Source organism: Mauremys reevesii, linkage group 3 (assembly GCF_016161935.1).
Source record: "Mauremys reevesii isolate NIE-2019 linkage group 3, ASM1616193v1, whole genome shotgun sequence".
Lineage (NCBI taxonomy): Eukaryota > Metazoa > Chordata > Testudines > Geoemydidae > Mauremys > Mauremys reevesii.
In genome coordinates this window covers 144,620,868-144,765,046 of record NC_052625.1, presented here as the reverse complement: position 1 = coordinate 144,765,046, position 144,179 = coordinate 144,620,868, and the positions used below count along the sequence as shown (strand labels likewise).

Below are 144,179 nucleotides of genomic sequence, written 5' to 3'. Positions count from 1 at the left end.
TGAAGGAAAGATTGTGGTGTTTTTTGTACTCCTTTTCAATTAATTCATTTTCCCACTTTTTGTAGGATTCCTTTTTGATTTACAAATAATTAAAGAGCTCCTGTGGAACCATATAGGAATAATAGTAACCTGACCTATAAGGAAAGGTTAAAAAAACAAGGCATGTTTAGTCTTGAGAAAAGACTGAGGGGGGAACTGATAACAGACTTCAAATAAGGGCTGTCATAAATCAGACAGTGATCAATTGTTCTCAATGTCCACCAAGCTGGGACAAGAAGTAATGGGCTTAGTCTGCAGCAAAGGAGATATAAGTTAGATATTAGGAAAAAGTTTCTAACAATAAGGGTAGCTGAGCTCTGGAATAGGCTTCCAAGGGAGGTTGTGGCATTCCCATCACTGGATGTTTTTAAGAACAGGTTGGACAGACACCTTTTCAGGGGTGGTCTAAGTTTATTTGGGCCTGCCACGGAACAGTGGGCTGGACCTGACTATTTCTTGAGGTTCCTTCCAGCCATACATTTCTAATATCACCGTTCGGTGTAAGCAATTGCTGTAGACACCACCAGGATGTTATGGAAAGACGAGAGAAGAAAGACGGTCCATGCAATTGTGAATAGACAATCTCTGTATTAATATACGCTTCATACTATGAAAGTGTTTGAGAACCCTTGCCTTATAGCATTTACAGATATCTCCTTGCCTTTTGTTAGGATCTCTACAACCTTAACAATATTTAATAGTGAGTTTTGTTTTAATTTCCTTAAAAAAAGATCTTTCTGGTAAATATTTGTTGAAACTTGTGATGTTTTGGTTCTTTCAGACAGGTAGTCAGGGTATGTATCAAAAACATTCAGTACCTTGATAAACATGATTAATACTGTAAATAATATCACACAAATCTGACAGACTGAAATGGTTCTGTCTATTGGCTAATTATCCAAATTAAAAAAAAAATAGTTAGGCTAATGACTTCCAGATAGTTGTTATGCCATATCATGTTAAAGCAGCTGTTAACCATATGTACTACTGTAGCTCTGCTTATACTAATCATGAAATTTTCCTGTGGGGGGAAAAAAGATCTGCCACTTTTCTAATGAATTAACATGGTTAAATTTAGAGCTGAGTAAATAATTTGTAGCATATAATTTAGTTGTGAGTAGAGGTCAAATTTTCAGAAGCACTCAAGTGATTGAGGAATTTAAGTCCCATTTTTAAAAGATATTTCAGCACTAAGGAGCCTAAGTCCTATTGAATTTCAATGAGACTTCAATTTCAGCTCTTAGGAGCCAAATGCTGAAACCACTTTTGAAAATGGGAATCCTGAGTCACGTAGCAATTTTGAAAAAGAAAATCAAGATTGAGGGTAAAATTTTCAAATGTGCCTGTTTGAAAGGATTTGCCAGATAATGCTTGGTCTGTAGCTTGTTAATAGAGAATTCACTGCAAGTATTCAGAATGAGGGTTGTTTTAACTGGACAGAAAGGTCACACAGGAACCGATCCTGCAAATACTTTTGCACATGAATAATTTCTGAGGTGAATAGTCCCATTGAGATCAATAGGAGTGAGTACTTACATGCATTGATACTTACATGCCAGAGTGAGTACTTACATGCATTGATATTTGCATGATCAAGCTCATAGTAGCGCCCTGCTCCCTGACTGGATAAATGTAAATTTAAGATTAGAGTTTTGAAATTGAAACAAAAACTTATTTTGTGAATACTTGCTAGTATTCACTTAAAAGTCAGTTTCTGTGAATATCCCTTTGGAAACTAATTTTGCTTGAATACTCCCAGAAAGTGAACATGAAGACAGTCATAACAAATTCATTTAAAAATTCAAAGTACTGTTCCCAGAACATTTTTAAGTATTCCCCCACTTCTAGTATTTTTCCATAAATTTACCTAGGAAACTATTCTCTGCTAAGAACTAGTCTTCTGCAGTGTTATTAAATGTAACTCAAATGCCATTGTTTTTAATTTAGTGTAAGGATATCTGTGGTGCTTATCACTATAGTATCCAGGTGCCATAAGCCCATAAGAATTCACAAAGCTCTCCAGTGGTTAGGGCACTAGTTTAGGACTTGTAGACCTGGGCTCAATTGTGTGTTCTGCCACAAACTTCCTGACTTTGGGCAAATCATTTAGCTTCTCTGTGCCTCAGTTCCCCATCGGTAAAATTGGGATAATAGCACTTCCCTACCTAAATGGGATGTTGTGAGCAGAAATACATTAAAGATTGTGAAGTGCTTTGAGATCTAGTGTTGAAAAGTACTATATACGAGCTTAGTATTATTATTTTTCAATGTTGGATGAAATCCTGGCCACATTGAAGGAATACCATAGAGGTCTGTTTATTTAAAAGTACCCCATTGCCCTACTTAAGTCCTATAAAGCCTCCTATTTCTCCTCTGCTCCACTCTCAAGTGTCATAGCTAAAGAGGACTGGAGAAGAAACTCTCCAGAATCCATTAACACCACTCAGCCTGAATGCTCACTGGTGAGTGATGAAAGGGCTTCTTCCTCTTAAAATGTTCAACAGATGCCTGAGGCCTGATTAATGTTACACTAGTTTTACACTGGCATAACTCCACTGATCTCACAATGGTCTCTACTACCCTCATTCTAAAATTATATGATTGGAACTCGGTTATAAGCTGTGACAAAGGTGTATTGTTCGACAGACTCAGTCCATTGCCAGGAATATATGGAAAGGTATGAAATGTATACGTCTACACAGCCCATGGCAGTGAGTCTCCCAGCCCGGGTCGACACACGTGGGCTAGCAGGACTTGTGCTAGTGTTTTAAAAATAGCTGTGTAGACAGAGCTTTGAAGTTGCAGCTCAGGCTGGAGCTTGGGCTTTGACGGCCACCCCCCCGTCCCTAGGCTTCAGAGCCAGAATTCCAGCTGAAACTGCAACTTCAAAGCGCTGTCTACATAGCTATTTTTAGAGCACTAGCATGAGCCCTACAAGCCCCAAGTCTGGCAGCCTGGGTTGGAAGGCTCGCTACCGCAGGCTGTGTAGACGTACTCTATATGACCCAGTAGAAGTCTTCAGATCTGGAAGAAAACTAAGACTATTCATTGTCCCTCGCTGTTTGTGTCAAATCTTACAATTGCATTTTACAAGAGAAATATGTATTCAGTCACGGGGTGGTTTGAAAATAGCTGGTCTGACAACACTTTCAAAACTGTTTACAGGAAAGAAATGAATATTTGTCCAACAAACACACAAGATTAAAGGCTTCCCCCAGAGCACTTGCCCACGCTGAGGCCTGTACACTGCCCTCTGCCCTCAGCTGTTGACCTGAGAGAGGAAAGGGAGGAGCATAAGAACAGTTCCTAATAGGAGTTCTCATTCAATGCTTCCAGTAAAGTCTATTGCACATAGGAAAGATCTAATCATCAAATCAGCTGGTACCTGTGAAAGGCTAGTAAGTGAGTTGTGGACAAAGAGAATATTTCTTTTCAAAATATAAAGATACGTGTATTTCCAGATGTTTCAAAGCCCACGGAAGCTCAGAGAAACAAGCTATTGGGCCAGATTCTCATTTGCACCAAGGCCCCTTCACACCACTCTGGCACTATAAAGAGGCCTCAAAGTGGGTGTAAATGTAAGAGCCAGAGTGGTGTAAAGGGGCCTATGTGCAAATGAGAATCTTGCCCACTGCATCCAAGAGCCACATGTTTGAATTTTAAAGCTATTTAAACTATAAATTTTATATCATTCCAGATGTCATGATATCTGTGGGGATCTCTCATGGATTCTGGGCCCTCCCTGGAGAGCAAGAACTTGGAGCTTAAAGGTGAATCTACATTATAAGTGCTACAGCAGCACAACTGCAGCACTGCAACTATGCCATTGTAGTGTAGACACTTGCTACAGGCACGGAAAGCATTTTTTGTGTCACTATAGTAAATCCACCCCCTCTCAACAGGAGGCAGCTAGATTAATGGAAGAATTCTTCCCTTGACCTGGCAGCATCTACTCCAGGGCTTTTAGATTTTAGAGTCTGCTGAACACTTCTTCCCAGGCTTGCTCTTCTCCTGTGACAGCAGATCTGTCAGGTAGACATGGCTACCACGTGCTCCCTACCGGAGGCTGCTGCAGATCTTCCCCTCAGGATGGGGAGCAATAATATGGCAGAGTATGACTATCGCCACATTATTGTCCCTGAGGAAGTCCCTGCAGAGGTGTGTGGGGAAAGAGGAATGTTGCAGAGAGCATGTCAGAATGCAGTTTCCTTGGAAAACTAGTGTGGTTGAACAGCTAAGTAAAACTTTCAGGCTGAGATTTTCAAAGGCGCCTAAGGGAGTAGGCACCCATGAAGGGGAATGCTCACTGGGAGTGCCACCTGGTACTCAGGCCAGGTGTGGCAGGTTGTCTTCCTCCCATGTGTTCCCCTTTCTCACTATAAATGCACCATGTGAGGGTCTGTCCTGTTAGCGACTCAGCCCTCTGGCTGGGTCACTTATTTGAGTCCACCCCTTGCAGGGTACACAAAGAATCTAATCTTCAGAAGTCAGCAAAGATTTCAGGGGCCTCCATTGGATGATGGTCCTAGGGTCTGGGACCTTGCATTTTCAGTATCTTCCCCAGCAAGGGTCCTAGCCAGGGAAAGACTTCTGTTGTTGTCCCCTCTTTAGAGGTTGGTAGGGGATCCTCTCCACCAGGCTTTACTCAGGACCCAAAGGTAAACAGCTAAGTTCTTCACCTCGGGGTGCTATGCAGCTGCTGCCCTGGATCACTTCCTATCTGTATCCCCTCTTCCTGAAGGGTGAAATAAAGAACTGAACACAAAATTAAGGTTCCTGACATTCAAAAGTCACTAGTCCCTCCTTTGCAGGCTTAGTCAGGTCAGTATCTCCAAGCCTCAGATGGCAAGAGCTCCTGGAGTACTCCTTCCCAAGCACTCAGAGCAGGTCTACTCCCTTCCACTGCCTGTCTCCCTCTGAGCTGTTCTGCTTCCCTTTTTAAGCTCCACCTCCACCTTGTGTAGCAAGGTGGGGCCACATGGGCCCAGAGCAGTTCCTTAACCCCTTCTTCTCCTGAGTGGGGTTTGTATATCCCATGACAGCACTCACATCTTATAGAATTCCAGTGGCAATGGGACCTAACTCCTTTCAACTCATTTGACAATACCAGCCCCTAATGATCACATATTGAATTAGCAACTTTAAAAACCCCAAACAAATTTTGTATAACCATTTTTTTTAAAAATCCATATATGGGACCTACAAATGTTTTCTTTCTGCACAAGATTTTACTATAGCCTTGAATTTACTGCTGAATGTGTGTGAAATCTCAACTATAGGAACAACAGTAACTGATATCTTTGCATTTAAATGTTATTTCTTTAAAAGACAAGAAAAATGTGTTTCAAAGTGAGAGCTGAGACTTGAATTGCTGCATGTAGAAAAACCTCAGTCCACATTCTGCCCTGCCTCACATCCCATGCAGCTTCTCTGAAGTCAACAATTTTAAAAGATGCTTCCATCTTCACACTGGTGTTTACATAATCCTCAGTAAGAAATGTAGCAAATCCATCCATTTATAAAAACAGGTTGAGAAACAAAGGGAGAAAGCAAGTGAGTATAGCTAAGATTACTATTTTGGCATGGAAATTCTTAGTAAGCCACATGGCAGAGCTGTGAGCGGGGCAGAGAGGAGATAAGTCACAGAAAGGACACCAAATAATATAAATCTTGCTACATTAACATACCTCAGAGTATAGTAGGGGTTTTGAAAGATCAGGCCTGTGGGGTAGGGAGTTGGAAAGTGAGCCTGCTCTACACTCACACTGTGGTTGTGACTCCTATCTTATCGGACTGGGTCCAGCTCACCACTATGGGCATTGGGACCTAGCACGCAGAGTCAAAACACCACTCAGGTTTGGATCACCCACCCTTCCACTAGACAGAGCTGGAGAAGTGGAAGAGTCAAACCTAAATGGCGCTGCAACTCTGTGCAGTAGGTTGCAATGCCACTTGTCGCTGGGGTGGACAGCCCTGCGCAGGCACTGAACAAGTCCTTATATCACTTTTGTGGCGGGAAAAGTTCTGAGGAGATGGAATGCTGAGGGCTGGTTTTGGCAGGAAAAACTGGTTTTCACTGGTTTGAGCCTGTCTCTTAATGGTAAACAGGTCCACTCTCAGAGATGGAGTCCAAGGATCAATAACTCATATACTCCATATTGGATCTTATTTTAAAGCCAGTGATTTACTTAACATTACTTCATAAACATCTTATTAAACAACTAATTGAACATATTAAACAGTTTATACTTCTTACACCTAACACTGGATATGAGAGAATTTTTCAAACCAGAGGAACCCATTTCATTGTGTCCACTGTATGGAACAAGTTTGAACTTTTATAACCAGAGCAACTGTCAGTTATCCACATACCAACAAAATACATGAAAATACACCTGTTTTCACATTTGGATAAGCAGAAATCCCCTCCCCGCAAAATATAATTTTTGCCAAACTTTTCAAACAAATTTACCTTTGGGCTTAGAATAGCATTAGAAAATTCAGCCCAAAGTATGTTTTTTTCTGGAAAGTTATAAATGACAGAAAATCTGATTTAAATACAAATGCCTGTTCAATAGTTGTGTACCTAATCCTGCAAAGTTTTCTCAGGCAAAAACTCCCACTGACCTCTACTGAATTATATTTGGATTATTTCTTAACTAAATAATATTGCTCAAATGTCACATAAGGGTCTTTACGTAAATAAATTATACTCAGCCATTCACTTCCTACCCCTCTGACCCACAGTGGGTATCAAAATCCACATGGTGTTCTTAAGAGGTGGATTTTGCATCTGGATCGCCAACTTTTCTTGCTAGTCATGAGGACAGATGTCTGACTATTGACCAAGGAGGCTCATGCATGTATATTTCACCTGGTACATGAAATATTTACATTGATGCAGGATTGTAAGCTCTTTGGGGAAGGACTACCTCATTATGTGTATGTACAGTGCTTAACTCAATAGGACTCTTGGCTTCTAGGCACAACTCTAAAAAATAATATTTTCCAGTATGGTAGCCACATGGGATTTTCTTGTACATACATTAGTCTATCTCTTATTTTTCTTAACAGGTACGTAGACTCTCATTCAGATGTTTTCTATCAGGTAAGCTACAGCATATCCAGATTCTCTGGGGATAATGTGTAAGATACCTTCATCCTGCGAAACTCATTTTCACAATGAAAACCAGCCATTACATTACTGTTCTCATTTTTTATCACAAAGACGGATCATCCCAATCCTTTGAATCCTGACCTCAACAACATACACTATTGAAATTGCCCATTGTGGTATTTATATTATTCTTCCTCAAATTATCAGTCTTCTATTAGGCCAGTTTAGAAGATAGCTTTAGAGAACTCTGGATGCAATGAGAATTTTAATGATCTGTCAGTGACATCATGTCTGTGTCTGTGTTGAACACACAGGTCTAAGTGTTTCTCTGTATTTAATGTACTGTAGAAATTCCATTTCAGGATAGCATTAAGACACTTGAGAGCCAATTTTGCATTTCTCATGCAGTTAAGACCTTGGCTTTTGGCCTTATGACTTCTAGCACTTCCAGAGTTATACTATAGTCATCCAGAAATACACTGCCTGTTGTTTTTTACTGCTTACGTGAAAACTGTCAAATTCCTCATCAGCTGAGAAGGGAGGAGCATAGACTTGAAGGATTGCACAGCAGTGCATTTGGGATTTGCATTATTTCACGGCACCATCAACCTTTCAAAGTTTGCTCTATAGCCTAGTATGGTGTCGGTGCTTTTGCCATACAGCAGAGAACTAACCCTATTGTAGTCACTCTCTCTGCCAGAGAAACTAACTCATGTTGCCAAATATCTCCCCTCAACACATTTATTGAACATTAAAACAGCAGAACAGCATTGAATGAAGTCCAGTAATTTTATAGGATATATTTTAGTCACTAGACTTTGAAGATTATTCCAACATTAATTATAAAGTTTCTGTGTCTGGCTAACATATTGTTAACAGTTATTTTGTAAGTGCTAATGGCAAGATGGAAGATTTCCAATCGTTTTATTGAGGAAGTGGCAATTAAAATGTTGAGCACTGCAACATACGTACAAAATAATAATAATCCTGCATATAAGTGCACTTTATGTAAAAAATGGGGGAAAATAATTTCCTTTGAAATAAATGTAACAGTTTTATTTTTAACAGTCACTTTTGAAAAAACAAACATCGACTTGTTTGCCAACTTCAAATGTCATGAGTCTTGAACAAGTCTGACTCTGTTTAAAAGAACATCGTGAAACTATTAGAAAGTCAAGACAAGTTGCTATCTCTTGTGTTTTTCCACACACAAAGAGCAACAATATGCTCTCCGTCTGAATAACTTATTGTAGATTAATGAGAGTTCAGTGTGGGTATGTCTATACTGGGGAATTTTAAGGGGGAAAAAGTGCTACCACTAGGTCACAGATGGGAGCTGTTGACCTGCACAGATGGGAGCTGTTGCAGTAGTGCTATGTAAAAGAGTACGTATCTTTGTGTACATGAGGGTAGTTAACATAAAGACGACCATTTACCGGTGCATGAGAATACGTTGTTTTGTTCCTAAGTCATTAGGTTCTATAATGTTGTTGCTATGCACTGGAAATGGAGCCCTGGTGGGGGCTGTAGTGTAGACAGGAATCCTGCAGCTCCTGGTTTTATTTTTAACTTCTGTGTCAATCAGACCTGAGGAACTTAATCTGTGTAGCACCAGCAAAATTCTGTGGATGCTACTGTTTTTTCCTGCAGCGTTTCTATTTTGATCTAAGCCTACTGCAGTTGGTAGGTTTTAAATGCCTTTTTTATTTCCTTTCAGTTAAGTACCTGAAGTTTTCGAGGTTAGTTGTTACCATTTTCTTGGCTGGGACTCATGTCGTTGTATCCAGTGCAGTGTCTCTCGCTAGAGAGAAGAAACCGGACTCATTTACAGCAAATACAAAAAGGGATTCTTAGTGTCCTGGGAACACATAGGCCCAGTAGGTCACTGGCTTACTAGCTCAGACAGAGGCACAAACATATGCCGCTCAGGCAAAGGGTCTGTCTAAATTAGAGCTGGTCAAAAAAATTTTCATGGAAACATTATTTCAACATAAAATGTCTTTTTGACCGAATAGAAAATTTTCTGCCAGTTTTCATGGCGTTGAAATGTTTGGATTTTTCATGAAAAAAAAAGGTTTGAGTTTTCCCTCTCCTCCGATTCTTCATCCCTGCCCCATGCATATTTTTCCACTGGAAAAAGCGGGGGAAATGGGACAGAAAACCAAATCCCTCCCCCCATTTTGTTTTGCATCAGATTGAATTTTTTTGTTTCGTCTTGCTTTGTCAAACTGTTCTGCAAATGATTTCATTTGTTCAAAACATTTCTCATTTCTTTAGAAATTTTTCACAGAACAAACTAATTTTTCAACCAACTCTAGTCTACAACCTGGCTCAGGTTAAGCAATCATGGAATGTACTGCGGTCTATGTTATGGAGCTAGTGATACGCAGTAGAAAGCAGAAGAACCAAGCCTGAAGTTCAAAATCTATTCCTTGCTCCCTTTGGCAGCAATAACTGAAGATCTATGGAAGCAGCACTCAGCTTCCTGGGGAATTGAAAGGTTGTGATGCTTAGCAGTGACTGCTGCTGGCCAATGGGGAGTGATGTTAACAGAGATCTGATGGTTCCTTCCTGACTGTAGGATGATGGTTATGTAAGGCCTTTATGCAAAGAGGAAGTTGCACACAGGTGGGGGTGGGATGGGGAGAAGAAATAGATTTCTCATGAAGGCACAATAACACGGATCTCTCCACACATTGGGCAGGCTGCCAATTCATGACCTAAATAAAGCCTCTTCCTTCCCTCCACCCACCCTCTATCTAGACAGCTATCTGGGCAATGCACTTGGTAAACAGTTAACAAGGACACCTTATTTCTTCTGTCTTTTTTCTCACAGTCTCATTTTTCCTAAAAATATCAACATGAGAGTATATCATGGACCAGCTCATTCTGCCTCTGAGGTCCTGCTGGGGATCAAGGACAACATTTTCAAAAACAATCTAGGTGACTAAATCAGTGGGATTTAGCCTCCCTTTAGTGAGACTGACTTATGCACTAAGGAGCCTAAATCACTTTTGAAATGGGGACTTTGAGGTACTTTTGAAAATGACACCTCTAGCTCATAACGTTGTGCTGTGAATCTGTTTGAGCACAGTTCAGTAGAATGGTCCCTTGGACCAAAACTTGGACCAAAACTTCAGACCCAAACATTATTGAATTCGGGGGAAATTTGAATCCAGATCTGAATTTTTGGCTCAGATTTCTTTGACCAGCAAAGACTGAGTGTGTGCTAGCCATACATTTTTTGCTCCGTTCTGTATACACAACACTGGGCTTTAGAACAGCCTAAGATCCATTGAAGATCACAATACACACAACTGAATGGGAGGCAACCGTCACTGGCTACTACACAGAGGATTATGGCTTGATTCTGCCAGATGCTGCTTGTCTCCTGGGTAATGCTAAGTGGCCTGGAAATAGAGGGTGCTCAGCACTTCACAGGCAGATCACAGGCTAGATAGATCTGGTAAAGTGGTACAGTTATCTATAAAGGTTGAGAATCCATGTATAAACCAGGGAGATTTGCCTTGATATGGTTATGTATTCTAGACGTTGCCTTGGCAATAAGCTAAAGATAGTGGGCCAAAATCATTCCTGCTGTAAGCTCAGTGAAATTTCATGAGGGATAAATTTGGCCCACTGGTTTTATGGAAAGGATTCTTTACAACAAGTTTCCTTATCACAGCTCAAATAACTTGCAAGAGAAAGCTTGCTGATGGGGTCAGTGAGGATTTTAAACCAATAATGTGGATATTATAGCTACAAATGGTGCCGTATATTTTGACTCTTCTCCAGAATATCCAGCAGTAACCAGAGGTTTATTTTCATTATGCCTTCACGTAAAAATGTCAGCAGTGCTTTCTGTGTCATCTTTTTTTGTTTAGATATATCACTAGAGTAGTGAAAACAGTTCACACTAAGTAAATGTTTATGTGGGTGACCGTTTATGTCATTATACTTTATTTTAAAATCTTTCTTCAAAGTTAAATAAAATATCAAATAGGCTGATTAGAAAACAGTATGTCATTCTCAATTTGTCTTTCCTTGTGGACAAAGGATTTTTTTCCATTGGACTCCAGCCTAAAATGAAACAGCGCTAGAACAAAGGTCAAGAACTTGGACAAATTCATTCAGGGGAACCAGGTACAGCTTGATTTAATATCAATATTTCATATGTTCTGAGATTGTGGTTCAAACTACAAGATAGCTGAACACCATTTTTATAGCTTTCCATCTGTGAAGAGTTATTTCTCAAAGCACACTGCATGAACAATATACTAGGTATTCATGTTTGAAATCATATGCACAGCTACGTTAGATTTTTTTGATGCACAATCTATCTGTGATAATTTTTAAGAGTAAAGAGTCTTAAAACCAGATTTGTTAAAATAAACGTTTTCTACACTAGGTTATTTTTCATGATACATTAACTTCTCCTTCCCCAGACACATGTATGCAAGTATCGTAGTCTGTTACATACCTGTGAAGCTGGGAGACAGCAAACCCATTGGGGCAGGGACTGTGTTTTTGTTGTGTTTGTACAGAACAATGGGTTCCTGGTTCATGCCAAGGGCCCCATAGCACTATAGTAATGTAAATAAAATAAAATAATGAGGCAGAATGAGATGAAAAAAGTGGTTTAATAAAAATACACATACCATTCCTTTAAACAAATGAAGAAAAATATTTCTTTTTCTCTTAAAGAAATAAGAGTACAAGCAATTGTAGTTTGGAACAGCCAGAAACGATACTAACTAGATTTCACATAGACATTGATTTTGCTCTTTAACAGAGCAGGCTACCTGAGTGATTGCCACATCAATGGTATATAAAGCTCCTTAGAAATATTGTAGATCAGTTTTCACCTATCCTAATGTGTTATTGCTATGGTAACAAGAGGCTTGTGAAGTTGCAGTACTAACCTTTTATTTATATGGTCATTGACTTTCAACTACACAATTGAAGTTCTGTGGCCTGTGTTATGCAGGGGGATAGCTTAGATGCTCATAATGGCCTCTTCTGGCCTTAGAGACTGAACTTACAGAAATGCTGCTCATTTTTAGGGAGGTATCAAAGTTTGCTATAGCTTATAGGGATGCAAAATCCCTATAGGCTACAGTACTCATTGTTACTCTCTGTGGCTTTCCTGCGACCTTTCAGAAGCTCTCCATGCTGGGTTTGCAGCTGCCAAGCCACATTGATTGGTCCTGGTGAGGGTACATCACATCAGGGATCTTATCTTCCTGCTGGTGGCCAGGTCGGTATTGCCAGCTCCTTCTCTCAGGTTTGCTCTCACTGGCTCTAGCCATATTTGGAGTAATTAGGAACACTTTGAACAGAGGAGTGGGTAAATGCCAGAGGTGATGTCCTGACCTTATTGAAGTCAATGGAAGTTTTGCCATTAGCTTCAACGGGGCCAGGATTTTGCCCCAGGTGTTATAGGAAACATACAAGGTGTTCCTTGTTCAGATGCAGAGCTTCACTGAGTGCTCTTTTTCTGGGTCAGGAAGGAATTTTCCCCAGGAGCAGATTGGCCCAGCGTTAGGGTTTTTCCCTCTCTGGTGGCATCCTGCCACGTTCATAGACACGGGAAAGATTTGTGTCACTGGTAAGGAAAGAAAAAAACCTGGCGGGGTGGGTAGCAAACCACTATATTTTAGTTTTACTCTTCAAAACAGAGAATTGCTGGTAAAGGTCAGTGCAGCGTCAGAAGCCTATTCCACTTATCAGTTTTAGCCTTTTCTGCATCCAGCTCTATCACATCTAACGTTTCTCAGAGGAGTATCTTGCAACATGTGCTATAGGTGGTCAGACTCCGGTTTAGTTTGACCTCTTCTAGTATCTTTTTCCACATCTGATACCCTTGACCAGGCACACTCTTACCTCTAGCTCTCACATGCTTCATCCTGAGGAGTTCAGTAGACTTTGTGGGTCATGGATGGAGATGCAGTCACTAATGTAGCTGGGTCCTGACTCATTTCTGAATTTAAAGATCCAGACCAGGGCCCGGGATTGACAACAAGGCTGACGGGAAGCCTGTGGAAGCATTGGTACCTTAGGGATGATGTGATTGTGATGGCTTGTAGTGTCACAATCACATTGGGGGATGGCTGCCTCTGCACTGTTTCAGGCCCAGATTCTAAGACTGAAATCACTCATTTAAAACACAAATATCTATGCTATGTCTCACAGTCAGAGGAAATAGAGGCGTTCTCAGAGAAGCTACCATTATATTTTGTTCAAATGTTCTTTCTTCAGGTTTGCTCAGGATGCTCATCCTGTGGGGAGTTGAGGGAGTGCTTCCAGAGTAGCATAATGCACTGGGAGAGCATGGCCACGGGGCGGGATGTGCATGCACACAAAGGGAGAGGGGCTGTGCTAAGCCCCCAAGTGCTTTTTACACCTTCAAGTGATGAGATCAACAGAGCACATTAAACGCATTACTAGATCTCACTACACAAAGGTGGGCTGCTTTGTTCTTCCTTAAGGATATGAAGGCCCCAGTCTGGTGGGGAGAGAGGGTTCTTAGGGTGTGGGCTGGTTACTTTGAGAAGGAGTCCCAAAAATGGAAGCAGTATTAGGCCTTAGGCTCCCACTGGAGAGGAGAAAGGGGGATGCACCTGGAGGAGAATGGGAGGGGGCCATTGGGCCTTCCTCCCTCCCTCCCAGCCAAGCAACTGGAGGGAGCAGAACAGGACCAGTGCAAGTAAGTCTGGGGCTGCCCATGAAACCTTCTAAGTATGCCTTCCTCATGTGAATCCCATGAAGTTCCAAGTTTGGTAAGTCTGTCTTAGCCAGTCCTAAGGAAGGGGTGAGTAACTGGGTAGTGAGGGAAGATTGGTAGGTCTTGTGTAAGAAATACAGTGATCTACTTCATGTAAGCATCTAGACTTTTAGGTGCTTCTCCAAGCCTTAGACACTGGTGGGATTTATCCATTACTATTTAATGAAGAAGTTATGCAACTTCAGATTGACACTCGGAAGTGGAATGCTTAGAATTGCTAACATTTTCCAATGGTGCATATTAAAGGAAAAACCAGAAACTCATATGTGACGTGTAACTGAGAACATAGAGACAGGATAAATCTAAGAAGAGCGCTTAATAATGCTGTGCAATGTATTTTTGAAACATATACCCCCTCATGTCCTAGTAAGCAGGGGGAGTTCAAAGAGCAATCAGCCAAACTGGATTAGGTACAGGACAGCAAAACTGTTTTTCCTTAAAGTTGCCCTCAATAAAGCATCATTTCTCATACTACCTGAGGCTGATTTAAGTTTTGGGAGTGTGCCAATCATTTGCTAAGCCTTCTGTCTTTATTTTATGGTTTATATCATACAGTTGACCAACACAGGGAAACATCTGTTGCAGACAAAGCCAAAAGCTACTAGGAATCTACCAATATATAGATGGTCACTTTGTGCCTTTATGCCATCATTACCTACATATATGGTCTTGAATACTGGATAGATTAATCTAAAATATTGTTCTATTCATTCCATGCCACAAAGAATTCATTGCTCATTTAATTTGATGAAGGCAATTTTTGTTAGCTAAGTGTGTAATTACAATTAGAGCATTTGATGTGGACCTGGGCAGCTTAGTGGATATAGCACCAATCTTGCAGTACTAATCACAAAGAGCTATAGTTCAGCCAGAGGTCCTGCATAATATGAGTTTTTAGGGATTTTAGCATAGTCCCAGCTGGAATGTTATCTACAGCACACACAAGCATACATAATTTGGCAACCAAGGATGCTTAGGAGACACCCCGTTCTGGTTAGCTGAAAGAAATGAGGAGTGCTTTCTTTCCAGAGTAGTTATTTCTGGCAAGGCTTGCAGTTCTTAATGAAGAAGAGAACCTCAGCTACCCTGTACCGAACTTCCACAGTCAGAGCACACTGAATTCTACATTTCTTCCTCTATCATATGTACAGCATTAGCTTTCACTCAAAAGCTTAGCGGTATGAAATTGCTTGATCTGCCACCTCAGAAACATCAAACCTTTGGTTTAAGAACAATTTTTTTTGCCATTTCATCATATTTTGTGTTACTTTTATTTAATCTAACTGTATTTCTAGTGCCCTTATTGCCGTACTGCCTAGACATCACTTACAAAATTATGCCGTTTTTTGTTTTAAGACCTATTCCTTTCCTCCCCATTCCACACACTAAGCCATTGGTCTTGTATGGTTGTCTTTCAAGTGAAAGACTGCCAGGAAGGGAGACTTTCACAATTCCGGTTGATCCAACCACTACCTCTTTTCATTCAAATCCTTTATAAGACTGACTCACGTCCTGTGGGCATCATGGAAGAAATGAATCATATTTTTTGCAGGTACATTTAACTGACCCATCAAGATGAGCCGAAAATGCGTAACTTCTCATACAGCTGTCATACTTGCCCTTGGCCACCCCATCCCCTCCCCATTGCTTGTTAACCCCACTCAGGATGATAGCATCAGGCCATACCAGCAAACAGCAGGAACAAGGATGTGTTAGCAAACCCACTCAGTCTGCGTGGGAAGTGCCATAGGAACCAAGATGTAGAACTGAAGGCAGAAGGATCTGATTAGAAAACAGATTTAACTGAGATTTCTAAAGTGACATGATTAGGGGAAGGTGAGTTTCAAAGACACAATTTAAGTTGACAAAGTCTCTTAAGCTGTAAAAATTCAGACATCAAAATTTTCCTCCAACAAGGTTTGTGCTGAAAAAGAGACCAATGCAGCATTACACTGTTGCAAAAATTAGGCAATCCCTGGCTGCGAAACAGCCCATTGGGAAACACTGCAGCTGGGTGTAATTTAGAGCAGCCTTGAGGGTGTCCTAAAATGTGCTGGGGACCAGACTGTCCCCAGCAGTCCCAGGGGAATACAAGGGTGACTTACAGGAACAGCTACCTTTAGTCCTCATCCTTCCTTTCCTGAGCTGTCATCATGTGAGCATTGAAGACTTATGATATCCTTTGTAGGCTGTTTTTAATTGGATGCAATGGAACTTGAGGTTCCTGATAAAAGCTACATTTGCTGCACCTCACATTCAATAGAACATCCTCTACTCTCTGATGTGGCAGCCTTGGCTCCCCCGTCGCTCAGCAAAACATTCCCATGCAGTTCCTCCCTCTCATACACTCACTCATTTTTTCACCTCCTAACTCTTTTTGGGTAATCAACCTAGGTTTACAACAGTTTCTGGTATATATTAAGCCATCACTTTAATTGTGAGTTAATTCCTTAGTGGTTTCTATTTGGATAAAGAATTATTTCCCACAAATGCTTGTATTAAGCCATGTCTCCCTCTTTTCCAGAACTGGAATCTCATCTAAATCACTACTTTCATACAGTTCTCAGAAGTGGCTCTTTTTTTTAAAGTTAGTGCCAGAGATCTGGGGCAATTTTAGCATATTGGCTTCCTGAAGTGTGAAAGACATTCCGTTTTCTTCCATGGTCTGGAATGCAACTTTTTCTCTTCTGACTTCTCAGTTTCTTCCTGAGTATATTATTTTCTTTTATTGTATACTGCTGTCCCTAAAGGATCTCATATCCTGCTTTGTGCTCCTCTGGTGTTCCTCTCTCTGGTTTTACACGATAATCTCCTCATGCCTTATCTTCTAGCTCTAACTGCTGTATATCTTTTATCTCTGAGTGCTTTAAATACTGCTACAATGCAGGAAAATCCAGTTTTTCCCCAACCTCCATTGCTAGGAACACAGCTGTATACTCCCAGGCTGCTAGCATAAATTTTAGAGGAATATAATTCAGTTTTATAAACCATATCATTTACATGGACTTTTAAAGGCATTTTCAGACAGTAGGCAAAGGCCTTATGCATAATTTGAAAAGTGTATTGTTTTGTTAGCCTTGGATTTACTGCCAGGTTGTTAACTGGTAAATAATGATTTTATTTTTTGTGTAGTGCACCTTTAAATTTCTAGGAGTCAGATGTCAGCAGAAGTAGCCACCATTTTTGTAAGGCAAAGTTGATGTAGCAGGTAACAGAGGAGAAATACACTGGCCTCTCTCATGGAGATTATAATAATAGGAGATATACCAATCTCCTAGAACTAGAAGGGACCTTGAAAGGTCATTGAGTCCAGCCCCCTGCCTTCACTAGCAGGACCAATTTTTGCCCCACATCCCTAAGTGGCCCCCTCAAGGATTGAATTAATAACCCTGGGTTTAGCAGGCCAATGCTCAAACCACTGAGCTATCCCTCCCCCCAATTACTTTGTTTGCTTGTTTTGTCATTGACAAATGTCTGCACAGTGGCTGGGCGGGTACTCAGGGCTTAGGTAGACAGACAAGTGGTAGCTCTGCTCAAACGAGCATGGCAGTGGCTCAGGCTAGTTGCCTGAGGGTATGTCTACACTACGGGATTATTCCGATTTTACAGAAATCGGTTTTTGGAAACAGATTGTATAAAGTCGAGTGCATGCGGCCACACTAAGCACATTAATTCGGCGGTGTGTGTCCATGTACCAAGGCTAGCATAGACTTCGGGAGCGTTGCACTATGGGTAGCTATCCCATAGTTCCAGCAGTCTCCCCCACCCACAGGAATTCTGGGTTGAGATCCCAATGCCTGATGAGGCCAAAAATTTGTCGCAGGTGGTTATGGGTAAATGTCATCAGTCAATCCTCCCTCCGTGAAAGCAATGGCAGACAATCATTTTGCGCCCTTTTCCCTGGATTGCCTGGGCAGACGCCATAGCACGGCAACCATGGAGCCTGTTCAGCCTTTTTTCACTGTCACTGTATGTCTACTGGATGCTGCTGACAGATGCGGTACTGCAGTGCTACACAGCAGCATCCTCTTGCCTTTGCAAGTTAGCAAAGACGGTTAACAGCCCTACTGTACTGTCTGCTGCTTTGCAAGTTGACAAAGATGGTTACCAGTCATACTGTACCGTCTGCTGCTGTCATGGGTGCTCCTGGTCGGCCTCGGTGAGGTCGGTCAGGGGCGCCTGGACAAAAATGGGAATGACTCCTCAGGTCATTCTCTTCTTTAAGTTTTGTCTAATGGAGAGTCAGTCCTGCCTAGAATATCAGGCAAGCCTACTAAAGAACCAGAGAGGCAAACAGCCTCTCCAGGTCAGAGCCCCAGAGATCCCGCAGAAATGATGAGCTGCATGCTATTCTAGGGGGTGCCCCTGCAACAACCCCACCCATTGCTTCCTTTCTCCCCCACCCCTCCTAGGCTACTGTGGCAGTTATCCCCCCATTTGTGTGATGAAGTAATAAGGAATGCATGAATAAGAAACAACACTGACTTTATTACCTCTGCAAGCAGAGATCGTCGGGGAGGAGTACAGAAATCGATTTTAAGAGTTCTTTATATCGAAGTAAAGGGCTTCATTGTGTGGACGGGTGCAGGGTTAATTCGATTTAATGCTGCTAAATTCAAGATAATGCCTCATAGTGTAGGCAGGCCTGAGTATAATCCCGTCCAGCCTCACCCCCCGGGTACATACTCTGGCAGCCACATCGATCCTCCATGCACTGCAGCCACACTGCTATTTTTAAGATGCGCTAGCTCAAGCAGAGCTGGCACCCACTGGGACGCACACTCTCAGCTGCTGTGTAGATTTACCCTTAAAGGAAATGGTTGCTTTACTGAATGAAAGACCCTACTCCCCCCCCCCAACAAAGATTACTTCTGCCCATCCATTTCCACCCACATTTTGGAGATTTAAATTCAAATGAGACATCTCCAAATGATCCCAGGTTTTGTTTTTGTTTCTGGATATTTTGCAAAGCTGGTGATGGATCGATGTGGTTTCCTCAAACTGCTAAAACAAAAGCCACCCTCTAGTTCATTGTGCACATTGAAAAAGTCCAGCTGCCTTATCCCTGTCTAAGTTCAGACAAAGAAGCTCATAACTGGCACGTAAGGACACTGAGCATAACAAAGTAGTGAGATACAAGGCCTTATTACGTTTGGATCTGTGATAAGTCAAAAGGAGCACATTAAAGTGGCTTCCTATTAGGGCTGGCATTCAATATAATGAAACCAGCGTTGGTGTAATGCATTTCATCTGCCTTGCAACAAAGAATCCTAACAGCTCAGATTTGCACTAATTACAGCTGGTTAATAGTAAGTTAGGAAACACCTCTCTGTATAATGTTATGATCTAAAGAGAAGGAAACTAAGGCATGAACAAAAAATCTCTAACCATTTCAAGATAGATAAGGGTGTACATTGGTAATAACTTGTAAGCGATAAAACAAAGTTTTCATCATAACAGAAACATCCACTTTGTCTGACTTCTAATCTCTGTTTCAAACTCCTAAACTGCCAAAAGCAAATTATGAATGCATAAGACACCCTCCCAGATTATATTAGAAATTAAGTGGGAGAGCAGAGCAGATGTTTGAGGCCACTAACTGGAGCTCAGTTTTCCATGATGCGAATAGTCACAACATATTTGTATCTCCTCATTGTAAGGACAAGATTTCTCTTCTAGATCACTAATGAAAATATTCAACAAGACTGGACCTCACCTAGATCACTGTGGCATAGTAGAAAGCCGAGGGAAGTTGGCTACATGAGTGCCATTTACCATGTCTTTATCTACAGTCTATCATCCAGTTTTCAGTTCATGACAGCAGTTGTGTCCAAGCCAATTTTATTGTTTTGCAAGACACTATCAAGTGTCAGACTAAAACCCAAATATGACATCTACTTCTTTCCCTTCATCCAACAATCAAATGTGTCTGGCAAAAGGGTTCTTTACAAACAAATGGTATTGCTCATGGGCTTATTATCTTCAGACATTTGCTATTTTGTTCCCCATGGGACAGTAATGGCCAAATCACTCCTCCTTTTTTGAAGAGTCATACTCTATTTACTCTTTCCCCCCAGTCTTCCCAGACCTCCCTAGTGTTCCATGGCACTTCACAAATGAAATGCCAGTGCTACAATAAGCTTGTTTAATAACTCCCTTAACACCTTACCATGCATATCATGCAGACAGGATGATTTCTATAACTAGTCAAATTTCCCAAGCAGTCCTGCCTGCTCTTAATATATATATTAAAAAAAAACCTTAGAAATGTACACAACTAAGAAAAGGGGGGTAAATATATATACTCCCCCTTTTCTTAGTTGTCTACATTTCTAAGTTTCCCCCACTCCCACCCCTCCCCCTTTTTCTCCTTCCTCATTTCTTCTCCTTTTGTCTTTCCTGAAGACATTTTAAAAGCAGAATTTATTCTGGCAGCTCAGCTATTTCCAAATCATTAACTGTTGCCCAAGCAGAGCTAGACCCTTCCCTCCAGGCCAGACTTATGCCTCTATCTCCCCCAGAGGGTGGGGCTTAGTACTACCTCTTTTTGGCATCTCCTATGGACTTGCTTAGGGGTATGTCTACACTTAAAATGCTACAGCAGCTGTATCACTGCTCTAGTGCTTCAGTGTAGACACTAGCTAAACCGATGAGGGGGTTCTCCCGTCGGTATAGGTAATCCACATCCCTGAGAGGCAATAGCTTCCATTGACCTAGCACTGTCTACACTGGGATTAGTTCTTCTTAACTACCCCACTCAGGTAAATTCCACTGGGTGGCAAGGCACCTAAAAGTTAGGCACTGCAAGGCCTAAGTCCTTATGTGGATCTGGGCCAAAGAGCCTGTGTGTAAGATGGGAATAATAGCACTTCCTTTCCTCCGAGAGAGTGTTGTAAAGATGAGTATATTTAAAAAAGGATTGGGAGGTTCTCAGATACTATAGAAAGGTGGTCACATGACTATCTAAGATAACCAGAAAACTAAATTCCCCATTTTTCTTCCCAAAATCTCCCTAGCTCCTCATTTTTCTGGCACCCTGATCAATTCCAGCACCTGCTTCTTATTTCCCAGGCTCAGACTCAGTTGTTTTTGACTCATCTCTCCAGCTCTCGGCACATCCCTACATCTTGCCAACTTTTGCCTCTCCAGCAGCTCCACAATCTGTCTTTTCACACAAACAAAACCTTTGTCCAGGATCTGGTCATCTCCTCTCTTTAGTGATTTTCACCTCATCCTTCATCCCCTCCAAAAATGCTGCTGCAAAAATTATCTGCCTCACCATTTTCCCTTTGGCTAGTGTTAAATCATAAGTCAGTTCCCTTTCACCCTCATTTAAGTCCTCAGTAGTTTAAATTATATATTGTGGAGATTGTAATATTACTGCCAAATATACAGTAAACATAAATCAAGTAGTCATCATACAATCACAATGGAGATTTATAATCTCCTTTCCCACAAATATATTTACAACAAATGTAGATTACCCCGGGATTTAATTTAGTGGAGCATTGGATTAGAACTGAGGTTTAATGGGCAGCAATTTGGTAAATTTAAGAATCTGATGCTTGAACCCTACAGTTCTCACTTTTACAGTCTGGTATTCCCTATTCATCCAATTTTGGTTTTTATTGTGACACTATTTTCCCCTCCAGTCTGCTACAATTATCTTCAGATGTATAAACCAATGCCAATGCGATGTTTAGAATCATGTATTTACTAACCCTCAGCATCACCAAGAGACATCCTCTGCAAAATCAAAATGTGATGAGTATATTCAATACGAGCATCGGCTTCTTCTGCACTTCCATGCAATACATTCCAAATCAAAGTCACTTTCACTGGAGCAGGTGGAATAGAAAAGAAAACAAAAAGAACAATGCAGTTGGATTCTGCATGCTAAGACAAAGCAGGTTCACAGAACCTAAACCAATCACTTGGCTTCTGAATGACTTAAAAATATGTAGAAGAATTTTACATAGCGTTCAGCAGAAAGCAAGCAGCAGACGCTTGGAGCCAGTGAAAGATGGAGTTGGGCACACTATGCAGTACAGAAGAGTGGCCATACTGGGTCAGACCATCTAGCCCAGTGTCCTGTTTTCTGATGATAGCCAGATGGTTCAGAGGGAATGAACAGAACAGGGAAAATATTGAGTTATGCATCCCCTGCCATCCAATTTCAGCTTCTGGCAGTCAGAGCTTTAGGGGCAGCTCTTCATTTTTCTAAGACTATCATATTACATCATTCTTTTATTGACTTTCTTACACCAGGCCTATCACCATGGCCCCCTACCAAACCTAGTAATCAGTAGTGAGTCCTCTAGTTTTAACCAAAAGTGATACAGAAGATGACTATGATGTACAAATACAACCTCCTGAGAAGACTCATAGTAGGATGTGATTAGTGCCACTATGAGTAATCAAGCATCAGCATTCCACTGATGTCTGCCAAAAGAAGACCCAAAACAGAAGTTAACCCTCTGATTATTGTAGTCCCCTTTGCCTCCACAAAAACATCTCAGCTTCTTCTCTTTCTATTACTCAACATTGTGTTCTCCCTGAAATAAGCACCTTACACCAGTTGTGCAGAGTCACTTTTTTATCTGGTGATCCAGACCATGCTCCATGTGTCCTCTGTAAAATGCACAGAAGCCAAATAAATGGGATTTCTGCTGTACACATTAGTTTTATGATGACTTCTTATGCATAAGCATCAAATCATATATATGTTTCTGCTTCTTCTTATGTCAGATGGAAGGCACCACACACAATGTGCCAGCAGTGCTTGTAAAAGAAATGAAGAGCTTAGTGGGGAAGAAGGAAAATTTAACTCTTCACAATGAAGTAACATCTTTGTTATCTAGAAGCAGTATTACTAGTACAGTATCTCCACCACCACTTGATAGATGCAAGAGCTTCCCAAATGATGGCAGGCACAGCTTAGTTTACACCAAGCTGAACAACGTCAATGTCCATTCCTAAATTAGAAGAAACAATAGATTGCCTTGGATCTGCACCCATAATCCATTGTAAAAGGATACTAGTTTCCAAAGGTTCTTAAGGACATCAAGCCATAATGTTCCTTCCGAAGAATGATATTCTTCTCCATCAGGGCTGTGTCATATAATGGTTTCATCAGACACATGTCAGAATGGTCCAGAGTAAAGCGCTATGCCTCACTACCTATACAGTGTGTGGACAAAAAGAGAAACAAATGTATCTTTTCCCTTTTACAGAACATTAAGATTTGACGCTGAGGAGGTTGTTTCTAACTCTGTTTTGGGCCTAACATAGATATCACCACCACAAGGAAGCAAAAACACAACAGCAGTGCTCAAAGCTGGAGTGGGGGTGGGGGGGGGGGGGAAGAGACTGTACTCCAGACATCACATTTCCAGCATACACACCAGGTGAGAACATTGAAAAACTGGAATGCATGGTTAGTGTTTGGATCACTTCCTAAGGGCTCACATGTGGCTTCTTCGCCACGTACAGTAGTACCAATATAAACCAAAGTGCTCAGGAATTCAGGCCTCACTCACATTTATTACTTCACCCATTGTCTTCGTTTTTGCATCATTTCTTTGACTTTACTAGGTAGGATAGGAAAGATACAAAAAGTTTGCACCCATTTGTGACCCTAAGACCCACTCAGTGCCTACTGGCAAAGGGTTCACTGCACTGTACTAGCAACTCCTATCAGACTTGACAAAAATCACTACGCCCAAATACTGCTTTCACCGTATTTACCCAAAAAGAGTTGCGCCAAGTGTCTAATGGAAACTTATGTCATGATGATCTTCCTAGTCATTGCAGGATGTACATATAAGTGATATTTAAGGAGGTGTATGTATGGATTGAAACATGTTTAGAATCTATGTCCTAGGCAGGGTGGACAAGCAGGTTTTGCCAAATGGGTGTGGAATAATCTATGTGCCGTCTCTGAGGTAAATTAAGCATTTTGAAGCCAAGACAAAGCAAGTCTCACTTATATATAAAGTTAACAGGAACAAGGTTGATGCGGGGGATGTAAAGTCAGCATGACCCAGCACACCAGAGAACATACAGCAAGATGCATGTTAAAGATTTCCTGGACTACAGAAAGGGATGCAAGGATAACAGCCTGCTGGCTATTTCCCTGAGGAACACTTGAACAGAGGGGGGTTGTCCGTGAACATTCTGGATTCTGGTTTGACTGAAAACCACAAGCTCTGCAGAAAGACTCTGAGGGTGAAAAACTGCTTTAGATAAGGATTGTAGCCTGTTAAGTTTTAGTCTCTGGAAAGCATGTTATACTTTTGTTTTATTTGTAACCTGTTCTTATTACTCTTGCTCACTATCTCTAAAAATCTTAACCTTTATTAATAAACTTACATTTGATTTTACTATCAATAGATTGCAGTGCTGTGTTCCTCTACCAAGTTTATATTCAGGTTATGTCTACACTACAGCTTATGTTGGTATAACTCAGGGGTTGGCAACCTTTCAGAAGTGGTGTGCCGAGTCTTCATTTATTCACTCTAATTTAAGGTTTCACGTGCCAGTCATACATTTTAACATTTTAGAAGGTCTCTTTCTATAAGTCTATAATATATAACTAAATAATTGTTGTATGTAAAGTAAATAAGATTTTTTAAATGTTTAAGAAACTTCATTTAAAATTACATTAAAATGCAGAGCCCCCCAGACCGGTGGCCAGGACCTGGGCAGTGTGGGTGCCACCGAAAACCAGCTCACATGCCACCTTTGGCACCCGTGCCATAGGTTACCTACCCCTGGTATAACTTATGTCACTCAGGGGTGTGACTAAACCACCTTCCCTGAGGGACATAAATTATGCCAGCATAAGCACTCGGGTGCAGTGTTATGGTGGCAGGTGAGCTTCTTCTGCTGACGGTGCTTCTGCTGCTCACAGAGGTGGTTTTATTATACCAGTGGGAGAGCTCTCTCCTGCCAGCATAGACCGTCTTCACCAGATGCACTGCAGCCGTGCAATTGCCCTCAGACATGCCCTCAGTTGAATCAAACAAGCGGAATGTAGGTACTATTCCCTTGGGAGTAGCAAACTTGGTAACTTCTGTGACTGTCCAGTGACAGGGGCACGTTCTTCAAACAGGCTTGAGTACACCATGTGTTAACCTGCAAAGCAAAAAGAAGGCTAGCAGAGTTTCTGAGGAGATTGTTTGGGTGGCTAACAGACTGGGATGGCAGGGAGCTGACCCCCAGGTTAGCACCAGCAAGTCTCTCTCTCACTGAAGCAGGGGGAGACACAGTGACCTGAGTTCCCAGAAAAAGCATGCACCATTTTAATTACCTTACAAAAGCTCCAGAAACTTTTTCCAGAATCCAGAAAATAAAAGCTTTCCAGTTTATCTGCTTCTTCACCGTACTGTGGAGTTAAACCTGCACAGTGTGAACACTAGATGTACATATAAGAACCAGGTAAAAAAGTGATGTGCAGGACCAGGTAGACAAGAAAACCCAAACCTTCACTGATGAGAGTGCTCTCCACATCCACCAGTTTACTTTGGCATACCAGAAAGAGTAAGACCAAAGCGGGGAGAGCACACCTAAGTACCCCAATTTGCACGCTGAGGATCATACTTAAATCCTTATCTCCTCACATGCTTATTCTTCATCCAAGCCCCACCCCTTTTTACCTTGCATTCTTGAGAATAATGGAGAGGGCATGAAACCAACTTTGACCCTGTGCAGGGGACTATGTGTTTAACCCTACTTGTCTCCATGAGTAGTCTCCACTCTCACTGGAGGATCACAAACTTGCTGTTCCTGCTATGCACTATCTAAGGACTTGAAAGATCAAGGGCTTTATGTACTAGCAGTTAGAATTCTGCCTATTACATATTTAAAGTGTGTTCTTCTGGCAGCAACAATCATATATTGTGTACAATGATAGAAAGTGCATTGTTTTTCATTCTGACCATTGGACTCAGCTGGGTTACCATTTTCAAAATAAGAAACAATACGATTGTCATCAAAGTAGTAAGGGTTAAAAATAGCAGCATGTCAAGTTATCCCTTATGGGGAAAAATGGCGAGGGGAAAAACAAGGCAGGCAAACATGCAACTCTGCCATGGTCATCCAGGCCAACCCCCCTTTTTGTCGTATGAGTACAAGGGTGTTAAAGTGCCACTTCACCTTGAATGATCCCTTAGAATATTGCTAACTGCTTACACTAAATGCTCTGTTCAACTTTGTATTTCACTGTGACACTCTTAATACCTTTCCCAGACCTGAAGAAGAGCTCTGTGTAACTTGAAAGCTTGTCTCTCTCACCAACAGAAGTTGGTCCAATAAAAGATATTAATGCACCCCTTGTCTCACTAGTGGTTACCCAGGACAAACTCATAATCTGTGAATCTATTAACACCACAATGGTGCCTATTGATTTTGTAGTCTGATCTCCTGCATAACACAAACCATAGAATTTCACACACTAATTCCTGCATCCAGCCCACAACTTCTCATTGAGCTACAACACGTCTTTTAGAAAGACAAGTAGGAAGAGCATTCAATACTTTTGGGAGAGGGGGGTGTCTAGATTGTGGACAGTGATAGAAAGGAGGGGATGTGAAGGCCCAGGTTACAAGAGACCAAATTGAATAAGTAGGGTGGGGTAGAATTATGTAATGTTTTAAAGGCGATATCAAGAACTTGAAGCATGATTGGATGATGGAACAGCCAGTGGAGCGGTCTGGAGAAAATGACAGTCAGATCAAGGGGCTGTAAAGACAATGTTAATGGCCCCATTTTGATGACACTAGAGAAGGGTGATGAGGCTCTTCGCTAGGCCAGAGACATGGGAGGTTGCAGAAATCCCTCAGTTTGTGAAATACACTTGTGCTGCTTGCGTGCACAAAGCAGACTTCAACTGGCCTGTAACAGTCAGTGGAGAGTTCCATCTCTTCTGGGGAATTCTGGGCAGAAAGCTGGCAGATACAGCTCTTGTGCCAGATGCCCCTACCGTAAAGAGTAGGGGGAAGCATGGCAGAGCAGCCCCAGGCTATGGTCGTCCACTGGAGTAAGGTCACTGATAGACTTTTAGCCTCGGCTCAGGCCCTCCCCTCCGCTGCATCTGAATAGCATCTGGCCTCAAGATGGCAGTGAGATCTGTGCACCTATCTTCTTTTATGTGATGTTAAAGTACACTTCTCTCCAATTGCTTTACTACTCTGTTTCATTCTATTTGTGCATATGCAGTGCATGATGGTGTGGTACAGTCTTACTTTTTTATTGGTATGAGTTTGGGCTCACTCAATGGCAAAGTCTCTTTTGCAGGCCATCCCAAACGAGTGTCAGGAAAACTTTTATCTGACACAGTCACATTGTTGAGATGCTGTCTGTAACAGGAAAGGTATTTTAGAATAGAAGGGCCTTAGAAATGTCCTGAGACTACTTCTTGCATCCCTTCATCTGTAGGACCACTTTTCTCCTCTATCAGGTATCCATCTGTCAAGCCCTCAGTGATGGGAAAATTAGAACTAATAAATGTAGAGCACTCTTAAAGGGTTCTAAAATAGCTCTTCTAAACAGAAAAGTGTTGTGACTTTCGTGTATCTAATCTGGGGCTCTTCCAGGGAAAACAGCAGATGCTGTTTATCCCACTGGAAAGCTGGGAAGCGCTCTTGCTATAAAGCGCTTGTTTCTGGCTCTAAATGATTGCCATTGGCCCAGGTCTGAATATTGCACATGCAAAAAACTCAGTACAGTGTAATTTGGGGGTGAATATTCCACTTTCAGGGAATAGGAGGAGACATATTTTGTGGCAGATGATTTAATGAAAACCAAACGTGGCTGTTTAAAGCTGCTCCAGTATTTGGAACATGAGAATAAGTTGCAGGGGAGCTGGATCCTTCGACAGAATGCAGGTAAGGTGATCATTTCAATTTGTCATGGAGTTCTGCAATTTAGCACCTGAATATCACCAAAACCTGTGGGGTAACACTTGATTTCTGTTCCTAGAGCTCACACCAACCCACTGTATGACTTCACATCTGCATGCCTCAGTGTCTTGAGCTGTAGAATGGGGATAATGATACGTTCCCAACTTTGTAAAGGGGTCAGAGCTACACATGAAAGAGACTTAATACAGTGTGTAATATATGTGTTGATGTGTAATAATTTCATACATACATCCACTCACACACACCCCCCACACAAATTTATTTTCTAGGGATATTTTTTGTATCAGAAATTGGCTTTCTTCCAGAAACAAACAGGACTACTTCTCTGGGAATATTGTCCAGTTGCTAATTTCACTACCGGAACTGTGTTTCTGCACATTCTGGCCCATGTCCACAACTGCTTCTATTGAAAATAAAGGGTCTGATGATTCTATGGATAATGGTAAACATATGTAGCCCAGGCAGTGTTATACTTTGAAAGCCAGAAATCATTAAAAGGTATTTTAGTTGTTGGCAACATAAGATCAGTGTAGGAAACATCATCTAACAGAGAAATCTCATAACATTAAATTTCATGCTCGGACAACATTTGGCATCTTTCTTCCTTTCAATAGACTAATTCAAAACTAGGGCCAAAGAGTGTTCTGAGGTTTCAAATTAGTTTGTCGTAACTGCAGAAAAGAGGGAAAAAACTGGATCTTTGATTTTGTTTGTGTTGGAAAGTACTTTCAATTCAGACTAGGTCACTTGATTTTCTTTTGAGTGTACATGAGACCTTTGACTTTTTGGAGTACACAGGAGACGAATTGAGTAATGTGATGTCATTGCCTTGTGGAGTTCCCACAACACTAAATATATTAGTCACTTGTTGCCAGTACCAAGAGGGTAAAGAAGAAAAGCAGAAAGAACATAGTATTATGTAGATGAACAGTGATGATTATTCCTTATGATACATACTACTTTCTTACTGTTTAATTCCTCCATTATTATTTTTTGTGTGAATCCTGATAAAGCATATTCAGACAAAATTATATTACTCAACTAAGTGCTCACCTTCTCATGGCTGTGTAAATTTATTGTGTTAAATCAGTGAAATTTAGCACTCAGAGTAACAATTTGAATCCATTAAGTTAAATAGGTTAAAAGTGTGTAATTTTTTTTGGGGGGGAGAAGGGAGAATCTAAGGCTATTCAATATCATGCAGATTACCTGAGTTTATATGCTTAAGAAAAATTCCCTCTATATTTTTAAATCAAAGTTTGGTAAAACAGAACAAATATCTGTTCATCTGGAGACAGGACCACCATTTCCCCAGGAGCAGAGAAAGCTGTATGGTTTCTCTTCCTTATAAGCTGCAAGTGTCAGATACTTGCTCTAGTAAAATGAAACTTTGGATTTTATACAGATCTATATTTTTCATAGTGAGTATTTATCTGTTGGCTAATGACAGCACATTCTCACAAAGGATCGTAATAAATAAGATGATGTATAATTTTCTTTTCCTAAGTGTTCACAACCAGGATTCAGATGGCGGGGGGAAGTCATAATGTTCCTTACCAATGCTGGGATTACTCCAAACTGCTTCTTGAACAACGTCTGCTACTGCTGTGGCTCTCATTGACTATGGTTGAGTGTTTTATTTATGTATTTTTTCTTAAAGAAAAACAACAACCCATCAGCCTTTGATCAAAGGGAGCACAGAATTAGAAATGCAAAGAGGAGACCACGCTCTGACACAGCTGCTAGTGCAGAAAACATGAAATAAAAACCAAGATTTATCATACGGTAAGAAGCATGAAAGCCAAGATTTTTAATTAGCTGTTAGATAATTCTCAAATCAATTCAGTATGGCAGAATCTTTTCTTAGGGATACATGGGGGTGGGAAACTGGGCAAGGAAAATGTTGTCCACGGAATTAATTATATGAGATTATAACTGTAAGAGACCAGTTCCCGACAAGCTTAATAAACAAATAAAAGGTCAGTTAACCCATTTCTAGTCTCCATCATATAAATCGATTAGAAGAGCTATATGAGTTTTAGCAGGTGACTAGTAAAGCAATGCCCTCCAAGTGGTGCTACAGCAATTCCAACCTTGTGCTCACTGCCTCAGTCCTTAAGGGAATGTGCTTCTCTGAGAGGTGGCTGGTTTATCCCAGATATGCCCAAACATGAATGCATGCTTTGTACTAGAGAATTAGTTATTAGCGACTCACACTAGTGATGGGTTAACTCTTTGTGGCTCCTGGCCTGTCCAGGGACAAGGAAATAAAAAGTTGTCTGCATGCCCTGCAGCTTGCCTTCTGGTGCTGAATTCAGCTTACTTCAAGTACATGTGAAAATGCATTGGTCACTGAGAACCATCAGTAATTCATCACGATGAGATGAGAGTCAGATCAAAACAAAAGTGGAAGACACCCTACCCTAACCCCCCCCCCCACACACACACACAGAGCATAGCCTTCCCCCCTCCTCTTTTTACTAGTGGATGTTGCATTGGTCTTGATCTACACAGTCCATATATCATGGAGTAAAAGTCAACTCCTAATCTAGAAGACACCTGTGATTAATCTCCTACAAATCATTCACACCGAAGGGCATACTTAGTTAACTTGTCTCAGAATTAAAAAACAGAATTTACCTTGTTTTTAGTTAATAATATGTAAAATGGTGCAAAATCTTTCATATATTTTGCAGAAATAAATATCAAGCTTTTTTAAAAAGCAGAGCCCTAAGGTAAGTTATAGTTGAGAATATTGGGCTGGATTTAGCTTCCACTGCAGTGACTAGGCATCTTTCCATTGACTCCACCTGGAGCTGCATTGGGTCAGTAATGAAAGTAATTGCTGAGAACTACCAGGAACCCTAAGGGGTTCATGCCTCATCGGGAAGTGCATTCACCGTTAATTAACATGGAATCCTACATTTGGGCTGGAAAATAAACCCTCAGGTCAAAATTTTCACTCTTAGGTGTCTAAATTAGACACTTCAGTCCACATTTACGGGGAATAATATATGTATGGGATGTTATACTCTGTGTAGCATATGTCTATGTTTTAATATATCATGTTAGGTCAGATCAAGCAATGGTCAAAAAGAGAGGGATATGGGTATGTGAACCAGATAAACATGTAAACCAGAACAAACATCAGCTTTACTCTGTCCTTCTCATCACCTCACATACACATTTCTAGTTGCTGTACCTCTGCAAACATGCAGGAGAAGCTTCTGACAAACTTGCTGCTCTCCACCCAAGCTTGAGCTCTAAGGTCAAATCTGGGGGATCTGCCTTCAGCTACACCCACTTTTCCCCCTTTATATTCTTGACCCAGACTTTGGCTGCCTACAGCTGGGTGCATTCTGGGGTGCAAAACTCCTTTGTGGCTATTTCTGTGCTGCAGTGGCCAGGGGAGGATCCACCCCCTTGAGATTGCTGTTAAGTACAATGTGGATAAGTTGCTCTTCAGAGGTGATACCAGCGTGCAGAGGGAAGCACTTCAAAGGAACGTGATCCCTCACCTCCACCACCCCACATCAAAAGGGTCTGCCTTACAAGATCTGCAGCCTGGGTGTCCTTCTCCCCATTTCACTGATGCTGAGTATGGGAATAGCCACTGCTGGCAAAGTGACTTCACCCCATCCCGTCAACTTTGACCTGGTCACGGTGACCTATGTATTTGAAATAACTGATCTGGCATTTGCAACTGCAAAAGAATTAAATTGCTTGCTTTAGAAAAAGCTCCAGATGGTTCAGAAAGCATCAGCCCCTGTCCTTATCACGTCAGGACACCAAGAGTTCATCACCCATGGCCCCACTCCTTATATTGGCTCCCTGTTAGATAACCTGCTCAAGGCTTCAGCCCTGATCTTCAAATCCCTTTGTGGAAGTAACCAAAGCTATCAAAAGGACTGTTTCATTCACATTGCCTACTAGGTTAAATTGGTTGAGGTTGGAATGGATTCATCTTTCACTCAAACTTCCTTCTCCCTCTGCAATTCAACTTGAAAGGGGTATAAACAAAACACATCTGAAGATTATCTAGTTCTGTTGAGCAGTTTTAGACCCGACAGACTGAATACTAGACCCTGTGCAATCCCACTTATTTCAGTAGAATTGCATGGGTCATAAGGCAGTATAGAATTTGGCCCACAATATTCACATCTGTTCAATACTTCCCAAAGTGACTTTCTGCCCATATGTAAGGGGTGCACCAGAAAGATTTCTGTTCTAATGTTATATTGAAAACAACAGCCACTACTGGAATTAATGGTTTGTGAACCAAAAGCTTCTCTAAATGCACAAGATCTGAATCAAAGCCAGTGGAAATTTGGAAAAATAAGTGCATGCATTCTCTCATCTCATCAGTCATCTACATATATATATATATATATATATATATATATATATATATATATATATATATATATATATATATATATATATACATATATATATATATATATATAAATGGACATAAAATGAGTTAATATATTGGAAAATGCTGCAAAGGTTTCATTTTAATTCAGAGATTTGCATATTTTGTGAGATTTGAATTCTGTATTTCGCTATATCTCCATGGAGACAGGAAGGTGTTTTATGCATTGTAGCTTTCTCATTCCAATAAAATGGAAAACCAAGAAATACATTCTGTAATATTTTTTGAGCAGTAGGGATAAGGGAAATAAACTGACTTTGTTGAATAGCTCCTGAGCCAATTCTTCTGTCCATTACACCAGTACATATCCAAAGTAACAACACTGAGGTATGTGGAATTACACCAGTGCAACAGAAGAACTTGCCCCCATTTCCATTCAATATGACATGATGAAAGTGTGCTCTCTCATAGGACGGTGCATGGCTCTTGCAGCAGAGGTGAGAGGGATGAGGATGACTCGTTATCAAATAGAGCTTTTTGAACTCTTTTATGGGACATGATCTGCAGTGCTATTGCTAGAAGCAATTGCTAAGTGGAATTGTAGTTCCTGTTATTGTCTTTTCAGCAGGATCTCAGACCTATGTCATACTGAAAGAGGTACAGTGCACCATTAAAAACAAACTAGCCCTCCTTCCCAGTAGTAGATGAGAAATAGTGTCAGATACCATCAAAGAGAGAAAAGGCTCAAATAATACAAACAACAGTATGAACGCTACACAATAGTGCAGCACAACTGTGCCAGTACTTCATTTGTCAAATGTATTATAAGAGTAAACCATAGAGTTCAAGGGGGGGAAAGAAGGTTTCTGGTTAAAAACTAGCTAGGAGTGAGGAGTCCTGGCTTTACCACAGACCTTGGGCACGATGCTTAAGCCCTGATTTAGGACAGCCCTTAATCTTAACGTTAAGTATGTGACATCAATGGGACTTAAGCACATGGTTAAGTGCTGTTCTGATTAGGGAGGCTTTCTTGAATTGGGTCCTTAACCTCTGCTCAGTTTTCTTTATCGGTGAAATGGGGATGTAAGGAGGTGGAAAAAAGATGGCCATTGACAGAACATTGCTTTCAGGGTTTCTTCCCACAGTTCTTCTCTTTAAAATGGCCAGTTGGGAGCCAGCATGGAGGCCCATGTAGAGGTTAAGCTGCTAAAATGAGACATTAAAACAAACAAGCCTGTGATCTCTTATTTAGAGGACTTCTCTTCCACCCCCCACTTTGGCTTTAAAGATACAATTTGTCTTCTGGCCTCTCTTAATCTCATAGATATGGAAGTTGTGTTTTGGGAAAAATAAAGCAGAAGCAACTCAGGAGTCTCTTTAAGCATCTCTTGGTACAACAGATTTTCCCAGTCTTTCTAGCCTGCCTTTCAGGTGCCATCCAGCGTTGCTGGAGATGGTGCTTCTAGTAGTAAGTTGGACACAGTCAACTCAGCGACAGGGCTAATGAATTAAACCTTATTGTGATAGCACCTAAGGGCCCCGATCAGGGCCTCATTGTGTTAGGCACTGAATAAACACATAATAGGAAGAGTTCTGAAGTTTCAGTATTCAGGCTGATTCATTCTATTTTAAAAGATGGAGGATCTTGTGAAGTAATCAGACAATAACTGGACTTTACATTTGTACACACTATTAGATCAGCCAGTCCATCTCCCAGAGGCATGTAGAGAAATCAGCAGGGCTGTGCATGTGTGGTTGATTCTCATGGATTAAAGCTAGCAACATTGCAATTGCAGAAACAGTGTTCAGTTATAAGGAAAAATTAGAATTGAGACTGCCTTAAAATATGAGTTTAAGAATTCTTCATTTTCCAAACACTGTTGGTTAAGTTCCTTAGTTTTGATTTCTTTTACATTATTTTATGTTTAATGCTGTCAACTTCCTTTGAAGTCATGAGCCAAGGTTTTCAACAGTGATAGTGGTACGGTTGCCAGTTTTGGTTGGACATATTCCTAGAAGTTTCATCATATGACAATCTTTAATTCAAGATTAATCTTTAATTCCTGGAGACACCAGGAAAATCCTGGAGGGTTGGCAACCCTAGATCATGGGTATCTAAATTTTTGGATATCCTCTTCTTCTCAACTCAGCCTTCTGGCCAGGTCACTATGAGTGTTTTCCCTTCTAGGAGAGAGGTAACAAAGTCTTCATAGAAAAAATTGTCCCAGGCAGTCTTCTGCCTGGTCTGTGCCACATCCCCAGTGGCTGGTAGGGTAACCCAGGCCCACCCTCTACTCTGGGTTCCAGCTCAGGGGCCTTCTAATCAGCAGCCAAGAGCTGCATTCCTATTCCTTGCTGACTTTCCCCTAAGCCTTCTCCTGCCTCCCACCTAGGGAGTAACGGTGGACTATCCTCTACAGTCCTGAGCACACCTCCCTCAAAATAACTGCAGACCACTTCCCTGCAGCCCCGCTTCTGTTACCAGCTACCTGGATTTATACAGGCCCCTTTTGTTCCTGTCCAGCTGGCCCTCGTGTCTGATTAATCAATCTCTGCTCCTTAGCTCCTCCTCCAGGTGCCACCTATAAGTTAATTAGGCCTAATTTACCCTCTCAGGGCCATTGTGGGGAGTACAACTATACAACAAGATTTGAGATGTTCATGAGTAACAGGATGACATTTGTTGCTTTTCCTTGCTGTTCCTTATAATAGTAAAGGAACATCACTCTTGATAAATAATTTTGCTGCCCATTGCAGTTCCTCCATTTGAGGGCCTACATTGAGACTGAGTTTTTGTTACATGTCGGAAAAGAACAACTGGGTGTGGGATGGTGGGAAAAGATTATTTATTTTTTTCAGTCTGGATTTGGTTGATAGTCTTAAGTATTTTGTAAAGTGGGTGATCATATTACAGGGCTAAAGTTTTCAGCTAAGCTTCAGCCCAGCCTCCCTTATACACATGCACTTTATACCCATATTCTACAAGCCATAAAATTTGCTGGTGCAAATGTGATTAGTTAGCTAGCCAAGTGCTAATGTTTATGCCTCTAATTCATTGTGGATACAAAAGAAAATGCAACTGGAACTTTTGCAGATAAAAAATATTACAGGCACACATTTTCCAGGTGCAAGTTTCATCTACAGAAGGGAGGCAGCGTTTGAAAGTGTAGCTTTTATATTCTAATGTAGGCTATACAAAACGCTCTAGTAAATAAAAATAGGGGGAATAGTTTACCTAGCTCATAGAACATGAAGCTTAATTAAAGCAGTTATGGTACATTGAGACCTGTTGATGGAGGGCATTATAAACATTCAAAGAATTATTAATATATGGTGGATTTCACAGGAGAATATGTATGGTACTGCTACAAAGTTTCTTACAAGGCACAGCTACAACAATAAAAGTCAATGGTTGGTAATAGTAAACAGAGTTGTGAGTAAACAGTTGGCAGCTGGTATTACTTGTGAGAAGAATAAGAGGTGGGTTTTCTGGTGTAAGCCAGCAGACAGGTGGAGAGAGCTGGGTGGATTGCCCCAGATAGCCAGGGCCGACGAGAGCGGGGGAAGCCAGTACAAATTACCAGGGCCTGGCAGTCCGGAAGGGGGCCCGGGACACGGCTTCCCCAGCTTCGTTGGCCCTGTTTAGCTGGTCCGCCCTTGCTGTGGGGGCCCCCCAAAAATTTTTCACTGGGGCCTAAACCCGCTCTCAGCGGCCCCGCAGATAGCTGCTGCAGAGAAATTACTTCCCTTTGTCAAAGTTCTCAGTTTCTCATTCCTTCATGAGGAGAAACTGAGAAGGCAGAGTTAGAAGAGCAGGGCAAGAGACGGTGATTAGAGTGATTTAGATAGGAGAATTGAAGGAAGATGGTAAACTTATGCAAATGGATAGTGCATGGATGTACACACACTTTACAAAAGTAGTGAAAACTTTTCTTCTCATTCCCAGAATTGCATCCAGAATGAAAGCTGTCACACTGGAGCTAATTGCTTCTGTCCTATTCAGCATACACAGCACTGTTGCCTGCAACTGTTTTTCATATTGAAGCTTCAACTTTTAGAGACTGGGGCATATTCAGAGGTAATGAAAAAGGTGATGTAAGCTAGACAACCTTTAGACACCCTTACTTACTCCTTTAGACCTACATACATCCTCTCTACCAACATACAAAGAAGTTAGCATAATTTATACATCAAGAAACTGGAAATAGAATGGGGGCACTTTAACAGACATCTTCTGGCTCCACAACATAAGAATGGCCGTGCTAAGTCAGACCAGGTCCATCTAGCCCACATCTGGTCAGTGCCAGATGCTAAGTCAGACCAGGTCCATCTAGCCCACATCTGGTCAGTGCCAGATGCTTCCAAGGGAATGAACAGAACAGGACAATCATCAAGTGATCCATCCTGTCATCCACTCCTAGCATCTGTCAGTCAGAGGTTTAGAGACACCCAGGCCACCGGATTGCATCCCTGACCATCCTGGCTAATAGTCATTGATGGACCTATCCTCCATGAACTTATATAATTATTTTTTGAATCCAGTTATACTTTGGCCTTCACAACATTCCCTGGCAATGAGTTCCACAGGTTGACTGTGCATTGTGTGAAGTACTTCCTTTGGTTTGTTTTAAGCCTGCTGCTTATTAAATTCATTGGGTGACTCCTGGTTCTTGTGTTATGGGAAGGGGTAAGTAACACTTCCTTATTTGCTTTCTCTATACCATTCTTGATGTTATAGATCTCTATCATATTACCCTTAGTTATTTCTTTTCCAAGCTGAACAATGCCAGTCTTTTAAATCTCTCCTTTTACGGAAGCTGTTCCGTAACCCTCATCTCTTTTGTTGCCTTCCTCTGTACTTTTTCCATTGTTAATATATCTTTTTTGAGATGGGGCAACCAGAACTGCAGACAGTATTCAAGGTGTGGGCCTCCATGGATTTATACACTGGCATATACAGTCTTTTTATCTATCCCTTTTCTAATAGCTCCTAACATTCTGTCAGCTTTTTGACTGCTGCAGCACACTGAGTGGATGTTTTCAGAGAACTATCCACAGAGACTCCAAGATCTCTTTCTTGAGTGGTAACAGCTAATTTAGATTCCATCATTTTGTATGTATCCTTGGGATTATGTTGTCTAATGTGCATTACTTTGCATTTATCAACATAGAATTTCATCTGCCATTTTGTTGCCCACTCACCCAGTTTTGTGAGATCCCTTTGTAACTCTTTGCAATCTGCTTTGGACTTAACTATTTTAAGTAATTCTGTATTGTCTGCAAACTTTGCCATCTCACTGTTTACCCCATTTTCCAGGTCATTTATGAATATGTTGAACAGCAATGGTCCCACTACACATCTCTGGGAGACACTACAATTTACCTCTTCCCATTTTGACAATGGACCATTTATTCCTACCCTTTGTTTACTGTCTTTTAACCAGTTACTGATCCATGAGAGGACCTTCCCTCTTATCCCAGGACTGCTCGCTTTGCTTAAGAGCCTTTGGTGAGGGACCTTGTCAAAGGCTTTCTGAAAGTCCAGGTATACATATCTACTGGATCACCCTTGTTTACATGCTTGTTGACCTCCTCAAAAGAATTCTAATAGATTGATGAGACATGATTTCCCTTTACAAAAGCCTATTGACTCTCCCCCAACATAATCTCTTCATCTATGTGTCTGATAATTCTGTTCTTTACTATAATTTCAACCTATTTGCCTGGTACTGAAGTTAGGCTTATCGGCCTGTAATTGCCAGGATCGCCTCTGGAGCATGTTTAAAAAATTGGCATCATATTAGCTATTCTCCAGTCATGTAGTACAGAAGCTGATTTAAGCAACAGGTTACATATCAAGTTAGTGCTCTGCCCTGCCATCTGGAAGACTGGTTTTGATTTTCAGTTTCATGCTAGCTGGGCTGGCAAAAACTGAAGTGCAGTATGGGTATGCCCCTCCCTGCCCCCACATCATAAAGTGGAGGAATATCCAGAAATTAGGGAGCTTACAAGCGATGCCAATTTAGACTCCCTAGATTTACTTGCCCCCTCATTACTAATGTAGAAAAGAATCAAACCTGGAGAAAGAAAGCCTAAATCCAGTGGAGTGTAAATTAATGTGGGTAAGGGTCTAATTTACACTATCTTAATGCTTCACTTCTGAATAGGGTCCTCTCTTTGAGGAAATTCAACTCATTAGCTATCAGAAACTGAGTTGTTCCTAGGGCTGTGTGAAAAGTCTTGTAGCTTAAAAAAAAGGGAGTTTCTAGGCTTTGACAGTTTTGCAAAATGTGGAAAAAATATATTTAAACAGGACAGCTTGTATAAGCTTTTTCCAGAACTGTAAGAAATGTTTTTACCAATGAAGAGTCAGGATAATTTGCACAAGATTTGCCACTTGATTTTGAAAGTCGCAAGCTATGAAGATGAGAGACATTTTGCACTCTGCAAATGTGCATTATTTCACAAAGATACTTCCTTTTCCCTTGTAAAGGTGTAAAACACACAGAAGTCTCCTTCACTTTGAGCAGTTGCAGGCTTAAAAAAAAAAAGAGAGAGAGAGAGAGAAGGCCAATTCCAGGGCTCAGAGTGAAATGTTGTTGAAAAGAGTAACCAGCCATGACTAATAACTGCATTGTGCTGGATATTTGTAGGGATTCTGTTGTGAACCACCAAGTGTGTGAAACAAGATCATTTGGTGGGAGTAACCCAAGTGGCACATGGTGGAACTTAAATATAAATAGAAGGTTCTGTACAAGATCAAGTGACTGGGGGTAGATGGAGAACCAATACAGTCATAGGAGTGGTACTCCCTTGTAGTTATTAATGACTGCTCCGTTCACTGAACACGCCTGGTGCTTTTTCCTACTTCACAAGGCTATTGTGAGGATTAATGTTCATACAGCTTTTGATGATGATATATAGCACTGTGTAAGTGCCAAGTCCTACATTAGAGCTAAGAATTATTATGAAAGTGGAGAATTAATATCGGGTGAAGCAAATGCTTTTCATAATTCAAAAGTGTTCATTGGATGATGTGACAACCAATATTATGAGAAATATTCATTTGTATTTCCCTCAGGGGGTATGTATCCTTGGTGCAACACTCACTATCCATGTTTCAACACTTTGAACCTCCCTCTGCCCCAGCACTAATTTATAACCACCATCCTACCTGCTCAAGCACACTGGATAGGACTCCTTGAAGCCATCTTAATCAGCTTTTAATAAATTGGAAGACTTGCTGAGAAGCAATTGAGGTAATTCCTTCTATCACCAGTACTTACATGGTCCCCAATTACTGTAGTATCTTTGTGTCTCACAATTTTTAACACCCCTGTGAGGTAGGGAAATGCTATTATTCTCACTATGCAAATCGAGAACAGCAGCACCACGTGGTAGGGTCACACAGGAGGTCTGCAGCAGAACATGGAATTGAATCACTAAGCACCCTAACCTCTTCATGATGGGGGTGGGGTTGTGAATACCCCTACTGCACTTCAGCTTTTGCCAACTCAGGTAGCATGAAATTGAAAATCAAAGCCAGTCTTCCAGCTGGCAGTGCAGAGAACTGTCTTTATGCCACTGGTTCTTCAAGGAATGTCACATTAATTACAACTTCCATTTTCTATGCAACATGTTTTTCTTCCTTTCCACCACCTTAACCGAATCACCAACTTTTTGCTCTTTAATTGACTTTCCCTAGCCTCAAATTCATACTTTCCTCCCTGTCAAAGCTCTGCCCCATCTAAACTCATTTTGTACTCACCTCAACTGCCTATGCTTCTCTAACACCTCCAGCCTATAAGTCACTTCCTGGTTTACTTCCACTATTCTTCTCTTTGCACCTTCTTCTATGCCACTGTTTGTGCACCGAATAATCAGCCTAAGTATTTTAAGGAAGACTACCAATAACGATACATCAAAGTGAAAATTAACCTTCTGGAAACAGATCTGTGGTACTTTAGTAACTGGCCATTTGTTGTATAGTGTCTGAACTAGTTTGACTTGTAATTCATGTGTAAACCCTTTGGGGCATGGACCGTGTTTTCCTCTCTGGTTTGTAGACCACTGCACACACTAAAGATGTTCATATATTTTAACGGTTAATATTTTGTACACAAAAGAAATTTTCTTCATGTTACCTCTTCAGCTTGACACTGTGACCTTAAAAGTACATGTTTCTTTTGCCAGTGTCTTACACAATCTGAATGTAGGCTCCAGAACTAAGAGAGATAGGAATATTCTTAATTAAATTAAATCCCTTAATTTCATGCCCATTATAGATTTTAAAGGTACAGACCAAAGAGTTCCATTCTTGTGCATTATTACCATAGCTTTGCATGCAAACCAGACACAAATACAGAAATTAAAATAAACAAACAAATAAATAAATAAATAAAAGCTGACCCTTTAACATAGGTTATTATTTAACAACATTTGAATGTACATTTGTAATTATACCCAGGGACCTTTAACAGTGGGTCCCCTGTTTTCCTCCACTACCAGCTCACATCCTGTTCAAGGCTTCTAATTGTAGCAACTTTGCTTGGGAAGCGTTGGGCTGAATGGGATTCCATTTACAGCCTAAAAGTGATACCCCAACATCAATTAAAATGACAATTGCAAAACAATGCAGAACTGTCTTCCCAGAAAGTGAGTATAGTTCCTATACAGCCTTCTCACACCCAGACAGCTGAGGAGGATGGGGGAAAGAGAGGTGCCAGTCTTGGTGTGGGGGAGGGGAAATGGACATGTATAGTTCCTTCTGTAGTCCATCATGACATTAAATCCAAGAAGTCCACAGTACCTCCATAGAAATTAAAGACGGGTCTAGGACACTGCAATAGAGGTTTAAGTATGTTCATGACCCCAGCCCCATGACATGTGGAATAACCTATGTAATTATATTCCCCTTAGTGCTTCAGAGAAGTCCCAGTGACTGTAATACATGCTAACTTAATCTTAGCCACAGTAAAATGTGTTTCTAATTTACAAATTCGGCAATTTTTCAATAAGAATTGTTGCACTTTGTCTGATCTATTCTCAAAATACGGAAGTGCTTGAAGCATGACCACCTGCAATAACAGATTACTGTTCCCTAAAATATTGCCATACACCTACAATGTGGAGGCATAAAGCTTCTCTAAAAAAGAGCTTTGTTATTTTTTCTAAAAGAAAGAAATGATCCCAAAGTAAAGCCGGTTTTCAGCAGCCTTTCTGCTCCCAAATGCAACTGGCATCAAAGTCTAATGAAAACCTGTTTGCGGACACTGGATCTGATCCAAGGTACACTATTGGCATATTCCAGATCCCTTGGGACATGACTCATAAAAAACACAAGGCTGTCATCAGATGGCTGGTGGCTCAAATAAATCAAATTTACTTTGAAAATTGAGGCATACCAAAATTTTATTAGGTGAAACTGGCATTTCTTATAGCCAACTTGCACATATATATTTTTATTACTTACAGCAGTTTAAAAGTATGCTACCAATCATATGCAAAACAAGAGGAGATTGCAAATGTACATTTTTTACTGGGTGGCAGGAGGAACTATGGTTTTTTTTTAAAAAGTACTGACTAATACTGCATGTTTATAATAGGTGGCACTGAAGAATGGACCTCAGCGTTTATTTTATTACCAGAAGTGCTTTGGTGCAAACTTCTGCACATCTTCCATTCATACTCCTTAGTACTAATCTTAAAGAATGACTTTTATTAGAGAGTAATTGGTCATTAAAACAATCAGCTGCACGCAAGGATGACAGATAATGTTTGCAATGTGCATTTACAAGAAACAGACATGAATACAACTAAAGCCCTTGATGATCTAAAATGGATCAGATCTTCAAAGGTCTAGTGCTGCTTGTGTGCTGCATATGGTGAGGCAGTTTCCAAGACAGTCAGACCAAGAATGTAATGACTATTGACAGCCCAAGTGTAGCTGAATACAATTCATGAGCACCAAAATTCTTCATTTTTGATTGAAATTTGTACTATTTATATTTTTCTTAATCATATCCTGTAACGGGACTATTCGTGTGTCTAACTTTCCATTTGTTGTATCTAATTGAACCTACATTACCCATAGGGTTAGATTTTTATCAGTCAATGTCAATTTCACTGAGTTGCACACAAACAGAGGACAAATATTTCCATCAACAGTGAAAGTTTACAGATAGGCAAAGTAAGAAAAAAGCTACTTGAGAACTTAGAGTTTAAGGATATTTACTTTGTATACTTTGATGTATAATGTGGACAATTCATATTTTAAGGTTACAAAGCTTTAACTTTCTGAATCTCAACATGTACGTTATTAAATAGTCATTTTCTAACCCCCTCTCCCCAATTTCCTGCAACTGTGAAAGTTAATAAGACCTTCTAAAAATCAGAAAAAGTGCTTAAAAATAAACATTTTTTAGAATTTCAACAGATGTTCTGCCAAGCCTAATTATCCATCACATTCAAACCTCAGGGACAAATTTTGCTTTCATTGACATCATTTAAACCCCCTCTGGGCTCACTAAGGACCAGTATTTGTTACACTTACTCATGTTGAGTAAGGTACAACTCCTCAAATTATCACGCTAAAAACCCAAGGGCTGTCTAAACAGGTGTAAGTGGGTTACAAAATAGCCTTCACTTTAAAGAGTGTGTATGTATAGATATATCTATAAGAAGCTGAGGAAAGACAAGGCCAAATCCTTAAACTCCCACTGAAATCAATGGGAATTTGAATAAAGGCTGAAAAAAGCCCTCTGGATTTGATCCAGAAAGAATTTAGTTTGCTTTGCAAACCAAAAGAGGGCAAAAAGAATATCACTGTAGAGAAAGTCATTGGCTTGCTGTATTTGACAGTGTGCTTTTAAGATTAAGAAATATTTAGCCACCTTTTGACACCCTGTCACCATAGGTGCTGGTACTAGGGGTGGTAGGGGTGTAGCAACACCCACTAGTTTGAAGTGGTTTCCATCATATACAGGGTTTACAGTTTGGTTCAATGTCTCTTAGCACCCCTTCGATACAAATTGTTCCAGCACCTCTGCCTGTCACTGCAAGATAAATCAGTGGGGTCACACCGAACAACTCCAAGAGTAATACTCTGGTCATCTACCTTGCTTAACGCTCTATATTTGTTTGAAAATCATCTTTCTTTGCAAGCATTTTGGTTTATGGGCACTCGGTGGGGATCACTGGGTGTAAGTCAACACAGAATTTGGACATACACCTCTACTCCGATATAACGCTGTCCTCGGGAGCCAAAAACTCTTACCGCGTTATAGGTGAAACCGTGTTATATTGAACTTGCTTTGATCCACTGGAGTGTGCAGCTCCCCTCCCCCCCCCCCCCCCGGAGCACTGCTTTACCACATTATATCCGAATTCATGTTATATCGGGTCACATTATGTTGGGGTAGAGGTGTATGATCTTTAGTACATGCCTATAGCTAATCTTTGGTTACCAACTAACCATACTGTCAAAACCTTACCTTCATCTCGACTTGTTCTGGATTCCCCGTAGGTTCCAGTGTGGAATGGACAGGGCCAGCTTAAACCAAGAGGTATCCTTGTCTCCCACCCTCATGCTGTGGCCACAGCCCATGCCATGCCTGTCTCTCACACAGTCTAGCTCTGCCCATTCTTTGAATGACAGGGCCAATTATACAAGATCACTCTACTGGGAGACTCCCCTTTGGGCTGACTAGGTCTCCCCCGATCACCATTTCCTGTCTTCAGGAGGGCTGAGGGCTGTCCCAGAAGAAGGACTCTGCCCTCTCCCACTTCCCTGTGAATCAGGCCCCTCCAGTGCCAGTCTGGCAGGACTATGAGGAGTGATGGCAGAGAAGGCCTTACCAGCACTCACCTCCCACAGGACACACATATTCTTCCCTTCTGGGATGATGTAAGCAGTTCATCACCACCACCACCCCAAGCAGCAGGTTTCAGAGTTCCAAACCAGTAAGGTAAGACAGTCGACATCTCTTGGCGCTGTTGTCGCAGCACTGTCTGTAGACAGCCTGACTCAGTTATACTCTGTTCGTATTTTCAAGGATCTCTTTGCAACTAAGAAGGCTAGTAACAGGGTTTAAGAAATAAAAAAAAAAGGCTGACATCCTGAAGTAATCACAGGACTCCGAGACCCACAGCCCTAGGCACCTGCCCATTCTTTAATCCAGCCCTGGTAATGAGCCCATGGGTTTAACTGACGTGAAAATCCAAGCCAGAAAGTACAGGTTTCCCATAAGCAAATGGAAGATTGGTAGAACAAGTACATATAAGCAAGTGGGGGCTAAATCTGCCAGGAACAGAGCTCTAGCTAGATCTTTTATACAGAAATCACATTATGGCCATGGTTTATTGGCCAAATGTTAAAGAAGTAGAGTCCTTGAGAGAGTAATTTCTTTCAGGCTGACAACCTTTCATTTTAAATACAGTAGATGTATTTCTACAATGCAGAAATACATTTCCAAAGTAATCCTTACTAAATAAAATACAGTTAAATAGCCTAGATTCCTTCCCTCCCCCCCTCCCCCCAAGTTTTACTACTGAGCTACATTTTGGCCAAGAGGGAGACACGAGTCCCTGTTCTACTCCCACTCAAGTCAAAAGCAGAACTCTCATTGATTTCAGTGGGAAAGGGTCAAGGCAAAGAGACAACAGGCCTCTAAGAGGTTTAAAAAAAATCAGTGAAATGTTAGTCAAAACTGGAGCATATGCAGTTCAGTCTGGATGCACATTTATACAGCTGAGGATGACAAGAGTGAAACACCAGAGCAGACAGAGATGCCTCCTCCTACAGAATCTGCCCCCTGAAGAAAACATCTGCCTGCATGATTAACTAAGAATGTGAACTGCTAATACAATCTGACCTGCAGACAGAGAAATGAGTAGTTCTTTAACATACCAGGCCAGAGGGGGGTGGAAAGAGAAAAGAATCGAAAGTTTTTTACCAATGCCCTATTTTCTGCAAGTGTACATGAAGGGACAACAAAAGGAGAGAGCAATCAGGAGTTCCAACCAACTGACTGAAGACACTGGGACCAAATTGAACTGTGGCATTATCAGGTAAAACTCCACTGAAGTCATTACAGTTGCCCCTATATAGTCAGGGCTGAGTCTTGCTTGGAGACCACCTACATCTAGGGCCTAATTCTGCCAGAGGCTCAGCTCCGTCTAGGAGAAATAGGATTTTCATGGAAGTTGAGGTTACTAGGTCCCTTAAGTCTAGTTTACAGTATCTGCAGCAGGAGGTGGGATAGATAGATAGATAGATAGATAGATAGATAGATAGATAGATAGATAGATAGATAGATAGATAGATAGATAGATAGATAGATAGATATAAAAGACACTACCTGAGTCTTATAGACTACATTTCCCTTACTCTGTTTCTTTGCACAATAGGCATATATCTTGTGCAAAGAAACAGAGTAAGGGAAATGTGGTCTATAAGACTCAGGTAGTGTCCCTTTAAATAGTTTATGTGCCCTCTAGTGGCCCTCACTGTCTTCAATTTCCATTTGTAGATAGGCTCGGACTAGCATGATCTTTGAGAAATACTTGCCACCAGCTAATGATACCAATATAGCCTCTATTCTAGAGAAAGGATACTGGATTACTTGGTTAATCGTCACCAGTGATACATACAGCCCTATTCTTTTTCCTTTACTGGCACTACAGAGATGCCTTGGCTATAATTCCAGAGTCCTGTAAATGTTGATGTTCTGCCTGTGTCTTTGATGGCATCACAAGGGACTGGTTGAATTTTGCAAAGTTTAGGAATTGCTTCATCTTCAAGCACAGTTTTGGTTTCCATATGTTTTGAGGCTACAAGACCATCCTGAAAGACTTCAGCTGCCTTGTCCCAAAATTTCAGTTAGTTTTTGTTTTGGGCTAGAGTTCATAATAAAAAAACCCTCAAACAGCTTGCCGACATTTTATGTTTTGCCAGTCCAAATGCATTATTTGGTAGAAAATTCATGATTTTCCTCACTTCTCAGAGATTAGCACATGCTATTTACAGCTATGTTACTGTCACTATAACACCCAAGGAGCAAGGACTGCTCCTGTATGTTTACTAGTGTTGAAGTTTTCTACAACTCTAAATAGTGTCTGACAATTCTACTATGAAACTAAAACAGTAGACCCTGTGTCAAACTCCACTGTAAGGGTATATCTACACTGCAGCTGGGAACATGCTTCTCAATGCAGAGAGAGAGATGCCCTAGCTCTGCTCAAGCTAGCAGGCTAACAATAGTAGCATAGCCAGGGTAGCATAGGCAGTGACTTGGGCTTGCTGCCCAAATAGGTATACCAGGTGTAGCTATGCTTGTGCCGCCTGTGCTACCTCCACCTCCACTTGTATTTTTAGCATGGTAGCGCAAGCGAGAAATTAGAGCTTTAAATGATGTTGTTTCACAATCTTAACTTGCCAGTGCAATGCAGCTGTTTCAGTTGACATGTTATTTGGGCTTTTGCACTTACATGGATATACAAGTTCTTAACTCAACGTTTGTGGCATCATAGCTACTATGCTAAGTCTAATCTAGTCTTGCAGGACATGTAACACCTTATTCTGCAGTTCTTATTCAAAACAATTTCCCAGCTAGGAAGATGGGGTGTTTTGTCCATTTCAGAATGAGGCCTATTGTTAAAATAGGCCTTTTAAAAATGTGCTCTTCCTCCTTTGCATAAAGTAATGTTATGCTCTTGAATACCCGATAAAAAGCAGGTTGATGTATTCAAAATATCACACCGTTACAACAGGAACTACAGACACTAGGGCCCACGTTTTCAAGAGTGGCCTCTGATTGTGCATGCCTCATTTTCTGAGTGCCCAACTGTAGACACTCGGGATGAAATCCTGACTCTATTGAAGACAATGACAAAACTTTCACTGATTTTAATAGAGCCAAGATTTCACCCCAGGTGGTGGAGGTGGGGATATGTCTGATTTTCAGAGATCCTGAATACTCACAGCTCTTAAATTACTTTAATTGGAGTTGCAAGTGTTCATCACCCCTGAAAAAAGATCAGGTCACAGAAGTCTAAAGTTTTGCACAGCAAATAAATAAATGAATAAGTAAAATCAGGCCGTCACATTGTCTGGAGTGGTTCAAGACCATGAGTTCCAGCCTCAGGGCAGACTGACAAAAAGCAGGACAGACACCTGAAACTGGCTGTATGTTCTTTAATTAGATTTCACCAGCCTCGTAACAAATGTGAACTCCTGAAGCACTATAACAATTTACCATGGAGTCACAGACAGTTCTCTTGCACATTCCAGTCTATTTTGCCACCCAGGCAATCTGGACTTAGTGATAAGTGGTTGCCATGCACCGAAGATCACAAAAGATTCAGGTTGCTTCCAATCCCAAGTGACCAGTCAATTTGTACCTAAGATCTCGCACCAAAGGCAACACTTTTAGCCAATCCAATAGTTAACTAACTAAGGATTTATTAACTAGGAAAGCGAATTATTTAGAAGTTAAATCAGGGAAATGTCTGTACACAAATGAATTACAGTGTATGGTTTTAAAAAGATGACAGTTGTAGTAATTTGTCACACTGAATGTCTTTTATGGATAACCCAGGTTAACCCTGGGGATTTCTGCTTCTGTTTCCTAGCTCCAGCCCTGAGAGACTCCAAACAGCAAAGAGATGAAATGTTTTTTAGGATAACTATTTTAATTTCCTTCTTCCAGAAATCAAGTTGATGGGATGAATCCTTTTGCGCATAATCCTTTCATATCTGAGCCAGAACAATACTGCTAGAACTACGAGGCAGCAAGAGAAAACTTGCCATGAAGGCCACATCAGACAAGCTGTCTAGTTGAACAGACATTGTCAGCTACAGGTTAAACTAAAAAAAGGAGGCAAAGAAATAGGATGTTATTTTTAACTTGTTATAACACACAATGTGTCGCACATACTCCTGCACACAATTAATATTAAACATTTATCATTAATTGCATACGCTCAATATATACACTGGGTTTGCCTTCTTAAATAAAGGATGTTAACAACCTTCAGATGAGTCAGGACAAGCAGTGTAAACAGGATGGCATATAAAGTGTGATACAGTATACAGAGGGCAAAGTATGTTTGAAGGTTAGCTTATTAATAAAACATGGCTGGCCTTGGTTTAGTTTATAAGAAACTTAAGACATTTATCAACATCTGTCTGAACCCATTTCCAGTCTCTTTGGACTCTGTTGTGGATAAGCTGATTAATAAAAGATGATGCCTTAGGAAGGAAGCTTAGATCTTTGTAAGCAATGACAAAAGAAAATGCAGTGCTTAATCTACATATGAAAGGAAATTGTGAAAGTAAACTAGTTTACCACTGCATCCCCGGCTGCCAGTTTCCTATAACATTTCATCTGACTTAGTTTTGGCTGGAGTCTGGAAAAATAAGAAAGAATTCCAAAAATTAAGTGTGGAATTAATTTACAAGAAAGATCATGGTACTCTTTTTTGAGACTCTGAAACCTAATCCAGTTCCCTTGTGGCTTCCTCCCCTTAGTGTTTTTAACTTTGCAGCTTTCCATGTTTGTTTTTCATTTGTCTTCTTGATCCTTTAGTCTTTCCTTTCCCTTAGGCTATAATAAAGCTCTAATATTAAACAAGTGCCACAATTTGCCTATTGATAATCATTGCCCAATAAAATATTGCCCCAGAAGCCAATTAGTGAAATATGTTTCTTGTAATAGTCAGTAATTTGTTTAGAATAATGTGTTCTTGCCTGATAATCAGTTTAAGGGATGCATATGTGTACTCAAGACTCCAATATAGCACAGTTTAGATATAACTTGTACAGAAGATTCACCTCCTATGAACTTAGCTAACAGAGGGATGTAGTCCAAGAGGTTAACATTGTGACTATGGCAATGGTCGATTCACACTTCAAAGATATATGAAGGTTTAAGCAAAAGGTTGACCAGGCTGCTGAATTTGGTGTTAGATTCAAATTTCCCCAAAGTTCAGGGTAGTGAGATGAGATGAGCTCATTTCTAATTATTGTCTTATTTCTCACCCTCAACAAAGAACTCAGACGCCCACTGCACTTCTGCAGTATAGAAGAATCAGTTTTATAAGCCAATCTCTCTGGACACGATCTAATTCTTGTAAGGAAGAGTTATTTTGTCAGGTCATTTTGAGTACAGTGGCTCTTTAATCTATTTAGCCACTTACGCTAAAGTGGCTAAAGAGATTAAACAGACCATGTGGGCCATATCCTCTGCTGGAGTAAATTGGCATGGCTCTATGTAAGTTAGTGGAGCTATGTCAATTAATACCAGCTGAGGATCTGGCCTGTTGCATTTAAAGACCACGTCTGAGCCCACCTACTTTCTAACACATCTTATAAAACTGCTTTAAAGACAGTTTAGACCCATCTGTGCTAGCAGGCTACATTGTATTAAAAGCATTCTCACCTAAAATTGGGTTTAGGTACAAACATACGTGGGGCTATATTATCTGATGCCTCGAAACCTAGATACTGAATTCCTCATTGAGCACAGGACTTAAGCACATGCAAACCTACTTTGCCTGAGCTTGAACAGTCTTAAGATATTTTTATAATGAAAGCAATAAACTTGACTCATGTGTGTAGTCCACCAAGGTAAATGGGACTGCTCATAAATGCAAGTGTTTGCAGAATTGATGCATAATTTACAATCCAGATTCCCTGTTCACATCTCAGGTTCAAGTTAGATTTGTGAAAAATACAGAGAGCCTACATTTTAAAAAAAAATCAGTCATTTTTGACATACAAGAAGCCCCCCTAAAGACTATGCTTGCAGATATATGGGCCTTAGCATGCAAGTATTTGTTACAGCTTTACATTAATCTCAAAATAGATTTCAGCATGCATTGTAGAAGGACTTAACTTATACTATTGGTTCTCATTCTACATTCTTGCTAGCTAAGATTATTCATTGGTTCCTGGATGTCAGGGTTGATGGTGGTGGCCACATCGAGTTGGAATGATCTGTTACCTCGTCCAGAATGGCATTGTGGTTGTGGTTCCCCAACAGCGATTAATAGGCATGGACACGCATTATGCACATGTTGAGCGGTTTAAATGCACTTTGAATTGTCATGTTTGTCAGTGGTCACACATCCAACAAGCAAAACTAGGGCCCTTAGCAACTATCCACCTCTCAGGAATGTGGGGTGACAATCATTAGGGCTGGATCATGAGCAGCCCCTGTGTAGTTACATAGGGATAAGCAAGATGCTTCCTCTCCTACAAGAGAAGCTGCATAAGGGCCACTCACAATAGCAGTCACTGTGTTATGGGGAGCACAGAGACAGCCCCTCCACCCCTGCAATGGAACTCCTAATAGGAGGTAGGGCATGGGGTTACTTCCTTTAGCTTACAGAGTAGGGGTGGCATGCGAGGGGGAGCAGATCACTCTCCTCACATGCAAGGAGCATGCCTCTGAGGCACAGTCTCTCAAGTACTCCTCCTGGGCAGTGCAGCTCTTGACTAAGGGGCAGAGAAGCCACAATCTAGTTGCTTAGTATCTGTAGAGCACCTGCCATGGCCAGGTGTGGGCAGTCATGCTTAGTGGGTGGAGACAGTCAGGGGCCCAGGACTAGAGCCCAGGATCAGAGCCAGAAGCCAGAAATTAGAGATGAGGGTCAGAGCTGGAGTTGGGAGCAAGGCAAAGGAGCAGGGCCAGCTGTGGCAGCCAACTGGGGATCCACATAGTTACACAACTTCCTGGTGTTCCCTCTAGGCTTAAGTAATGCACCTGGACCAGCCATGGGCCCCAAGGGGAACTGCCATTTAGGCCCTTTGTGGGCAGCATGTGCTGTGGTACTTGGGCCATAGCCGATCAGTGGCTTCGCTGCCAGGCCATTGGATGGTAGCGTGGATGTGCAGTAACCAGCTGGCCCAGGTTCCAAACCTGCGGTTCCTCATAACACCTTGAGATTCTTAAATGGAAAGTGCTATATAAGTAGCAAGTCTTGATCTTTAGTTAGACATGCAGGGTTGCTTGCTGATTGGATTCCTATGCTATTATGGGTTTAAGACACACCATTTGCCTTGTTTTCACTAGTATTTTTTTTCAGGGCAGGGGTGAGGTAGGAGCAGCAAGTCATCTATGGTAGTGTTTAGTTTATACTTTTCATGTTCAGAGGGCATGGAAATATAAGTTTTATATATGAATGACAGTAAGAATTAGTGTTGATGCTAAAATGCCCATGAAGCAGAAATATCTAAGGATTCTGGGAACAGGAGAGTTATTGGCAAGTGAATTAAACATGACCCAGATTGCCAATTTTATAATATCATGGCAGTGTATTGTTTCTTCTGAACATGTCATCTCCCCTGAATTTCCAAAATGAATTTAGTACTAGGTACATAAAACTAAACTTACATGATGCAAGTATGGTTTTCTTATTAGGAATGAATAAATTCACATAAAATAATTGAATCTTTACCCAAAACTCAAAATGAACCTGAAGCCAACCCATGCTGAGATTCAAAAGAGCTGTTGACATATATATGTATGTAGAACTTCTAGCCAGGAATGACAAGAGATGTGAAAATATGTTTGTGGTACAGATTTGTTTTCCCACTCACCTGTAAAATGGCATTAAGCACAGGTAGGGTAATTACACACACAAAAAAAGCACAATACACATGCGTTCTCTATGTCTGAAGTTGAAAAGATATAGTATTTTTCCATTTAGTAATAACAATCTCAAGAGAAAGCCTATTCTGTTGTTGCTAGCCCAGGTTTGTAGAATCAAAGTGCTGGTTGATTGACTTGAACAATCATCGAGAGTTTGAGTTGTTTTCTCAATATTTTGTGTAACTATTTGAAGAACCTGAAGAAGAAAGTTAAATTATGCAGTCTCAGCTGTAACAGATTAGACAGTAGACTTTATACACCATAACTTTGAGGTGATAATAATTTGTTTGCTAAATATTTCTCTTTGCTTTCTGAATTTCCATCATAATACATCATGACTCGTGTGGAGAAAGTAAATAAGGAAGTGTTATTTACTCCTTCTCATAACACAGGAACTAGGGGCCACCAAATGAAATTAATTGGCAGCAGGTTTAAAACAAACAAAAGGAAGTATTTCTTCACACAACACGGTCAACCTGTGGAACTCTCTGCCAGAGGATGTTGTGAAGGCCAAGACTATAACAGGGTTAAGAAAAGAACTAGATAAGTTCATGGAGGATAGGTCCATCAATGGCTATTAGCCAGGATGGGCAGGGATGGTGTCCCTAGCCTCTGTTTGCCAGAAGCTGGGAATGGGTGACAGGGGATGATTCACTTGATAATTACCTGTTTTGTTCATTTCCTTTGGGGCACCTGGCATTGGCCACTGTCAGAAGACAGGACACTGGCTAGATGGACCATTGGTCTGAACCAGTATGTCTATTCCTATGTCAAAATGGAAGTGCCTGAAATGTATGTGGATGGAATGGATCTAATTGGCTCAAAGAGTGGTAATCAATATTAATATGATTTGAATGAACAGTTCACATCCCTAGCCCCAACCAGGGAATACCATGGTGACTGGAGATGGAATCTACCTGCCAAACCCAGGCTATTCTCTAGGGCTGGCAAGAAGTATTTCCCTGGCCACTCTATAGCTCTTTAGTCGGTTTTGGCCCACTGACCCCACTTAGTTACAAATCCCATATCCCCACCCCAGAGATCATCCCCCAAACCACTTTTAGCACTTCCCTGGTGTGGGCTAGTATAGGGCTGGGGGGAGCAAGGGAAGAAACTTCCTCTGCAGTTGACAGGAAGTACATAGACCCTGACCAGACCCATCTTAAGAGCCTATTGCCAACCAACCACATAAAGGGGAGAAATTCACCTTAAAGTTTAAGGATCATCCCCCCCCCCCCGCTTATGAAATATTACATAAAATAGCTCTAAATAAACAATCCCTGGGGAAGATATTTCTACAGAGCAAGACAAATAGTCTCTTTATAAGTAAGATTGAGGAACACACTGTATGCAAAAAAGTGTTTCTCTTGAGAAGATAGGAGATTTGGGTTAATAGCCCAGAAAAATTATATGCAAGCATTATAATAGCACAGAGGGTACTTGAACCATAGGTGTCCTATATCTCAAGTGAATACCCTATCCACTGAGCTAACAGTTATAAGGGAGAGCAGCTACTTACTCCCTCCCTTTCCCAAGCCCTGCCTGTTGTGTGGCATCCAGCAGCTTCTGATCACACCTATGGGATTGCGCCGCACATGCAATTTAGATGCCTGTCTTCTTCCAGTTTGTGGATCACAAGCAGAGATAGGCACTCCCTGCAGCCCAGACTTAGGCATTAGCTCTGTGAAAGAGGTGTGATTTAGGACACATCCTTCTCCTGCGCATCTCCCATTGGCTAGCATGGGCAGCTTCTGATCTAGCATGCTGGGTTTTGTTGATCACATTCTATGGTGCCAATCTTTCCCCATTAATTGCATAGTAGCCTAGGCACATAACCTGGGCTTTGTGGATTGTAATTGAGTGATTTTGTAGACACCTAAAAATTAGGCATTGTGATACTGAGCATCACAATGCCCGAGAACCTTTGTGGATCTGAGCTCAGGCCCCTCTCAAAGAGGAATGGAAAGAGGGAGGGAGGGAGGTAACCACTGGGGTGAAGGTCTGCCATGTGGTCCCCAGATGCTGAATGGGAGAACCAGCTTTTTATCTAGAATGTATCAACAGGTAGAGTTCTCTGATTGGGAGGAGTGGCAGTAACAGGTGGAGAACAGAGTTGCGTAAGCCTTCATAAGTTTGGATCAGCATCTGAACTTCAGAATGTTTGCCCAGCCAACTCTAAAGCTTTCGAGTTTGCCTGCTGATGCTGTTTACTGTATAGGAGTCTTAGCTGTGTGATATTACAGCAAACATGCAAGTGACTACATAGTAAAAAGCCTCATCTGGATGCAGTTTCCTGACTTTTCAACTGTAGGTTGGGCGATATTGTGGGAGTGGGATTGACATACTCCACCAACAACTTTGAGTCCCTTTGGGCCATTCCTCCATCTTGAAGTGTTCAAGATACTGAATTAGAAGTTGGTTTCATTAGTGTGTTATCTGCTTAGCATTCCACATTAATCAAAATGTTAAATAGAAGTATGTGCAAATGCCTGTAATAGCCCACCAGACACCATCCCTCAGGTTGGTGCTTGGCCATTTATCATTATCTTCCATCTGTTTTCAAGCCACAATTTTAGTTCCCCTCCCCCAATAAGAGCCAAGCTTTTACTGAAATTCTCATTTTCTTCTTTCCTATGGCACCTCAAAAAGAAGAGAAGATCCACTTACTTATCGGTAAGGTTACTGAAGTGCAAATCCCACCAAGACCATCAGGAAAAAAAAACATTAAAGCAAATCACCAATTAAGGCCACCTTCATTCACACTAACCAGGACAGAGTCCACAACCAATTCCTTTGCATTTTCAACATGCAATCACAATACACATATTAAATGTACTACATTGGTAAAGATGTTTAAAGGGACATTTCCTTTTAAGGTGTGTCTTCACCATCATTTGTAATATTCTCTGAGAAGCATGAAATCAGCATGTCTTTTCACTACTATGCCAGGCAGCTAGCTGAAGAGTATCCAGGCTACTCACAAGGTAAAGATACAAAAAATTAGTTTCCACAAAAACATTTACACTTTTTTATCAGTCTCTGAAGTGGGATCAAAGTTCTGCTCAAGTCAGTTCCTGGAGAATGCGCACAGAGGTAGTTCTACTCCCCAGCTCATGCTTTTAAAAAGTGACTAAATCACATGACCTCAGTCTCCTGGTAGCCATTGCTTCTCCACCTGAGCCCCTTTCATTTATCTTAAGCTGTACTGAGCAGCTACCTCTCCTCCATTCTTTGGATAGAGAAAGGGGTTGTGAATGAATATGAAAGACAATAAGGATTGAACACATCAGGAAACAAAAGAATCCTAACACTGGCAAAAATCCATTATTTAAAGGCGATAATAAAGTTGCCAGTCAATAACACAGAAGTGTTCAATACATATATCTGTTCATAGGAACACAGGACATAGGACTGGAAGGGCCCTCTTGGATCGTCAAGTCCAGTCTCCCGTTATTATGGGCAATCCCCTTAAAATCTCATTCATAAATCCCTGTTCTGATGGACCAAAATTGGAGAATTTATCAAGATGATGAAATGAAGCTATTGAAGAGTCTATCAAATAAGCAATCTATTCCCCCTCACCATGATCTTCAGCTCCAGCTCTGGGACCTTTAAATTCAGGCCCCCACATAAGGCCTGTCTACTTCTTAAGGTTTATACCACTTTATCTGTGGTCAGTAGGGGAACATGGGCCCACGCATTACTCCAAATTCCAACCCAAGGGACCTCATACACAGCAGCCATGTACTGGTTACTCATTGCTATTTCCCTAGTCTATTTCCTACTAGGCCCCGTTTATCTCCAGCACTATCTCAGGGCCAGTAGCCTCAGGTTCTTCTCTATTGCCAGAGCAGAGTATCCTTCTTCACATCTCTGGTCCCAACCAGGAACTGATCAGCAGAGCCCCTGCAGCTCCTTTTATCTTACCCTGCTGGACTCTGATTGGCTGTTTCTGTGACGCCTCTTTAGGCAGGTCTGGAGGCCCCACCTTCACTGCTGCCTGGGGTGGGGTGGAGTAGGACCATGGGGCTTCCTGTAGGGAGCCACAAAGGTCAGGTGTACCCCATCACAGGACCATATTAAATGGGTTAAAGACTAACAGGTTTCAAAATGTAAATGTTAAAGGGTATTTGCAAATGAATATGAGTGTTTTCAGTGAAGTCCTGTAAGAATGGTTCTCAGCCCAACACTTAAATATTTTTTAAATCAGTGATTTAGAAGACTATATAAATTAGTTGCTGATAAAATTTTCAGATGCCACAAAGATTGGGGGAGTGGTAAATAATGATGAGGCCAGCTCACTGATGCAAGGTGATCTGGCTCACTTCATAAACTTGGTTCAGTCAAACATGCATTTTAACACAGCCAAATCAAGATCATAAATCTACGAAAAAAAATCATTCTTACAGAATGGGGGACTGTATCATGGAAAGCCACAACTCTGAAAAGGCCTCAGGGAATTATTGTGGATAGGCAACTGAACATAAATTTCCAGTGCAGTTAAATGGCAAAGAGGGCTAACATGATCCTTGAATGTATAAACATGAGAATATCCAATGGGAGTAGGAAGATGATATTCCTTCTGTATACAGCAATAGAGAGACCACTTTATCCTGAAATAACATGTCCACTGAAATCAATAGAAGGACCAAGGGAGGAATAGTTACAGGATCAGGTCCTCTACATAAAGCAAATTTATTGCATGATTGTTCTATGATGGATTACCTCAGGAAAATATTTTCCAAAAACATTTCCATAAAACAGCAAAAGACCCATGCGATTCCTCTGCTGGACCCTCCATCAATTCATATTTTCTGGATTAGGTTGCAAGAGAAAGCAGTAGGGGGTTGCAGCATTTTGTGGCAAATTTCATGTTGGATACCTGCCTTTGTTTTGTGATGTGCTGCCTAGGCTAATAAATCCTGACCTGTGTGGTTATATTGGTTAGATGCTCACACAGTCAGAACAACTGCCAGCAAATCAGAAGGCTCCTTTCACAATGCCTATTGGACAAATATGGGTAGTGCACACATGGTTTAGATATAAAAAAAGTATGCTGCATCAATGCTCCATGTGTGAAATGTTTCAATTATTCCTAAAATATTTTTAATGTGTTCCAGATTTATCAGGCAAAATATTTAGGAAGCAATTGGAGTGTATTCTGTTTTTCATTTTAGTATAGTATATTATAGTAAACACATGTTCAAAATACATTTGACGTACCATCAAATATTTATACATGTATATAGGTGGAAATCACAGGGTCATGACTGTAGCATCATTTTATCAGTTTATTTACAAGGGCCCAGATCCACAAAGGTATTTACACTCCTATTTTCCATTGAAATCAATGAAAGATGGGAGCTTAAGTACCTTTGTGCATCTGGGCTAAGGAGATGAGTTGCTAAAATCTATCACGTTGGTCATGTCCACACTACGAAGTTCAGTCAATGCAAGTTATGTCAGCAAACTGCCACTAACATTGGGAGCACACTTGCGTGCTTGTGTTTCTGCTGCACTTACTCAGTACGAGTGTTTGTGTCAATGTAAAATGCAGTGCACCACAGGTAGGTATCCCAGCGTGTCCCACGCTGCCCTCCAGCTCAATGATTCTGGAAGATTTTTCCAGTGTTTTGTGGGATACCAGCAATTTGCCCAATAATTCCTAGAGGCTAGGGTTGAGTTCCCACCATGTCACTTTCTCCAGGCCATAATGCTTTCTACATCCCATAATTTTGGAGCCATGTTTTAAAATACCACAGGCCTATAGGCCACTTTTCAATCTCCACCGTCTCTTTGTCAGAAGCATGGACTCTGCACAGCTCAGCACAATTCTCATGCATGTTGCTAAGCCAGGATGCACAATTCTCCTATATTTCCAAAACTTGAATGAGTACTACTACAGCCGGGATTGAGATGAGGAAGATGCAGAGATGTTCAAGCACCAGACCCAGATGTTGAGGGTCACCGCAAAAAAAAAAAAAAGAAGAAGAAGCCAGGCTGCTGTTGGTTTTCACAGCAGCTCCTCAAGGGGGATTGCCACATCTGAGCCTGCTAAATGAGCCCTCATTGGTCAGATCACATTCTAAAGCAGATTTGGGATGATGAGCAGTTGCTGCAGAACTTTCAGATGCAAAAGGTCACATTCCTGGATCTGTGTGCTTAGCTTGCTCCAGGCCTCCAGTGCAGGGACACCCATAGGCAGCGAGTTATATGGGCCCGTGGTGCCCGTGCTCAACCGATATTTAAGAATGTTCTCCCGGATCCACCAATGTTTGGGCTTACAGCGCTTTGGGGGGCCCTGTGCTTCAGGGGGATGTGGGGTCCAAGGTGGCCTAGGGGAGCTAGCGGGGGGCCTGGCACCAGCAGTAGCGAGCGACCAGGCCCAGCCCACCCCACTCTGCTCTGCCAGCTCCCGTCATCGCTCAGGGCAGGAGGCAGAAGCCAGAAAGAGGCGGACTGGGGGTGGTGGCTTGGGGGAAGGGATGGAATGAGGTGGGGGTGGAGCAGAGGTGGGCTGGGTCGCTCTCTGCTGCTGGTGCCAGGCACCCCGTTAAACCACCAGGCCACCCTGGATCCCATGTGCCCCTGAAGTGCAGGGGTCCACCAAAGCACGGGGCCCAGGGCAGTTGCCCCGGTCTGTCCTATGGATGGGACGGCTCTGCTTGGACCCATTTTGGGCACCACCAAAAATTATACAAACCTGGTGCCCATGGGGATCATGTTCTGAAACTTACCATGCTGGATTGCTATCAGTCCGTGGGAAATCAGGTTGGAGCTGGAAAATCCAGTGGGGGACATCATCGTCCAAGTGTATAAGGCCATTAAGCATCTCTTGTTACACAGGACTTGATCTCAGGGTAACGCACAGGAAATAGTTGACAGATTTGCAGCTGTGGGGCTCCCCACTGCAGTGGGACAATAGATGTCACCTATTCTGGGACCAGCACCCTTGCCACTGAGCACCATCAACAGAAAGGGATACTTTTCCATGGTTATGCAAGCACTACTGGATCACTAGGGATACTTCACTGATGCCAGTTTGACTGGTTAGGGAAGATGCATGATGCTCACATCTTTAAGCACAGGACTTTTTAAAAAACCTACAAGTAGAGACATTCTTCCCCAATCAGCACATTACCATTGGCAATGTTGAAATGCTAATAGTGATTCTGAGGATCCCCCCTGCCCCCTGCTCCCCTGGCTCCTAAAGCTGTACACTGGCCACCAAGATAGCACCAGAGAAAGATTCAACGACCAGCTTTGTAGGAGCAGAATGACTGTTGAATGTGCTTCTGGTAGATTGAAGGGTCACTAATGTTGTTTACAGACTAGATTGGGTCTCAGTGAGGCAAACATCTTCTTGGTCAGCGGTTCTCAACAGGGGGTCCGCGGCCCGCTGGGGGTCTGCAAACCTTTCCAGGGGGGCCATGGGGCCCCGTGGCTAAAACCCAGAGCCCGAGACCCAGCATTTCCTGCACAGCTGAAGCCAGGACCTGCAGGGCTGAAGCTGGGAGCAGCAGGGCTGAATTCTGGAGCCCCGAGACCCAGTGCTCCCCATGGGGCAGAAGCCATGAGCCTATGGGCAGAGTTGGGGGACCTGGGGTGGTGCCCCCCAAAAAACTACACTGCAAGAGTACAGCAGTCCTGGGGCAGCCCCCCCACATCCCTGCACCTCCTTCTCTCCCCACCTCCTGGCCAGGTCGGAGGTGGGAAGCCGGAGTCGGGCAGTGCGGGACACCTGCTGCTCTGGCTAGTGCCATGGTTTTCCCTCGTCTCCTGCTGCTACTGGTGCAGGGGGGTTGAAGCTGCTCCTCAGCTCCCAGCCTCCTTTGCTCACCCAGCTGGTAAGAGCCTCCTGGGTGGGGGACCTGGCTCCGTGGCTGGCAGAGCCCTCAGGGAACAGGGACTGCAGGGAAGCTCTCCTGGCACCCAGCCCCTAGCTACCCCCTGAGCTACCCCCCTACCTGCACCCTGAGCTATGCCCCTGCCCACACACAGCCCCTAGCAACCCCCCTAGCTACCTCCCTACCTGCACCCAAACTACCCCCTTGGCCACACACAGGCCCTAGCTGCCCCCTGCCTGCACCCTGAGCTACCCACTCCCTGCATCCTGAGCAGTCAGCTCCAGTAGTGGTATTTGATGCTTTTATGAAACAGTGTGTCTCATGTGTATGGAGATTGAATATGGGGGGAATTATTGCCTGCAACTCTGAATGCTGTAATGCTTGGTGTAAACTAGTGAAGATACTCTGAGTTTCCAAAAATAGTACTTTGTGTGCAAAGATCAATATTAAACAACATTAAAGTGTGAACCAACACACAAGGTTAAAACCTTTCACCAACACTGGAACAGGGTGAATTACACTTTAAACCCCAGAGTAAAAATGGAAATACAAAGTGAACATTTATTTCCATGTATCTAAAACCTATTACAATGCAGTATGGTGTGGCAACACATGCACCAAACTGTGGTTTTCACAGGTCAGCGTAAGTGTTGCTATAGTTCTCCTTGTCGTGCTCCAGCGTGGAATAGTAGGGATAAGGATGCATACCATGTGCCACCTGGTATGTTGGGAAGTGTAAGGAGAACCAACCATGGAGTTCTCCACAGATTGGAAAAGCTGCTGTGTCCATGGTCTTTGGGCATAAAGGTTAATAATGCTCTGCAGCATCTGAGTTTGTTGCCTGAGCAAACGCATAATGTCCTGATGCATTTCCTGATGCACCTCTCAGTCCTTTTCCCTTTCCAGCAGAAACCTCTCTCTCTCTCTTTCTCCATTCATGGTTGTTTTCTTTGCTCATGGTCATATGGATCCAGGTTGAAATCATGGCATCACAAATGTTGGGATTCCCTCTAATACCTCTTTCTACGCAGCTTCCCCATAACTCAGTTCAACTCCACACTTCGTCACTCAGGTATCTTTATTTGGCATACAGCATTGCTATGCTGAGTTGATCAGACTCAAACACAGGCAGGTGGAGGCAGGGTACATAACAGCTCCATAGTTACATAGAAATCATCTTCCTTTATATACATTTATACATCTCATTACTGTGATGGGTTGGATCACAGAAACCCCCTTGGGACTGCCAACTGATGTGCTAAGACTACCTCTAAGCCCATTTTCCCTGGCAGCTTGGGACTTCAAACCCCTGCCTTCTTGTGCCAGACACGCTAGCCTGCTACAAACACAGACCCAGGTCTGAACAACATCCCTCAAAAGCTGCAAGCTTAACTGAAAACAGCTTAAGAAGTGTTCCTGTCTCCAACACTCAGGTACTCAGCTCCCAATGGGGTCCAAACCCCAAATAAATATGTTTTACCCTGTATAAAGCTTATACAGCATAAACTCATAAATTGTTCGCCCTCTATAAAACTGATAGAGAGATATGCACAGCTGTTTGCCCACCCACCCCTCCCGGTATTAATACATACTCTGGGTTAATTAATAAGTAAAAAGTGATTTTATTAAATACAAAAAGTAGGATTTAAGTGGCTCCAAGTAATAACAGACAGAACAAAATGAATTATCAAGCAAAATAAAATAAAACACGCAAGCCTAATACAGTAAGAAAACTGAACACAGATTAAATCTCACCCTTAGAGATGTTTCTATAAGCTTCTTTCACAGACTGGATGCCTTCCTATTCTGGGCACAATCCTTTCCCCTGGCACTGTCCTTGTTCCAGCTCAGGTGGTAGCTAGGGGATTTCTCATGACTGCAGTCCCCTTTGCTCTGTTCCACCCCCTTATATAACTTTTGTACAAGGCGGGAATCTTTTGTCCCTCTCTGGGTTCCCACTCCTCCTTCTAAATGGAAAAGCACCAGATTAAAGATGGATTACAGTTCAGGTGACATGATCACATGACACTGTAAGACGCCAAGCCCTCATTCCTTCCAGCCTGACTCACAGGAAGGCCTGCAAGCAAACAGCGCCATCCACAGTCAATTGTCCTGGTTGATGGGAGCCATCAAGATTCCAAACCACCATTAATGGCCCACACTTTGCATAACTACAATAGGACCTCAGAGTTATATTTCATATTTCTAGTTTCAGAAACAAGAGTGATACATTTATACAAATAGGATGACCACACTCAGTAGATTATAAGCTTTGTAATGATACATTACAAGAGACCTTTTGCATGAAGCATATTCCAGTTACATTATATTCACACTCATTAGCATATTTTCATAAAATCATATAGACTGCAACGTCACATACATTTTTGGATTACTGTATATACTTGATCATAAGTTGGTTCATTTATAAGCTGATCCCCCTAGATGGATAAGTAAAAATGGAAAATTTTTATAACCCGTTCATAAGCCGACCCTATAATTCAGGGGTCAGCAAACTTTGGCTCTCAGACCATCAGGATAAGCCGCTGGTGGGCCAAGATGGTTTGTTTACCTCGAGCATCTGCAGGTACGGAGGTAAACCTAAGTAAACAAAGTGTCCCAGCACACCAGCTGCTTACCCTGATGGGCCGGGCCAGCAACTGGTGGGAAAAATTTGGGGGGGGGAGAAGCTGGGAGTCAGGGAAGTAACTCCTGTGACCACCCCTCACATAACCCCACCCCTAGCCTGGGACCCCCACACTCTCCCCATCCCATCCCTTCCTACCTTATCTGGGGAAGACCAGGGGAGGATGTCTCTGACTTGGCTGGAGCTGCTCTGGCAGACCGGGTTGTGCAGCCACAGCCTGCTCCGACAGGCCAGACCTGGTGGCGCAGTCCCAGCAGGGGTGGCTCTAGGTATTTTGCTGCCCCAAGCACGGCAGGCAGTCTGCCTTCGGCGGCTTGCCTGTGGGAGGTTCCCGGTCCCGTGGATTCGGAGGCAGCCTGCGGGAGGTCCGCCAAAGCTGCAGGACCAGCGGACCCTCCGCAGGCATGCTGCTGAAGGCAACCTGCCTGCCACCCTCACGGCGACTGGCAGAGCACCCCCTGTGGCTTGCCACCCCAAGCACATGCTTGGCGTGCTGGTGCCTGGGGCCACCCCTGAGTCCCAGCATGTTCCAGTGGTCTGGGCCGGGCGGCACGGCTGCAGAGTGCTCCGGTGGTGCGGCCACAGCCTGCTCTGGGGGGTGAGGCCGAGTGGCATGGCTGCAGCCTGCCAGCCCTGGAGCTGCAGCTGCTTCAGAGGCTGGGGGGAGAGCCGTGTGGCCAGAAGCGGAGAGGCTCTGGCCCCACCTCTTCCCTTCTGGCTCTGGTGAGTATTGCCTAGCCTAGCCGGGTGCAGTGGGGTGATGGTGCCCCACAGCTATAGGTATAGGGAAAGTGCAGTGTATATTGGCACTATTTTCACAGGCAGTGGTGATTTTGGCTATTTCACTTCTGAGAGTGACAAAAGCACAGAGGACCCAGCTACTATCAGCATCCTGGAGCTGCCCGGGCCCATATGCAGATAGCTTGTTTGCTGTGATAGTGCCAGCTGAATTCATTGCACAGTGGTGTGGGAAAGTCTCATATCACGGTGGCAGAAACAACGCTGCCTCTCTAGACATGTTCAGGAGAGGATTGCAGAGTATCTCCAGCAAAGTTTCATCAAGATCAGTCAAGAGGATAAAAGGCACACCCCATTCAGATAAACAAAGAACATCGTAGTTCCACCCCCATCCCCATGTAACAAACCAAAGAAATGAAAAGCAGATGCCAATTCTACCTCTGTTTGTGCTACCCCTACCCACGCATGGGTCACTGAACTGCTGTGGATTGTGTAATCAGACTGCCATCCTGATCTTTTTGAATTTATCCCCTAATGTTTTATTTTCTAACATTATACCAGTAAAGTAAGCAACTGAAAATCAATGCTTTTGTTCTATAACGTTGCTAATGGCATGAGTGCCACTTTTACAGGGAACAGTGGCGGGATGGGGAGGAAGGCAGGAGATGAGGATTCAGGCAACAAAAATAAAAAAAAGTATCATAAGGAAAAATGCATGTACACACTTATCTGAGCTCCCTCCTCCTTCATCAGTAGGCTCATCTGCATTTTCCTGATGGGACTGTCATGGCAGAGTTTTAAACAGCTCCTGACTAACAGACTTCTCCATGGAGTCTCCCCATTGCTCCTCCTCCTCACTGTTCATGGCAGGGGTCTCCACCTTGGGCTCCTGCAAAGTGTCCGCAGTTGTCTGCAGGGCACAGGTGGGGGGCCACTGTGGAATGTTATGTTAACTTGGCAGATGGGTATGTGAGAAATTGAGATGTTTAGGCTTCAAGGACGGGCTAATTAGGCTGTGAGCTGTGTAGTGAGATGCTGTCCTTGGGCTGGTTCTCATCTGCCAGTAGGCAGTAAACAGGATAATAAATCAGAAAGTTGTACAGGATGACAATTACCCTATGAAGTTATAGCTGTGCTTGTGTGTATCTTATTAACCAATTAGCAATTGCTTGATTGTCTGCCATAATTGTATATAAGAGCATGCTGGAGAGAAATAAATGACTTTGCTACCAATCACATTGATTGTTGGGCTCGGTCCATGCCCGCCTGAGAGGCACTGTGACGCAACAGGCCACTTCCAAGCATGGCATGCAGTTCGTTGTAAAGATGGCAGGTCTACAGGGCAGCACCAAATTTCTTGTTGCTCTCCCTCACCTTCTGGTATCCCTGGCAAAATTATTTCACTTTCCTGCAGCCCTGCTGCTCATCCCTTCATGACCCCACTTGCATCCCTTGTGAAATCTGCACAAAGATGTTGCTATTTTTTCTACTGTTCTGTTGCTGGGCTTCCACAGCCACTTCTCCCGATGGGCGTAGGAGAGCCAAGACTTTTTGCCTGCTCCAGGTAGTTCTCTCTGTGCATGGAGCTGGCATGCTCAGATGCAAACCGCAAAGGTAAGCAGCTAGGGTTGCTCACAAAAGTGGGCAATCCAGAAAAGGCATTTCAAAAACATGCCAGGGTGGTGGTGGGGGGAGAGCTAAAGGTGGGATGGTCTTCCAGTCTCTGTGCCCTCTGACCAGCAAGTGACCAGAGCAGCCACGGTTGCAGAGATAAGGGCATTGTGGGGCAGCTGCTAGAGAACTGTGCAGTCGACACAAGCAATGCAATGTCTATGCTTGCACTGCATTGACCTGAGTAGGTTGACCATGGCTATGAAATGCTTGGGAAGGCGGTGTTACTGCGTCACTCTAATGTGGTGCCTACATAAGCAGGAGACAAATATTGGTGTAGACACATGGACAAATAGGTTGATGCAAGTCGACTTACATCAACCTAGCTTTGCAATGTAGACCAGGCCTTTATTCTCACTCTGCTATGTTCCTGCATCCTGCAGTACTGCAGAGCTGATGACCAGCTTTGGTTTATTCTGAAAGTTACCTTTCACAAAGGTGCCTGTAAATGAAGGAACTCAGCATTGCCTGACAAGTGATGTGCTAATGGTGGAAGGCTATTTCCATGACCTTTAAGTGCCAGTTCTGTATTTTACTTCACAAACTCAGTTATACAGTATGTGGCTCAGGACAGGGAAACTAAAACTGTGATACGTTGCAGGGACAAGTTACTGTAATGAGAGGTCAGAAGGGCCCCTCTGCTCAGCCTGCTGCTGCCCCACCTAACGTCCTGAGAACTCTGTGCTCTGAGACAGTTTGTTCAGTGAAGGAAATTACAGCCTAAAGAGTAGCACACAGTCCCTCCTCACACGTACAGTGCAGGGCAGCTTCCTCATGGAGTGGTGTGTTTTACTGACATTGCATTTACTACACCACTGCACTCTCCTCTTCTTAGAAATCCGGCTGATGGCCTTGGGTATCTTGCCGGGGCTAGTTTACGATGTCAGTATGCATGTGAAGTCTGCTGGAATACCTAGTACTGTAAGTCCTAGGGCCTTATATCACCTTACTGAATGTCACTCCTGTACAGGAGATGGAGAGATTTCATGAGACCACATTTAAAGCTTATATTTATGGAGCGCTCCTGCTCAAAGAAGCAGTTGTTTAGTATGTCATAAGTGCATAGCATAATGTGGCTCATTATGGTGTAAATTGCTAGCAATCTCAGGGCCAAACTGGATGAGTTTCTTACTTGAAATTTTATGAAGCTTGTTTCTTCTGATAAGCAAAATATTCAAGTCCAGGTTAATGCCTTCCTCCCTTCACAGTCTAGGTGCTGATTTGTCCAAATGCTCTGCACACCATCATCTTGTGATTTGTGTATTGCCATTTGTATTCCGAAGCCACTGTAATGGACATACTATTGTTTTTATCCCTTCTCCATATGTTTTTTATTTCTGGCAGAAAGTGTGGGGAGGAGTGAAATCAAGGTGGGGTCAAGCTCACTGTTAGGACAACACAGAGATCACGGTGCTAACAGTAAGACGTTCCAAAGCAGCTCTCCAGTTTATGTGAGAGTTTCCCCTTTTGGGTAGGCTTTATGGCCATCCAGGTGCCTCTGGTTTCATATTCCTTCACTGGGGGTCATATCTTTTGAGCTGGGAAATGCAGCACACATATGTTTGTAACTATATATAATGGACATTACATCAACATACATTTGATTAGGAAGATTCATAATATTCACCCCAGTGAAGTCCAAGCACAGCTTATTCCCTGTGCCTTATTAAAAGCTGCAGAGGACAGGCTGTGCACTTCAGGTCTCTGCAGAAGAGAGAAAATCATTAATTGCATCTGCGTATAATGGAAAGAACACTACCATTTGGGGAACACAATAGAAGGAATTGATTTTGTTTATACCTCTGGTCTCACAAGAAGCATTTGACAGTGATATTGTCAGAGAAGTTGGCAGGGAAGGGAGAGTAGCAGAAACAAAACAAAATGTTACATGCATCCACCAAACCAAGTTTTAGGTGTACTGCCCTGTGGCATTGCAGGCTGGCAGGGAGGAGTGAGTGTTGGGCTGAACTTCAAATCCACATTGGTAAGAAAGTGTGCTGGAGACACTGTTCTACCTGCACCTGATATCAAGACTAACACAAAGCAAGACACATCAGGCATCAATCTCACTCCCAAATGCCTCTGCAAATGTAAAAGTGATTTAACAACCCACAGTAAAATCAGAACTAGACTCAAGCTCAACCTTTTAAATGCAATGTAAACAGGGCTTATCAGACTACTTTTCATGATGTAGGTTGGATCTGAGTCTAGTTCAGTGGTGGAAATCACAAGGCAGACGAGCAAGGAAGGAAAGCTAGGCCACCGCAACTGGAATAATTAATTAAAAATATCCCAAGTAGAACTTCGTAGGAAGGAAGAAGAGCAAAATAGTCCAAGAAGTCCATTATAGACTATGCAATGGAAACCTAGTTTACCCGTGTAATCCTTAGTTACTGTGTTGATAGGCAATAAGGAAATCCACAGCTTGGTGATAGATTGTGTCCCTCCTTCGCTAAGCCTGTCCCATGTGATCAAGGGGACCACTTTCACTAAGGGTAGGTCTATACTCACCGTCCGGGTCGACGCGGTGAGTTCGACTTCTCGGAGTTCGAACTATCGCGTCTAATCAAGACGCGATAGTTCAAACTCCCCGCGCGCTCCGGTCGACTCTGGAACTCCACCACCGCGAATGGCGGTGGCGGAGTCGACCTTGGAGCCGCAGAATTCGACCCCGCCGCGTCTGGACGGGTAAGTCAGTCGAACTAGGGTACTTCGAGTTCAGCTACGCTATTCGCGTAGCTGAACTTGCGTACCCTAGTTCGACCCCCCCACCCTTAGTGTAGACCAGGCCTAAGTCTGACAGAAAGACAGGCTGCATTTTTTATATATATATTTCTGTCATCACTAGACATATCAGGGTAAAAAAAAAATTCCTAACAGCTGGAAAATATTAACCTCTGTAATTTCATAATGACTGGAAATGAACTCTTTTTAGTTTTTCTTGATATAATTATATCAAAGTTTTAGTGGAGAAAATTTCCATTATATCAGAGAACTCTTGTACCATCAGAAGAGAGACATAGTCACCAAAGACCTACACATCTTCTGAAATTCTCCCCCATTTCTGGGGACAGACTCATTTGATATTTTCACATACATAACAGTTATATTGTATTATATACACTTGTCTCCCTGAGGTTAGAGCTCTCCTGTTGCATCAGAGCTGAGGCCTAGCCCCACATGTAGTTCTGGCATACTAGCAAATGATACAAGCCTACACAAATATGATGAACTCACTGATATGAACCTCACCTCTGGGCTCACAAGATTCAACCACCAGAAAATTGGATCAGGTACCAAAATTTGCTTCCTTCTCTTGTACTGAACATGGGAAAGGTTTGCACATTTCAAACAGGCAATACAGAGACAGAGAAAAATCATAGAAGATCAAGTTTGTTTGTTTTTTATGGACTTCTTAAATTTAGCTCTGTTACAGGATTCAGTAACATCCCAAACAGAATCAAGACATTCCTGGCTCTGCCCTCCCCTATTGTTGTCTCAACTAATACTGACATTTCGGAAACAGAAAGTATTTCCTTAATTACCATTTTCATTAAAAACATACTCTATTGCAAATTCTGCCTCTTTAATATTCTTCTATTCTTTTCTATGCATTATTTTATTTTTACTGCAAATGGGAGTGTCTCATTGGTAGCCAAGCCTCTCCACTGCTTCCCGGTGCAAAAGATTTCACCATTTACTCTCCTGTTATCCCCTTTTTTTATGTCTTCTCGGGAGGCTCACACTCAACTGGCATCTGTGTATGGGAACTCCTGACATAGCCAAACATTTTGTGATACTGGCAAGCTGTTATCACTGGAGAATAAGAATAAACCCTTTCTATTGTGTCCCGTTGATGGAGGAGATCTTGCTGTATGGCTGTCATTCTCTGAGGATATTGTTAGATGCTATTAAACAACATTTCAGAGAGGGCAGTAGAAATATTTACAAGAGATACAATGAAACAAGACCGGCTTTTGTTTCATGTATAAGTGCTAGCAATTCCCACTACAGGCAGTGAAATTAATAATAGCCAAGGCCAAGTATGTATGAAGAACATTTATATGAAGATACAGATCAAATAATGCAGACCAGTTGGCTCTTGACAACTTGATTTTCCACTCATTTTGTATAATTTTATAAAATGTAGTAAAATAGTGCCTACAGCTCCTATAGAGATAATACTGTTTATCATGATTAAAATTAAAAAGATGAGACTTATGCTACACAGATGTGAATCAGACTCAGTGAGCAAAGTATTCTGATTCTCTTATTTACAGGGCTGGAAGTCAGGACTAGCTCAGTAGGGTCAATGGAGTAATATTAGTTTTAAAAAGTGATGAGAGATCGGGATCAGGCCTTAAATGAATAAACCTGGCAGGTATATTGGTTCAAAGAATCACTATGGTTTGAAGTTCACACACCACAGTGGGAGAAAGGATGGTCCAGTGGTTAGGCTGCTGGCCTGGTACTGGGAAGTGCTAGGTTCAATATTCATTTCTACCCCACACTTCTTGTGCGACTTTGGACAAATCACTTTAAGGCTCAGATCTGCAAAAGTATCTAGGTACCTAACTCCTGATTTCAATGGGAGTTGGGTACCTAAATGTCTTTGAGGGTCTGGGACAGATATTGTGCTGGCAGCGTAAACCCAGTGGATTGGATTCTTCACTGCCTTGGACACTGGGTAATCATTTACACCTGTGCAAAGTGAAAACTTTGACTATTCTGCTTTTGCTATTATTTTATAGCCATTTTGCACAGATGGAAGTGACTACACAAAGCAGTAGAAGTTCAGGTCTAGTGACCTCCTTGAGTTACTCCAAATGTATACTACTATAGTTGGGAATAGGGTTGCCAACCCTTCGGTATTATCCTGGAATCTCCAGGAATTAAAGATTAATCTTTAATTAAAGATTATATCATGTGATGAAACCTCCAGGAATATGTCCAACCAAAATTGGCAACACTAGTTGGGAACAGAATGCAGTCTCTGACTTCCCAAACCACCACTGGGGAGATTTGCCTGACAGTTTATAAATTTAAACATTTGTCACGTCACAATTGACCAGTATAGTAAAAGCAAAGACAGATTAAACAATGTCAAATTCTGCTTTATATACACACGAAACTCCCTCTGAAGTCCTGCCTCCAAATCTTGTACAGGCTGTATTCAGCACAGGGCTTCACCTAAGGGAGTGCAACTAAAACAACCTGAAAAATAAATAAATCACTGGTGGTCTAAATTCTGTATGGTGTCTCCTGAGAAATGCAGAGGAGCGCCTGCCATGCCCCCTGTGGCTACCTGTGTTGGCCCAGCTCTCCCTCTGCACTAGGGTTTTCTCTTCTAGACCATTTTACACCCTTCATAGCAACTTATAGGCAGTGGCGGAGCTAATAGTGGGGCGACCACCCCTCCAATGGCCTTTAGATGTATGTGTGGCACCTTTTCAAGCCAACAGGTATCATTGAAGGTGGCACCACCAATGACCCATCGCCTCTCTTGGCTCCACCACTGCTCAAAACCTGGCTCTACTACTGCTTATAGGGGCCGGAGTGGGCATCAGAATCTGGTCCCTTCTCCTTATACCAGAGCCTATCAACATAGGCAGTACTTACATATTTAAGGGTTACAGGATTGGGCCCTTAACAAAACCATTAGTATAACACCTCTAAGCACCCATCTATTTACTAAATCCACATGGGTAGCAATCCCATTACCACTCTGCACATAGACCATTGGAGAAAACTGCATGCTGAGAATTGCACCTACCAGTTATTCTATTATATATCGCCACATATAAATTGCAACCACATATTCCTAAGTGATACAATGCTTTATGACCTATTGCAAAATAAGGGGATAAAGGCTAAAGGTAGTTCACAAATGCAAGAAAGAAGAGGTGTGACTTTAGGCAGAACTGGAAAGATTTTGATTCTCCAAGATGGAGTTCAGAGAGTAAACTCAGGCACCAAATATGGAAAGGGGAATGGAGGGATGTCACAGTAGCTTAAAGTGTGGTTCTACTCTGAGAAGTAACTATGCAAAACTGGCACTTCCTTACTTAGCTGTATATGTGAGTCTTGTTGTTTATTGAGTCATACCAGCTTGTTTAAATGCCGAACATATTTTTATTGCTTTTTATTCCAGTCTTTTTAGTGTATGTGCAAGGTGCCTCAGGTAGCATGTGACCAGGATTCATCACCAGATTTGGTCTGCTGGTTGGATCATTAGCTTCCCTGGCTTGGGAGTTGTTCCATTCTCTCCTTCACTCCAATTAAATTGTGCATCAACAACAGAATAGTTTACTCAGTTCCAATTAGTGACACTTGTGCAGCCAACAGGGTTGCACAGTTGTAACTGAGGGCATAATTCAGTCTGCAGGACTTTTATTACTGGTAATTAGAACTAGCCAAAAAAGGTAAGTAGATTTTTGCAAAAAAATTCAAAAGATATGAACATTTTTCATTTAGTTCAAAAATGGCCTTTTTTATTTTAGCTGAATTTTTTTAAATGAGCTTTTTAAAAAAAAATGTTTTGCTGGGGAAAAACTAAACAAACCATTTAAAAAAAAGCCTACACAGGAAAGGTGAGGTGAAGAATACAAAAAAAAGTGAAACTGCCCCTCCACCACTTTGGCATACCTTAACACATTTCAAAAACTGAAAAAATTCAGCCCAAACCCAATGTGTCAGTTTTTGTTTTGCTCAAAGGCACACATTCCATTTTCAAAAGAAGTGGTGGAAGTTTGTCTCCCAGCTCTCCTGATGAGGCTGTCCGAGAAGGAAAGACCCCAGCTTGAGTTTCAGATGCAAGCCTCAGTTCTGCAGGGCTGATAGAGAAAGTGGTGGTGGCTTAAGCAGCCAGCTGAGTACATTTCTTGTGTAGTGGAAACCCCAGGTGTGTCATAGCCAGCTCTATTCCCGCATTCCTCCTCCTTGCTCCTTCCCCCACCAAGTGTGGGCACAGCCAGAGCATCGTGCATGCTGATAATCCTGGACCCCAGCCCATAGGGGGTTATTGCAGCCAATGTAGGTCAGTACAGCCAAAAGCATTTGGCCACAGATTATTTTTCATGTAAAAATTACTACAGGGATCAATAAATATGAAACCCAACAATGCAATTTTTCAGAGAAAAGCCACAGAGTAGGGGAAGAGATAGAGAGGAAGGAAAGGAAGTTGCATAAGGATTTTTTTTTAAATAGTAAGAATATCTGGAACACTTTCTTCCTGAACCCCCATCAGTTAGCAGTTAGTTGTCTCCTTAAAGCATGGGCATTCAGATCCTTCCCAAAAATCCTTTGGGTTTTTTTTTAAACACAATTTTTAAAAAGTTTTTGTTGTTCAAGTTTTGGAAGGAACATAAACCTTCATGCTACAGGGCATATGAGGCCCTTTACCTGATGGAGGTAGGAAGGAATGTCCCTGTTGGCAGCTTATTCCATAACCACCTATTGCAGGGTTTCTTGTGCCTTCCTCTGAAGCAGCTGGGACAGGCCACCGTCTGAAACAGGATACCAGCCAAGATGGACGACTGGACTGATGGGACATGACCATTCCTATTTGGATCAGACAAGGCACAGATTGGGATGATAGAAAATTAAAGTTAGAAATACATTGTGTTAGCTCCCAGCGCTTCCTTGCTCTCATGTTATTCCATTCTCAATTTAGTTCTTAGCCCACCGTGTCCATATCACAAAACCAACATCTTAATTGGCATCTTTAGGAAAATACAGCAGAGGGGTTACAGGCCTGATCCAAAACCCATTGAAATCATTGAGAGTCTGATTGCTATGGACTTTGGCTGAGGTCCAATGTGCGTATAAAGACTGAACTACCCTTTCACCACTACTCTATAACAAAGTTAAGAACACATGGCAGGTGTTCACTCTGTTACTGGCCTCTATCATATCCGTTGGGGTTTTTTTGCCTAAATAGATTACTTCTGCTTCAGACCTAGCAACCTACCAAAGGACTAAGTTTGCTCAGAGATAGAAAGGAAGATGTATAGTTGAGCATGCTGGACTTGCAAAAACATATACATATTACCTCTGCTGGGGTGAGATAATGGAGCTACTCCCTTTGGTGTTCCAAATAGGGAAGTTGTATAATGGAGCTGTATTTGTGAGAACTGATTTGTCAGTGACTGGGGTTTGGGAAGCCATGCCTAGTGGCTGGAGCAGCAGTCAGGCAACCAGAAATCAGAGCACAGGATCAAAGTCAGAGCCATGTACCTAAGGCATGGGTCACAGCTGAAGTCAGATCCCAGATTCAGAACTGGGTTACCTGGAGTGGGCAAGGCTGGGGCTATCACAGCCATGGGCTAATGCTTTGACCAGCCAAAGATCTACTGCTGGGCTTAAGAGCCAGTTTGCTAACCCTTGTTCCAACCAGTGAGTTGGTGCAGTCAATCAAGCAGCCTACTAGAGGCCAGCTTCCCTGACTGGGTTACCCAGAGACTGGCTCTCCTGCAGGCCCTGATTCCTGACATGATTCCTAACTATTGTATTGGATTGTGTGAGACTGCCACATAATGCTTCCACAACTGGCTAAGTCCAGTAAGGGGATTTCTGTCCCAAATGTCTCATGGTCAAGTTGAGACCATTCTGCAGGTTTTCATCCTTGAAGTAGAGCTGGTGTTTAGCCTTGCAAAAGAGCTGGGTTTACACATTGAAATGATGATTTACCTATCTTATGAGCAGCATTCAGAGTGAAAAAGGTTTCCAGGATTTTTCCCTTATGATTCTGGTCCAGAGGCTGTCAGCTAAGCATGTTGCCAACTAGTGGTACTCTGGAGGAAAGGAAAGCTCTTTATGACAGCAAAGTTCTGGTCATTTTGTCACCCATTTCAAAGTGTTTAGTATTCAATCGGTCCTCAGATTCATATTCTTCTGATCCTCCATGCAACATTCTGATTATATTGCACCATCACCATTCTGTGTGTTTTGCTTTGTGTTGTACAGAATGTCTTCCAGCCAGAGGGGTTCTGGGATAGTGCCAGTGGGAAAGACAGCATGAGGAAGCAGAGTTCCATGGAAATGCCTTCTAAAGTTACTGAAGAATGTGGGCTGTCATGGCAGCTCCACCATGCTGGCAACAGCCAATAAGCACTACCTCTGTGCACTCAGCTGTTCTACTGACCTGGCCCCTCCTCAGTCATCTTTGGTTGACTAGCATCAGCACTGGGACTAAGTAGGAACCTTAGACTCCAAAATAGGACTTGGGCCTGGCTCTCAGTGAGGGATACAATACAGAAAGCTTCTTGTGTGCTTTTCTCCCCTTGTGCAGCCATATGGTATATTAAAATATTTGAAGGTATACCTACCTCATGGAACTCAAAGGGACCTTGAAAGGTCATTGAGTCCAGTCCTCTGTCTTCTCTAGGAGGACCAAGTACTGATTTTGCCCCAGATCCCTAAAGTGCATCTGTACAAGAGGATTACATTGATTTGATCATGACATATTTTCAGACAACCTAAGAAGGATCGGCTCAGTTAGCAGAGAATTAAAACGGAATGGAACTTCAATGCATATGAAGCAGCACAATTTTCCATGCACTGTGACAATCTCTACATTTGAGTGGAACAGTGTTTGTACTTCTCACAGAGCACTGGAGGAATCTGTATAAAGATCTGTTTGTGATTTGCATGGGATGTTTATTAAAGCTGATATAAAAGGTAATGCTAGGGACTTAATCCCGGGGGGTTTAGCACATAACCACTATCACTTAATAGGAAGTGGGTGGCATGTTGGTTGTCAACTGTAATTCCTTCTTCAGGCTGAGAACCTTATCCATACTTTTCCTATTATACCATATGACTAACTTTTACAAGACTACAGTATCTGTTTCTCACACAGGATAAAACTGAATATAAAATATAAAACAGACACTCACCATGTTTTAAAAGGGCATATGGTAAAGTGTGAAGGCAGAGGACAAAGTCAGAATGTAAAAGGGCATGCTGAGAACACCCATTGATCTGATGGTTACTGCTGCTATCCAGGAGATGTGTATTTGATGTCTTGTCCTTTGCTTGCTGGGCAGATGAGAACTCGGAGCCCTTGGGGATGGAGAGGAGTAAAAAAAGATCTATAGCAAGGATTAAAAAAGAAACACACACACTCCACGAAAACCCAGCCCTAAACTACCTAGCAATAATTGTTAAAGTCATGAGTTTGTTCAATGGGCCGTTTATTTGTCCAATTTATTATAATGATGAACAGCTTTCAAACTAGAGCAGAATGCTAATTCTTACTTTATGTATAGACTAAATGATAGGCAGCTGTGAGCTACAGGGCTTTTGAGGGATTTCGGGTAATAAACTATAAAAGCAAAGAAATATGGCTTGGAGTTTCTGATAGTGATTATAAAATATACACAGAATTATGCTTTAAACTAAGTAGATTGTTTTAAAAGAAATGCATACCTTTGTATTTAAAACCTACTAAGTGATGTGCTTCCTATTATTTCATTAATACTTTAACAAGAATTTTCAGAAATATTTCTGAACTCAAAGTCGGATAGAGATTAGCTATTGTCCTGTAATAATTAGTTTGATCTGAATTCAGTCTCTGCATACATTGGGCAGTAGGGTTTTTGAGCATTATGAATATACAGAAGAGTGGGAGTGGACTAGAATTTATAATAATTTCTGCTAGCCAACTAATATGGTGGACAGCGTTTTAGAGGTGCATCGTTACTTACGAGTTGCAAGCTAAATCCATGTCATTGTTAATATTTCTCATTTTATTGTCTAGGTAAAATGTTGTGATGAATCTACTGAGCAATGATGGGTCAGCTGAAGGCAGCGTGGTGAAGCTTCTGTTCTTATGCCTCTGGCTGAGGGAGACGCAGATTCAATGGCATTTGAGAGGAGTGGGTCATGGAGGCAGCAAGGGCCAGAGGCCCTGGGAGAAGCACGCTGTTGAAGGCAGAGCACATACTGGGGTCTGCCAGCTGTTCGGGCCCATAGATCCTGAGCAGCTGAAACACCTACGGTGCTTGCCACAGCAAAGATTCACCTGCTACGTGCTACCAGGGATTATTTTAGGACAAATCTGGTGACCACACCACTCCAGAGCTCCCAGGGAGGGGCTATGGTTACCAAATGAATGAAGGTACTAGTAAAATACAAGAGACCTATGTGCGAACCTTGAAACTCTCACACAACATTCAGTAACATTTTCTTTATCTGATTAGGGTATTAGCAATGTGCTGTAAATGGATTGAGACTTGGTAAGTGATAGGAAGAACCATTCTCTTTGTATTGTTCTGCATACAATTTCACATAAACAATATGGAAGACCCACTCTCAGATACCCACGGAAGGGTTTATATTCTTCCAAGAAAGTTAATTGAGGAAAGAGGCAGTTGTATCTGCAGTGCAGAGATCTGTTTGTCACTAGCTAGGGTAAGAATACGTCTAGGTCTGAGGGAGGAATATATCTCTGGTATGTTGGCATCACCTGGCAAACTGATGTAGCAGGACATACACATTCAATTTGAAATGATGCAAACTTGCCTGTCTGACTAGAGCAGGATAATGGGTTTTCGCTGTACCTGGAGAAACTCAGCAGTTCCACTTCAAAAGTGTTCACGCAGAATTCTCTTTGATCCTTGTGGGTTTGCATCCCCTGCAGCACTTGGATCTCAGTTTTCAATCCACAAAACTCACTCAGAACCACAAAGCTTCACTTGGTCATGTTCAGCAATCATTATTTCCACACCATTGTGATGCAGAAACACAAACTGGGTCTCATGCTCACTTACAATTAGCCCCTGTGTTCGCCTGAATGGTTCACAAATGTTTTTCAAGTTGGTACCAAAATTTCAATCCAGGTGAGTTTCTCATGGGTTTGTGTTTCATTGCAAACATTTTGCACAACTCTAGCTTTTACTGACTCCTAGTTGCATAGTTTATATCTTCTAATACAAAAACTGGGGCAGCTCTTTCTTCTTTTTCCTCCTTCTTTCACTCTGTTGTGCAAGTGTCCTTACAAATATTTGCTAATTAAGAAAATATACCATCAAAGAAGAAACATGCCTACATTTAATAGGCAAGTTTGGGGGTAGGTGTTTGACTGTTATACAGGTATAAACTGTAGGCTCTTTGCTCACTCAGCTCCTCTTCTTCCCTCGCCTCTGAGATTACCTTACACTGTGTACCCGGGACAGTGGTTTGATTTATAGTGAGCACTCTCTTCTTTAAGCCTAAGGGATGCCACCAGAAGCTGAGGTTGATAAAATCCTTCCTGGAGTGCAAGATCAAAAGTGAACAATGAATCTTTTTAAAGTTATACACCTCTACCTTGATATAACGCTGTCCTCGGGAGCCAAAAAATCTTACCGTGTTATAGGTGAAACCGCGTTATATCGAACTTGCTTTGATCCATGGAGTGCGCAGCCCCGACCCCCCCCGGAGCACTGCTTTACCGCGTTGTATTCGAATTGGTGTTATATCGGGTCATGTTCTATCAGTGCAGAGGTGTATATTCATCTCCGTTTGTTATTCTCTTTTAGATTTGGCCATTTGACCTGCTGATTAATCAAAGGGCAAAAAACAAAACAACAAAACGCTCCTCAGATTTTTGCATTGTGCAAAGTATTACTATAATCAGTCAGACCATGAAAATAAAACCCCATTCTTAATCTGATCTTTCAGACTAGCCAAATGTATCATCATGATTTCACAATATTATTTTCTTCTGTTAGAAGCATTCTTTTAAAAGTATAACAGATCTTTACTAATAATTTAAAGTTGCTACATCCTGGCTACTGCTTGTCTACTGCCAAGATACTGTTTAGGTAACAGTTAATAATCAGCTGTCTGGACTACGTCACCATAAACATTACAGGGTTTCATCACTCATGTTTTATTTAATTCCACTTGTCATCAAGGTCTATTATTGGAGCAGTGCGATTTTGTTCAAGAGAGGTGATTTTTTACTACTGTTGAAAACTGCCTTACATACATTTTGCACTTTATTCTTTTGAGTTAGGGCCCTTTGCTCTCAGTTCCCAGGATGACATAAGGTGTTTATCCCAATAAATTCATTAGATAATTGGCACACCCTAGTATTTCTGGATAAATGTTTGAGATACCGAAGAAGGGAAATGCAGATAGTTAGAAAATATTAATTATAACAGCCAGTCCTTGGCCTTACTCAGGCAAAACTTCCCCATATCATCCTATTAAAAGGTACATGGCATCCACAAAGACAAAAATGGAGCTTGAGAACAGCTTTTTTCATTCTTCTCCAATTTTATCTTGATTTCCCTCTAGTCCTGATCTCCTATCCTCAAAATGAAAGGCTTCATTTTTCATGATTACCCATCTGACTTCCCTAACCTTTTCTACAACCTCTAGACCAACTTCCTTTTTCCTCACCTTGATCACGTCCCTGACCTGATCTAAGCCAAGGACTGATCAATTTCTAATGTCTAGATCTCCAAATCTCTGATGACCATTTTATCCCCTGTAACATTTCTCACTCCCACCAGCCCAGTCCTTCTGTGGCCACAATCCTTCAGCATCTCCACATTTCCTGAAGAACACAACCTTTTCTTTCCAGGGCATCCCAGAGGATTCAGGGGTCCTGGGGAAAGCCGGGGAGCTGCGGCACTTGTACTCACCCGGCGGCAATCCGGGTCTTTGGTGGCATTTCAGCGGCGGGAGGCCCTTCAGTCGCTCCATGTCTTCGGCAGCACTGAAGGGCCCCCTGCCACCGAAATGCTGCCGAAGACCTGGACCGCTGCCAGGCCAGGGCCCACGGGGCCCCTATTTGGCCCGGGACCTGGGGCAAATTGCCCCACTTGCCCCCCTCCCTCTGTGTGGCCCTGTTTCTTTCTGTCACTAGCAAGTCTTTTCTTGGTTCCATGGTCTCCACATTCAACCTTATCCTTCTTTCTATGCTTTCCTCTTTTGCCTCCTAGTTCCACAGCTATGTCCTACTAATCTCCACCATTAGCATTTGATTCCTCCTTCTGCATAGCTGAGCATATCTGGAGAAAAACTGTTGCTCAAGAGGCTTCCAGGATACCTGACTCCAATACCTACAACTTCCAGTAATTCTTTACAGTTGCCTCTCTCTCTTCTCCAGTGTCTCTACCCAAGATTTTACTAATTTCTTACATAGGGTTTGCCATATTGGATCAGACCACTGGTCCAAGTAGACTAATATGCTGTTCCTGACAGGCACCAGTACCTGCTCCTTCAGATGAAGGTGCAAAAAACTCTGCAGTAGGAATTATGGATGGCTTGTACTCTGAAGTATGAGAGTTTTTATCCCTTCAAAAACAATTTTTAATAAAAAAAATTATTAAATGTATATATGCCCAGTCCTTTTCTGACCCTGCTAATCTCTTGTCCTTAATGATATCTTGCAACACTGAATTCCACAGGCTAATTGTGCACTGTGTGAAGCAATGTTTATTAAATTTGCCAACTTTCAATTTCATTGTATGACTCCTTGTTCTTATATTATGGAGGGTGTTTCTGATCTAGCTTCTCTGTCCCATTCATTACTTTACTGTCCCTTTATCATTACCTTGGAACCCGCTATTATTCTTCCATTTATGGTCATTATGCACAATCTGTTTAATATATCTTCATAGGAGATTTTTCCAGGCCTCTAATCATTCTCATCACACGACTGTGAACCTCCTTTATTTATGTTAGGTCTTGTGAGATTAGATGACGAGCACTGAACACAGTATTACAGGTGAGAGTGCACCATTTAGTTCTTCAGGAAGCAAACTGACAATATCCAGAGACTGTTTACACCCCCATTAACTTCTTTTCCAAAACCCTCTCTGCTTTCACCCTACTCTTGGACTCTGGAGTGTCTCTGAACATCCAACTTACTGACCAATCGCCCATGACTCCAGAACCAATGTAACTTGTGATTTCTCTCTCATCTGCATTTTTCTTTCAGTCTTTAAATATGATCTGGCATCTCTAATCCTAGATCTGTGCGAGAAGAAGAAGCGTTAAAAATGGTCAAAACCACAAATGTATAGAGTAAGTGGAGCCCCTTCTTTGGCTTTACTTTGCTAACTTTAACATTTGGCTCTTAGATATCACCCTGACGTAATCTTAGAAGTAGATAGTAGATCAGACTATGATGTTGACAGCAACTAGGTTACAAAATGCCAGCTAAGTAGCTTAATTACTTAGACCCCAATCCAACAAGATGTTCCACTGATTTATGGGGCTCTGCACAGAAGCAGGGGCTCACCCACATTGAATGAGTTGCAGAGCGAGGGCTATAAGTAGCTGAAAGTATGAGACATGGTGGACCAATGAGATGGATTCAGAAAGGCAATCAAAGATATAATTTCAAACCATACAGGTTCTCTGAATGCCAAAAGCAGAAATGTTATTTCAAGACAGTTCTGAAGTGGAGAACGGTGAGTGAGACAAAGACTGTGGTTATCTCTGTGGCATTATTTGTGTATTTAAGAACTGTTGTAGCTGATGTCAACCTTTCATTTATGTGTTTGGCTCTTCCCCTCTCACACAGAGTTGACAGGTGTCTGGGGAGAATCGCCCTTCAAAACTTTTTTGGGAAATGTGGTACCCTGATCCCAACAGCCCACACCACAGCTGAGAGAGATGAAGTTGCAAATTAAAGTTCTCTTCCCCCTGGAACTTTAATGTCCCTAGGGGGTGTTACAGGCACAGGGAATAGTGTAGTGAAGCCTGCTTCCACCAAGCCCCTCCCCTGACTTGCTCTCTGTCTCTGACACTGCCCCACAGTGCTAACACAGCACAACGTGGATTTGCCAGATCCAAGAATCCAGCCCCTACTATGTGGAATGGGCCCAGGCTATCTGCAAGACTGCCTCTCTTCCTGAGACCTGGCACAGTAACTGAGCCGCACAAATTAGGAGTCCCTAGATTTAAATGCAAGGAGGCAGGTAGCAGGACCATGGAATTTTGTCTCCCAGATCATCCAAAGGAACCCAAATTCAGAAAACAATTCAGGGTGTCTCTTCTTTCCAGTGTTTGCCCAAGTGGCTAAAGTGGGTGGCTGAGGGTTTGATTTGAGGGATGGGCCGAGCCTTGCTTTCTATTGTCTATTGCTATTCTAATGTTTCTATTAGAGTATGTCCATGCACCTGGACACATGCAGAAGAGAACATTTTAGTGCTCTAGGGCCAGATTTTCAAGAGCACACAGCATCCTCCCACATAGACACCAAGTCAGTGACACGATTCTCAAGAGACCCGAGCTCCCATTTAAACACCTAAATGGGCCCTCATGAGAGTTTTTCAGGGCCTCTGGAGCGGGGTCCTTCACTTGCTCCGGGGCCCCGGAAAACTCTCGCGGGGCCCAGGCCCCCGGAGCTTCTTCCGCTCTGGGTCTTTGGCAGCAGGGGGTCCTTCCACTCCGGAACCTGCTGCCGAAGTGCCCTGAAGACCCGCGGCGGGGGGTCCTTCCTCCCCGGGACCCGCCGCTGAGGTGCCAGGTCTTCGGTGGCAATTCGGCAGCAGGGGCCCCCCGCCGCCACAGACCCCAGGCCCCCTGAATCCTCTGGGCGGCCCTGTTCTTGTGTAGGATCATTTGTAGAGCCTCTGATCATCAATGAAGCTGGATAGATATGTTGGAAGCAATTTACATAAGAGAACAATTTTTAGATTAGAAATCTGAAAATCCTGTTTGATGTTAGACATTTCTCCTTAAATTATAATAGAGAAAATATAAATAAGGGATGAAATCAAGCCTTCATTATCATCCCCAGAACCCTACTGACAGAAGGCAGAATTTTTCCAGATGTATTTTTACTTAGAGAGCTAGATAAAATCTTTAACTCAAACAGCTAGTTTAAACATATGATACTGAATTCCAGTGTCATTTGTGCCTGAGGAACCCCATTAACTTCAGTGAAGTTATGCTGGTGAAACTGAAATGAGGATTAGGCCCATGTTGTTGCTTTTGTTCTATTGTATTTTATGTCATTTAAGAGTTACAAATACTGCTTGTGCTTTAAATATTCCTTTCACTGTCTCCTCACTTAATGTGCAAGTTGCTTTTTTAGCATCTAGACAGAGCAGTCATGCAGACTATTAGGCTCATCGCTGAAGTTTTAGGACAGGGGTGGGGATCCTTTTTTCTATCAGGGGCCATCGACCCACAGAAAAAATCAATTGCTGGCCACTTACCCGCCGGGCGGGACGTGGAGGCTTGGGGCTTCCCCCTGCAGCTGGTGCCGGCACTCGCGCCTCCAGCCCCGTGGCGGGGGGCAGAAGGCAGTGGCATTGGAACAATTTTATGGTGGGGGTGCTGAAAGCCAGTGGTCCCCAAAATTTCTACCTGGCACCCCATCCCCGTACCCTATCTGTGCCCCCTTTCCCCAGAGCTGGGGCCAAGACTTGGCTGAGGTTCCAAGAGTCGGGGCAGGACACGGACACGGGTACTGGGGCTGAGGCTGGGACCACAGCTGTGGGCAGGAGCAGAGTCCCAAGTGCAGGACCAGCAGCCAGGATCCCGCATGTGGGGCTGAGTGTAGAGCCCCATGGGGGGGTCTGGCAACGCTGGGACCTGAATGCAGGGCCAGCGGCCAGGACCCTGTGCAAAACCTGTGGGTTCTGCAGCACCTCCTCACATGCCTAGTTCCCACGCCTCTGCTCAGAGCTCAGCACTTCCCCCTGCGACAGGGCAAGCCCCACAGGGGCACTGCAGGCCAGGTCAAATTAAGCAAGGGGCTGGATCCGGCCTGAAGGCCGTAGGTTCCCCACCCCTGTTGTAGGACATAGCTAGGTTTCCAATTTAATGATGTAATTGACATCAAACATTTGGATATGAGTCAACAGTGTGCCCTTGTTGCCAAGAAGGCTAACAGCATTTTGGGCTGTATAAGTAGGGGCATTGCTAGCAGATCGAGGGACGTGATTATTCCCCTCTATTCGACATTGGTGAGGCCTCATCTGGAGTATTGTGTCCAGTTTTGAGCCCCACACTACAAGAAGGATGTGGAAAAATTGGAAAGAGTCCAGCAGAGGGCAAAAAAAATGATTAGGGGCCTGTGGTACATGATTTATGAGGAGAGGCTGAGGGAACTGGGATTATTTAGTCTGCAGAAGAGAAGAGTGAGGTGGGATTTGATAGCAGCCTTCAACTACCTGAAAGGGGGCTCCAAAGGGGATAGATCTAGACTCTTCTCAGTGGTACCAGATGACAGAACAAGGAGAAATGGTCTCAAGTTGAAGTGGGGGAGGTTTAGGTTGGATATTAGGAAAAACTTTTTCACTAGGAGGTTGGTGAAGCACTGGAATGGGTTACCTAGGGAGGTGGTAGAATCTCCTTCCTTGGAGGTTTTTAAGGTCAGGCTTGACAAAGCCCTGGCTGGTATGATTTAGTTGGGAATTGGTCCTGCTTTGAGCAGGGGGTTGGACTAGATGACCTCCTGAGGTCCCTTCCAAACCTGATATTCTATGATTCTATTATTCTTCAAGTCCTGTTTTCATAATGCTACAATTCTAACAGCAGAGCTCAAGAAGAGCCATTATGGCCCATCTGGGCTTATTCATTGGCATGACAAAGCCACATATGCTAAGAACCTATTTCAAATAAATATTCCCATACACCTTTTCAAAGAGCTACAGATCTTCAAGACAAGACTACTAGTAAGTGTGTACTATATCACGGGCAACCAACATTTTTACTAGTCATAAAAAAGAAAACTGTTAACATCAAAAATGCACAGTTTCTGGCCAGCTTGGGCCTCCACCAGGACTCTGTCTGTTGCTAAGAGATGCTCTGCAGAGCATCTCAGGTCAGCTAATGTTTATGTAACTGTTCAAAGTTTACATGCATCAGTCCCATGGTAGTCTAGCAGATTGGCAGCCACTCAGTCGACTTCCAGATCCTGACTTGGTAACTATAGTTTTATATATTGCAGCCATCATATAGTTTAGGTTCAGATACACAAGAGATTGGATAATACATACTTTAAATAACCTGTCTTTGCATGACAGATTTACTAATGTAAATACAAAATAAGCCACCAGTATGTACCATTACTTGTCTGTGAGATCCCCATGATTGGCATACTGCCAAGGCCCATCCTGCCGCACCTCCATCCTTCTCTCCTTCAAGTTCCTCAAATTTGCTCATATGAAACCTGTAGAATATAGCAGACTTCCCTTCTAAAAATGGTGTCGCACACGTAAGCTCCTTTGGACACGGGAAGCATCTTTTCATTGTGGACATGTACAGGGCCTCTAGCATTAACTGTCATATAATTAGCTCAAGCACACTTAAAATAAAGTCTTTCCGACTCTCCATGGCATGTGCACTACCAACCAAAGTAACTGCATTATCTTATTGCTGTTATCCTTGTCCTCTCTTCCCATTTAACCCCTCATCAAGTGTTTTTAATAATCACACATCCAAGTTGCCTCTCAATAAATCCTGCAAGTAATTTTGCAGGTATGTAATTTTGCTTGCATGTATTCATAGGAGCAAAGTTACACACATGCATATTTACAGGAACAGGGACTTATGTTCTCTGTTCTGAACAGCTTACGACCCAACTTTCATCTTTCAATTAAGTGCTATGCACATTTATTGCACTAACTAGGTAATAACCTCCTGTGATGTGAAACTTGCACAGGTTACAGAATTTGGCACCTATTCTGCCATCATGAATTATATATGTTTTGTCCTACTGGTAATATGTTGCGATTTCCCTCCTCTTTCTACTCCTAGTACTTTGTGCTACTCAAATATTTTAGTTTTAAATGTTCATTTCTCCACAGACTTTGTCATATTTTTATTTTTGTTACTGTGATGGGACACTCACCTTCAGTGTGCTTCCTAGCAGCTGGGTGTGGTACTGCAGGCCTTTCCTTCCCCTGCTGCCCCCTGTACGTTGTCGACCTTGCTTGGCTTCAGCAGCTCAGCCCTTTGACCAAGTCAGACAATCTAAAATGGATGAACCCCTTCCAGGGTAGAAAAGAGTTCAACACACTGTCAACCCTCACTACGGTCTTCAGACCCAGCTCTGGTCCCTTTTTAATCCAGCCCTCCACCTGGGCTTTTAAAGGAGACTTTCCCCCTTCTTGGGGCTTAGGCCACTTTGCCAGTGGGGGGATCCAGCCCACCCACTACTCTGGGTCCCAACCCAGGGACCCTATACACAGCAGCCACGTACTGCTCCGTCCTATTCACTGCTGCTGTTCCCTGGGTCTTTTCCCACATAACCTCCTCAGGGTTACAGTTCTCAACTCCTCCCTCTCCCAGGTCCAGTAAATGCACCCTGTCATGCTCCTTTGGACAGAGCATCCCTCCTTGCCCCTCTAGTCCCAGCCAGGAACTGACCTGCTCAGGCTCCTTTTATCTGCACCTGCTGGACTCTGATTGGCCAACTATGCTGCCTCTTTCGGCAGGCCAAGAGAGACCCACCTTCGATGCTCTTTTCCTGGGACAGGCTATGGCAGGGAAGTGGGGCTTACAGGAGGAGGCCACAAAGGCCTGGTACATCCCATCACTGCTACTTACTGAAAATTATTATTTTTTGTGCAAGCTTTGATATACAAATTATATAAAATATTTGACTAGATCATTTTCTATTATCTGAACAGAAAATAAAAATTTTACACAAAAAGGAAAATTAAAGTCAATACATATTACTAGCATACTTTAACAATACTTCTTTCAACCCCGGCTAGTCTATCTTTTAGGTGTCCCATTCTTTAAATGCATTTCTTCAGATTAAATATTTCGCTCACTCACCTCCACTTTGCTGTGAAGACCAGTTGTGGAATATTTGATAAGATGCATATATACTGCTCCAGAATACAGCCAATATGTTAAAACCCTCAGTACAATACAAGTATTATCTCACCAGCTTGATGAGTTCACTCACAACTACACTATAGGTGATAGGGTTACACAGCTGGAAGTCACTTCAGGATTCTTGAGTCATTAGCTGATGTCATTTTCACAGGGAATAATAGGATATTCATTTCTGTAGAATGACATGTTAATTACAGAGAACGTGTGTAGATATGAATATTAAATGCAGCATGGGTGTGCTGAAGGAGAAAGTATACTGAAGTCAACTATGTATGAAAATTAATAGCTTTCCTGATCTGAACTCATGTTTCTCATGCTCTTTGGATTACAGTAGGGTTATCCTTCTGGTGTTTGCACCCCAGGGATTAACATCTGTGTAAATGTGGTAATATTAAAAGGCCTTAGTGATGAATTCATGAATTGTTCTCATTGACATTAGCTGATACTTTTCTTTGGACAAGTCTCTTTTGCAGGTGCACTGACCACACACTAATTGAAAGGATTATTTTCATAACTTTTTGTGTAGTCTGCAAGGCTCTCTGTGAAAAGCATAATTGTTTCAACCAGCTGCTAGGAGTTGTTTTTATTAATTTCTTAATTCCAACAATGCTGGGTGGACATGTTTGTGACTCCCCACCCCCCTCTCCCGTAAAACAATATATGAGCATAAATAAAATTAGAAAATGTGGTTCTTATGTAGGGAAAGAGCTTTGCTGGGAGTATGAAATTTCAGTGAACAGAGGGGGGTGGGGGAAATCTGCTTTTAAAATGTACTTTTTCTCCCAGCCTCTTTCTCCCAGCCTCTTGCTATTTTTATCCTCATCCCCACAACAAATCTTTAATGGGCAGTATGTCTGTGTGACACCTGTTGGGATTAGCTGAGCCCACAGCAGACACATTACAACTCCATGGCACTGCCCAATACAGCTAATACTAAATTTACACTGTACGCTCCCTTCAACTGTAGAAGATTCCTCACATTCCATTGTTTCCTTTCCTTGGGTGAGCGCCAGGCCTGTCACTATGGGACTGGCCTTAATATCCGAAAAGTCTCCCGCTGGAATCGAGTCCCTCGTTTATAAGGCAAGCCGGTGTTACTGAAAGCAGTGTGTAAATCATGCTGGGCAATCACAGAGTCTTCTAACAGGGTGGCAGGATTCTTTTGAGCCCTCCATGTTATTTGGGAAAATTTTTACATGTGGAAATTGCATCTGTGAAACCCAAATTAAATTAAAAACATGTTTAAAGTCTATAGGGTGTATCAGGTCTACTTACCAGGTCCTTCACCACTACCTTAGTTTCTACTCACCTCAGCCAGTCAGTTACTGAGCGAGCTGTTGATTTGGTGTTTTTGGCACTCTGGCCAAAACCAAACGTCCTCCTCTTTTAATAAAACAAGTCCTTTTGCTCCGAGAACCTCTTTGACTACAAGGAGTCACACCACCCCTTTGCTCTCCCTAGACTTCAGGCAATTGCACTGTCAGACTCCAAGCAACCAAGCTGAGGGGTAGGAGATTCTGGGGAACTACAGACTGGTCAGCATCACCTCAGTCCCTGGAGAAATCAAGGAGCAGGTCCTCAAGGAATCCATTTTGAAGCACTTGGCAGCGGCGTATTACTGCCTAGGCCAACAAGGCCTAGGCCTAGGCCTAGGGCGGCAACTTTGCAGGGGCGGCAAATTTGCTCGTGCCCCCTCCCCAACTCTGCCCCTTCCCCAAATCCCCAGCCCGCCTCCTCCCCCAGGCGCACCACCCTTCCCTCCTTCCACCTTCCTCCCAGGCTTGCCACGCAAAAGTGCTGGGAGGGAGGGAGAAGCGAGTAGCGGCACTCTTGGAAGAGGCAGAGCAGAGGTGAGCTGGGGCCCGCGCTTGCGGGAAGTAACCTGGGGGGCTGGGAACCCCCCCCCACCCCAGCTCACCTCTGCTCCACTGCTGCCATCCCCCAAGCGCACCGCAACTCCCCTTCTCCCCCCTCCCTCCCAGGCTTGCCGCGCAAAAGTGCTGGGAGGGAGGGAGGGAAGAGAAGCGAGTAGAGGTGCACTTGGGGGATAGCGGAGGTGAGCTGGGGCTGGCAGGCGTGGGGAGAAACTCTTGAGGGGGGGCAGGGAACCGCTCCCTGCCCCAGCTCACCTCCACTCCACTTCCGCCATCCCCCGAGCGCCACAACTCCTCTTCTCCCACCTCCCTCCCAGGCTTGCCACGGGGGAGCGGAGGTGAGCTGGCATGGTGTGGGGGGTGGCAATTTTTTGAGGGCCTAGGGGCAGCAAATTTGTTAATCCATCACTGGCACTTGGAGGAGAAGAAGGTGATCAGGAACAGTCAGCATGGATTCACCAAGGGCAAGTCATGCTTGACCAATCTGATTGCCTTCTATGATGAGATAACTGGCTCTGTGGATATGGGGAAAGTGGTGGACATGATATATCTTGACTTTAGCAAAGCTTTTGATATGGTCTCCCACAGTATTTTTGGCAGCAAGTTAAAAAAGTATGGATTGGATGAATGGACTATAAGGTGGATAGAAAGCTGGCTAGATCATTGGGCTCAACGGGTAGTGATCAATGGCTCAATGTCTAGTTGGCAGCCGGTATCAAGCCAGTATCAAGAGGTCGGTCCTGCGGCCAGTTTTGTTAATTAATGATCTGGATGATGGGATGGATTGCACCCGCAGCAAATTTGCAGATGGCACTAATCTGGCAGGGGGAGGTAGATATGCTGGAGGGTAGGGGTAGGATCCAAAATGACCTAGGCAAATTGGAAGATGGGTCCAAAATAAATCTGATGAGGTTCAACAAGGACAAGTGCAGTCCTGCACTTAGGACAGAAGAATCCCATGCACTGCTACAGGCTGGGAACTGACTGGCTAAGTGGCAGTTCTGCAGAAAAGGAACTGGGGATTACAGTGGACGAGAAGCTGGATATTAGTCAACAGTGTGCCCTTGTTGCCAAGAAGGCTAACAGCATATTGAGTAGGAGCATTGCCAGCAGATTGAGGGAAGTGATTATTCCCCTCCGTTCTGCACTGGTGAGGCCACATCTGGACTATTGTGTCCAGTTTGGGGCCCCCACTACAGAAAGGATGTGGACAAATTGGAGAGAGTCCAGCGGAGGGCAACAAAAATAATAGGGGCCTGTGGTACATGACTTACGAGGAGAGGCTGAGGGAACTGGGATTATTTCATCTGCAGATGAGAAGAGTGAGGGGGGATTTGATAGCAGCCTTCAACTACCTGAATTGGGGTTCCAAAGAGGATGGAGCTAGGCTGTTCTCAGTGGTGACAGATGACAGAACAAGAAGCAATGGTCTCAAGTTGCAGTGGGGGAGGTCTAGGTTGGATATTAGGAAAAACTATTTCACTAGGAGGGTGGTGAAACTCTGGAATGGGTTACCTAGGGAGGTGGTGGAATCTCCATTCTTAGAGGTTTTTAAGGCCCGGCTTGACAAAGCCCTGGCTGGGATGATTTATTTGGGATTGGTCCTGCTTTGAGCCGGGGGTTGGACTAGATGACCCCCTGAGGTCTCTTCCAACCTTAATCTTCTATGATTCTATGAGAGTGCATTCTTTCCTTCTGTCCCAGGCCCTATGCAGAGAAACAGCAATCTGCTCCAGCCTTAGTATCCCAACGCCTACCCAGTCTGCTTTCATAGCCCTTTCCACTAGCTCCTTTCCAAGCCAACTTTCAGCTGGGAACCCCCATCCAAGTCCTTCCTGTAGCACACAAATTTTCCTTCTGGAGCACCCTAGACAGTTGCTCACTTCAGTTCTCTCTCTACCTTGAGAAAGTGACTTGGCTTTTATTCCTGCCTGCTCTCTCAGCCACCCTTGTGGTAGTCCCATAATCAGAGCGAAAGCACAGGTCAAAGATGGGCATAGATCATAGTAGGGACTTGAACCTCTTGTAAAGGCTCAGTTCACACTTTGAGATGGAGCAAAACACTTTTGACAGCTTGGACTAGAAACAGCACTTTCCTTTACTCTGGATCTTAGTTCTAGTAGCAGAGGCTCAAATCTGTCTGGCCATCTCCATCCTTAATAAAACTACTACAGCATAGAGTTATTGTCTATTCCAGAAGGCAGTTTTCTTTTGAAAAGAACACAAAGATTATGGGTTTTAAACAGAATTACCAGTATCAAAACCAGGAGCTGAGCAAGAACAGTTTTGGAGGGCTAAGTACAATCCAAAAAAGCCAGACTAGATAGCACCAAAGAATCCAGGACAAAACTAATATAAAATATTTACAGTAAATAAAACAGGGCCTGATCTTACTCCAGAGAATCCATTGTAGAGCTCTCCTGCCTGGATGGAAGATGGCAGTGTCCAGCTTCCTCCATGGCAGCATTCCCCAACTTTCCTCAGACCCCATAGGTCTGGAGGCCTGTGAATGGGATGGACACAATACTGCAATCTCAAATATTTAAAAATCATGAAACATGGCCCCCCAAATCATGAGACTGTCTTAAAAATAATGAAATAAGGTGGCTGAGCTAACATCTTTTATTGCACCAACTTCTGTTGGTGAAAGAGACAAGCTTTTGAGTTTATACAGAACTGTTAGTTTGTCTCTCCTACCAACAGAAGCTGGTCCAATAAAAAGATATTCCCTCACGCACCTTGTCTCTTTAATATCCTGTGACCAACACGGCTGTAACAACACTGCATGTATTACAAATAATGAGTTATTTAAAATACACTTGTGGTTCTTTTTATTCGCCTCCTGGGTTGGGTCTTATTTTTAAGCTCAACTCTGCACCCATGATGACTAGAAACTTACATTTTTAAAGAAAAAATGGAAGCCAAGGTTCTCATGACTCCAGGAGCTGGAGCTTTAAGAAATACACCAAATATCACAAGACTTATGAGAAAATAGCAAGAGCTGGCAACAGAGCTGTGTGGTGGGGCTCCCTCACCCTTGGAGCTCCCCCTTACATCTGCGCGGGATGTTGCTGCTATGTTCATATTCAGTGCCTTCTTCTGGATGCCTGCCTCCAACTCCAGATCTTGTGTGGCTCAGCCCTCTGGCCAAGCCACCAAGTTCAAACTCCTTCTAGGGTATCATGAACAAGTCCAAATGGATCTGGATACTTCTCTTGCCCCCTTGGACTACAGAAGTCCTCTTTTTGTACCTAAACCAATGTATCTTGGAGTTTCCTTTGCAGGAGTCTACACTGCCCCTGTAGTGTGCTGCCCCTGTTAGCTCTGTCAGCTACCCTAACCCTGGGCTTCAAACTGCCAGAGATACCTATCACCTCTAAAGTCTCTCCCTCAGCTGAGCTCCGTCAATCCACTTATTATGGCTTAGATCCAACCCCTCTGGCCAGGAACCAATTAGCCACTCACCTCCCCAGGTGCAAAGCATGACTAATTAAGTGCATTCGCTAGCCATGCAGGTGATGGGGCTTAAACCCCTGACAAGCTGCTTAAAAAATGGAATTTCCATTCCATGGGAAATTCTGACATTTCAAAATCTGGTTTTGTTCCAAACTGGCACAAAAAGTCAAAATTTCCAGCAGACTAAAAATTCCACAGAATTTCAATTTGGGACCATCAAAGAGTTTTGATAATGTCTAAATGTCTCATTTTGATAATGTAAAAACATTTTATTTTGATAAGGTCAACAATATATAGTATTAAATATAATATATAAAAATGTTATAAAATATATAATATATAATGTTAAAGTCACAATGAATCAAACTAATATAATCTAAATGAAATGATTCAACAATATTAGAAAGAAACAAGAAAGCTGAAATAATTCATTTTTGCATGACACTTTCTATGGAAGAATGTCATTCAAATCGATACATTCCTGTGAAATGTTCTGGCTTTGATGAAATCACGTTCCAATAGAAAACTTTCTCTCAGGCCCTTTTTGATCAATGCTAGTTAGCAGCATTGCAGAGTGGCCAGGCCAGAAGTGAGTGCTGGCATTGGGGCCTGGAGTAGACCCTCACCATCCCGCATTAGCCCTGGCGAGATTCTCTGGTGAGGATGCCATGGTAAGAAAGAGCAGTTGCAGCCACATTGCCAGGGAACAGGGGTGTACTGAATATCCTGAGCTGGAGCAGAACCACAGGCCTTCCATGCTGATTACAGATGTCCCGGGCCTTCCACTGACCCCCAGTACCTGCAAGGTTTAAGGGCAAGCTCCTCTCCCCAGCCTGTTCCATAGACAGGAGAGGGGCAAGACCTTCCCATGCTGGAACAACTGGGAAAGAAACTCTGCCAGGAACATCTGCCCCTGTAGCTCCTCCTGTGGAAAAAGATGATCAGGCCCTCAGAGTGGAAGCCATTTTATGTGCAGCATATCTGCACATCAGGGGCCAAATTCTGCTCAGTTAAACCTTTGCAACCCCACTAGACTGCAGCTCAGTGTCATTGGACCAAGATTGCTCCAGTGCTCAGTGCAGGTGAAGATCCCTTTCTCTGCCTGCACAGGTTTTTAACACAACATAGCTTCTTCCTTGGCGTTGCATGCATGAGAGGCAAAACTTGGTCCTAGAAGTCTGCCTTATTTCTCTTAGTAATAGGAGCAGGCAGCAAAAGAGCCACAGCGTAAGTCCTGCCCCCGCACCATTTCTTGCCACAACTGCAGTAGGCACAATGGTGACAGAAGAGAACAAGTGGTGACATTTCCAGTAGTTGTTATTATGGTCACTGAAAGCCATCACCTATGGAAAGCAAACTTCAAAGGGGACCTCCTACTCAAGAGTTGAGTGCATTGGGCAGCTGCCCCGGTACCAACAAATCCCCTGTGTGTGTATGTCTCTGCTTTCACACATATACACTCTCAGTGTGATGTTTGCTCAGCTTACTGGAAAAATGTTCTTTTCCAGTCACATTTACTCAATGTGAGCAGAGTTGGAGCAGGTCAAGATGTATTTCCTCTGCTTTTGATGCTCCCATCAAGGCAGAGATGGGACTGTCACGGTAGGTCATAAACTGACCAGACATCCCAATTTGTCTGGGACTCTGCTGGTTTCATTCCTTTTCTTCTGGTGTCCAACTGACATTTGTCTGAATATTCATTTATTTGGGCCACAAACAGCAAAGTTTAATTAGAATTGTTTGCTTCCTTCCCAACTTCTGCTGCTCATTTCAAGAACATTAGCAGCGAATTATTCTCTGAGGAACCCAGGTTGTAGGTTGTTCCAGCACAGTCAAAGATTTTGTTTGGCATGAAACAGAACAGATTGCAGTGTGAGGCCCAGCTCAGCTCAATATGGCCAAGGATTGTATTGTTCTTCAGTGCAGCTGAAGATTGCCTTCTCTAGCTAAACAGGTTTATAAATCAAATACTCTTTTATTCATGTTTATTCTCACTGTAGCTTACTTGTTATTGAAAATCCTATTCTGCTCAAAAAACACAGACCTAAAAAAAACCTGCTGTGTGCTGTAATTTAAGAAACAATGTTTATTAATGTTTATCTTTCCAATGAATTATTTTAAGAAAAAGCAGATTGAGTTCTTTTTCTCCTAGGTCCATCCTGACATTGAGTATGTCCCCAATCCTTCAAAGAATATTACATGAGTAGACTTCTGCACCCACATGGACTCGCAGTGAAGTCACTATGGTTCTGCCTGAATCCAGGTGCACCCATCCTAGCTGTTCTCTCTGATCCTGCAAACACACCCAGGACTACCCACATGTAATGTTATTCAGATGAGTGAGCACTAGCAGAATGGAGCAGCCTTACTCCAGCATGACTATTACATCTGGTGTAGTGAAGTTTTTAATGGTTTTAGGGTAGCATTACAAACAGATGGTTTAAAATATATTATTGTAAAATAGAGAACATTGGCGTTTTCCCATGAAAAAGAACTTAATTAAACTTGGTCCATTAAAAGATATTATCTCACCCGTCTTGTCTCTTTAATTAAAATATTGATATTCCATTATGTTCTTCTGTTTTTACTAAATTATGGTTTTGCCCTTTTTGCCATGACCAACCATACCAATAAGAAGAGTGGTTAACATGTGCCATGCTGATAGGAGATAGCCTTGTTAAAGGTTCACTAAATAGCTCTCAATCGTGAATTACAGCTGTGTCTGACCTCTAAAAGCTGCCACAGCAAAGGGCTTGCGTGTTCCTTTTCATCTATGGGCCTTATCCTGCATTCCTTAGTGAGACAAAATTCACACTGTGCTCAGTGGGAGTTTCACCCTCCTAAGAACTGAGGACTGGTTTGGCCTTATGTTTGATAGAGGTTTAGTTCAGTAGGTGCCATGTATTCTAGGCTGAAACGTGGCAGGTGGTTTCAGCCCAGAAGCACATTTTTGCAAGGATTCCAATTAAGTGTTTATAAAGTGGAGTTACATAAAAACACTGAAGTTGGCTAGTTTTCTGTGTTTCTTTGTGTGCAGACAACACAGGCTAGATTTTAATTGTTGCTTTTAAACATAAAAAAAAATTGTAAGTCATACAATGAAATTGGGAAAAAATCTCTTGTGCGTGTATGTACAATAATTTAATAAAATTGGTTATGTTATTAAGATTGCAGAACTCATTAATACTCTTTTACAGAAGTTGGGAGAGGATGACAGGGGATGGCTCACTCAATGATTGACTGTTCTGTTCATTCCCACTGAAGCACCTGGAATTGGCCACTGTCAGAAGACAGGCTATTGGGCTAGCTGGACCATTGGTCTGACCCAGTATGGCCATTTTTGTGTTCTTATGGAATGACACATTCTGCATCACTGAGGTACGGTGTTAGGGAGCCATTTAAAGGGATATTGTCAGATCATCTGAGGCCCTAAATTCAGTTTTTCAAAAACAATGTCCCACAGAACTTAACCAGTGGAAAGGTTTCTGTGATTTTTTTTAAAAATTCCAATTAAAAATGCTTTGGTTTGGATTTAAACATTCCCCTGCAGAATTTACAACTTCCCTGTACTAGTGTATGAAAACTAGACTCCTCTATATTGGTCCTATATCAGTGCTCAGTTAAGTCCCATTTTCAAAAGTGACTTAGGCCCAGCTCCTCAAAGGTATTTAGGCATCTAACTCCCATTGAGAATTAGCCACCTAAATCACTTAGACCTTGTAACATTGAGCAGAACAACAGCTAAATACCTTTAAAAATCTGGGCCTGAGAGATTTCCTGCATTGTGCATTAAGAGACCTGACTAACATCAGTTTCAAAGGGCATGTCTACAAAAGGGAAAAAGATATATTCTTAACATGTTCACAAATGCATGTTAACTAGCACATGTGAAAAATCCTAGTGTGAATGAGGCAAGTTGTAGGTTAAACACATAAGCAGGTGGAGAGGAGCCACAGACTCTCCCCTAGAGTTCACCTCAACCTGCTAATGTGCCAATGGAAGCTTTGCTATTAACTAAAGTGGGGAACGGGTTAGGCCCTATGGACCTAATTCTGATACCACCTGCACTACCTTTACATCACTGTAATTTAACTCCATTGGCTTGATTATCAGTCAGAGCTGGCTCCAGGGGTTTTGCCACCCCAAGCAGCCAAAAAAAAGCCGCGATCGCGATCTGCGGAAATTCAGTGGGAGGTTCTTCGCTCTGGGCAGGAACAAGGGACATTCCGCCGAATCACCACCGAATACTTGAAAGTGCCGCCCTGCTCCGGAGTGGCCGCCCCAAGCACCTGCTTGATAAGCTGGTGCCTGGAGCCGGCCCTGTTATCAGTTGCCCTGCACTTGCCATAAATATGTACACCAATGCAAAGGGCGTGCAAAGTAAAATACTGCCAGGATGATTTGATACACACAAGTGTAAGGGTACGTCTACACTACGGGACTATTCCGAATTTGCATAAACCGGTTTTGTAAAACAGATTTTATAAAATCCACACTAAACACATTAAATCGGTGGTGTGCGTCCATGGTCCGTGGCATTTCTGGAGTGTTGCACTGTGGGTAGCTATTCCTAGCTATCCCATAGTTCCCGCAGCCTCCCCCGCCCCTTGGAACTTCCGGGTTGAGATCCCAGTGCCTGATGGGGCAAAAATCATTGTCGTGGGTAAATGTCGTCAGTCACTCCTTCGTCTGGGAAAGCAACGGCAGACAAGCAGTTCGCGACTTTTTTCCCTGGATTGCCCTGGCAGATGCCATAGCATGGCAATCATGGAGCTTGTTTTGCCGTTTGTGACTCTCACCGTATGTGTACTAGATGCCGCTCACAGAGGCGATTCAGCAGCGCTACACAGAAGCATGCTTTTGCTTTTGCATGACAGCAGAGATGGTTACTAGCCATATTGCACCATCCAAACCCTTCCATAAATTGGAACTGAGGATGATCATGGCTACCAGTCCTTTTGTACCATTTGCTGCCAGTGCCCTGGCCAATCAGCCAAAGCCAAGATTGGTTACTAGCCATATTGCACCTTCCATCGTTTTGTACCATTAGCTGCTGTCATAAGCAAAAATTGGGTATGACTCCCTGAGTCAATCCCTCCTTTGGTATCTAAAAATAGAATCAGTGCTGCCTAATATAGGCAAGTGTGCTAGAGAACCACCGTATCATAGAACCAGAGAGCACAGCTGCTCTGTGTCAGAGCCTGCAGAAATTATCTGTATGCTATTCACAGGGGTGCTCCTGTAACAACCCCACCTGTTGATTCCGTTCTTCCCAGCCTTTCTTGGCTACCGTAGCATTGTCCCCACTTGGGTGATGCATTAATAAAGAATGCAGGAATAAGACACACTGACTTGTTAGTGAGAAATGAGTGGAAGGCAGCCTCCAGCTGCTATGATAGTCCAGACAGGACATTAAGCAGTGTGTAGGAGAGAAGCCCAGCATCCCACTGCTAGTCCAGGGGCAACTGAATCTTTTCTTTACACATGAAGGGTGGGGGCTGATGGAGCTCAGCCCCCTGTTGCTATGATGAGGATGGTTACCAGCCATATTGCACCATCCATCCACCAGAAAAAATTAGGGCCAATAGGCTGATGACAAGGACGGTTACCAGTCCTTTTGTACCATCAGCTGAAGCTGATCATGAGGATGGATTTCCAGCTTTTTGCACGATCAGCTGATGCTGATGATGAGGATGGATTTCCATCATATTGTACCATCACATGGCGGGGAGCAAGGATGTTGGTGTTGAGTGCTGCACTATCGCATCTATCTGCAGCATTCAGTAAAGATAGGGTGACATGTAAAAGAGTCAGAGGATTGTTTTACCTTTCGCTTCTGGGGGTGGGTGGGGGGTGGGTGAGTAGATTGCCAAGCTATGCCCTGACCCGCGGACAGTGTGTTTGACCCTAGAAGCATTTGGAACTCAGCCAAGAATGCAAATAATTTTCGGAGGCTGCAGGAACTGTGGGATAGCTTCAGTCCTCCAGTCCATGAGCGTCCATTTGATTCTTTGGCTTTCCGTTACGCTTGTCACGCTGCAGTGCGCTGAGTCCCTGCTATGGCGTCTGTCTGGAGATTTTTAAAAAAGGATTCTGAATTTCATCTTCTGTAACGGAGCGCTGATAGAACTGATTTGCCTGCCCTTACAGCGATCACATCCGCATGGTCCATGCGGGCGCTCTTTTTTAAATTTGATTTCGGACTGCATCGCCACCCGTGCTGATCGGAGCTCCACGCTGGGCAAACAGGAAATATTCAAAAGTTCGCGGGGCTTTTACTGTTTACCTGACCACTGCATCCGAGTTCAGATTGCTGTCCAGAGCGGTCACTGGTGCACTGTGGGATAGCTCCCGGAGGCCAATACCGTCGATCAGCGTCCACACTAACCCTAATCCGATATGTTAATACCGATACTGGCGTTACTCCTCTCGTTAGGGAGGAGTACAGAAACCGGTTTAAAGAGCCATTAAAATCGATATAAGGTGCCTCCTAGTGTGGACGGTTGTGGCGTTAAATCGGTTTTACGCTCCTAAAACCGATTTAAACGCCTAGTGTAGACCAGGCCTAAGTGACAACACAAGATGTGGGAATTGGGCCCATTGACTTCATTTACACTGAGAAAAGTGATATCAGAATCAAGTCTAGTGATCATGATTTAAACCACAGAGACCCAGAACCCCATGGGTGTGGAACAGCATGGCCTCTTAAAGTCAATGGAGCTCCACCAATCTACACCAGCTGAGAATCTGGCCCAGAGAGTTTTCAACTTTTGTGCTGTGATAAGCCAAGTGCCTTGTATTTTGTTTATTTGTTTGAAACATGGTTTTATGTGCTACATGTAAAGGAGTTTTTTTCCAGGATAAACTATGATATCCATTTCCTTTTTTAAATTTTTCACTGTGTTCTTTTACCAAGGAACGGCGCCATACAGCCTGCATGAGGAGATTTGGCCTACATGCCAAAACTGCAGTTACAGCTAAATGAAAAAAAAATAAGAAAGAAATATACTTTATTCATTTCAGCTGTTATGTCTTAATGCAAAGAAATCACTTTACACAGATCTGTAACTGACACCAATTTCTAATCTCCTACACTATTAACTTTTAAATCTCTATTATGGAGCATATTGGCAGCACACCAGACTCTAACATTGTTTCATCGACTTAATCTGGGTTTGTGCTTTATTTTCCTTTTCTGAAATACTAAAAATATATAGTTAAACTACTTTGGTAATTGCTGATAACATTTCTGTTAGCTGGCCTTTCTTTTTCAGATACAATAGACACATTCCTGAAACATGACATATTTTTGCCTTTGGGACAAAAAAAAGTAAGAACTTTTTTTCCAAATGACAAAATGTATTGTAACAGAATTACAGACAGGATTGCTACAGGATTATTCTGTATTGGTAACCTGATTTGAGAGCCTTAGGAACTGAAATTAAATACTAGATGACTGCAAGGAATGGCATCGGTAAGAGTAATACTTATGTGAAAACTTAATAATTTTCTCTCATTTGGATCCCAACAGAGTTTTTTACAACTCAAAGAACCACCGACACTCTAGAGAACTTTAAAACTACGTTTGTCCCCAGCGCATTCCACCCCAATGGCATCATTTTAAAATAAAACCAGAGATCCAGCTACCCAGAGATAAATATGAGTGAAACAACATTGATAGAAACACTTTTTTAATTGCTGACAGATTTTGATGGACGTTCTTGTATTCACTTAAGGAGATCTGTATAGATCTTATAGCATAGCATAGCCTCCTCCTGCTTGACTTATTTAGTGATGCCATAAACCACTGTTTATGACAGTTTACCATCGCCATGGCATGCTTTGTTGATCAGGCACAATAGAAGAAATCATTCATCAAATTTGTTATCATGGCATCACGGAATGCATCTGGCAGGCAGAGAAGCCAATTAAAATAACTACACAAAGACATTGGCAGTAATGCAGGGAACAAAAATACAATACTTACCACAGTATCATGAGATTTGGATGTTTTGTTCTATTGTAGTTTTTAGTTTGATTGAGTGCAGCAGTTGTTTACATTTGAGTTTTCTAATTCTATTTTTCAAATGATGCAACATTTTCAGATCATCTCAGTCAAAGATATTTTTAAATACCCAAAAAAACTGTTGGGCCACAGAGACTGAGGTGAAGAATGAATACCAAGAGGGTATTGTTTTCTCTCACTACAGTATATGAACCTATGGGAATAAGAATCTTTTGTAACTAAAAAAAATGTATTAAATTTACTCTTTCCTTATGTAAACCAATAGCTAACGTCTATATTTTTTAAATATTTCAGCATGAATTTAGTGCTTATGAAAGGTGCCATTCTGACAGACTTAGGCCCAGATTTTTAAAGAGTATTTAGGTATTGCAATGCATAACTGGCTTAGGAGCCTAAGTCCCATTGACTCTCATTGAGCCTATGGGCTTGTCTATATGGTGTGGCAAAGCGTGCCAAATGATGTGATTCTTAAAGTGCTCTAATGTGCTCTTCTCTAACTGCCCCGTATAGACCCTGCTGGCATGCTGGAAAGGTACCTAGTTCACATTAATATAGTCCAAACTACTAAGTACCAGCAAACAAACAGCACCGTGCGTTAAGTGCTGAACAAAAATCTACTCGCTAACATTCAACTGCAGCAGGATTTGTAGCAAGGACTTAGGGATGGTGTATTGCTAGCCCTACATTTCTATATCTGTGACTACAAAGGCATATGGTATATTCTCTTTTTATGCCATACTCCTGCTAATGTGAATGCAAATTCATGGCACACAGAGTGAAATTCACCCTTGTGCAGAAGATCAGCCCAAGGCATGTGCATCACATATGTCCCACATAAGCCCTCAAAACAGGATTTAAGTGGCGTGTCGTGTAATAGTAGCCAGTGAAGTCAGCTGACAATGAACAGTGTCAGATGAAAGGAATATGGGGCCGTGTCCCCCTGATTGGATGCCTGGGAGTAGGAAATAAAGTTTTATTTTCTTGCCAGCACTCTTGTGCATCAGAGCTTTCAGAGACAAACACACTCAAAGTGGCCTTGCTAGTGTATAAAAGCCTTTGCATTCTCTTTTATGGACTACAGCCTGGAAAGTTTTACATGATCAGGGCCAAATCTTTGCACATGGAGCAAATCCTGGGACAAATTTTTGCACCAGGAGTGTTGGTGCAGCCATGTCACAGCCACTGTTAAGAGAAGAAGCAGCAAGACCTGCCATTCCACTCAATGCAGGGTTTTGGCCATGTGGACATGTAGTTTGCACAGGCTCACTGGCCACACTCCTAGACCACACACAGTCGCTTCCTTTGTAATGAGCCAAGGATCGCAGCCATGGAGTCCCCCTGTGCAGGCTCCTCATTATATCCCTCTGCCACAGAATTGTGCCATTTCTTCTGAATTTTGGCTCTTGCAGGCCTGTGTGAGGCCTCCAGGCTTTGGCACTGTTATGTTGTGTATTTCTCTGTCTTCTCTGAGTTAGGATATTTATTACAGCTAAGTGATAAGTCCAAACTCTGGGCCTGACTCTGGTCTGCTTTCTCAGAGAGTCAATGGGACTTTTGCTTGAGAAATGAGTGAAACCTCTTTCTTCATCTTTGGTATCTGAGATTCTGATGGTGGCAATCCCCAGGAAGAACACAGATATGCAAAACTTAACAAACAAAAAGTGTTTGGGGCAGTTCACATTCTGGGGTGAGGATCAGGCCAATTCTTATTTTATCCAACTCAGTTAATCCAGCCCCTAATATTTAAAATAGTACATTCATGCACAAGCTGCCATCCCAAGAAATGCAGGCTACATGTTGCACATGTAAAAATAACAATGTGCCTAGCATTTGTGTGGCACAGACCTACAACATTTCCAGTGCTTCAATAAATATGTTTTCCCTCTAATGGAGTCAGGAGTACTTTATAATCTGGATGTTTTCATAAAGAATGAGCTCTTAGTTAATGTGAGACCTTATTCATTGTGAATCAATACCTAGCTTGCCATGTGCTGTTGTAATAGTCATAGTGCCTCCCGTGCTCTGTTTTGTTTTTGGACTATATAGAGTACAGTAAGTCCTCATTATTGGTCACAATGGTAAAGCATGCTGTATAATGTGCTTTTATTGCTGCAGGGCATATCTGAGATATTTACATCAAATACATGACAAATCAGATTAATGTTCTGTTCCTTATTTGCAAGGATTTTTATTAGAAAGAAGTTTTATCTGACGTTAATAAATAAAATAATATTGCTTATATCCAGATACCAGTTCTGTCTTGTTGATTTTAATAGACAACTATCACACTTCAAATGTGGAAACACAGTGGGTAATATTTATATGAAATCTCCAAGAACCATGGTATTTTGCTCATGTGGAATATCATGGCATTTTGCCTGGATCAAGTAACCAGCAGATTAGCACATTAACACTTTTAAGAAATGTGCATGTAATCCACTCTGAATGTGGTCTTTGACTCCTGGTAGGAATACCTAATGATTTTCAAACTGACACACTACTTTATAAAGTAATTCAAATAGGCAGTTGCTAAGAAGTTTCAGTATGCATGGAATGAGCGTAGACATGTTGTTATCGATACAAGAGATATAAGGCTTTTTTTAAGCTATGGAAGGACTTTCAGGAGCTATAAATGTGAAGGAGAAACTTGGCTTCCATTCTTTTGAAAAGTTTCTAGCTTTATTCTTGTAAACTAATTTAACATGGATGTAAGCCGATTACTCTGACTGAAAGCTGGTCTCTTGCTAAAGACCAAAGGTTATTAACAGTCCCTCTAATGTAGTTGAGAGCTGGCCAATGAAGTCTGCACAAACAATCATCTTCACTTTTTGGAAGGTCCCATTTCAATTTGCAGCTTTGGGATAATCCAGCTCAGGCAGAAGCCAAGAGCGGTACGGCTGCTGCAAGCTTCTTCTTAAGCAAACATCTACAGCTAAGATGTCAAAAGAAGCAGTTTGGATCTCAGCTCTGGGTCACTAGACCAGAGACTCCTGAATTCCAATCCCAACTCTAACACAGACTCTGTCTGTGACCTTGGTCAAGTCACTAGGGTATGTCTACACAACGTGTGGGAGTGAGCCTCCCAATTCAGGTCAACAGACTGGGGCTAGCAGAGTTCACCCTAGCGCTCTAAAAATAGCTGTAGAGACAGCGCTCTGAAGTTGCAGTGTGGGCTGGAGCTCAGGCTTTGGAGCCCAGAGCCCAAGATCCAGCACTAGCCACAACATCGCAGTGCTGTCTCCACAGCTATATTTAGAGCACTAGTGTGAGTCCCACTAACCCAAGTCTATCGACTCGGCTGGGAGGCTCACTCCTGTAGGCTATGCAGATGTACCCTTACTTTTCTTCCTTTGTACCCCCATTTTACAGACAGGTAAACCAATCCTGGTAGCAGCCATGCGTTTGTGATGATAAATCATGTTTGTAACGCACTATGTGTGCTGAATGGTACCAGAATGTACACACAAAAGCCCCTATGGCGCTGGGCCCAGGAAATCCACAATTTACTCGGACAGTTGTTCACTGGGGGAAAAAAATGTGGCTACTGTGCCTACATCACAACACAGACAACTGAGCTGAACTTCTGCAGCAGGAAACTGAGGGGAACCCTTCTAATTCCCCCAGAATGCTCTGTCAAAAATAAATCAACAGAGACTGGGCTGTAGGCCAAAGAATCCTATCACAAGCACTCCAAAAAATCATCAAGGCTACCCCTTGCATAGTGGTGTGATCACGGGCAACGGGAGTTTGTTATGTTTGGGAAGAAGACAATGACAAGTTGTCTGGCTGGCTTACCAAAAATACTAGGGCTGGTGCCACTTTCTGTTTAATCAGTTCATCACACTTATCCTTTCTTTCCTGTAAGAGTTCTTTTATTAACCTAATACACTTAATAAGTCTTCCTATTTTTCTTGAGGCCAGATTTGCTGACTAACATCTTACTCAGGGCCGGCTCAAGACCCCAGCGCGCCAAGCGCGCGCGTGGGGCGGCATTTTAATGGGGGGGCGGCAGGCGGGTCCGGCGGCCCTTCCGCAGTCATGCCTGCGGGAGGTTCAACAGAGCCGCGGGACGACCGGACCTCCCGCAGGCATCACTGCGGCAGGTGCGCTGGTCCTGCGCCTGCGGAAGCTCCACCGTAGGCGCGGGACCAGCGGCACGTCTGCGGGAGGTCCCTGCTTGGGGCGGCGGAATTCGTAGAGCCGCCCCTGATCTTACTCCAGGATTACTGCCACTGAAATCAATGCGACTGTGTTCATAGATTAAGTCAGGATATTAGAATCCAGGCCTTAATTCTTTAGGGCTTGATTCTCCTCTTACTTACATCAGTGCAAATTGGAAATAGGTTTGAAGTTTCTAGCTTTTGCCATTTGTAAGTTATGTGAACACAAAATGACATCACAATAGGAGGGGAAATATTCCTGCCCTTTGAAGTTTAAAATAATAATAACCACCATCCCCTCCTTTGGACTGAGAAAGACCAAACAGAGACATTTTCAGCCCCCAAAGAATTAAAAAATGATTCTGAGCAACTGAAAGAGCTGAGGAAAGGAGGAAGGATCTAGAAGGCTTTGAATAAAACTGTATCTAAAATCTAGGCCAAAAAAAAAATGTCCTTCCCTTTCCCCTCACTTGCCAGTTTGGACTCAGAAATGCTTTTTCCTGTGCGTTGGGGATGTATATGCAAAATCTGGATTAATATGGAAACCTCGTTAAAACCTTAACCATTGAGAACCTACTTTGAGTGCTATAATTAATCTATTCATGTACAGAGCTACTCAGATGTCAAATGAAAAACAACTGTTACGAACAAAGCCCATACCAGGCACACTGTGTTAACACAGAATTGAAACACTTGAGAATAGAATACCCACATACTATAGACAGCCTGGAATAAAACCAGGAAACAGGAAATGGGTAAGCCTGGGAAGACTATAAATAAAAATATCCACTAGAGAGCATCCTATAAACCCACACAAAAGCCCAGATTTGGGGAACCTTATTTGGGTGCACAGCTGTTGTAACTGCACATGCAAGGGAGCACTTAGCCAAGCAACTGGCCATTTTGAAATGTGCTTTCTGCATTGTGGCAATTACTTCGACTGTAAGCGCTTTGGGCCAGGGATCAGCTTTTGGGCCTACGTTTGCACAGTATCTAGCACACTGGACTCCTGGTCTGTGACAATAATACAAATAATAGCTTATGTGTATCTTGTTCTAGAAGTTTGAACCCAAGAACCTAGCATCAGATCAGGACTTGGCTACACAGAATTTTTATACCAATATGGTAAACTTGGGGCAATCCCTAATGTAGATGCAGTTATATCAATATAAATGTGTTTCTATCAGTATAGCTTGCTTAGGTAAATTTACTGAACGTATTTATGCTGATATAAACATATTTTGAGCCACACTAGCAATTTTTCTATCGATTTAGTTAAAAATCGGTGCAAAAACCAAGTGCAGGCCAACCCTTAGAAAAAGGTGACAATAAAGATGGAGATCAAGGACACTTTTTTCATTGCAGGAAAGGGTTCACAGATTTTAAAGACAGAAAGGACAGCTATATCACCTTGTTTGAACTTCCAATAATTCCTGCAGCCATAAAAATTTTTAAAGAAAAGTAGATGGAGCTGAGTAGACAGGAGGAGAAGAACTAGAGAGAATAACCTTCAAATAAGGGTCCCTTTCATCACTATAGTATCTGAGTGCCTTAAAATCATGAATGGATTAAGTAAATACTATCTCCATTTTATCAATAGGGAACAGAGGCACAGTGCAGAATAAGTGAGTTGCCCAATGTCACGCAGGAAGTCTGTGACTGAGCCAGGAATTGAACTCAGGTCTGCTGAGTTCTACTGAGTTGCCCTATTGAATAGATCAAGCTTCCTACTGCTAGTTCTCTTATCATCAAGCAGCTGACCTTAGTGGCAGTCTAGAGGGAGAGGGTCTGGGCCAGGTTAACACATAAGAAGGGCCTATATGAGGTAGAAATGGGGAGTGATGCAAGAAGGAATTTATTTATTTGAACTTTGGAATGTTTAACCTCATTAAATTTCCAGACAGTCTGCAGTTTGCTCATCACTTTAAAGTATAGTTTCACTCTGAAACATGGCACCGTCTTCCTGTATGAAGCCTGAGCCTGGAAAAAACTAGCTCCTTCTCTCTTGAGGTCACCTGCATACATAGGACTGAGGGTTACTTAACCTACTTGTATGTCCAAGAAGTGGCTGATTAAAGCTGTTCCTCAGATCTTGTATGATGTACACTCTATTTGTACAACATGTGTAGACTATCTCAAGGAATAGGAACAGCCAGAATTTCCCTGGACTTCAGGTACTGTGACAAAGAAAGGCAGCATGAAATACTTACCTTTTCCAGACACAGACAATAGATTATTGGGAAGGGTTAAATGCTAAATCCTGACCCAACGGCGAAGAACCTGAGCTGCAGAACTCACTCAAAAGGGGAATGTGAAAATGAGGCTATATCCGCCCTCGTGTACTCCCACATCCAGGGGCCATTTGGCTCATCCCTATTATAAATTGCAGCAGCTTTAGAGTGCTCTGTGATTCCATGAGCTGTTCTGGCAGTCAGGGATTGCTGGGCCATAAATATGTCCTAGCTACACCCTCTTTTTTCTGACCATGCCTGTGCTGGTGGCTGGGAGAGTTTGAAATAAGCAGCCATTATGGCAGTTCTGTGCTACTCCGAAATTTTCCTTTACTGGGGAATCCTCAAGTGCCTGGCTAAACTAGCATTAGGACTGCTTTGCATAGCTGGGGTGGCACAGAGCAGAGTTAATGGACTGAGGATCTTGCCCAAATCAATAGACCCATTACCATTTTAGCAGAATATATTGTTGTATTTTTCATGGCAGAAACCTTATGAAAAATATCCAAGGTGTATGCCCTTTCCCTACTTTTCATGGTAAAATAACAAGGCTTTTTATGTTTTTTCAATAGCAGAAAAAAGCAAAAGTAATTTATGCAGGCACACTATTAATTAAAAAAAACACCAAAGTTACTTTTTCAGTGAAAATGTTTTTTAAAAGGGAAAAAGAGATTTCACTAAAAAGTATTTTTTTGGCAGGTCTACTAGGCTGTCTTATTTAAATCACTTTGATGGAAGAAATTGGTCTGACAACCTGTGCAGTCAAATGGGTAGATGCAAATTAAAACCCTGATCCAGCAAAGCACTTATGCATGTGTTTAACTTTATGCACATAAGTTATCCCATTGAATTCAAGGCCTTAAATGGTGGGTTATACAGCAAATGTTTGCAAAATTGTCTGTATTTGTAAAGGGAATGGAAAATTGATCCCTTGTTAACGATAGCCTTGAAACTGGCATTATAAAAGTGTGTGTAGCAATGCAGGCTGTTCTGGGGCATAATCAATAAGCATGTGAGAAAAATTCTGAAATTTTAGCTGTCACAACATGGTAAATGCATGAAACAATGGGAAATCTGCTTTCAAATCAAGCCTGAGTTAGACTGTGTTTACAGCTGTTACTGTAAACAAGGAAATCTAGCTACAGCGTGCACAGCATGACTGCGACATCATGTTTTTGTTACATTGCTAAACTATGCATAATAATCAGCAGATAATTTGGTATTCAAATACAAGTATGGATTCAGTTATAGATCTCTGAAGATGTATATTGCATTAGGTTTTCTTAACTCTAACATCCTCTAGCATATACCTAATATTTAACTAGGTATGGCAAATTTTATTATGGTTATTACTATTAACAAACCTCTGACTTAGATGGCTGCAATTAAGCAGTTAGGTACTGTGATCAGGAGTCAAACTGGAAAGATATCTCAGCTCAATGAGTGTACTAAGTATGGACGGCAGAAGGCTAGCTAGGGAAGTATGGGTTATAAATGTGCATAAGTAATCAAAACCTAGTTTGCTTGATGTGTGCAGCTTTCATAATGTCTAATAGTTTGCATAATTTAAAATGAAAGGGGGGAAAACATTCAACCATGGCAGCGCTACTAGAACAAAAGGGATTTGCTTGAAATAGTTTGAGTTGTGTTTAGATAGTGAAATAGACTTTAGGCTTCCAGAATATCTAATTTCTCCAAAGATTATATGCAAGTATTGTAAGAAAACTATCTTACAAAACAGCAAAACAAAACAACAAATCAAAACAACCCATAAATGAGATGGGAAAAACAGTAAGATGGTGGGGATCTTTTAGAAATAATTTCTCCTACTCACATGACCCAGTTTTGATCTCATGCCATATAAGAGCCTTTGTTTGAATGTAATAGTTTGGCAGGAGGATGAAGCTGTGGAGTAGTGTTGAAATAACACAAAAGAGCTGGATGAAGTACCTCCAAAGACCCCAGAAAAACACACTCTATGCAGTAATGTCATCTTATTTTATGCATTCCTATTTTTTTGTTTTGTTTTGTTTGATTCTTTTTGATTTCTGGTAGAGGTAGAGGTTATGAAGTACATTTTCAAATGACTGTCTACAGATCCTATAAGCACTTCTGCTTAGGGTCTCAGGCCCCAATCCTGCAAAGTCATATGTGCATGCACAACTTTACCTGTGTGAGACATCCCTGGAACTGCATCAGGTCAAACATGTACACGTCTTTGCAAGATAGAGGCCCTGTTGCATCTCCATGTTTTCCAAGACAATTTTTCACAAAATGTATAATAAACGATTTTTTTTCTGTTAACCCATGAGATCTTAAAGGCAAGCTGGGTTCATTCTGGCTCTGATGTGTAAACCCCACTCTGGGTTATGGAAAGAAACGTTGACTGGTCTGGCCTCCATATGGATCTGTCCCCACAACACCAGCCAGGAATGTCAAGGCTGGAAGGAGGGCCTTCCAGATGGAAAGAATGATCAGGAGGGGAACAGGGAGGAAGCTGACTTCAGAGATCTGCCTATCCTAGGAGAGGGAGGATCTGCCTCTAGTAAATCTGGAAGGAATTGGCTTCAGACCTACAGCCTTCCTGGAAGAAAGAGAAGGGGCAACTGAGGAGATGGGAAGCAGACAGTTCATCCACTGGGTATATCCGAAGATTGGGTCAGGTTCCCCTGAAGTTAGTGAATGCCTGGAAGCTGGTTGAATGTTGGTTTTTCCTTTCTCTGATTGGAGTTTACAAACCGATTGCAAGTGAACAGGGAGACTCTCTAGGACTCCCAGAATGATAGAGGAGACCTAGCAGTGGGCAAATGGAGATGTGGAGATGTTGGTCCTTCTACAGATGATACCTTTATATGGCAAGATTTTGAGGCTTAGCCTTTTGTAGGCTGCTCAGAATTGTATCTGCTTGCTTTAGTGACACTTTTCCTGCCTTATGCCTAGTACAGTTTGAAACCTCTTTTCTTCTATCCCCATTTCAAAGGATGAAGACTGATCCAGTTCAAACTATATGCAGTGTCGTTGTAGATGTGTCGGTCCCAGGATATTAGAGAGATAAGGAGGGTGAGATAATATCCTTTATGGGACCAACTTCTTTTGGTGAGAGAGACAAGCTTTCAAGCAACACAAAGCTCTTCTTCAGGTTGTGGAAACTCACTCAGCGTGCAAAAATGAACACTGTCTTCCTTGCGCACAGTTTAACAGTGCTGAGGCCCATGAATGAATGGTTAAAAAGTGACATGGCTTGACAAGGGATTCACAAAGAGCTTACCAGAGTCATTCCACATCATCTTGTGCAAACTGTTTTTGCATGTCTTAGCTCTAGTTCCATTTGCTTGAATTTTCAGAGAACAATTAAAAACAATGTATAACAGATGGCGACACTAAGACGAGGTCGGTTAAATGACTTGCCTGGGGGCCACTGGAGTCTAGTGGAATGGGAGACAGGAGTCCTGGGTATTAATTAGTTAATATTTGTACAGTGCTAGAAAAATATATAGCAGTACATGAGTATTATTATAACATGCTCCCTGCAGTTTGAAGAAGCAGAGGGCAACAGTGCACAGGGGAGAACAAACATCCCGCCCTGAATCTTAGAACTGCTGCCTTCCACAGAGTCCAGAGAGTGGTAGAAGATTCTCAGGGAATATACGCTGAGAAAGAAGGGGAAAGATTGAGGTATGGGGTCAGATCAGAAGGACAGCTGTTTACACCCACAGTAAGGGAGAATCAGGCCTATGGTCCTCCTCCAGCCACACATTCAAATATAGATAGGCAGGGTTATCTCAGCCCTTCATCTAAAAAATAGATACACTGAATTCCATAGACTTCACCATGTTATTGCTTGTTTACAGACAAAACCTTAAAACTGCAGCTGAAATTTCAAGGGAAACTAAGGGAGTTAGACACCCAACTCATACTGAAATTCAATGGGATTTGGGCACCTGACTCCTTTAAACTTCATTGAAGATCCTAGACAGAAGTTCCATCTGATCTGTAGGAAAGTTAGTCTATGAACTACCTATCTTTCCTCACACGCCTTCTCCACTACCTCATTCTCTATCACTCTTGACACCACCATCTTCTTTGTTAAACAGACCCACAACCTGGTGACCATCTTTGACTGCTCCCTTTCCTTTGTTTGGAATATTCAGGGTGTGTCTAAATTTTGGAATATTCAGGGTGTGTCTAAAATTTGTTGCTTTTTCTTCTATAACATTTCTAAAATCAAGCCTTTCATTTCTGTCCACTAAAACGCTCAGCAATAAAACTCTCATACAATTGGATTATTCTAACCTCCCAGACACCCAAACTGGCCCCCTCTAGAGCAGCTTAAAGCTGAGCAGAAGTTGCAATTTCTTGGGAAATTCTGACATTTCAGCATTTGGTTTTGTCTCAAAAGAAAATGAGAAGTTGAAATTTCAAAAATTTTCACGGAACCGACATTCAGAAAAAAATAGATTTGGAAATGTCAGAATGGAAAGTTTCAACATTTTCAATCAAAATGAAACATTTTGACATTCCTGAAATCAAACTGTTTTGTTTCAGTTTGTTGAATTGATCTGAATGCTTCATTTTGAGTCAGATCAACACTAAATTGCATTTCTCTTGCCTTATGGCACTTGTAGTTCAATCTGTCCCATAGTACAATGGCAGACCCCGCTGCTCAAACTGCATGGTGCATTAGAGCAGTCACTCTGGCAGGCCTACATCTCCCATGATGCACCCAGAGCCATGTGACTCCTCAGTGCCCCACAAAGCTCAGTCAGCTGGGTCTGGATTACACAATAGGAGACAATGAGGGATCCCACTACAACACCCATAAAACAATGAACCTAGAGAAATGCAGTTCAAGGACTTTTTAATAAAATGAAATATTCTGATTTAAGTTTAACCAGTCCAAAATAAAATATTTAGGTTAAATTTTTCCAAAGGAAAATTGAAAATTTTCAGCAAAATTAAAAATTTTCCACAGAAAAGTTCAATTTTGCAGAAACTGAATGTTCAGTCACAAAATCATTCCAATGGAAAATTCCCAACAAGCTCCAGTTCAGCTCTGAAGATTATCTTCTTTGCCTATTGCTCTGACTGGATCACCCCTATTATTCCTCATGTGGCACCCTGTTTTCCATTTCATCAAGTTCAAGCTTCTTTTTTTTACCATTAGGGCCTCTATTCCTCACCATATATCCACTCTTGTCTTCTACCACATCACCCCCTACCTGCTCTCTGGTCTGTGAACGATGCCAGCCCAGAGTATCTGTTTGTTCACCTATCCAACAACCATCCTTGCAGTTTCTACCCATGATGCTTTCTGTCCCTGGCACCCCTTACTTTACCTTTCCTCTCAAAACAAATTCATAGGCCACTTTTTCTTCTAGATCTGGTCAAAAAACAACACAAATGGTATTTTTGGGGAAAACATTTGAAATTTCATCATTTGTTGATGATTAAAAAAATGTGGACCACTCTCTGAACTGGTTGAAACACCTGAATTATTTTGTTGAAATGTTTTTTGTTATTTGAAAATTTTCTGATTTTCCCCTCTGCCTCAAAAATTAAATTTTCAATGAAAAATATAATTGAAATCTCAAACTTGGGAAATTTTTAACCAGCTCTGCCCTTCTGCTTCAAATCACATCTCAAGACCCACTTCTGCTGTGATGCCTACAAGAAATCAGCAAAAGCAACAAAGAATCCTGTGGCACCTTATAGACTAACAGACGTTTTGCAGCATGAGCTTTCGTGGGTGAATACCCACTTCTTCGGATGCAAGTGGTGGAAATTTCCAGGGGCAGGTAATATATGCAAGCAAGAAGCAAGCTAGAGATAACGAGGTTAGTTCAATCAGGGAGGATGAGGCCCTGTTCTAGCAGTTGAGGTGTGAAAACCAAGGGAGGAGAAACTGGTTCTGTAATTGGCAAGCCATTCACAGTCTTTGTTTAATCCTGAGCTGATGGTGTCAAATTTGCAGATGAACTGGAGCTCAGCAGTTTCTCTTTGAAGTCTGGTCCTGAAGTTTTTTTGCTGCAGGATGGCCACCTTAAGATCTGCTATTGTGTGGCCAGGGAGGTTGAAGTGTTCTCCTACAGGTTTTTGTATATTGCCATTCCTAATATCTGATTTGTGTCCATTTATCCTTTTCCTTAGAGACTGTCCAGTTTGGCCGATGTACATAGCAGAGGGGCATTGCTGGCATATGATGGCATATATTACATTGGTGGATGTGCAGGTGAATGAACCGGTGATGGTGTGGCTGATCTGGTTAGGTCCTGTGATGGTGTTGCTGGTGTAGATATGTGGGCAGAGTTGGCATCGAGGTTTGTTGCATGGGTTGGTTCCTGAGCTGGAGTTACTATGGTGCGGTGTGCAGTTACTGGTGAGAATATGCTTCAGGTTGGCAGGTTGTCTGTGGGCGAGGACTGGCCTGCCACCCAATCTCACTGAAGGACTGTCTGGATATGTGGACTCTCTACTCAGACCCTATGCCACCAGCACTCCCAGCTATCTCCGTGACACCACTGATTTCCTGAGGAAACTACAATGCATTGGTGACCTTCCAGAAAACACCATCCTGGCCACCATGGATGTAGAGGCTCTCTACACCAACATCCCACACGCTGATGGAATACAAGCTGTCAGGAACAGTATCCCTGATAATGCCACAGCACAACTGGTTGCTGAGCTCTGTGCCTTTATCCTCAGACACAACTATTTCAAATTTGATGACAATATATATCTCCAGATCAGTGGCACCGCTATGGGCACCCGCATGGCCCCAAATATGCCAATATTTTTATGGCTGACCTAGAACAACGCTTCCTCAGCTCCCGTCCACTCACGCCCCTTCTCTACCTACGCTACATTGATGACATCTTCATCATCTGGACCCATGGGAAGGAGACTCTGGAAAAATTCCACCACGATTTCAACAGCTTCCACCCCACCATCAACCTCAGCCTGGACCAATCTACACGGGAGGTCCACTTCCTAGACACTACGGTGCAAATAATTGATGGTCACATTAACACCACCCTATACCGAAAACCTACCGACCGCTATGCCTACCTTCATGCCTCCAGCTTCCATCCCGGGCACACCACAAGATCCATTGTCTACAGCCAAGCACTGAGGTACAACCGCATCTGCTCTAACCCCACAGACAGAGACCAACACCTACAAAATCTCCACCAAGCATTCTCAAAACTACAGTACCCGCACGAGGAAATAAGGAGACAGATCAACAGAGCCAGACGTGTACCCAGAAGCCTCCTACTGCAAGACAAACCCAAGAAAGAAACCAACAGGACTCCACTGGCCATCACATACAGTCCCCAGCTAAAACCCCTCCAGCGCATCATCAGGGATCTACAACCCATCCTGGAGAATGATCCCACACTTTCACAGGCCTTGGGTGGCAGGCCAGTCCTCGCCCACAGACAACCTGCCAACCTGAAGCATATTCTCACCAGTAACTGCACACCGCACCATAGTAACTCTAGCTCAGGAACCAACCCATGCAACAAACCTCGATGCCAACTCTGCCCACATATCTACACCAGCAACACCATCACAGGACCTAACCAGATCAGCCACACCATCACCGGTTCATTCACCTGCACATCCACCAATGTAATATATGCCATCATATGCCAGCAATGCCCCTCTGCTATGTACATCGGCCAAACTGGACAGTCTCTAAGGAAAAGGATAAATGGACACAAATCAGATATTAGGAATGGCAATATACAAAAACCTGTAGGAGAACACTTCAACCTCCCTGGCCACACAATAGCAGATCTTAAGGTGGCCATCCTGCAGCAAAAAAACTTCAGGACCAGACTTCAAAGAGAAACTGCTGAGCTCCAGTTCATCTGCAAATTTGACACCATCAGCTCAGGATTAAACAAAGACTGTGAATGGCTTGCCAATTACAGAACCAGTTTCTCCTCCCTTGGTTTTCACACCTCAACTGCTAGAACAGGGCCTCATCCTCCCTGATTGAACTAACCTCGTTATCTCTAGCTTGCTTCTTGCTTGCATATATTACCTGCCCCTGGAAATTTCCACCACTTGCATCCGAAGAAGTGGGTATTCACCCACGAAAGCTCATGCTGCAAAACGTCTGTTAGTCTATAAGGTGCCACAGGATTCTTTGTTGCTTTTACAGATCCAGACTAATACGGCTACCCCTCTGATACAAGAAATCAGCAAATTATCAGTGGTCCCATCAGAGGAAAATGGGAAATCAATATTTTAAATGATCCAAAAACATCAGACAATACAAACAGCTAGCCCACAAGTAACCACATAACCATAATATAGATACCCTCAACCTGCCTTCCCCTTCCCTCTTACCATTTATCACACTCACTTGTTGCAGTTTGTCTTAAATGAAACTGTAAATTCTTTGAGGCAAGGAGAGTGTCTTTCTATGTTTGCCAGCACAGAGGGCTCTAATCCTGATTGGGGTCTTTGGGTGCTAGTGCAATGTAAATAAGTAACAAAATGAATTGGCACCAAATGCAAAAGCCACACTTAAAAGTTTGCAGAGTGATTGGTTAAAATACTTACTAATCATTGACAAGCCAATGTGAAGGAGGGTGCTCATCCCAGCAGCACCTGGTGGTCAAGTGGAGGCAGGGTGGCAGGGTTCCTGGCCATCCCCATTTCTTATTGCCTTTCTGGCCTGGGGTTGTCTGTCCTTCCAGTAGCTCTGTCCTCTGGCCAGGTCACATATTCAAGTCTGTCCCTTTCAGGGTATGTATAAAGAGTCCATCATGGGGAAGCTTTCAGGATTAAGCAGGGGCCTCAGGGTCCCCCTTGGGTGAAGTTCTCATTGCCCAGACCCTTTTATCTCCAGGGTCTTCTCCCCCCAGTTAGGTTCCCCATTCAGGCATAGCTCTCTGCTGTTGATCCTCTTTAAGGATCAGTAGGGAAACTCAGGCCCACCCTCTGCACCAGGCTCCAATCCAGTGTTGGCAGCTAAGTCCTGCACCCTGCATGCTATGCAGTTGCCTCCTCGGATCACTTCCTACCAGTCACCTCTTCCCACAGGGTAAAGAGAAGTACTAAACACAAAGATAAAGTCTCTGACTTTCAGAGTCTCACAGGTACCTTCTCTGTAGGCTCAGTCAACTCACCATGGCCAGGCCTCAGGCATCAGACTCCTGTGGTGCTCCTTCTCAGGAGTTCAGGGTGCAGATCAGCTCACCTCCACTGTCTGCCTCCCACTGAGCTACTCTCTTCCCCTTTTTGAGCTCCTCCTCCATACAAGTAAAGGTCTGGTGCAGGAATTACTTCCCCATAGAGCAGTGGTTCTTAACCTGGGGTGCACGTACTCCCTGGGGGAGCGACATGCCCTTTCTGGGGGTGCGAAACCTGGCAGATTTGTTTAGAAGGTAAATCATCGAAAACACAAATTAAGCACAGGCACGTAAGTACAACTTTGTTTCATCAAACCTATGTATTTATTATACATGTTTTTAACGATTACTGTAATATACAAACAAAAAATATATCTAGGTTTAAAGAACTGACCTACTTCAATGATTTTTGATAAGGGGTGTGAGAACATTTTTTGATAAGGGGTGCGAGAACATACTTTGAGGGGTGCAGGCTGCAGTAAAGGTTAAGAACCACTGCCATAGAGCAAAAGGGAACCATGGACTAATTGTAGTGTCACACATTTTGGCCTGCTCCTGATTGAGGCAATGCAACTATATGCTACTCCTTACTTAGGGCTTCTGGTCACCCCTTGATGTATAATCCTTATGTGAGGTGTTTAATTAACTGGTTGAAATGAGTAGAGTATGAAGGTCAGAATGTGGACTGGTCACCTTTTCATTATTTTTGGTACTGAAGAAATATAAATATTTTGGCAAAGCAGCTTCTCTTCATACTTGTTTTTCCCCTCTTCTGTATATTCCACAAACATTTTTAGCATGCAGGTTCAGTGCATATGTGCAGCTGCTGCACTGACAACATAGCTCCTAATTAACACTGAATCCCAAACAAAAAATGTTCTACAACCCCATAGAGGCACAGTGCATGACAGCTAAAGTAGGGGCTTATGCAAGAGATGTATTCTCCACTGTATTTGCAGAAAACTAGTATGCTCCATCCTATATAGAGAAATAAATGTTCAAAAGTGGTGGCCCATAGCCTTACTCCCAGCAAAGGCTAAAGCCCACTTCAGAATTCCTCTGAAGAATGACCTCTCATGGCCACTTTGAGAACAACATCAACAAGCTCTGGAGGGAATCAGCTCTGGCCCTGCTCCCTGGTCAGATAGATAGTTCTCACCAGTGCCAGAGGGCGTTAGAACAATAATGAGAAGGTTCTAAGAGGAGATTTGGCTAGGTCAGGAGAGAATCAGGCTGTTGTGTATTTGGTTGTCATGGTTTTTGTTCCTATGACAACTGAGTTAGATTATTAGGGGATAGCCCAGCCAGCTTCGGCCGGTTGGGTGAGCTCTGTGTCTGTAAATAAAATGGTAGTTTTGTTAGCTGTCTGCTGTCTGGCCTCAAGTGATTTCTTCCTAAACCGGCTGCCCCCAAGGATATAACAAGTGGCGACGATGGATGGGATTCCAGTGCTGCTCCAGTAACAGAAGGAAGTAGGAGTCAAGGTAAAGAACAAACAAACAAAAAAAACCTGCTTGTTTGCACTGATTGTGAAAGTGAAACTAAAAATCATGGCTATTCTGACCAGGCCACTGGAACCTTTTGATGAGAATATAGAGCAGTGGCATGTGTATACTGAACGTTTTGAGCTTTTTGTTATTGCAAATGACATTACAGAAGCGAAGAAGGTGCCAATATTCTTAAGTGTTGTAGGGGCTAAAACCTACTCCCTGCTACGCAGCTTACTACACCCTGTTAAGCCTGAGACTAAATCTTACAGTGACATTGTGGAAATCCTGGGGTCCCATTTTTCCCCAAAACCACTGGTAATTGCTGAAAGATATAGGTTCCACAAAAGAGACCAAAAGGAAGATGAAACAGTTGTACAATTTGTAGCCATTTTAAAAAAGCTAGCAGAACACTGTGAATTTAAAGAGATGTTAAATGATGCCCTGCGTGACAGGTTAGTGTGTGGCCTCTACAGTGAAGCTATACGGAAGCGCCTACTGACAGAGGCTCAGCTTACATTACAGAAGGCTGTTGATATTGCTGTCTCCATGGAACTGGCTACAAGGGAGGTGCAATACATTGGTGCATCCCCTAGGGTGCAAAAAGTGTCACAAGAACCGACCCACAAAACTGTGCAGAGTCAAAAATGTTACCGCTGTGGTAAGCCGAGTCACCAGGCATCAGAATGCTGGTGTAAGGACCTGGTGTGTCGACACTGTGGCAAAAAGGGACACATTGAGTGTGCCTGTAAACAAAAGAAAAAGAGGCCGGTGGTCTGGCCGATAAAAAGAGGAACCCTGCATACCCTAGAGCAGACCCAGGATGATCAAGGTGACACCTCATCGCAAGAGGAAGTGCCACTGCATGTTTTGTCTTTGGCAGTGGGCTCACATGAATACTGGGTAGCCCCGTTGTTGGATGGCAAACCTATACGCATGGAACTGGACACCGGTGCAGCTGTCTCGCTGGTCTCCGAGACTGTGTATAGAGAAAAGCTACAGCATCTTCTGCTTAAGGCAACAAAAACTGTTCTGAAGACGTATACGGGAGAAGCTGTGCCCATGTAGGGCACTACTGGTGGAGCTCACTTGACAGGCTGCTAAATTGCCACTGTTTGTGGTGAGAGGTAACTACCCAGTCTTAATGGGTAGGTCTTGGCTTGGGAAGATTCAACTGAACTGGGCAGAATTGCACCGGATGACTAAAGAAGAAACCAGTCTAACCCCTATAATAAGGAAATATGCTGCTGTTTTTGGAGATGATTTGGGAAGTATGAAGGGAATCATTGTGACATTGAACATTAAACCTGACAGTCCACCAAAATATCTGAAAGCCCGAACTGTGCCATATGCCATCAGGCCAAAAGTTGAAGCAGACCTGGAGCGCCTGGTCACCAATGGAGTCCTAATACCAGTTACCCATAGCTCATGGGCCTCTCCTATCGTTCCAATAGTGAAGACAGATGGCTCTCTCCGGATTTGCGGTGATTTTAAAGTCACTGTCAACCCAGTGTTGTGTGCAGAGCAATACCCGCTTCCCCGCATCGATGACCTCTTCGCAGGCCTGGCTGGGGGACAAAAGTTCAGTAAGATTGATCTGAGTCAAGCATATTTACAGATGCACGTCAATGAAAAGTCCCAAGAGCTGTTGACTATTGTGACTCATAAGGGGCTTTATCGATACTGTCGCCTACCCTTCGGAATAACGTCTGCTCCCACCCTGTTCCAGAGGGCTATGGACCAGATCTTGTGTGGCTTGTCAGGAGTTCAGTGCTATCTGGATGATATCCTGGTCACTGGAAGAAATGAAGAGGATCACTTAAAGAATTTAGAGGCTACCCTACAAAGACTGGAAGAGTATGGCCTATGAGTTCGCAAAGACAAGTGTGAATTCTTCAAGCCCTCTGTTGAATATTTGGGACACATCATTGATTCTGCAGGTCTTCATAAGGCCCCTGCAAAAGTTAATGCTATTGTGGAGGCTCCCCCACCTCGAAATGTAAGCCAGCTGCGATCGTTTCTAGGACTACTGAACTATTATGGAAAGTTCATCTCACAGTTAGCCACACTGCTAAAACCACTTCATGAGCTCCAGCCTTTCTAATGATGAGACGACAGCTGCGCACTTGCTTTGATCTGCTGAAACCTTCTGAACCCCGACAAATTGTGCAACATCAGCAGCAATATCAAGTCATCAGACGGGCACCCAGAGCAAAAGACCAAATCTTTAGCCCGGGACAGCCAGTTTTGACTCGGAATTATACTTCCGGAGCTAAATGGTTCCCTGCCACGATCATCACTCAAACAGGACCTGTTTCCTACACAGTCCGGACTGCAGAGAATCTTACCTGACGGCGACATGTAGATCAGCTGTTGCCAGGTCATGCCAGTCCTCAGGACACATCTACAGTTGAGTGGTCTGACTTCACCTCTTCTGGTGAGACACCGAATCATGAATCACCTGTTCCTGACTGTTCTCCTCCATTACTGCCGGCGGCTGAGATACCCCTTTGCCCAGCACGAGCTGATACCACCTTCTCACCTGTTCGTGCTGCGGACCCTGAGCCCATGGTACTTTTGGGTGCAACAACACCAGAAGTTCACCGTAATCCACCTAGAGACAGAAGGTCTCCTCATCGGCTGGATCTTTAGCTAGGGCGAAACCACGGTTATGGGGCAAAATAATCCCCAGGGTTTAGCCGGGAATGGAGGCAGTCTACCCTCCTTCTCTAGTCTAGTGTGTGTTTTATTTAGGGGATGTTCTTATTAGGGGGGGAGGAATATGTTGTGTATTTGGTTGTCATGGTTTTTGTTCCTATGGCAACTGAGTTAGATTATTAGGGGATAGCCCAGCCAGCTTCGGCCGGTTGGGTGAGCTCTGTGTCTGTAAATAAAATGGTAGTTTTGTTAGCTGTCTGCTGTCTGGCCTCAAGTGATTTCTTCCTAAACCGGCTGCCCCCAAGGATATAACACAGGCCTTATATATTTTTGGGTACATGAAATATAATAACCTCATGTTATCCTGAACAAGGTGAGCTGAAGGTGGAGTGCTAGCCATTCCTGTGCTTTGGTACCTGTAGGTTACTGTCCTAGTTTTGCTTAAAGGCATCCAAAGCCACAGGGAATGTTTAAACATTTCTGTGACTTTGTTACTTTGTTGTACCTGCCCTTTACTAAATGTAAACATTATAAGAGAGCTCACTGTATGACTTAACAGTTAAAGACTCTATCACTAATTTGCTAAGCCCTCGTGTTGTTGGCAAACACCATACACCAGAACCAATTTTATCTCAGCCATGAAGCTTTACTAAAATTGTCCCTCTAAATCAGACATAATAAGAGGTGCTGTAAATGCATTCACTATGCTGCCATCCAGTGGAAAAAATAGTAATACATATTAAAGAAATTGCTAGCAAAGGAAAACAATGCTCAGCAGTTGAAACTAGAGTTGGAAATTTCAGTCCATCCCTTTGCGGACCTCAGCCATAGCTAGTCTCCAGGCAGCTGTGGACGCATTCTTTGCTAGTCCACTATCTGGTTCTAGAAAGCCAAGAATATCCCACAGGCTGAACAGTGCAGAAACATACAGCCATAGTAAATTTGCAGGTGCATTCCTGACCTCACCATTCCATCCCCTTTACTGAGGCCATAATCCTGGCAGCAGAACTTTTTCTCCAGTGAATCTGAGATTCATTACGTAGTGACAACAGAGGCCTAACTAGTCAGTGCAAATAGAGTGCTTGGTGGTGAAGTGATTAAAAAATCACGATAGGAAAAAACATAATGCTTTCCAGATCAGGGCGCATCACCACTTGTAAACAGATGGTTCAGTGTTCAATAAAGTGACTCACCTCGCCAGTCCGATGGATTCATCATTATAGAATGCACCATCTTTCTCCCAGCTGTCACAATGATCTGTCAGTGGCCAAGATTTTAAAAAGTTGTTATGTTGTTTACATTTTTGGATGCCCAGCCTGAGACACCTTAAAGGGGCCTGATTTTCAGAGGAAGGCTGCTTTTTGAAGATCAGGCCCCTTTAAGGCACTCTATGTTGGGCACACCAAATGGCTAGACATTTGGAAAATCTTGGGCACATTAATAAAACAGAAGAAAATCCAGGCCGTCTGACCCTTCACTTGCAGAATCTAAGCACTAGTCAGTACCTTTGATGCCTGTGAAAATACAGATGTAGCCCAGCTGTCTGTCAGTGTGATTAATGTGTTTCTCCTTTAAAGTGTCATTTTCCCTTTGGACTTTCATTGCACTGTTGCCACGATGTTGCTATCCTAAGTAAAAACTGTTTGATTTATTCGATTTCTCATACCCACAACAGCAATTGATCCAGTTGATCCACTATTTAAAGTCAACTAGACCTTCAACAGGAGTGTGTAAATGCTAGCAATCCTTAAGACCAGAGGCTACCACAATGCATAGCTTGACTTCTGTTCAGCAGAAAGGAGATAATTTTATAGCAGAACTTTCCCTCACTATCTGCTCACGCCATGTTTCAACACATAATTATAGGTGATCTCCATATTCTTCACCTCATGGGGGACAAATTCAGACACATTATCACGGCTCCATCATTTGACATGGTTGCTTGTTGGGCAGGGGCGGCTCTAGGAATTCCGCCGCCCCAAGCAGAGCGGCACGCCGCGGGGCGCGCTTTGGCGGTCGCCAGTCCCGCGGCTCCGGGGGACCTCCTGCAGACGTGCCTGCGGGGGGTCCGCTGGTCCCGCGGCTCCGGTGGATCTCCCGCAGGCACGCCTGCGGATGCTCCACCAGAGCCACGGGACCAGCGGACCCTCTGCAGGCATTTCTGCGGGAGGTCCACTGGGGCTGCGGGACCAGCGGACCCTCCGCAGTCATGCCTGCGGGAGGTCCGCCAGAGCCGCCTGCCGCCCTGCCGGCAAAATGCCGCCCCACGCGCGCACTTGGCGCGCTGGGGTCTGGAGCCGGCCCTGTTGTTGGGGCTGTTTCATGTCCACCATTCCGCTTGGCCTCATGAGAATGTCAAGAGTGATGAAACTGATAACTGTATTGAAATCAGTAACTGGGATTTGAATCTGTGGAAAGAGTTAATAGCTACTGCGGAAAGACTTAGTTCATCATTCATTGCATGGGTGGGGACAATAGGTATCTTTGAACTTGATGGAGCTTTGATCCAGGAGACTTGAGTCTTTGAGTTCCAGAGATTTGGTTATTGAAATAGGCCTCCTTTTATGTCTCTAGAGAGCCATGTCATGGTGATGGAGAACAGTGGCTTCAGGACTGGGGGGCTTTCACACCTAGAGAACAACTGGGATAGTGTTTGAGAGAAACACATAGGCACAGGGCATGTCTACACTATAGCTGCTACAACAGCACAGCTGCAGTGCTGTAGCTGTGCAGCTGTAGCACTATAATGTAGACACTTCCTACATTGACAGAAGAGGTTTTCCATCCATGTAGTTAATCCATCTCCAAGAGACAATACGTAAGTCGACAGAAGGATTCCTCCATCGTCGTAGCCAGATCTACACTGTGGGGTTAGGTTAATCTACCTCCAGCACACAGGCTGTGAAATTGTTCACAGCTCTGAGGAATGTAGCTAGGTCAATCTAATTGTTAAGTGTGGACTACCTCACAGTCTAGCAGCCTGGAGCTGAGATGTTATCTAGAGACCTGTGAATTCTAAGACACACTTTGCTTTTGCTATCTAATATCCTTATTCAAGAGTGTATAGTCCTAGACACAAATTAGACAAGGATACAAATCATGTGTCTGTTTCAACTCTTTTCTCTTCCAACAGGGAAATAAGTCACCCATGAAGTCGACATTTAGAATTCATGACAGCACATTTGGAATATGTTGTGTTACTTACTGAGTTATGATGTCCCATTAGCACAGATATGAGAGTTGCAGTAAATTCCTCTCTGGAGAGCACTGGACAGAAAGGATGCTATGAAATGGAAGTAAACTCAGGGCATGAACTTCAAGGGAGTCATTGGTTTCTAAGGAAGGTACTACCAGTATATTTAGAGGTTTCAGGGAGTGGTGGGGCTTCCAAGTACTTGGGATGTAAGGTAGGCTGAGTTCTTCCAGGAGATGGAAGTACACATTTTCTGTTGGTATAAAAGGGCCTACCAATGAAAAATTACTTAGGATAAGTACACCTCTACCCCGATATAACGCGGTCCTCTGGAGCCAAAAATCCATACTGCATTATAGGTGCAACCCCATTATATCGGGTAGCGGCGGCAGGGCTCCAGCAGTGATTTAAAGAGCTCCAGGCTCTGGCTGCGGGGAGCCCCGGGCCCTTTAAATTGCCACCCTAGCCCCGCTGCCGGAACCCCAGGGTAGTGGCAGCAGGGCTCAGATGGTGATTTAAAGGGCCCAGGGCTCCCCACAGCGGCCAGAGCTCCGAGCCCATTAAATAGCCACCCGAGCCCCGCTGCTGCAGCCCCGGGCTAGTGGTGGCAGGGCTCCAGCGGTGATTTAAAGGGCCCAGGCTCCCGCAGCAGCTTACATCAGCCTAATTCTGTAATGTAGCTTCCACTTATGTAACTTGCCCATGACACCATAGTGTTTAAGTCAATGTAGTTAGGTTGACACAGTTTCAGTGTAGATGCTGCGTTGCTTACATAAGCAAAGAAAAAAGTTATTTCTGCTAAGCCTATAGAAACTTTTTAATTTTAAGAATAATTGAAATGTACTAACATCAAGAAATTGAACTGTGCACCACCATTGGGTGGACCAGTATTAAATAGTGTTACAGTAGGTGACAACCTCAGAATGTTAATCCTTGTCCTTTAGTTCAAAAGGTCGCTTTTCTCACTTTTGCCCTTCTGAACTAAAGCACAGCATCAGAGAGATCCAAAGACTGGCCAATGGCATTTTCAAGCAATAAAACAGCAAGTGACATCAGTCTCTCATCAGCCATTGTCAATCAAAGATGTTTTAATGGGCCTGAGCTTCAAAAATCTGCGCTCACCATTCACGACAGTGATCAGCAGTATGAACAGAATCCTCAAAGCTATCCACACATTAGGAAAAGTGTCCTTCATCTCTGCATCATGAATGAATTGGAGAACTTGGAGTGAAGAGTGCTTCCTGTGTGACAAAATGTGATGGATTTTGTCCAGTTCAACAAGTAGAGGTCTTTATAATTGACATCTGAACATTCCCCAGGTGTCAGCATCCGGTGGAGGTCCGTACAATTGTTCAAGTGTATTTTTCTGTCTACTGGCAGCTTACTAAGGTCATACAAAACCCCCCAGGTCTTTTCATGGTGCTTCATTTATCCAAACTGTTTTTGATGGACTGGAGCAGTGTCAATGAGCAAGCAAAAAACCGTCCCTCCTGAATTTTTTTTCCGAGCTTCCCATCATCTCATCTCTGCCTTCATAACCAAACTGTCTCTTCTTCTGATGAATACAAGTTTCCTTGAAGACAGGCTCAACTCCTAAGTTTTCTGCCATTTTTTTGGCAGCAGTGATGGCATCTTCAACTCCATTGTCTCTGTAGGCCACAACGAAATCAAGGCAGATTCTCAAAGTTGTAGTGGCCGTGATGTCCATTGACTGAGTTTGTAATGCCTTGCTTACAATGTTTACTTGTAACAGGATATTGTGCCAAACCACAAAATTGAGACCAGAAATTTCAAGTCAGTGATCTGGTTTGCCAGGCTTTGAGCCTCGTGTCGGATTCCGGCCTAGGCTTTACTCAACTGAGCCAGTTCCATCAGGGCATCATAAACCTCAGTCACTTGTTACCTCACTGGCCTTACGCTGTCAATGTGGCTCTCCCAGCAAGTGTCTCTTAGTGGTGTCATGGTAGGATTTGTAACATTGTCCATGAGGATCTTCCACCAGATAGCTGATGCTGAAAACAAGACGTATATCCTTCGCAGTACTCCAAAGAGATGTACTGAATCTAAAGATGATGCTGCATCTGACACAACCAGGTTGAGGGAATGGCAGTCACAAAGCACGAAGAAAGCTCTTGGATTCAGTGCAAGGATACTTGCCTGGACACCACTGTTTCTTCCCTTCATGTTTGCACCATTGTTTTAGCCTTGGCCACGTCAGCCCTGAAGCTTTATTTTATTCTCATTCAAAACATTAATCAACAGTTCTGTTAGGCCTTTTCCAGTAGAGTCATCCACAGACCGGAAACAGATAAAGTGTTCCTTTACTTGGATACAGCCATCCTCCTCATCAACAAATCTTACTGTAAATGATATCTTTTCACTGTGACTAATGTCGGGAGTGCAGTCTATTATTATGGCATAGTACTTTGCTTTTCTGAGCTATATCAATATGTTATCAAGCACCTTCCTTGCCATAAGGTCAATCAATACATTTTGAATTGTTTTGCTGCAGTAATGGTCCATAGCTTCTTTACAAACTACTCAGCACTGGGGCTCACGCAATATGACATCCTCATCTTTCCCAAGGAGCTCTACCAAACCAAGGAAATTACCATTATGTTCAGTGAACAACTTATCCGATGAGCCCTAGAAAGCCAAATTGCTCTTTGCAAGGAGGAGGGTGATTGAGATCAGATGCTTGAGCACATTCCTCCAATGCTGGGTTTCTACATTAATAATGAGCTGTTTTTCTGCATCTATGCATTTATTCAGCTTGAGCCTGGACTCGATCTCCAGGCCATTTTATGGCCTGGTAACTTTTCATGTTACTTCAGAGCATCAGCTAAATTATGCCAGTAATTGTGCCCAGAAAGCGCAAGCAAGTATTTTGGCATTCTTGTCAAATATTTTGCAATAAAAACAGAAGACTTTATCAGTTAATTTTGAATAAACTAGCCAATGCCAATTCAATTTCTCACTATTATTAAGCACTCTTTCACTGCATGACTTTGAGAAGTGTTGCTTCTTCTCATTTACTGTAAGTGTCGTATCCTCAATTTTGCCCAGCCAGTTCAACATTGTACGATCAAAATTGGCAGAGTTTAGGATTGCTGGCCATAAAGCAGGATCTGATGTATTGATTTGTGGTGAGCAATTTTTCTCAAAGCTGTTTCTGTCATCATGCAAGCCTGGTTCTTCTTTATTGTTTCTCTCCTTTTCAGGTAAGCCAGATTTTCCTTTGTCATTACTCTCCTTTTCATGTGAGACACATTCTTCTTTATCATCATTCTCCTTTGTTACCTTCAGGAAAACTGGATGATTCTCCATCATTTTTCTCACATTTCCATTCCTTATCTTCAAGTAAATCTTCTAATTCCTTAGTAACAGGACTTCCATCATTTATGCTTCACTCCTCAATTTCTTATGCACTGGGACAATCGCTGCCTAAAGCCCAGTCTATGTTGTTCTGTTTCAGACATTTTCCCATCAAATTTGCCCCTTGTTGCAAACTAGATTGCAAGTGAGCTTTTCACTTCTTATTCTGAGCTCCTGAAGGCTTTTTCAGTGGCATCTTTTATTTTCTACAGGGGAAAACACACAGTATTGGGAAGGGCAAAAGTCTATGTTCTGCAGTCTTAGAAAGTCATCAAACATTAAACGTTAAGCATGACTTAAGAAGTAATAGTATTTCTTTTATATTGTTGCATAGATAGGGTTTGGTAGATATCTCTGGCATCTCATTAAATAAGTCCTTTATTAGTCACTACTTACACTCTTCAAGTCTTAAACCACAAGTGCACTTTCACAATTACACAACAAAACACGGTTCACAATATCAAAGCATGGCTCTCACTTCACTTCACTTTATTCGTATATTTCACTGACTGACTGGGAAAGCCCCATCTCCTATGTACCTGCGAGGGCCTGGCTGACAAAATTCTAGGAGCTTCAAGGAAATGTAATTCTCAGTAAGTCTGGAAGGTTCTATGAGATTCTACAAAGGTCCAGAACATTCTAGGAGGTTAGTGAAAAATGATTCCACATATGGAATACCTGAAACATTTTATTTTAAACATTCTATTTTTGTCCTTTTGTTACTAACTACAAAAACAGCCCCCCAAACTGAGTGCCCCTCAAGACCATCACCCCAGCTGGTCACCTGTGTTGCCTGTCCCTCAATCCGGCCCTGCCACCAACACAAGGAAGTGAAGTGTGGATGTCTAAACCAATTCAATTATTGTGGTGGCTGTACATCAAAGTGACTTAGCTTGACTTAATTTTGTAGTGTAGACTTGCCCTGAGACTCAGAGTATGTCTACATTGCAATAAAACACTTGTGGGGGCCAGGCCAGCTGACTCAGGCTCGTGGGGCTCAGACTGGGGGGCTATAAAACTGCAGTGTAGATGTTCAGGCTCTGGCTTGAGCCCAGGCTCTGAGAGGGGAGAAGGTCCCCTGAACATCTACACTGCAATTTTATAGCCCTGCAGTGCAAGTCTGCTGACCCGGGCCTGCCATGGATGTTTTATTGCAGTGAAGACATACCCACAGAGAGATGGAGGGGTTCATTTTCAAAGGTTCAGATGGTACTCATATGCCTAACTCTCATTTGGTTTTCAGTAGGAGTTAGGAGCATACACATCATTTGTGCCTTTGAAAATCTTCCCTGAGTGACTTGCCCATGAGTCACACATGAAATCTGTGGCAAACCCAGGAACTGAACCCCTGAAACAAAGTAGAAACAGGAGGATATTGTCTGAAAATAAAATGCCTGAAAATTCCTTCCTATCACACAAAATATTTCCTGCCAAGTATCATGTGAATCAAGTGAAAATGGCCCACACATTTTATTAATCAAAACTTAGGAAAGCCTGTTTACATAACTTCTATTGTACTTTAGGCAAACGCATGATGGAATGATACACATGCACTTCCCCTGCCCCTCTCAGAAAGGTTCATGTTGCTTAATTAAGGATACAGTGAAATTCAACTGAACTCTTCCATAAAAGTATCATAGGTAAAATTACATATAGAAATCTTAAAACAGGATCCTTCCATGATACTTTATTTACTGGGTCTGTGGCTTTCCCTATGTTTATATACAGCCTAGCACATTTTGCATGCTACCGCTATACAAATTGTAAGTAATGATGTTGGCTTTTCTTATTTCTTTCCCTTACTACACGTCTCTTTCTTTTTTAGCATCAGTCAAACATCAGGCTACAAAAAAATGGCATTTCAGAGTCATGTGCTGTATTACTGACCGTTATCTTTCTGTAATATGCACAGGTAAGAAGTATTTTGATATTATAGTCATTTTGTGATTTTATTTTCCAGCTGGACTCTGTACACAATGTGGAAAATTCACCCAGAGGCTTGTCTCCAACTCATGACTTTCTATCAAAGGGCTTGTTCCAAATATAAATATGCTCATACTGGGGTCCTTCAGAATTTCATAATAGAAATATCTGATTCAAGGCGTAGCTGGTTCCCAATAAATCACTTATCTCAAGCACTAATAAATACTGGGAGGTGAGTGTCCATTGGAGAAATACCTACATATTTGGGACCTTGACTTTGTAGCAGTCTTCCCCTTCACCCCCTCCCTGGCACGCAAACCAGCACAATTGGATTTCTTATACTCTACCCACAGCACAGTGGCTCAAATTGTCCCTTTTGTGATTAAAGGGATATTACATAGATTGAAAATTACCAGATCACAATATCTTCTTTAATTAAAACTTCATTAGACTTAAAATAATCAGCACAAACCACCTATTAATTAACAGAAATAATGGGGCATACTATTCTGTCCCCTAACAATGTAATGTAGTCCTTGTAAGAATGCTGATAGATTACAAAATGTATTTTAAGTGTGACTGCTGATGTATTGTATTAAAAACTCATTACACAGTTACTTGAATCTGTAACTCTGTTAGAATAAATATTTGTTACGCAACATGGCCACTTAGAAGGGCTAGAGCTCAAATACTCTTGCTCCAAAAGCATAGGACACTTCCATTTGACCTAAAGGATAACGTTTATACGCGGTTAATAGTTTTGCGGTATGGGGCTCTTTAGAAAGCCAACAGATAACTATTTTAGGGCTTGAACCAAAACCTACTGAAGTTAATGCAATTGATTTCAATGGGCTTTGGATCAGGCTCTTAGTCCCTCATCTTCAAATCAAAGTTAGGTTCCCAAAATCCATAGTTAGGCATCTAAATATGTGATCTTTCAGAAGTACTGAGCAACCCCAAATTCTAGAGAAGATAATAGGAAGAACTGTGCATTCAGAAATCAGTCTCAGAACCAGGCTGCTTTTATTTAAGTACCTAAATAGGGGTTTGAAAATGTAGGCCTCCCCATGTGAAAAGGTTGGCCCTTGTTATGATAAAAGACAACAACCAGAGGCTTTACATTGTGGACCAGGGAGGTGGGAGTCCATCTATATACATGATGAGATTGCTCAGGATAATGCTGCCTTCATGGCTTGGCACTCACTACAGCAAGATATATAACAAATGTCAAGAGGTTCGGAGAATGAGAACAACAAAAAAGTCAAGGAAATTGACTTATGATGAGTTATTAAAGGAAGAAAATATGTATAATGATGAATAAAGGCCAGCTTCTAATCTGTTACACCAGTGTCAATTTGGGATAACTGTACTAAAGACAATGGAGTTATTCCCAATTTATATGGATGTAACTGAGATCAGGATCTGGTATTTAGTGGGTCTTAATAATGGTCTACCACTGTGAAGGGGGTAAATACCAAGGAGAGAGGGGGACTATTTAGGGCATAACAGAAGAAGATGCAAATAAGGGAAAGGGGATAAAATTAAGAAAAGGAAAATCTAGGTTGAATATGGGGGAAATTTTCCCAGCAGGGAACTATATTGGATTGTGAAGAGAAGGCTGGCCAAAGCGTTACAAAATGTGCATTAGGGAACAACCCTGCACTGGCAGGGAGATAGACTAGATGACCTAATAGAGCTTTCTTTGACTCAAAAGTAATCAAAAGTTTGGATCCATATAATCCCCTAACATTGAGATGTTTATCCAGAGCTTATCAAAACGTATCCCAAACCCTACAGTCTGGAGGTCAGCCTGGAAATCTCACAGAATTAGTGTTTCCAGTGCTTCCTCGTATCAGACAGCTTGAAACACTGCAGAAACAGCCTCTCCGTGGTATTTCAGTACTCACCCTTCCAGTCCCACTGAAAGTAAGAAGTGCAGAGGTGAGTGAAATTGTAAAACAAAATCCAGCTAAACTAATTCTCCCTGTGTTGCTAGTAATAACCTGACAGGTAGGCTGTTAACAGATTTCCTACTCACATAGCAGGAGCTCTGAGTAAGCAAAGAATATGATAGTTCAACACACAAACCAAATGCCTCCTGCTGGCCACAGACTCGAAAGTTCTCTTTAGCTGTAATTCAGAGGGCAGCTTCTGAAACCTGAATAACTGAACACAGACACGTTGGAACACCAAAAAGCCTTTGTTAGAGGATACTTCCGAAGAGGAAAGATGGTCCTGTAGTTAAGACATTGGACAGAGCTCCAGGTTCCATTACCAGCTCTTCCTCACAGACTTCCTGTGTGACCTTAATCAAGTCACTTAAGGCTTGATATTCTAGAAGTGCTGAACACCTCACAAATCCTGCTGAGGTCAATCAAAACTGTAGACGTGCAGCACAGCTGAAACACCGACTGCTAATCTATCTGTGCTTCAGTTCCTCGTGTCTGTAAAATGGGGATACGAGTTCCCCTGGGTGTTAGGATGAATTCATGTTTGTGGGGAGATGAGGGGGACATGTCGACGCCTGTGTTAATAAAGTGCTGTGTACACCGATTGTGCTATAAATTGATAACAGGTAAACATCTGGTTCCATACTTAAACAAATCTGCTTCAAACCACTGCAGTAAAAGTTGAATCTTCCTCAAACCAAGTTGTCCAAATAGTGATTCCCTAATTAATAGCAAGAGGAAGTGATTCAGGGGAAGAGCTCGCCTGGAAACAGAGAAGGAAAGTCCATTTCACTAGAGTTCCAGAGCTGACAGCACTGTTTCCTGCCAGCTATCCACTGGAATCTGGACTACTACATTGGGATGAGCCTGATAAGCTGCATGGACCTGAGAACAGTGTTTAAAATGCCTTTTCCCCCTTCTGCTTACACTATATGTTGTTGGACTGCAACCCACACAGTAGTCACTATTTCCCCAGCCAGGATTGTTGAGCCCACCATTCACCACCCTAAGCATGATAGAGTGTGTACAGCACTCACCAAAACCCTGATAGATGACAGTCACCAGTGGCTTCCCAGGACACTAAATAGGAAGAAGTAGTGACATGACTCAGTAACACCAAGAGCCACATTGTGAGAGTTGAAAACTGTGTGGGGCATGCAATGAAAGCAGCGAAGCAGGAGAGGCAGCGCTATCTATGGACAAGGACAGTTAGATTACAGATTTAACACACACACACAAAACTACGCAGCAACAGTGAGATGGCTGGAAACCTTGGAAAACCACCAACTGAACAGAACGTCAGTGTTTGGAGAGTCCTGTTCGGGAGCTGCCCACAGATAGCGTGCAGTAAACTGCTGCCAGGCATGTTGCTTATTGATTTTTTCTGAAGAGCCCATTTGAACTGAATGTGCATTCTGAATCCCCAATGAGAGTCCCAGCTGGAGGAGGCAATTCTGGCGGCACTATACGTATTACACTTTAGGACTCCAGGGACCGGGATAGGTTTTTACAAGCAGCTAAAATGAAGAAAGAGATCATATGGGAAGGTGCTAGACTCCTATTATTTCCGGACATAAGTCCTATAACCCAGAGCAAAAGGGAAGAATTAACTGTGGTTTTAAAAACAAAAAAGTTGTGATATAAAATGTATCTGCATGAGTCTCTCTAGCCTGCCAAACGGCACATTGTGCACAGTGAGAAAACTGACATCTTTCAGAAAGTAGAAGCAGCTTACAACAAGTCACTGTCAAAAGCAAAGAAGACAAGAGAGAAACTGTAAGAAGTTAGTCAGAGACTAAGGCCTGTGATTTACCTCCCACCCCAGGGCTTGGAGTGCTGAAACTGTCCCTATAAATTATAAATGTATATAAATTAATAAATGAACACAGTCACTTCTGGGGACCAACGTAGAGTTCTGTGGTTTGTAAGCATTTTTTCTTTCCCTTTATCTTGTATGATACAGTCTTTATCACCCCCTCCCTCCCAATACACTGGGATGAATTTGAACTCAATGCCAGAAGTTTTAGGGTTAAAACAGTCCCTTCTCCACCCCATCACAAAAGTGCTGGCTAAGGGTATGTCTACACTGCAATTAGCTGACTTGGGCTCACGGAGCTCTTTAATTGCAGTGTAGACTTCAGGCTCAGGCTGCTGCCAGAGCTCTGGGACCCTCCCATCTCACAGGATCCTAAACCCCAAGTTCCAGCCCAAGCCTGAATGTCTACACTGCAATAAAACGCCCCCCTTAGATTGAGACCCACAAGCCTGAGTCAGCTGGCGCAGGCCAGCCGCAGGTTTTTAACTGCAGTGTAGACATACCCAAAGATAGAAGCACTTCTTTTGCACTGCAATTATGGTACATATAGAGATGCATTTTGGTACATTCATCTATCTGAATAATAAGTTTAATATGTAATGAAACAACAGAAGTACTGTCCAAGGGTCAGATTCTGCCCAGGCTTTATACAAGTATATAGCTGGAGGGAGGGTTCAAGCAGTTGCTGCTTTACACAGCTGACATTATAGTCAGGCACAATTTAAGTCCCTATGCTCAGAAAACTGTGAGGTCTGCTTCCTCTTTTCTTCCCTGGGGGCACACGGGCTCAGATCCTCAAAGGCAGGTAGGCATCAATGGGAGTTAGATACTTCAAAGATATTTAAGATTGTGACCATCATTCCCTAAAGGGGACAGAGGCACATTGCTTCATCCCTCTCATACAACTACTGTATACTCTGGACAGGGCCATCCCTATGGAGGTGCAGGGCCCGGGACAAATCAGCCTCTGCCGGCTTGGGGGCCCCGCCCTGCATCAGTGGCTGGGCAGAGTCCCGGGTGTGCGGGGTGGCAGCCAAGACCTCATATATGGGGCGGCAGCAGAGTCCTGACTGTGGGGCCAGCAGCCAGAAGCCGGGGGGTGCTGCAGTACCCCCTGCACTCTTAGTTTCCACGGCTATGTCTTCTGGGACTGACCGCACCGGCCAATCGCACCAACCATCAGGATCCCGCAAAGCACAGGGCCTGGAGCGGTCGCCCCGATTTGCCCTACCCAAGGGACAGCTCTGACTCTGGATGTAACTCGTCACTTAGGAACAGAGAACCCCAAACTCTGAGGGGAGGTGGGTCGATGAGTGGGAATCCCAAGTGCTATCTTCAAAGAAAGAAGCAGAATTCAAGGTAGATAAATTTCCCCTGCTTTACAGCTAGCAGGCCACGTGAGAAGGGGTGGGGGCTGTACCTCTGCACAGGCAGGAGTCTGCACTGGGGCAGTGCAGCTCCATGACACCCTTCACTAGGGACTGTGCCTCGCTGCACAGGCCAGCCCGTAGTGTTTTTTCAAGCATTCATGACAAGCATGGAATTCACGTATGGCAGGTGCTTCAACTGTTGCCCTCTGGCTCTTAGTTTTACCTTTTTAAAGGAGAAATCGAAGAGATGTAAACCAAAAAAACTAAAAAGTGGGGGAAACATGCAATTTGACACAACAAGTACCCGCTCGTACACTCTGTCATCAGTGTGGGAGGCTTTCGGACACTTGGTAGTTCTGGGCTGCTGAAACATTCACTCCAATTTCAAATCATATAATTGTAAAAAACAAAAAACAAGTGTCTGAGGAACCTGTTTCTCATTTTGGGATGTCCACTGTGTCATACGACACCAGGCGAAGGAGGATGGTGCAAAAGCTTCTGGGTTCAGTTCACGCTGTTTCAGTGAACTAGAAACAGCTGCTTTTATTTTAGCCAGGTTCAGTTCCCCCACTCCAACCCCTCCTGCTCTTGAGAGTTGTGGGGAGTTTTGCCACCTCCAACAGCCCCTCCCTCTAAAAAGACCCTGGGAACCTCCCCTCTCCTTTTCCTCATCCCTGGAACCTGCCTCTCCTCGCAGAGAGGCCTGTTAAAGGAGTTACAGCTTTACACTTTGCTATTAATAGTTTTTCATAATTTGATACACCAGTGTCTCCTAGTCATATTATGAAAGGCCAGCCTTGCATCCTTAATTTACAGCCATACTAGGAGCAAAACAACGTCCAACCGCCACATGCCTACATTTTCTATATTAAATAATCAAGTGAGCCACTTGTTAACATCTGGTGAAATATGCACCTATTTAACTGCACTGAGCTTAATCACCTAAATTTCTGTGGCAAATAGGATGTGCTATTCACTAGATTACAGTGCAGTTATGAGTGACTGTGGAGACTCCCTAGCATGAACAGATGCTTGCTTAAAAAATAAACAAACAAATAAATAAATAAATAAATACACCACTGTGTTAAATAAAGTTGTACTGCCACCTTCGGTTACCATCTGTTTTTACTTGTATTCATCTGTTTCCTCAGACCATATTGTCAAGTACATACAAGTCCAGCTGGCAGCTCTTAAAGCCAAACATGGTGGGGCCCCCTATGAGTTCTGGTGCCCCTTTCTCATGCTCCCAGATACTTGGATGATATTTAAGTGAGGGGGAAGAGAGAGATCATTCCTACTATCCTGCAATCTTTTAATCTTTCTCACTCTTTCTACTCAGTTTGGAGGGATATTAAAAATAGAAGAGGGTTAGATTTGGCAATAAATTAATGTCCAGATGAAGGGAAAGCAATTACAAATTGGAAACAGATTTATTCACACTCTGTGCATTAATGAAAACTTTTACAAAACTAAACTGGATGTACTGTGTGGAAAAAAATAATGGCCCAGCAGGTCTACTTTTTTATTAACAACTCATCAGTAAGCAGGTTGTAATTCATAACAAAGAATTTACCCTAAGGAACACCATGGGACTGTGAGCTTTTTAGTTTCCTAAGAAAATACATATGTTGTTCCACTTGGTTTCCTTTCAATAAAACCCACCAGTTAGCACTTCATTTTCAAGCTGTTCTGACAAATCAGGTGAGTTAGCTTTGTAGAAAACACAGAAGCCAACTTTTCAGCTGAAAATTTTAGGGAATTTTTTTTAATAACTTAAATAAATTTCCCACCTGGCAAGGAAGTCATGATAAAAGGAGTTTGTTTGGAATGGCATGAAAGAATTTTTCTTTTAATTCACTTCATTAATTTTTCCTAAGGAAATATTTAAGGATACATCTCTTACTGTTAAGGTATGTGGTTGAGACAAAAGGAATTTTTATATATGTTTTATAGTGTCTTGAAATCTGATTAAAGATACGGGGGGAAACCTGCCCAGTAGTACACTGCAGAGAGAAAGGCCTCAAGGAGGAGACTTTCAGAACTCAGCTCTCCTAAGGCCAGTGTGAGATGCTAGATCTCCTGCAAAATAAAGTACTTGCATTTTTTACCTAGTAGCTCCTGGTGACCTAGTTACAGAAGAGAAATTCTGAAGGAAAATAATCAAGGCAAGGATAGAAAAATAGAGCAAAAAGACATGGCAATTCAAAGAAAGGATGTGGAATTGAGGGAGAAAAAATGAGAGTGATTTCAATAAATCACTCCAAGATGAAGTATCATAGTGCAACCCGCTGTTCACTGTGTGTTATGCATCCCTCTTCCCGTCTTCAAGTCACAAAGGCTATGAATCTGTTCCAGCTGTTAGCTACGGGACTGGATCCTTTAGTTCAGATTGCAGAGGTCCCTGGCTTTAGTTCGGTAGGGCCCTCAGATCAACCTTCAGTCAGGAGCAAGATAGTAAACAGCACAGTCCTTGAGTACCACACCCAGGCTCTCCCAGAAGCATTCCAAACTATTCTATGGCTGATCAAAGCTTTTATTATGGAACAAGAAAACAGATGTCCAACAAGGGCTTGATCCAATGGGAGTCTTTCCATTGACTCCAAGTGTACTTTGGATCAGTCCCTAATACTTGTATTTCCAGACGTGAGATTTGAGGACAGGGCATTGTGTGGAGGAGACTGCTTTCTTTGCTATCCAAGTATTAACACTAGGGTAGTTATTTATCTACCCCTGCTTAATTATGGCAATTATCACTGCAAAAGTAAAGAATGCAAAGGAAAGTCTGATAAGTACAGATTGCATTATAATATAGCTAAATATTCAAATGCATGTTAGATACAGGTGTTCACTAAAAACTAATCCTCAGAATAGAAGGAACAAGACCAGCAAGCAAGCCTCAAACTTTGAAACAGACCGGGGAATTAGCTACTTCAAAATGGCGTGTGGTTTTGGCCCTGCCCTCATCACACAGTAAATCCTGGGAAAGAGAGCATGAAAGAAGGATAGTTCTTGGGCAGGAGAACCACACACAGACTCTGAAGAACCCTATAATACCAAATACCAACAAAAAACCAAACCAAACACCACTCACTTCTGGAAAAACTTTTGCTGTTCATAAGATAGATGATTATATCGAGCATTCGTGTGGAAGTAGTAGGTGGAGTTGGGAGTCCCCAGTCACATTGCCATCTTTGCTTTCTTTCTGAGCAGCAGGAATCTTTCCCAGAGGAGTGAGACATGGAGGATTTCAGCTCCTGCTTGAAGAAAAGTCCCCATTTGTATCTGTAAAAGACATAAAAGTAGAGGCAGCATGTCATGAACTGTTAAAGTTACTGCTAAGCCTGATGTCCTGCCCAGGCTCTAATCAAAGGGGCCAAGACCAGCTGAATTAAGCAGTAAAAGTCTCTGAGGCACATGTAGGGGCTGAGGTTAACATGAGTAAAACTGCCTGCCCACCTTTAACAGGATTCCAGCCTCTTCTGGGGAGTGATCTTAGGAGCCAAGATAATATTGCAGCATGTAAAAGGCATCATGTGGCACCTCTGACTCCAGGCCCACTTTACAAGACCAAAAGGAAGAAGTCTAGCTCTGGCCCTGGGAGTAGCTGAACACTTGGAGGGTGGGAAACATATTGAAACGAACTTCTTATCTTGTGTGCAAAGGGCAGTAGGCATCTCCTACATGTGAAGGAGTAGGGTGTTGTGTATTTGGTTGTCATGGTTTTTGTTCCTATGGCAACTGAGTTAGATTATTAGGGGATAGCCCAGCCAGCTTCGGCCGGTTGGGTGAGCTCTGTGTCTGTAAATAAAATGGTAGTTTTGTTAGCTGTCTGCTGTCTGGCCTCAAGTGATTTCTTCCTAAACCGGCTGCCCCCCAAGGATATAACAAGTGGCGACGAGGATGGGATTCCGGTGCTGCTCCAGTAACAGAAGGAAGTAGAAGTCAAGGTAAAGAACAAACAAACAAAAAAGCTGCTTTTTAAAAAAGGGCTCTAGGGGTGATCCCGGCAATTACAGACCGGTAAGTCTAACGTTGGTACCGGGCAAATTAGTTGAAACAATAGTAAAGAATAAAATTGTCAGACACATAGAAAAACAAACTCTTGAGCAATAGTCAACATGGTTTCTGTAAAGGGAAATCGTGTCTTACTAATCTATTAGAATTCTTTGAAGGGGTCAACAAACATGTGGACAAGGGGGATCCGGTGGACATAGTGTACTTAGATTTCCAGAAAGCCTTTGACAAGGTCCCTCACCAAAGGCTCTTACGTAAATTAAGCTGTCATGTGATAAAAGGGAAGGTCCTTTCATGGACTGAGAACTGGCTAAAGGACAGGGAACAAAGGGTAGGAATTAATGGTAAATTTTCAGAATGGAGAGGGGTAACTAGTGGTGTTCCCCAAGGGTCAGTCTTCGGACCAATCCTATTCAATTTATTCATAAATGATCTGGAGAAAGGAGTAAACAGTGAAGTGGCAAAGTTTGCAGATGATACTAAACTGCTCAAGATAGTTAAGACCAAAGCAGATTGTGAAGAACTTCAAAAAGATCTCACAAAACTAAGTGATTGGGCAACAAAATGGCAAATGAAATTTAATGTGGATAAATGTAAAGTAATGCACATTGGAAAAAATAACCCCAACTATACATACAACATGATGGGGGCTAATTTAGCTACAACGAGTCAGGAAAAAGATCTTGGCGTCATCGTGGATAGTTCTCTGAAGATGTCCACGCAGTGTGCAGAAGCGGTCAAAAAAGCAAACAGGATGTTAGGAATCATTAAAAAGGGGATAGAGAATAAGACTGAGAATATATTATTGCCCTTATATAAATCCATGGTACGCCCACATCTCGAATACTGTGTACAGATGTGGTCTCCTCACCTCAAAAAAGATATTCTAGCACTAGAAAAGGTTCAGAAAAGGGCAACTAAAATGATTAGGGGTTTAGAGAGGGTCCCATACGAGGAAAGATTAAAGAGGCTAGGACTCTTCAGCTTGGAAAAGAGAAGACTAAGGGGGGACATGATAGAGGTATATAAAATCATGAGTGATGTTGAGAAAGTGGATAAGGAAAAGTTATTTACTTATTCCCATAATACAAGAACTAGGGGTCACCAAATGAAATTAATAGGCAGCAGGTTTAAAACAAATAAAAGGAAGTTCTTCTTCACACAGCGCACAGTCAACTTGTGGAACTCCTTACCTGAGGAGGTTGTGAAGGCTAGGACTATAACAATGTTTAAAAGGGGACTGGATAAATTCATGGTGGCTAAGTCCATAAATGGCTATTAGCCAGGATGGGTAAGAATGGTGTCCCTAGCCTCTGTTCGTCAGAGGATGGAGATGGATGGCAGGAGAGAGATCACTTGATCATTGCATGTTAGGTTCACTCCCTCTGGGGAACCTGGCATTGGCCACTGTCGGTAGGGTGACCAGACGTCCCGATTTTATCGGGACTGTCCCGATATTTGCTTGTTTGTCCCGCGTCCCGACCAATGTTAGGTCAGGACACTGGACAAACAAGCAAAGGCTCAGGAGCCCAGAAGGGTTCGCGCCCTCCCCCGCCCTGACTCTGCCCCCTCTTTCCCCCATTGGCTCCCTCCCCAAATCCCCGACTCTTGCCAAGCATGCCATGCCCAGGAGACGCAGGGGAGTGCGGGGCCGGGGTGAGTGTGAGTCTGGCCTGGCCCCGAGCAGGCAGGACTCGGTACCTGAAGGGAGAGTAGGGGGGCGGCCCGCGGGGCCAGGCGGCGGCTGTTCTCCCCACCTGGGCAGCAGGACTCGGGAGCAGCCGCTGCTGCAGCTCCCACTGCCGCGGGGGGAGGAAGCGGCCAAGCACGTGGCGCTCAGCGGCTGCGGCTTTGGCGCCCGGGCCAGAACCCCCCGAGCCCGGGCCTGCTGCAGGGACCCAGCAGCGCGCACGCTGCGCCCAGCCCCTGGCCAGTCGTGTCTGGGCTGGCTGCCCGGCTGGTGCAATCCCGCAGCGGAGGCATCGGCAGCCCAGCCCCATTCGTTCTCCTGCGGGACCCAAGCGGGATGGGGGGGCTGGGGCCTGCTGCCCCCACTCCGGGGCCGCCCGCGGGATTGCACCAGCTGGGCAGCCAGCCCAGACGCGACTGGCCAGGGGCTGGGTGCGCGCTGGGTCCCCGCAGCAGGCCCGGGCTCGGGGGGTTAATGGGTGCTAGAGCCACAGCCGCCAAGCTTGGCCAGCGGCCGCTTCCTCCCCCCGCGGCAGTGGCAGCTGCAGCAGCGGCTGCTCCCAACTCCCGCTGCCCAGGTGGGGAGAACAACCGCCGCCTGGCCCTGCAGGCCGCCCCCTACTCTCCCTCCAGGTACCGCGCCCGAGTCCTGTCTGCTTGGGGCCAGGCCAGACTCACACTCACCCCAGCCCCGCGCTCCCCTGAGTCTCCCAGGCCTCCCTCCAGCGCTTGCGGAGGGAGGAGGAATCGGGGGTGAGGGATTTTTTTTTTTTTTGCTCTGCCGCCATTTTTTTCCCCTCTGTCCCTGTCCCCCCCCCCCCCCCATGTCCCGATATTTGACCTGGGTGATCTGGTCACCCTAACTGTCGTTAGACAGATAGTGGGCTAGATGGACCTTTGGTCTGACCCGGTACGGTCTTTCTTATGTTCTTATGTTCTTATGCTTGTTTGCACTGACTGTGAAAGTGAAACTAAAAATCATGGCTACTCTGACCAGGCCACTGGAACCTTTTGATGAGAATATAGAGCAGTGGCATGTGTATACTGAGTGTTTTGAGCTTTTTGTTATTGCAAATGACATTACAGAAGCAAAGAAGGTGCCAATATTCTTAAGTGTTGTAGGGGCTAAAACCTACTCCCTGCTACGCAGCTTACCACACCCTGTTAAGCCAGCGACTAAATCTTACAGTGACATTATGGCAATCCCGGGGTCCCATTTTTCCCCCAAACCACTGGTAATTGCTGAAAGATATAGGTTCCACAACAGAGACCAAAAGGAAGATGAAACAGTTGTACAATTTGTAGCAATTTTGAAAAAGCTAGCAGAACACTGTGAATTTAAGGAGATGTTAAATGATGCCCTGTGTGACAGGTTAGTGTGTGGCCTCTACAGTGAAGCTATACAGAAGCGCCTACTGACAGAAGCTCAGCTTACCTTACAGAAGGCTGTTGATATTGCTGTCTCCATGGAACTGGCTACAAGGGAGGCGCAATACATCAGTGCATCCCCTAGGGTGCAAAAAGTGTCACAAGAACCGACCCACAAAACTGCAGAGTCAAGAATGTTACCGCTGTGGTAAGCCGGGTCACCAGACATCAGAATGCTGGTGTAAGGACCTGGTGTGTCGACACTGTGGCAAAAGGGGACACATTGAGTGTGCCTGTAAACAAAAGAAAAAGAGGCCGGTGGTCTGGCTGACAAAAAGAGGAACCCTGCATACCCTAGAGCAGACCCAGGATGGTCAAGGTGACACTTCATCGCAAGAGGAAGTGCCACTGCATGTTTTGTCTTTGGCAATGGGCTCAGATGAATACTGGGTAACCCCATTGTTGGATGGCAAACCTATACACATGGAACTGGACACCGGTGCAGCCGTCTCACTTGTCTCCGAGACTGTGTATAAAGAAAAGCTACAGCATCTTCCACTTAAGGCAACAAAAACTGTTCTGAAGACATATATGGGAGAAGCTGTGCCCATGTTGGGCACTATTGATGTTAAGGTGGAGCTCAATTGACAGGCTGCTAAATTGCCACTGTTTGTGGTGAGAGGTAACTACCCAGCCTTAATGGGTAGGTCTTGGCTTGGGAAGATTCAACTGAACTGGGCAGAAGTGCACCAGATGACTAAAGAAGAAACCAGTCTAACCCCTATACTAAGGAAACATGCTGCTGACATTAAACATTAAACCTGACAGTCCACCAAAATATCTGAAAGCCCGAACGGTGCCATATGCCATCAGACTGAAAGTCAAAGCGGACCTGGAGCGCCTGGTCACCAATGGAGTCCTAATACCAGTTACCCATAGCTCATGGGCCACTCCTATCGTTCCAATAGTGAAGAAAGATGGCTCTCTCCGAATTTGCGTTGAATTTAAAGTCACTGTCAACCCAGTGTTGTGTGCAGAGCAATACCCACTTCCCCGCATCGATGACCTCTTCGCAGGACTGGTTGGGGGACAAAAGTTCAGTAAGATTGATCTGAGTCAAGCATATTTACAGATGCACGTCGATGAAAAGTCCCAAGAGCTGTTGACTATTGTGACTCATAAGGGGCTTTATCGATACTGTCGCCTACCCTTCGGAATAACGTCTGCTCCCGCCCTGTTCCAGAGGGCTATGGACCAGATCTTGTGTGGCTTGTCAGGAGTTCAGTGCTATCTGGATGATATCCTGGTCACTGGAAGAAATGAAGAGGATCACTTAAAGAATTTAGAGGCTACCCTACAAAGACTGGAAGAGTATGGCCTACGAGTTCGCAAAGATAAGTGCGAATTCTTCAAGCCCTCTGTTGAATATTTGGGACACATCATTGATTCTGCAGGTCTTCATAAGGCCCCTGCAAAAGTTAAAGCTATTGTGGAGGCTCCCCCACCTCGAAATGTAAGCTAGCTGCGCTCGTTTCTAGGACTACTGAACTATTATGGAAAGTTCATCTCACAGTTAGCCACACTGCTAAAACCACTTCATGAGCTCCTTGGGCAGAACAAGGCCTGGAAGTGGACTGAAGCCTGTGATGTTACATTTAACAAAGCTAAGGATGCATTGCTAAATTCTGAAGTTCTAACACACTTTGATCCATCCTTACCCCTACAATTGGCCTGCGATGCCTCCCCTTATGGAGTGGGAGCAGTCATGTCACACATTATGCCTTCGGGAGAAGAGAGACCTATTGCTTTTGCTTCACGCACTCTAAGCAAAGCAGAAACTAACTACGCCCAAATCGAATGTGAAGCATTAGGAATTGTTTTTGGAATTTGGAAGTTTCATCAGTACCTGTTTGGGCGAAAGTTTACTCTTCTCACAGACCATCGACCTCTGACGTCAAATTTTGGACCCTACACAGGCATTCCCCCATTAGCTGCTAGTCGTATGCAACGTTGGGCATTGTTACTTTCAGCACACACATATGAAATCAAATATCGGAAATCCACTCTGCATGGCAATGCAGATGGCCTCTCAAGGTTGCCTTTGCCAGTCAAACATCAAGATAGTTCCCAAAAGGAAATCTTCAACTTTGAACAGGTAGAGAATACACCCAGCACTGCTACTCAGATAAAGAAGGCAACTCGCGTTGACCCAGTATTGTCCCAAGTTATGGACCTGGTGATGCATGGAAAATCTCGACAAACCTCTCTGGTCTCACCCGACCTTGTTACCTACATGTCCAGGAGGACAGAGTTATCGATCCAATCTGGTTGTTTGTTGTGGGGGAGACGTGTCATTATTCCACCACCACTGAGATCACAGATGTTAGAACAGCTACATTCCGGTCACTGTGGAATAGTGCGCATGAAGGAAATTGCACAAAGCTATTTTTGGTGGCCTGGATTGGACAGTGCTATTGAAGAGAAGGCAAAAGCTTGTATGTCATGTCAGGGTGTGAGGAATGCACCCCAGTGGGCACCCCTACACCCATGGGACTGGCCTGAAAACCCGTGGCAACGTATTCACATTGACTTCGCTGGCCCCCTTGAAGGACGCGTGTTCTTGGTGGCAGTAGATGCCCATTCTAAATGGCCAGAAGTCTCTAGAATGCAGTCCTCTACTGCAGAGAGTACTATCCAAAAACTACGAGGACTCTTTAGTCATTTTGGTTTGCCAGAACAACTTGTGAGCGACAACGGACTGCAGTTCGTCTCTCAGGAGTTTCAAAATTTTATGAAGGCAAATGGGATACACCACATCACGTCAGCACCATATCATCCATCCACCAACGGATTAGCTGAAAGATTTGTGCAGACAATGAAACACGCTTTGAAATCAGCAAGGGGACAACACTCCATTCAAAAGCGTCTGGATACCTTCTTACTTTCCTACAGAAACACACCTCATGCTACGACCAAGACCTCTCCGGCCTTTCTAATGATGGGACGACAGCTGCACACTTGCTTTGATCTGCTGAAACCTTCTGAACCCCGACAAATTGTGCAACATCAGCAGCAAAATCAAGTTATCAGACGGGCATCCAGAGCAAAAGAGTGAACCTTTAGCCCGGGACAGCCAGTTTTGGCTCGGAATTATACTTCCAGAGCTAAATGGGTCCCTGCCACAATCATCACTCAAACAGGACCTGTTTCCTACACAGTCCGGACTGCAGAGAATCTTACCTGGCGGCAACATGTAGCTCAGCTGTTGCCAGGTCATGCCAGTCCTCAGGACACATCTGCAGTTGAGTGGTCTGACTTCACCACTTCTGGTGAGATACCGAATCACAAATCACCTGTTTCTGACTGTTCTCCTCCATTACTGCCGGCGGCTGAGATACCCCTTTGCGCAGCACGAGCTGATACCACCTCCTCACCTGTTCATGCTGCAGACCCAGAGCCCATGGTACTTTTGGGTGCAACAACACCAGAAGTTCACCATAATCCACCTAGAGACAGAAGGCCTCCTCGTCGGCTGGATCTTTAGCTAGGGCGAACCCACGGTTATGGGGCAAAATAATCCCCAGGGTTTAGCCGGGAATGGAGGCAGTCTACCCTCCTTCTCTAGTCTAGTGTGTGTTTTATTTAGGGGATGTTCTTATTGAGGGGGAGGAATATGTTGTGTATTTGGTTGTCATGGTTTTTGTTCCTATGGCAACTGAGTTAGATTATTAGGGGATAGCTCAGCCGGTTTCGGCCGGTTTGTGAGCTCTGTGTCTGTAAATAAAATGGTAGTTTTGTTAGCTGTCTGCTGTCTGGCCTCAAGTGATTTCTTCCTAAACCGGCTGCCCCCAAGGATATAACATAGGGCAGTGTGGAGTAGTGTTGGGGTGGGAGGAACAGGTCTATAGTGGAAGTACAAAGTCTTACAGGTGTTATCCCTTGCTACAAACAACCACAGAGGAATGTGGAGCTGCCCCATTCTCCCTACAGGTTGTGGGGTGCATTATACCTCTCAGCAAATCCCTTCAGAGTTCCTCATTCAAAGCCCATATACTTAGGCTTTGTGCAGGGGCGGCTCTAGACATTTCACCGCCCCAAGCACGGTGGCATGCTGCGGGGGCGCTCTGCCGGTCGCTGGTCCCGTGGCTCCGGTGGACCTCCCGCAGGTGTGCCGCCGAAGGCTGGCTGCCTGCCTGCCGCCCTCCCAGTGACCGGCAGAGCGCCCCCCCGTGGCATGCCGCCCCAAGCACGCGCTTGGCATGCTGGGGCCTGGAGCCGCCCCTGGCTTTGTGATAGGTATGCGTGTGTATTCCATCCAACATGCACTGTTGTCTCTTATCCAAAAAAAACAAGTGCAGCAGTTGCTGGACTTGAATATGTCTTGTACATTGATCTCCAAAGTATTCCAGCAGAGAAACACCATTAAGACAAGTGTCTAGTGCTTAGAAACTTCTATAGTGACACTGAAATGGAAACACTACAGTCCACTCCCTCTCCCATTATAGTAGGACTGGGCCACACAGTATACACTGCAATTAGAGATAATTTAAGAGCTTAAGGATGTAGTTCATACCTTGGAAAGCATGCACAGCTGTAGTATTTAATCATTGCAAGATTAAAATATTTACTGTGTTCATCCACTTTTAGCCAATATCCAATCTGTAATCTATCCAGGAGGAAAATAAAAAATCATATATCTGCTACTCTAATTATTTTGCTATGTGCCAAAGAATACTTATGGGAAGGGTTAGCCTTCCCAGCAGAAATGTAGAAAACTACCCTGGAAAACATTAATTCATATTAGTAAAAGAAAGACCTGTGAAGACAACAGCTGTTTGATCCTTAGATAAACT

At 43.1% G+C, this 144,179-nt stretch overlaps 1 long non-coding RNA gene across 4 annotated transcripts; it reads right to left on the bottom strand.

Annotated features, from left to right (window-relative positions):
- Positions 1 to 77,166: 77,166 nt before the first annotated feature.
- Positions 77,167 to 135,944, bottom strand: LOC120401537. Of its 4 annotated transcripts, XR_005596514.1 has the most exons (6): positions 135,712 to 135,944; positions 135,347 to 135,537; positions 89,863 to 89,971; positions 84,600 to 84,738; positions 79,662 to 79,762; positions 77,167 to 77,331 (listed from the first exon to the last, which is right to left on the bottom strand). It is a non-coding gene; the product is annotated as an uncharacterized LOC120401537 (long non-coding RNA). The 4 variants fall into 4 exon arrangements; XR_005596516.1 differs by lacking the exons at positions 77,167 to 77,331; positions 79,662 to 79,762 and adding an exon at positions 83,836 to 83,918; XR_005596515.1 differs by lacking the exons at positions 77,167 to 77,331; positions 79,662 to 79,762; positions 84,600 to 84,738; positions 89,863 to 89,971 and adding an exon at positions 122,924 to 125,403.
- Positions 135,945 to 144,179: the final 8,235 nt, after the last annotated feature.